The sequence below is a fragment of the Hoplias malabaricus genome, chromosome 9, assembly GCF_029633855.1.
Source record: "Hoplias malabaricus isolate fHopMal1 chromosome 9, fHopMal1.hap1, whole genome shotgun sequence".
In the NCBI taxonomy this organism is placed as follows: Eukaryota; Metazoa; Chordata; class Actinopteri; order Characiformes; family Erythrinidae; genus Hoplias; species Hoplias malabaricus.
The window spans coordinates 31,026,948-31,132,876 of record NC_089808.1 but is presented as its reverse complement, the minus strand read 5'-3'; the positions used below and the strand labels follow the sequence as shown (position 1 = coordinate 31,132,876).

The 105,929-nt window shown below is 38.7% G+C and overlaps 8 protein-coding genes across 11 annotated transcripts in view; 6 read left to right on the top strand and 2 right to left on the bottom strand.

The window, feature by feature from the left end:
• The first annotated feature begins 7,219 nt into the window (after window positions 1-7,219).
• sox19b (SRY-box transcription factor 19b) lies at window positions 7,220-9,575 on the top strand. Its single transcript, XM_066681291.1, has 2 exons — window positions 7,220-8,238; window positions 8,655-9,575. Exons 1-2 carry the CDS (start codon window positions 7,586-7,588, stop codon window positions 8,899-8,901), a joined length of 900 nt encoding a protein of 299 aa, XP_066537388.1. The 5' UTR covers window positions 7,220-7,585; the 3' UTR covers window positions 8,902-9,575.
• A 10,601-nt stretch (window positions 9,576-20,176) lies between these two features.
• On the bottom strand, window positions 20,177-24,193 carry mpdu1b (mannose-P-dolichol utilization defect 1b). The gene is made up of 7 exons (XM_066681293.1): window positions 24,042-24,193; window positions 22,163-22,228; window positions 21,913-22,045; window positions 21,624-21,709; window positions 21,093-21,211; window positions 20,878-20,988; window positions 20,177-20,624 (listed from the first exon to the last, which is right to left on the bottom strand). The coding sequence occupies exons 1-7, from the start codon at window positions 24,166-24,168 to the stop codon at window positions 20,502-20,504; spliced, it is 765 nt and encodes a 254-aa protein (XP_066537390.1). The 5' UTR covers window positions 24,169-24,193; the 3' UTR covers window positions 20,177-20,501.
• A 566-nt stretch (window positions 24,194-24,759) lies between these two features.
• On the bottom strand, window positions 24,760-40,739 carry LOC136707546 (butyrophilin subfamily 3 member A1-like). 3 transcript variants are annotated; one of them, XM_066681681.1, is made up of 9 exons: window positions 40,610-40,739; window positions 28,889-29,032; window positions 28,277-28,360; window positions 27,885-28,142; window positions 27,668-27,796; window positions 27,448-27,499; window positions 27,126-27,152; window positions 27,005-27,031; window positions 24,760-25,545 (listed from the first exon to the last, which is right to left on the bottom strand). In XM_066681681.1, the coding sequence occupies exons 2-9, from the start codon at window positions 29,009-29,011 to the stop codon at window positions 25,037-25,039; spliced, it is 1,209 nt and encodes a 402-aa protein (XP_066537778.1). In that variant the 5' UTR covers window positions 29,012-29,032; window positions 40,610-40,739; the 3' UTR covers window positions 24,760-25,036. The 3 variants fall into 3 exon arrangements, with proteins under 3 accessions (XP_066537778.1, XP_066537779.1, XP_066537780.1); XM_066681682.1 differs by lacking the exon at window positions 40,610-40,739 and adding an exon at window positions 40,475-40,587; XM_066681683.1 differs by lacking the exon at window positions 40,610-40,739 and adding an exon at window positions 29,696-29,707.
• Window positions 40,740-42,623: 1,884 nt separating this feature from the next.
• On the top strand, window positions 42,624-45,384 carry tm4sf21b (transmembrane 4 L six family member 21b). Its single transcript, XM_066682160.1, has 6 exons — window positions 42,624-42,705; window positions 42,806-43,021; window positions 43,699-43,764; window positions 44,014-44,150; window positions 44,893-45,079; window positions 45,280-45,384. The coding sequence occupies exons 2-6, from the start codon at window positions 42,830-42,832 to the stop codon at window positions 45,283-45,285; spliced, it is 588 nt and encodes a 195-aa protein (XP_066538257.1). The 5' UTR covers window positions 42,624-42,705; window positions 42,806-42,829; the 3' UTR covers window positions 45,286-45,384.
• Window positions 45,385-46,242: 858 nt separating this feature from the next.
• On the top strand, window positions 46,243-50,943 carry si:dkey-3k24.8 (lysophosphatidic acid receptor 4). Its single transcript, XM_066681684.1, has 2 exons — window positions 46,243-46,347; window positions 49,455-50,943. Exon 2 carries the CDS (start codon window positions 49,502-49,504, stop codon window positions 50,459-50,461), a length of 960 nt encoding a protein of 319 aa, XP_066537781.1. The 5' UTR covers window positions 46,243-46,347; window positions 49,455-49,501; the 3' UTR covers window positions 50,462-50,943.
• Window positions 50,944-65,989: 15,046 nt separating this feature from the next.
• On the top strand, window positions 65,990-68,890 carry her8a (hairy-related 8a). The gene is made up of 4 exons (XM_066681901.1): window positions 65,990-66,522; window positions 66,719-66,814; window positions 66,943-67,021; window positions 67,639-68,890. The coding sequence occupies exons 1-4, from the start codon at window positions 66,460-66,462 to the stop codon at window positions 68,100-68,102; spliced, it is 702 nt and encodes a 233-aa protein (XP_066537998.1). The 5' UTR covers window positions 65,990-66,459; the 3' UTR covers window positions 68,103-68,890.
• Window positions 68,891-92,248: 23,358 nt separating this feature from the next.
• Window positions 92,249-101,872, top strand: gal3st4 (galactose-3-O-sulfotransferase 4). 2 transcript variants are annotated; one of them, XM_066682113.1, is made up of 5 exons: window positions 92,249-92,491; window positions 94,049-94,159; window positions 97,051-97,360; window positions 97,802-98,743; window positions 101,619-101,872. In XM_066682113.1, the coding sequence occupies exons 1-5, from the start codon at window positions 92,469-92,471 to the stop codon at window positions 101,676-101,678; spliced, it is 1,446 nt and encodes a 481-aa protein (XP_066538210.1). In that variant the 5' UTR covers window positions 92,249-92,468; the 3' UTR covers window positions 101,679-101,872. The 2 variants fall into 2 exon arrangements, with proteins under 2 accessions (XP_066538210.1, XP_066538211.1); XM_066682114.1 differs by lacking the exon at window positions 92,249-92,491 and adding an exon at window positions 92,870-92,915.
• Window positions 101,873-102,954: 1,082 nt separating this feature from the next.
• Window positions 102,955-105,929, top strand: part of trappc14 (trafficking protein particle complex subunit 14) — a 26,538-nt gene continuing 23,563 nt past the window's right edge. Inside the window, exon 1 of the mRNA XM_066680265.1 lies at window positions 102,955-103,681. Coding sequence (XP_066536362.1) covers window positions 103,193-103,681 — 489 coding nt within the window. The 5' untranslated portion in view covers window positions 102,955-103,192. The remainder of the gene's footprint in view (window positions 103,682-105,929) is intronic.

The following is a 105,929-nucleotide window of genomic DNA, read 5'->3' as shown; positions in this document are numbered from 1 at the left end:
ACAAGGGATGGTCATGTAAATATGATTTAGGAGAGGTTTTCTAGTACATAATCCTGCAGAAATGTTATAAGTGGGCAACAGAGGGAACAAATCATCTAGGTATGTTTTCCCTAACCTGCTGTTCCCAATTTTCCTCACTGCATTCTTGTTCATTTTCCTCACCTATTTGATGCACCCTTGTTCATTAGCTTCATAATTACTTCACAGCACTCCTGTTCCTCATCTTAGTCAGTGTATTACTGTTCAGCTTCTTCCTCACTGCACTCATGTTCCCAATCTTCTGTGCTACCTCACTGAACTTCATTTCACAATCTGCCTCACAACCTCAATTCACTCATGTTCCCAATCTTCCTCACTCTCTCACTACCTCACTGCAATCCTGCATCTTCATCAGGAAAGCACATTGCACTCCTGATGCAGATGATATAGCATAGTTTTAGGCTAATTCAATTGATTTGGGTATTTTTATTTAAAAAATGCATAATTACATTCATAAAAAAACAGAACAGCCTTTGACATGATTCACCAGTCTTCTTAAATTTCTCAGTTTGTTGATTATGGTCTCAGTGGTATTCTTTAAACATTTTTGGTCATGTGTTAGTAAAGTGTAACAGGTTAGTAACAGGTGTTAGTAAACTTAGCGGTGACTACACAATGACTACAAAGGTCAGTATTACTAAGCTCATAATTCAAAACTGCTTGCTGCATTTAAGCTGCATTTGTTCAGTCAGCTGTACATCCTTAACATTTTAACATGATTTACACCTTAAATAGCTTTATTCTTTGCATATGTCAAATTAGGGCTGGACAATAATTCAATATCAATATACATCACAATATAAAATGTTTCAATAACAATGATATGATTTTTAAACACATTTTCAATATTTCAATATACATTATTTACAACATCTGTCACTGACTGACATTCATTCCAGGGCACTGTCATCGGTTCAATGCACTCAATTAAAAAATTTAATTTAAAAATGTTAATATTTACAAAGCCAATAGTGTTATGTTTGATGGTGATGTCATGTTTCTTGTTTGTTCCTGGAAGGTTTAAGTGGATTTTCTACTTAAGGTTTAAGTGGATTTTTTAACTACATATCAATGTCAGAATTATATTATATCCAAAATTAAGAAATATACTGTGATGTAAATTTTGGCCATATGATCCAGCCCTAGGTCAAATTAAAAAAATCAAAATTGATTGTAGTCAAAGAGGTTCTTTTTTGTCCAATAATATTTTGTTTGTTTAAAGAGTTAAAAGCATTCACTTTTATAAACTGGCAATGACAAAGAGGATCAGGAAGGGCCTCTACATTTTCATGACACTCATTTAGTAAAAGTACACTTGTTTAAATTGAATATTCAAGTACTCAACATCAGTTGTACTTGAGAAAAATGTAGTTAATTTCAAGTCATCGAAAAAATATTTTCCATTTGTTCACCCTGGCCTTTAAAAGGGCTCTGTAGCTCACCATGTCATTGTCTTGTGATGAACTTTGAAGTTGACTGTGTCATGGAAATTGCTGTGGTATGCTGCCTTTGGATATATCTAAAGGAGTGGTGCACGAGGAATGTTGTCAGATTTTTTTTGTCCTTATCCTGCATCATGTTTTGTCTGAACATTTTCTAATTATGGAAGGCGTAGACTGTAGACAAGATAATCTAATACATCTTTAGTTTCAAGTAGGAAATGAATGTGCGAACAAAATATTTGTCTATACATACAATATTAGTGAACAGTTCTCTGCTGTGAATTACATGGCAAAATGAACGTTTGGTAAATTAAAGGGGTTTTCTATGAACCACTTTTTCTAAATGAAGGCTTATTTACATGAATTCTAATGTAAATGCTGTCGTCAGCTTCACTAAACCTTGTTAGAATGCTGTCCACAGGGGGGCAGGCAAGCAGTTAAAGGTGGCAGTGGGAGAAAGTTAAGCTGGGTTTGTCACACTGCTCACTGGCCTGGCTGTCCAAGAGTGTTACTGGCTTGCAGTTTTCAGAGTTGCCCGTATGTCATTTTAATTCCATGCTAACAACTTTTAATCACTTTGGCCAAATCGCAGATTCCCCCCAACCGCCGTCCCCTGACACGTATGTTCCTCTCACAAAGACAAGGTCTCATTCAGCCATCCATCAGGGAAACACTATGCTAATTCCCGCATCATGTACTCCTGTCTCATTTACCTCTACTTCATTCATTTCACGCTATTCCCCTGTCCTTTCTGCTCTTTCTATAGTCACATTCCTCTTCTTCTACCATTACAGTCCTGCACTGAAACCAAAACAGGCCCTGAAACCCATCCTCCCCCCAGGCTAGGATGTTGTTTTGATTATGCATCTTCAGTGTAGGTGGCCCTTCCAACACTTTCACCATGTCTGGATGGCAACCCCCACCAACTGCCCCCACCGCAGCTCACCCCCCTGCTGGGCGTGCGATTGTGGCCAGGGGGATTATGCGAGTGGGAGGCTCGTAAAGGGCCTGCCAGGGTCCTTCTGTGCAGTGACGGATGGCTGCAAGACTGAAGACCCGATTTACATGAGAAGAGGGAGAACAGAGGGCCCATTCAGCCGGCCTGTCAGGGAGGACTCGGGGACAAACTGCACTCTTTTCCAACTCGCCACCTTCCCCTTCGAGCTCCCGCTTTCTCCTTTATCCTCCCCCTCCTCATCCTTCCTTCTGCATTCTGTCTTCACCAGACGCATCTACACACCTCATCTCTTCATTTTCATCCCACTTCATTTTCATTCTGTCCCACTTCATTTCCATGCCTTCAGAATTGTTTCCATTTCATAACAAATCTCCTTCCAGTTCTAGATCTGCAGCTTACAGGCAGCAATTTGAAGAACTTAGCATCAGAGTGTGGAGTTGACTTTTCAGTACATCATTTAAAATATTGCTCTTAAAAACAACTTTGGCAAGTTGAAATGAAAATGGTTCCTTAGAGCAATGCCACTGGATAATTCATATTAATTCCATAAGGAACCTTTCAGTGAATGTTTTTTAAAGAATGTTCTATTGAGTTTTGTGAGTGTGAAGATTCTTTATAAAGTCAAAGACCCCCCAGAGTATCTAGTTCTTTAGTCCAGTATATTGGAGTATAAATATTTCTTAGAGCCATGCTTCAAAATCAAGATCACTGTGCTTTATATGGTTTAAAAAAATAACAAAATGAAGCTAAATGAATGGATTTATTGAATAGTCTCCAGCTTTACAGTTAACATTTCTTTGTAATTATCCAACACTTTTAAGTCTGTAGTAATATAAAATAGCTGTTTGAGCTTAAACAATGAGGCATTTTTTTAAAGGCACATCTTAATCGATGACTCTTTACAGTTTTTTGTTAATGAAATGTGTGATTTACTAAGCCTACATTAGGATTAGAGGTCTATCCTTTAATCATATATCCAATCCCAGAACCATTAGGGGAACATCCAGTGTTGCCTAAGCTCAAAACTTTTGTTATATTAGCGGACTTGTGAAAATGTTTACTATGTATTTCCCAGCTCTCTTTAATTAACCTACTTTTGTGACTGCAGTTGCTCCACTAAATAGTTACTTGTATTATTGGAATTTGTATATCAGCATCTGAATCATCTTAAAATCCTATAGATAATATACCATTTGTAAATATGAATTACATAAATAACATTGTTTGTGGATGAAATTGATTAAATTCATGAGCATTTGATTAACTGAAACTTTGAAATGATGTAAAAGCTCTGTCAAATGTACAGGCTTTTCCCTGAGACTTCGTCCTATATAAAGGTATTTGAATGTAAATCTTGTTTGGAAAATAAAAAAGAATCATCCATCGAAATTTTCTTTGGGAGCCATATTAGCATCAGTCAGAGAACTTTGTCTGGCAACCTTATTTTTAATAGACTATGTTGTAATGTAACACTTTATCCTCCCCCTCTGTCATTTTCACAGCAAGACTAAGTGCCCCTGAATTCTCCAGCATATTTCCAATTTAAATGTGGCAAGGGTCCACCCGACATCATCTGCATTCGACAAGTGGGGGCTAGCAGCAACTGATTTAAATCTGCTTGGCTACTGGCCATTAACACTTCCACAGAGAGGGCAGATGTGATATTACACACTTAGGACAGTCATCGAGGTGTCAGAGTGATCACACTTAATGACCCTGAAACCATCAACCCAACGACTTTACAATGGAAAAAATGTGCAAGGTAACGACCCAGCCCAAATCTGTGTTAAAACTCTCTCATTTTAACTCTTTTATAAAGACTAACGCACTAACTGCTATAGTTTGTAAAACACCTTTTTCTCTTTAAGTGTGAATTCTTAAAATCCCAATGTTGCAAAAGTCTGTACCCTTATTTTCTTTTAGAGTCCCATATTTAAGAGTACAGTTACATAAATGGGTTATATATATATATATATAAACACAAATATGTGTGTAAAATCACTGGCTAATATGTGGCAACCATGAATCAATCATTAATTAAATTTATTTAAGTTAAGCCAGGGGTTGTTTTAACAAACCTGTGCTACAAATCTTAGTCTAAGGACTGATACACCGATTGTCCCCTTAAAATGATTTAGCAGCTGTGTAAATTTAATAATGAACAATTAATAAAATCCAAGTATAACAAGTTTTATTTTTATTTGAATGAGTCCTTATATCTTATCCAAAGTCTGTCTCCTCATTCACCAAACGGTCTCGTGATTGCTAATTAAGTTACAACAGCTTCTTTCAGACACGTCAAACAATGCTTATGAAGTAGGGCATAGTTCTTTAGTTTCTTTAGCCATTCTTTAAAACACAGCCCAATTTTAAATGTGAAGAAGCCATTATTAATATACACTTAAAGGAGTTCATGTGAGGTTTGCACTCATTTGCTAAGTTTGACAGTTTTGTGTTTTCCTGACATAATGATTCAAACACAAATATTTGAAGTGAATGAGGATAGTGTTATTTGTCATTATGCTGAAAAAAGTGTGGGTGTTTTTCAGCTGTTGAACTCAGCGTCATCCTTGTGCAGGTGATATTATTCAGATAGTTCTGTTAGAAGAGCTTAGAGCCCAAACATCTGAGTGCTTTTCTTTTGCACGGCATGGAATAACAGCGCTGTCCTAACTTGTTTAAGACTTACGTTTTTCAGCTCCTAAAACATGGGCTTTGCTGAGTGTCAGGATGGTCAGCTAGGATATGTGTATGTGACCAAATCTACATATAACAGTATGCAATATAATTATGTGTTTGTATGTGTATGTGTATATATACCTACATACATAAACACATACATGTGTGTGTGTGTGTGTGTGTGTGTGTTGTGGTCGGTGGGGGAGTGGGGGGTAGGTGCTTTATGAATGTAAAGCCCCAACTTTGAGTCGTCTTTGTTGAAAATCAGACTGATTAAGTTGAGCACAAAGGAGAAGGAGAGTTAGAGAGAGAGAGAGTGAGAGAGGGAGAGGAAGCAGAGGGAAGAGAAAGGAAGACAGTGCTGGAAAAGCTCCAAAAAGACGTTGTCGTGGAGACGGAAACGGGAGAGTGGAGCCCCACAATTCAGTTTGATTGACATAAGGGTGTAACGGTCAATCATGGGCAGACTTTTCACAGCTCACGCACCTGCAAACTCCGTCACACACCTGTGTCTACACAGAATCACTTTGGTGCACCCACACCTTTTCTTTTCCCTGAGCACTGGCTGCTGCAGTGAGAATCCCACACCTATAGAAACTCTTGACATGCAAACATAATAAATTATCATCAAAGGCAAGGTTTGGAGAAAAAAAAAGTCATGTAATTATGGCCCTTTGACACATATCTGAAAGCAAAGGTTTGCAGTACATGTGCACAACAACAGAACAAGTGAACCACACTTACATATCTGTTAATATTACTCTTATTAGGCAGACTGCATGTTTAGGAAGCGTTAAAAAAGCTTTATCACTCATTCTAAATATAGGTTAAATCAAGGTATAAATAATACATTGGCAGTTTTTTTCTGCATAATCATCCATTTCTATCTATCTGTACATATACATGCATTGCCTTTCCTTCTGAGATTTATCATCCTGCATATTCCACCTACCTTAAAAAATAAAACATTTTAGGCCAAACACTAAGTTCAGAATTAAAAGTAATGAATATATAATTAATATTTTGTCTATTTATATAATTGTTAGATAATAATTGCCTACTAGATCTATGCCTCATTATACTTTACTTGCACAGTTTTGTACACAAGTTTAAAAGAGTCATTAATTTTCACTGCAGACTTAAGAAACCTTAAGTACTTACATTCATACTTATATAATTCTTTTATTAAGTGTACTTTGTACCTGCATTGGATCCTGTTTGATCAGATATTAATTCTGGGATTTAACTTCAATGTTGATGTTCAGTTATTCTGCAATAAGAATTACATCATCGAGTAAAGCTCTGGCAGTGGTCTCACAGTGCAGGAACAATAAGAGGCGCTGAGGTGTAAAATGAAAGTAGGCTATTGAAACCAGCTGATTCAGGAGCACTCTATGCAAAACAAAGGATATTGAAATTTGAGTATGAGTGCAAATTAACGGCAATAAAGAGCTTTAAAATGGTTTAAACTGATTAATCACTAATCAGTTGTGGATTAATCATGATCATTTATATATATATATACATATATTTATTTAATTAAATTTTAATTTGACATAGGCTGAACGTCTTCTGAAATACAAACAATCCCAATTCTTAATAGAAATACATGAATAAAAAATAAAAATAATATACCATAAAACTAATATGATTATAGTCTTTTTATTGATTTTTTAGAACAGCAGTGTCATAATATAGTTTTCGAAAATATCAGTTAAATTAAATATAACAAATCTGGATTAAAACTGAGACGTGAAACACTGAAAAACTGAAGTGTTTGGAATAGAAACAATCCCATTAAATAAATTATTTCAAAAATGGACTTCAGTGACAAGTGTTTTTATAAATAAGTATAAAATACACGCAGAATAAACTTAGTGTCTCAATAAATTTTGTGTCTCACTAAAACCAAGCTGGTTTAGTTTCGATAAATAAATTTCCCTCTCTCTCTTGCTCCGATGGAAGCAGTAAAGTCCAGCTGAGCTCCAGCAACAAGTGCCCTTCGCCCCGCCCCCCGCTCCACTTCTCCAAATGTAAATTTTCTGAGGGCAGCGCCCGGCTTCTGATTGGTCCGCCGCACCAATACAAATTTGCCTAAACCCGCGAGTGGAGAGAGTGTGTTTTTGTTTCCCTCCCCACTCACTTTATTCACCGCCTCAATCACAGCTCAACAAGTGGCGGTGCACTTGCGCCTTTGGACAAGAAAGAGTTGCGGTCGGAAACTTTTGTGTGATTTTCTTCCAGACGCCGAAACTGACTGAAAGCGTTGAAATGCTGAAAAACTTATGACACGTGTTTATATTTTTGCATTCCTTTTGAGTTTTTCTTCTTTTTTTGGACAGGCGGCTTGTGTTGCTCCGAGCATGTGGCAATAGGCTGCACCTGCGCCAGATTAGTTTGAGGGGAAAAAAGTTTGTTGCTGACTCTTTTCTATTTCGTTTAAAGTATTCACTTCTATCCGTCCACGATGATGTACAGCATGCTGGAGCACGAACTGAAGAGCGCGGCGGTGCAGCAGGGCGCTCACCCCGGAGCACAGACGCTGCAGTCCGGCGTAGGCTGTGGAAACGCGCCGCAACAACAGCAGGCGGCACAGAAAACGCCCTGCCCTGATCCCATGGACAAGGTAAAACGTCCCATGAATGCCTTCATGGTGTGGTCCCGTGGACAGAGGAGGAAGATGGCCCAGGAGAACCCGAAGATGCACAACTCTGAGATCAGCAAGCGTCTGGGTGCCGAGTGGAAGTTGCTGAGCGACGCCGAGAAGCGGCCGTTCATCGACGAGGCCAAGCGGCTGCGCGCCGTACACATGAAGGAGTATCCCGACTACAAATACAAGCCGCGAAGGAAGAGCAAGCCGCTCCTGAAGAAGGACACGGCATTGCCCCCGGGGTCGCAGGGCAGGTTCCCGCTGTCCGCCGCGCAGGGCCAGGCGCTTAGCCCTAGGGTGGACGCCTACGGCTGCTGGACACCCGGAGCCGGGGCAGGAGGTGCGGGCGCCGGAGGAGGTTACACCGGGCTACAGAGCGACGCTCTCGGCTACACCCAGCAGCTCCACCGCTACGACCTGAGCCTCCAGTACCCTGCTCACTCCTACATCAACACCGCCAACTCATACAGGTGCGCACTGCTTAGTCTTATCTCTGCGTTAGCAGCCCATACGTTTTTCCTCTTTAATATTTTAGATTATATTTCAAGTGAATTTATTGAATGTAATTTATTTAATTTATTAATAATAAGTGTCAACAATAAAGTGCTAGATTTAATTGTTTAGATATTTGCTTGGTGCATGTGTGGTGTTTGTGAAAATCTGAGTTTTTTCCCCATTTGGTTACATAAGTATTTTTGTTGTAATTTTCCAGAAGATTTTTACCAAGATTCCCAAACATTTAAGTGTAGATATGCTTTCAGTCAAATTAGCTTTTAAATGTAGGCCTACATTTTATGTCTTTTTCTTTAATGCAAAATCCTACATGTCAAAAATCAAAGCTTCTGTTGAATTAGACTGACTTTATTTTTTTATTTTGTTTTTGCAGTCCGATGTCTTACAGCAGCAGTCCCCAGCAGCCCAGTCCCGTGATGTCCATGGTCAAACCAGAGCCCCTTCCACACTCTCCCACTGGAGCCTCAAACCACCATCGTGGGGCCATTCAGGGTGACCTCAGAGACATGATCAGCATGTACATCCCCGGAGGAGACGTAGGGGACCCTGCGGCCCAGAGGGGTTACCCCAGTGTCCAGCAGCACTACCTGGGCAGTACTGTGCCTCTCACTCACATTTAAGTTGGAGGAAAAATAGACTGGGACTAGCTCAGCAGGACCATAACGTAGGCTTGTCATGCAACAAGTAATCTCTATGGATTCTTGATGGATGTTCTGAGCAGCCGTTGCACATAGGAGCATGTTCTACCTCTTTGAGTGATCACACCCCCTTTTTTTTTTTTTAACTCTAGATTCATTAACATGCCACCAAACCTTGTGACTTTTTGCCCAAATCCTTGCCTATATTGAAACATACTCATTCTTCCCAGAGGAATTTCTCAGGAAAGATGGTATGTCAAGCCAGTCATTCTTATTGTGTTTGTACATGTTAGTCAGAATTGACCGTTCAAAGTTATCAATGTAGGACATTTCCCTCGTGTGTTTGTGCCCGCACACGCATACGTCATCGTTCTCTCAGATCCTTACCATGTGCCTTTGTGCTCCATTCTTTATTAATGGGGTCGAGGTCATTCATGCAGTAATGGGCAATCAAAAACCAAACTAGGGTATGGAAAGGAGGACATATCCACAATGAAAACATGTCCGCCAATCACCACCTTGATAGCCAATGCTATACAAATCACGTGACCCTATGGAGCATGGCTAAAATTTAGTTTTGCCCCTGTTATCTATATTGTTGACATGCACGTTGGAACAATTTTAGTGCCTTATCAATAAAGATTACATTTTCAGTAGTTTTGGGGTGATTTGTATAATACTGGAAATGGGGGGAGGGGGGCTTTGTGATTAGTGTTGCAAGTTTCCTTTTGTTGGAGACCTGGGCACTGCATAAATGGGACCCTCTGTCATGTCAGTGACATTTTAGAGAGCAATCACATAATCAGTTCTGCCTTGTTGTACCAAATTATTATTATTTTTTTTTTTTTTTTCAAATCATGGAGTGTACATTACTTTTCCACAGCACTCTTTGAATAGTGTAGGCTATGCATTGGTTGCACAACTGTAATATCAGAATAACCTTGAAAATTAGTGCAGATGGGAATTCATGCATTTCAACAGGAAACTAAAAAGCAATAGTGACATCTGTACGTTTTTTTTTTCTTTTCAGTGTGAGACTCTAGCACTATGACTTTCCCCCTGTAACTGCTGATTTTTAAGCCAATCAATGCACTGATTTTTACCCTCTGGTCAATACTAAGTATTGCCTTGGCTCAAGAGTTTCAATAGTGAGTCCGTTTGAAGGGACTCAACTACTTAGATATGGGATTTAGAAAAGGAGGGTGTATCTTTCAAAATAAATTGTACGTCCATTGGGCGAATGAGGAGCCTGCTTAATGCTCATATATCTAAAGCTAGATTCAACAGAATCCAAATGCCAAAAGTGGTACGCAGGTGCTGCTAAGTGCAGAAAGAGCTGAATTGTATTGCCTTTTTTTATGGGTTGTTTGATGGTCTAACTCAAATTTTTGGTCAGTCTAGTGTTTTTGTTTTTTTTATTTTTATTTTTTTTTAAGTTCTCAGTACAGTTTTAGTTTAGGTATCTGCTAGTCACTAATGGGTTAAGAAGTTTAATGTTCTGTAATTTATATAAAAGTAAGAAATGAGTGAATGTTTACATTTGCCATTCAAGTGAGTGTCAAACTTGCTTCTTTCTATTTTTTTTTTTTGTTTTTTATAATTTTTTTTCCTTTTAAAAGTGTTTTAATAATGCTGTTTGTAAATAGCCTTTGTACAGTTAAACTTTTTATGGCCCTTTTTAGGGGTCCTTTTTTTTCGTAAACAACAAAAAAAATTCTTAAAATAAACACTAAATAAAAAAAATAATTGTCTTCCTTTTATTTGTTAATGTTTGTTTGTAGATATTATGGTCATCCTTCCACTAGTATTTAATACTCCTGACATTTTTTAGTCTTCAATAATATGAACAAGGCCTTGCAAAATGTTTTAATAGTCTACATTTGGGGAAAACAAAACATTTATTTACAAACATTGTTGGACTGCAAAGTTGTGCTTAAGTTTGAATATCCTTGTTTAAGTGACATTTACACGTTATTAGTGAAAATAAGTCAGTGTTCTTCACGTGGAAAGTTCTCCTTAACATAGTGTAATGGGCTCTAACCTTTGGATGGGGTGTTTTTAAATCCAATATGTTAGGTTCATCAAATGGGCTTTTAGTTATTTACTTTTGTAGAGAAATTGTACTTTTACTTTTAAACCATGTAAATCGGCAAGTGTATATGATTAACTTGAGCAGGCTAATTTGAGCTGGCTTTATTTAGCCGGGCTTGGCTGGATTTGCCTGTCCATTCAGCACCGAGGGGTTAAAAATAAGAGGACCCTCAGCCATGTGCGTAGAAAGCTGGGCATACATCCGTCGCAGGGTGGAGGGAGAGAATAATTGGGGGGGCAATCGATTTAAATTTCTCCCCTTTTTTCTTTTGAGACCCCTCTGTCCTCCCCCTCGACACACCCTTCCCGCTCGTAACAGGCCGTTTCGGAGCCATATTGTCCGGCTCTTTTCAGCTCGCAGGTGTGCGGGGTAAAGCCGCTGAACTCAGAGCGCCCCCCCGAGGGCCGCTTTGTTCAGACCCCCCCGCCGAGCACTCAATTACTGCTTCGGGCCTCCCCCTCTCCAGCTCGAGTTAACCCTTTCTCCACGACCCGCTATTGTGATGGAAATAGTGAAGACCGTTTCGGCTAATCGGAGGAGGAGGGGAGGAGGAACTGAGAGCAGTGCTGCGTCCAAACCTACTTTCCATTCTGTACTATACTAAAGTGGTATATTTGGCACTAATATGCTGCTTTGAAAGCAACCTCTCTAACAAGGGCTCATCTGCAATGTAAACCTTTAAAGGTAAAGAAGTAAACATAATCATGTATGGTCTGAGACTCAGTTACAGAGAATAGGACTCAGTAGCTATGCCACAGACACTATATATATATATATCATTAAAATTATTCAGTGAAAAATATTTAACGTTAGTTATAAGCCATTTTCAGTTTTTGTAATTTTATTTCTCCTATTACTGAATGATATTTAATCCTGACTACTCCCCAAAAATACATAAACCAGTGAGGACCTGTGATGTCAGAGAGAAGGAAATCATCATGTCTTCAAGGGACATAACAAACACGTGCAAATGTCAATAGAGTGTAAAGACAAAAGACACTAACAATGCATCGATATTAAAATAAATATTAGGGCAGACAAATAAAACTACGCAGGGTTTGCAGCAGCAGCAGATGTTATCAGAGTAATTCAATTAGTTCAATAAATATTAACGGTTCTACACATTTGGGCTTTACTTATTTTAAATACAAAATATTTATTATATTTTTGTAAAGAGTACTGGTCATCCTATGGTTTTGATATGGTCAAGACACCACTGCTTTAATGAGAAACCATAATTTTGCCTGTTACTGAACTTGTACTGTCCCTGTTGCTTAAGGCAAGTTTAAACAGAAGTTATACCCTGGAGCAAAGTTGAGGTGATATTTAAAGTGTCTTAAGGACTAAAGTGTCTACTTTTGATTTTTATTTGAAGTAAACTAATCTGGAATTTTAAACAGTTCTAAGTTTTGTCCTGAAAAAAAAAATCTGACTCACAGACAGTTACTGCCTAAACTGGAAACTGCACTAATAACAAATGAATACATAAAAACAGCAGGGTTAAGCTGATTTGTGCTGGTCTGATTCAGGTTCACTGATGTGTCATACTGGTTGAGCAGTAGCAATGTCCAAGATACAAGTGGTCTTTGTGGTTATCAAAAAAAGCAGCTTGCACAATATGAACTGCTTGTGTTAATGACCAAGACAATTGTTTATAGTTTGAGTCACAAAATTATGGCTAGTGCAACAGAGACAAAATAAGAGATGCCTATAGTTGTATCTTCTTTCCATTTAATGCACCATTCCCTGATTCTACTACGTCATGTAATACGTTAGCTAACTCAACATAAATTAATTCAAATGAATTAGATTGGCTATTCGTTTTCAAGTATCAGATTGTTACGTTGTGAAACCGTAATATGTTTGTAGCCAAATGTATTCTATACAATAAGATGTAGAGGACTGGAAAAGTTTGGAGAAGTGTTGGAGTGGTCTGTGCAGTAGGTGAAAAAGTTGGGGGTGGATATGTGTGTGTGCGCGCGCACGCGTGTGTGTTGGTTTGGGAGGGGTGGTGTTTGGTGGTGGGGGTCAGCAGCATTTTCTGCTGCCTCACAAACCATCTCTTAGCAACGAGCAGCGAGGCCCCAACAAGTGGCCACCGTGCTACTTATGGCAATTAGCAGAAACTCTGCTGTGAACAGAGGAGCTAGTTAAGTCCGTTAACACAGAAATGCATCCTGAATGTGCTAGATAGGCCACGACCCATTCACTGAGTTTGTCTGCCCTCAAAGAGTTCTATTTTATCGGCGATTAGGTGTAATACCGTCAATACCGTAAAACAGGAAACCAAACATGAAAGGTTACCATGGGAACGGGTGCGTATTATTTACCTGCATTCCGAGGGAATTCTAAAGCCACTCCTATCCTGCACGCACCCAGCGAGAGAGTGAGAGAGAGAGAGAGAGAGAGAGAGTGAGTGTGAGAGAGAGAGAGAGAGAGAGTGAGAGAGAGTGAGTGTGAGAGAGAGAGAGAGCGACAAAGAAAGAACAGGTTTTGTTCATAAAGTGGTCCCAAAATTCGACCATTCGTAGTTCAGTGAGGTTCTTCACGTTTTAGAGAAAACTTCGAGAACAATCCCAAACAAACTGTTCTAAAAGAACTGTAAAACATATGCAGATGTCAAAGTCTGGGACTTTTTCTTGGCTTGATATTATATTTTTACGGAACACTATAAATTGGTAAACACATTTGGGGGCTACTGTACATTGAACGATCAGTGCTATACGAATTTTGGGAAATTAAAATAAATAAATAAATAAATAAAAAAACAACAAAAAATCAAAACAAAACAGAAAAACCCACAGACTGGTCAAGGTTTACAAATTTATAACCTGCCCTTTCTATTTGTTCCTAATATGTGTACAACATCAAAATAAGTGTATTTAAATGACAGCAAATAATAACTGAATACACTTTAAGTTACACTTAACTTACACGTAAAGTGATAGGTCTGAGGCTGAACCGTCAGATTCTTCTCTGCAGGGAGCAGACACTTTTGTTTCACTGAGTGCATACATACACACACACACACACACACACACACAGTCACACAGAGCTACTCCATCACCCACTTGCACAATGTGTTGACAGACCTGGCCCAAACTTTGTTTGTGCGCAGGTGAGTGAGTGGGCGTAGGATTTTTTTTTTCCTTTGCCTTATTTAATAGACCTGCTACGGTTGGCTGACATGCCACCAGCACTGTGTACACGCATGTTTGACTCACCCTCACACGGCCCAGCTGAACACTGCCTGTCACGCAATAACACAGCAGCTCTGAGGCAGCAGGAGGAGATCAAACTGATAACAGGTGGGTGTTTTGTCTGCCAGCGGCCAAATATGGGTTGTGGGGATATCCGTTCACTTTACTATCGATGTCTACAATGCTGGGCAGAATTCTTAGGCCAGTCAACATGGGGGTAATTATTTTAATGTGCAACTGTTTTAATGTCAGTGTGTGTTTAGGTTTATTTGCATTCTAATTATAGTAAGGTTTTTTTCTGCCCAGTTAAATGTATGTTATTAAATATAATCAACTCAGATGACACCTGCAGAGCGCTATACATCCAAACTGATTTGGTTCTTTAGACAGATGATCAAAAAACGTTTAAGGACTTACACCATCTACAGTGATCACCTATTTTCCACCTGTCTGTGGATTAATATATATATATAATAACTCAAAATAAAAGTGAGAAACCGAATAAAAAGGTCAAGTTTTTGAAAAAGTGAAAAATGGATAAAAGTGTGAGAGACGAGAGAAGAAGCAAAGAAAATATAAGCAGCAAAATACAGAGAAAGTGAGGGACAGAGTGATAGTAAGGAAGCCATGCAGGAAAGGGAATGAGCAAGTAAACGAGAGAGAGTGAGGATAGAGAGAGAGTGAGACAGCAGGTCTTCTCTTGGTGGGAGGGAAGTTTTGGCAGATCTCTCAGCAGTTGCTGTGAAGGGTTACATGTTTTTCTGTTCCTGATCAGTGTGGATAGGGCGCTGAGCGGACATAGGCGAGTTGCCGTGGTTGTGTTTAGAAGTGCTTGATTGGTTGTGTTTGATTCACACAGTTCGTGATCTGATGAGACACGCGGGCTCCAGCTAGTCACTGAAACATATCGACTCAACTTCAAACAACTGGCACAGAGCCACATACACTAGCATCAAGCATTCATTTACCTCTCCGCTGGCAAGTGATGCATTATCACTATGACAAGTGGTGTTTGATGAGACAGGTCCTCATGTAAGAATCCATTTCTGTCAGTTCTTGTGAAGCCAAGGTACTTGGTGCAGAAATATTCAGTGTATCTTCTGTTTAGTTGAATATGTGAATCTTTACTCGAAATCTCAAACTGCCACTTGGCAGCAAGATACTGAATTAGAACATGAACCCTAGTAACAATTTAAAGAAGGTATTTTATGCCTCTTCTTCAAACAGTTAACACAGTTCTGCGAGGTCTTAATGAAACCTGGGACATTCTTTTGTAAAAAAAAAATAAAATACCCAAAGTATCCAACAACCCGGCAACATTTTACTCCTGTCTAAACAGCCATGTTCAGACTGGTTTCAATGCCTCTTCCAAGAGAATGAGCCAGAGTTCAGTTCAGAGTCAGAATCTAGGCATGAGGAGCAGAAGCTCTGTTTTGGGTTTTATTTATTTTTTTAGTCATTTTCACTTGGTTCTTTTTCTTGTCCATTCTCGTGAAGTCATTTTATACCAAGTCATATTTCAGACTTTAAAATCACATTAAAAACTCACTGGGTTGTTTCATTTCACAGTTTGTGGGTCTGTAGGAGCTCCCAAATTAACATGCTAATGCACTCATTTTTTATTTTTTATTTTTGTCAACTGTAAGTTAACTTATGCTATGTTCTATGTGTTGTAGTGTACACTGTAAATAAATATATAAATGAATACATACTGAAACTATTTCCATTATACCAGAAGTATGTAAAATATTCAACTACACATTAAACTTATGTATATTTAATGCATCACATTGTTCAGTGCACTATAAATTGTATCAAACTCACCCACTTTTTACAATATGCAAATGTTGTGATTTTCAGGATCTCAGGTGCAAGCAAATAATAAACTGTAAGCTATTTATACCATTTCCTTCATTTGTGATATGTTGCAAATGTACCTGATTGCAGTGGGTAGAGTGAGAGAGAAAGGGGAGGTGTAGAACTGTGAGCTGAGGAGGGTATGAGGTCAGAGCCCAGCTTTGTGAGCAGCTGCAGAGCCTTGACAGAGCATGTGTACATTAGAGCTAGGCTAATGCACCTAATAGTGTTTGCCGAGTGCAGAGAGAATGACTGACAACTAACACTAATGAGCCACACCCTGGACTAGACTGGTCCTGCCGCAAGCAGAAGGAAGAAAAGGGGCCGAGGGTGTGGGGGGTGGTGGTGGTGGGGTGAGTAATATTCTACACAGCTTCAATAGAAAAACCCTTTGCTGAGTTTTGAAAACTTGTCATTTTATTCTTAGGGATTGAATATTAAGGCTCTCAAACCATGCTCTTATCCTTTTTTAGTTGTTTTTATTTCCACACCATTTTAAACACCCTGAAATATTACTCTCCTTTACATTGCATTAACAAAATCTCAGTAAAACTGAATTTACATTACATTGCATTCAATAATATTATAAATTTGAATTGAACTTTATGTTATTAAGTTTAAAATCTGCGGCGAACCGGTCTGTCATACAAATGTCTGGCTGTTATCAGCAAACTCCCCCGCATAGGTAGGGCAGTGGTGCATTCCATGATTAAAAGATATGAATGTAGAAATGCGCTTGCTGAGGTGGGGGGAGATAAGCATTTGGGCCACACACTGTTGAGATCTGGACAGCTGTGCTTTGAGAAAAGCCGACAGACCTCACCACTGGAAAAATCACCTTCAAGAGTAGACCTCCCAAGAACACACAGGTGATAAAGCACAGTTTTGATTGCGCTATCATACACTTCCCTGTTTAATCCTGATTTTACGGCAAAATAGTGGAGGTGAACCTCTCCCTCCCTAGTCACTTTTATAGTGTCATGGTTTAGCCAGCTTATGTGTAGTAAAACAATGGGCACACATGTCATCAGCACTGGGTGACACTGTTAGAATATAAAAAATGTCTAAATATATCTGGTACATATTATCAGAGTATGTATTAACAGTCATTGACTGTAATAAAGTTTTAAATTGTCTAGCATTTGTTACTTACCTCAGCAATCCAAATGGCCTCTATAAGCAACATAATCATAATAACATTGCGTCGTCAGGAAATGTGTTTCCATGGTCAAACAGCAGCACAAAAGCCTAAGATCACTTTGTGTAATGCCAAGCGTCAGCTGGAGTGGTGTAAAACATGCCACTACTTGACGTTGTAGCAGAGAAAATTGTGCTCTGGTGTGATTAATCGCATTTCATTATCCGTCTGATGGATTAATCTAGGTTTGGTAGAGGGCACTACCTACTACAATGTATAATGCCAAAAATAAAGTTTGGTTCACCAGGAATAATAGTCTGGGGCTATTTTTCAGGTTTTGGGGCAAGGCTCCTAAGTTCCCATTAGAAGTCATTTTAATGAAAGCATACAAAGAAATATAATACAATTATATGTTGTAAAAACAGTTTTGGGATGGCTCGTTCCTGTTCTAGCATGACAGTAACATGACAGCTTTCACAATGAACACTTTTAGGACAACGTGGAATGTTCAATGTAAACAAGGTCTTCGGGTCAGCATCCTTGCATGACCTCAACTCTAAATAAATGCCCATATATTTTTTAATGGACTTTTCAAGAAGTTCAAATACATGCAATAGTCAGGAGTTAATTTATTTTTGCCAAATAACGTACTTTTAAGATCACACTTACAAGACATTCAATATATTGTGAATAAAACAGCTTCCACAAACTGCAAAAGAATATGGTACACATTCATAATTAACTGAATTAACTAGGTGTCAAATAATAAGTTAGGAAAAGTATTGGGCCCAGTCAACTAATGAGCTATTCAGCTGTTTTTTAATGATATCTAAGGAGAACCCAGGGGGGGTTGAACATAATTTTCTGAACGTAAACACAAAAGGAAAAATGCTGGAATATTGGAAAATATTTATAAATTTAAATAGAAACTTTTAATTTAAATTTACTTGAGTAATATTTTACCTAGTGTATTACTGCTTTTAATTAGATACTGGATTTGTATAATTCCATTAGTGTATTTAAAGGTGCTTTAATAAAGATTATAAAAGCATGCTCCCTGAACACTACAGAATTAAACCAAGTTCTCACATAGTGTCCACAAGTATGTGTCCAGAACTGATGGGTTATTGATTTTTTTTTAAATAATCTTTGAATAATTGAAAGGAAATCAAGATATAATGTTAACATCCTTGCATTGTAGTTGAGTTCAGCACTACATTTTATTAAAAAAAATTGTGACACCAGTGTTGATGTATGAGTTCACACAGCATACTGGCTTTTTTTTTTTTTTTTTTAATAAGAGTGCTGTATTTGCTGTTCACGTCAATGCCTTTCAATTATCTGTTAGTTTAACCAAAGTAACACCCGGACAATATATGGTATTACACACTGTTCATTTAAGAACAGCAGTTTGGTCAAGATTGCAACAAAATGTCTGAAAGTGCCAGGGTAACCTAAGAGAGTTTCGTCTGAACGTTGTTTGTGTTTTTAGCAAGCAGTTACTCTGCTGCCATCTACAGGCAAAAGTAAGTCAAACAACCGAACAGGCCGTTTCTTTGGCTAAATTTGCCACAACAGACAAATGTGTTTTATGGCAAATTCCATTTTAATTCAGCAGACACGTTTGTATTTTTGTGGAGACAAAACCTTCAAAAAGATTGCACATTTAGAACTTCCCTCAGTAATAATCTGAAGCTACAACAGGGGCAACAAAACAGCCTTAAAACACTTCAAATAAAATTTAACCCAGACCATTTACATTTCTTCTTTCATGGAAATCACTTTTTCAAAATTGAAGTCTTCTATAGTTTTAATATATTTCCTTAATGGATTGGACTGTGTTAATTATAAATTATAGAATACTTCATGAAACTGATGGAATTCAACATACAGACCTATATAACTTCTGTTTGTAAATACCATTATCATACAGTTAGTAAACTGATTTTAATACACATTCCAAAAAAGTGTCCATCTTTTTTTATTTCTATAAATATAAAAAATCCATAATCTCACTTGAACACCTAAACCTTACTTTTAATACAACATGAAGCCCAAGTTAGAATTAGAAATACAATGCTCTTTTTTGGTGCTAAATGAACCACTCCAGATTAGTTCAAATGTGGTCTCCGCAAATGATGCTCCACTCCAAACAGTCCTAACAACCTCTGACCAACATTGGTCATCATAAATAAAACCTTTACTGGAATGGAGATGAGCGGCAGGGTTCATACAGTAGAGCCACGCAATTTCCGAAATCCACTCCCACTGTCCCACCCCCTACCTAATATTAATATTTTAATTGGTTCTGCCTCACACAGTCATGCTTATTAGGTCAGTGCACAGACTATTTCAGAAGAGTTTAGCGTAGCATTTTGAGAAGTGGCGAGTGGTCAAATGCTTCACCTATATCTTTAAGTGCAGATTGCCTAGGTTTTATTCAAAGTGGTTTTGGACCGATTCTTTTGGTTAATCATTGTGAATATTTGCACATTACAAAAGTACAGCTGAACTTTTCAGATGGTGTTTATAAAAAACATGCTAAAAGATTTTGACATGACAGATAACATGAAAAGAACAGGAAAAAAGCTAATTCCCAAAGTGCAATTTATATTTATGTGGAAAAAAACTTGCTGGCGGCATTCATGGTCAAAGCGGTCACATTTTATCTGACTATCACTTTCATTTAGGCTGCTCTAACTTAGCAGCTCCAAACCAGTACTTCTAGAAAAAACAGCAAAGAAAACGACATTAAATACTAGAGATGGAGAAGTTTTTAAAATATTAATCAACCAGAGCCCCCTCCAGAGTGTGTTCTTGCCTTGTGCCCAGTGATTCAGAGTAGACACACCGCAACTCTGAACTGGATAAGCGGTTACAGACAATGAATGAATGATAAACAAGTTCTTTCCCTGAGTTAAGAACATGACAAAAGAACAGGACAAACTGGACAAAGCTATGCAAATGATGTAAATGGAAAAAATATATTTTTTTAATCAGGGGTCCATCATTTTGAAATAGTTGTTGGTCCTATAGTTCAAGTCACAACAGTGCACTCTAGAGAATGAGCATGATAATGGGTGTCAACCCAAATACAGTACTGGGCACATACATCTCCGCACATTTATTTGCTCAAAGTGTGCGCTTCCCAACACAGTGGAACCTGCTGCTCTAAACAACCAATATCAAGTCATTAACAACTGAATATTTTCCATTATCAGAAGCATATTCAGGAGTTGTTCAGAGCAGTATGTTGACTGGAATGGATTTTAAGGTATTAGGTTTTGTGACTGATTTATTCTGTCTTCTTCTTAAGAGCTGGACTGACATTCCAGTAATACAAGACTTGAGCAGCAATCAGTCCATTACAGCAGGAGGAGATGATGTATGTGAGAATCATTAGAGAGTCACCAGTCTCCTGCAATAAAAAGAACAACAGAGAGCAAGTTATGAACCTAAATGCACTACACACTGTATCACTGTTATTACTGCTTTCTGGGCCTTCTAAAAAGCTGCACTCTCCATATTCTTACATAAAAAAAATAGAAACATACATAGATAAACAACCTTCTTTCACATAAATGTTCTAACTTTACCCTGCAAAAATATCTTCTTAACACACACTGGGGGATATTTTATTTTACAATTTGGAGTGTGTTCTGTAAGTGTACCTGCACTGTGGTGAATATGCGAGCCAATGTTCCAGCAAAGAGCAGAAACACAGAAATGGCTGACAGCTGTCCTGTATGACCATTTCTGTAGTTTGTACTAGCTTGAATGAGCTAAAAAACAAACATTAAAAACGGTTAACAGTTAACCTTTAATAGATCAGTTTTTAACTTACATTTCCAACTGGTTTAGCTGCCTTTAGTTAGCATTTACATACCCGTCCAAAGACTATTGCTGGCATGTTGGAGGCTTGCATGGTCGTAACAACAGATAAGGGTGTGAGAGGAGAAATTAGAATAGACATCACACAAAAGTAGATGGCCAGAAAGACTAAACCTGGAGGACAGTGACAAAAACAAAAAATACAGAATATTACAGCTACTGTAAAACCACTAAAGTCCTTTAATGATAGCGATGTGTATTACCAAGAGACTAAGAGTTTTTAATCTTTTAATCTATATTGGTTAGGCAAACTGACTTCTCTGTCTGTATGTCCTGATATGGATTGGCACTGTATCCTGGGTGAAACCCTAGTGCCGGATGCAGTCCTCCATGTGGACTGGTTAGTCATTCCTGGTTGAGTGCATGTCATGCGCGTTAGTGTGTGTGAATGTGTTTATTAAATAATGAATGGAGTGGCGTTCTGTACGGTGTTGATTGTAAAGAATTTTTGGGTTTCTAGAAAGGCGCCATAAGTGTAACAATAAATACATAATTAACAATGTCTGGCTAAGATCAGTCTTTGTACCTTTGAGGGTGCATCCTCTATAATGCTGGATAAGAAATCCAATAGTCATTGTCTGCAACATCAGGAATAAGGCCTCACCCCAGGCACTGTGGATAAAAAGATGTAACAAATGCCTATTGCTTGAACTGTAACTCAGTCATAGTGAACTCTGTAGAATAATTATTTTCTTTAAAATTTTAATTTTAAATTAAAAGAGGTTTGCTGCTAGGATGACATCATGAATGCAAGTGCATGTTGTTAGCGCAGAGTACACAAAACTGCTTTGCTGATGGTTCATATACATGCCTACCTGAAGGGGAAACCGTTGGCAATGCTGTAGGCCATGGTGCCAGTATTGGCAAACAATTCCAGCATCACTGAGTTAAAACTCAGTCCTTCTGAACTCTTTGCACCGATCAGCTTTAAAATCTGAGGCAGCTTCACTAAGGAGAAAAAAAAACAAAAAACATTAATAGAACCAAAGTGAATGCAGATAAAACCTTACCCGAGAAGCAGTGAAGCACAGGAATTGTAGTCAATAGCGGTAGATTTTCTCTTACCCAATACAGAGCCAAGGATGATTCCAATACCCAGGCCTTTGCTTATAATTGTCTTCAGACAGTCCACTGTGGGAGGTATAAAACTATAGTTAGGGACTCTCTAGATTTGAGGAAGGCCCTATAGAAGATTCTTAAAAGTTTGTGAACCATTCTGCCTAAATCCAGCTCCAAAGAATTTGTACTCCACCAATCCACACTTAGACAATCTGAAAAATGGACAGATACATGGAAATTCAAGGCTTCTGTTACTCTCCTGAGGAGTGGAGAGGAGCCATCAAAATCACTCCAAGAGCAAAGTGTCTAATGAGCTCGGAGGTCACAAATTAACCCTGAGAAACTTTTAAGACAATAAAGGCCTCTCACACTGGCTAATGTTAATATACATTTGTCCCCCATCAGGCGAACCCTGAACAAAAATGGCGTGCATGAGAGGGCTGCAAGGACAAAGACACCATTCTCTAAACCGGACACTTATCCATGTGCAGTTTGCTGAAGTTAATATTGACAAGCCAGAAGGCTACTGGAAAAGTGTTTTGGGGAAGGATCATGTCTGGAGAAAGAAAAGTTAATTCCAGAATAAATTCCTTATTCCATCTGTGAAACATGGTGCTGGTAGGATTAAAGTTTGGGCCTGTTTTCCTGCAACAGGGCCAGGATGATTTAACCAATGACACAACAGTGAATTTCACAAGAATGGGCATCATTATCTCAGTCCAATATCATTCTACCAGAATCACTACCTAAAACGGCCCTCACACACCATCATCATATTAATTTGTGGATATTAATTAATTTACTTTACAATAAAAATTTAAGACAATTATTGCGTAAATTACTAAACAAGCATCACATACAAATGCATGACTGAAATTAACAAAAGACACCTTCAAATGAAAAAAATAAAATAAAACTAACATGACCATGTGTTAGGGTTTATAAACAAAACATATCACAAGCAAAATAAGCAGTCAGTATCATCGATTTGGATTTTAATGTTAATAGCTGCAGTTCCATAGACAGTCTTAAAATGAAAAATTCAGGCACCCATCTTACATCACAAACATAAGGAACCAATCTCATCACTTGCGAGGCAGGCCATTCCTTGCAAGCTTGAACTTTAGTTGAGCGGCAGAGTGAGGTGAAGATAGATGTGGGGACTAATTGCATTTTCATAGACCCACATGACCTGATTAAAGGGGAATGTGCAGAGTTACAGCTGAACCACATGAGGAGATAAGAGATGTTATTCCTGTTGAATAATATCTAAATATTTCGTTTTAGTGGGTTTAATCTATGTCCAGACGTGGGCTTTAACACAAAGCGAAAAAAGAGGGGGTGGTTGTGTAATGAAGAGAACAGGGATTCTTTTAGACATAGTGTATGAAGTGTATGCTGTATTACGAAGTCTAGCCCTGTTTACGGAAACAAGCGAAAATAAACGAACTGGTCCTAAGCTCTCATCCAATGAGAATGTGCCCTGTGTAAATATACGCACCTAAAATATTCATAAAATACAAACAACACCTGCAAACTCCTTCCGTAGTATTCGGTAGCATCGTCACAGACAAGGCACGTCTATGCAATTATATAAAATTAATCTTACAAAAACCAGGAAAAATGATATTCTGTGAGAGGGCTGAGACTGCGGACTCGCTGGTAACTGCTAAATTGAGCTAGCGGTAAACCCAAGCGTGTTTATTTCTTATTTCTTTATTAATACGCCACATTTGTCTCGGCGACTGAGCTTTACAACACTGAGAGGTTTTCATTTTCTGGGATTATTCCCCAAGTTCACTTCAGAGTCACTGACAACTCAACAGCAACATTTCTGAGACTGAATTGAAAACAAAACCTTTCGGTCATAAACAATCAGTCTTACCGTGCAGAAAGTTAAAGTTGAGGAAAAACTCATCGTAACATTTTTCTGGCATCAAATAATTCAACAGAAAGTCTTTTAAAGGATCCATGAAGGAGGTCTGTTTCACTGCTGCCTCGGACGCCGCCATTGTACCGACTGCGCGGGTGTGACGTCACACTGTCGGTTCTCCTCTGAAACACCTCCGTATATATACAGTTTTGTGCTCTTCAATTTCGCTAGAAACGTTCATCTGAAGATTCTGCACAATATTCTCAAATGTAATAAAAGTTTTAGAGTTCTGTTCAAAGAAACATACATTTTAATATAATTTTTTGCGTCATAGAATAATTCTTATATAAAGAGTCATTTATGGTAAATGTTATTTTTATGGGTAAATAATAGATATTTAGTTAGGTTAAAAACTTCACAAAGACAACCTTGAGATACGATCGTATCTTAATACTATTAGAATGATAAAACATCAAAATAGAACCAGAATATAATATATGATACTATGATGAATAGCTCATCATTATTTCTCTTACATAAATTGTAATATTAGGTATTTGTTATTTGTTTTATTATAATGTTTATTCGTGTCATTCTTATTCCACTTTTCATATCAAGACATTCATCAAATATTTGTAAAATGCTGCATTATATTTATTAATGTTTTTCTGGACAATTCAGTATACTCATTGTAGGTAATCTAATGATACTGTACAATGCCGCCTTTGTCTTTAGTCCTTTACAGTGTACTGCCTATAATAATGTAAATACCCATAGCTTTTTGGTTGTCTTGATGTCAATTCAGAAAATCTGAAAGGCTTTACATTAACATTAAATCAACAACCAAAGCTGATGAGTATATTTGTAATGATCAGTCATTAAAAAAAAACTTTTTTCTTATGAGAGTACTATAGATAAATTTCAAATGTCAAATTTACATATATACATGGGTGGAAATGAAACATGATTTGACACTGTCATTTGCAATTTTCAGCAAATCTAGTCATTTATGTGTGGATTTTCAGCACAGTGGAGTCTAGACACATGAACATGGGGAAGAGTGCTTCCTTAAAAATGTGTGTAAATGTGTAGATGTGGAGTCTCCTCTCAGCATCATAAAAGGATGTCTGTCCTTCCTCATAATCCACGTAGACTCCAACCACCTGAAGCTCTAGAGACTTTGGCAGGTTGGTGGGTGGGTTAGTGCAGGCCCACAGATTCTTTGACCCATTCCAAATAATCCAATAGCCATTTTCTGGAGCCATCTGAAAGTTGCCTTTTCTTGGAGCAGATGCAGACGCTACTCCCAACCTCCAGCTTCTATTTACTGGTACCACTACTTGCCAGTAATGCCTTCCACTGGAGAAGCTCTTAAGACCTAGAACACAGGATAGTTCGTCGAACTTCTGAGGATTTTCCTGTTGATCCTGAGGGCGCTGTCTCTCATACACTTCCCGTTTGTCTTCAGACACACACAGCCATGGATGGGCAGTACGAGAATCTAAACGCACATCAGCTGGTGCAACACATTAACAGATTTTGTTGATTCTCAGTGTATTGATGGTACTAATGCATATGTATTGTATGTATATGTAGGGGAGGTGCATTTATATGGATACACCTTAATAAAATGGGAATAGTTGGAAATATTAACTTCCTGTTTGTGGCACATTGGTATGTGAGAGGGGGAAAACTTTTCAAGATGGGTGGTGACCATGGTGGCCATTTTGAAGTCAGCCATTTTGGATTCAACTTTTGTTTTTTCAATGGGAAGAGGGTCATGTGACACACCAAACTTATTGGGAATTTCACAAGAAAAACAATGGTTTGGTTTTAACGTAGCCTTATTCTTTCAGGAGTTATTTACAAGTTTCTGACCACTTATAAAATGTGTTCAAAGTGCTGCCCATTGTGATGGATTGTCAATGCAACCCTCTTCTCCCACTCTTCACACAGTGATAGCAACAGCACAGGAGAAATGCTAGCACAGGTATCCAGTATCCATAATTTCAGGTGCTGCACATCTTGATGGTATGGTGTGGTACATGGGGTACAAAGATAGTGGGGCTATTCATCAATGGAAACCTCAAGGCCACTGGATATGCAAAATTGCTACATGATGATCTTTATGCACTGAAGCTGGCACGTTCCCTGAGTTTTTTCCAGCAAGATCGTGCACCACCACATTATGGGTGTCAGGTCCGAGCATTCCTAGATGAACAGTTTCCTGGAAAGTGGATTGGTCGTCGTGGGCCAGTTGAATGGCCCCCAGGGTCTCCCGATCTGACCCCCTTAGACTTTTATCTTTGGGGTCATCTGAAGGCAGTTGTCTACGCTGTGAAGATACGAGATGTGCAGCACCTGAAACTACGGATACTGCAAGCCTGTGCTAGCATTTCTCCTGCGGTGTTGCTATCAGTGTGTGAAGAGTGGGAGAAGAGGGTTGCATTGACAATCCATCACAATGGGCAGCACTTTGAACACATTTTATAAGTGGTGAGAAACTTGTAAATAACTCATGAAAGAATAAAGTTACGTTAAAACCAAGCACATCATTTTTTTTCTTGTGAAATTCCCAATAAGTGTCACATGACCGTCTTCCCATTGAAAAAACAAAAGTTGGATCGAAAATGTCCGACTTCAAAATGGCCACCATGGTCACCACCATCTTGAACCCCCCCCCCCCCCCCAATATACTAATGTGCCACAAACAAGAAATTAATAACACCAACTATTCCCATTTCATTAAGGTGTATCCATATAAATGGCTCACCCTGTATGTATGTAAAGAGGGAAACATTTTATTCCAAATAATATCTATTGGTCCATTTCTTCATAAAATTTAAATCAAATTTGAAGAGCACATATGTTGCTTGTGTTAAAAACAAAACAAACAAACAAACATACAAAAACATATCCATGAATAACTGGATATGCAAGATTTTGTTCCTATAGTAACAGTATTTGTTTATTACCTGATGCACTCTGAATCCACTGCCAAGCTTTATGGAAGGAATGTTGAGACAAATTTAGAGCCTGTGTTATTATGATTACATTCATGCCACAAATCTGTTCTCATATTATAATTTTTCATACCTGAATTAGGAATGTATTTCTGAGAGCCTAAAAACACAAAACAAACACAAGACGTTAAACAATCAGAAAAGCTAAATGGCTGTAAGTTATAGAACCTCTTTATTGTACTATAGAACAACTATTCTGCAAGGTTTGTTCCCGCACAATTTTAAACATTTTTGGCCAAATAGTTCATATTGCAGGTATTTCTAATAATATGAACATTTAGGCACAAGCTACAAAATTTGAATATTAATAAAATACCAATTATGTGGATATTCATCATTAATTGTAATGTAAACAATCTTCATTAATGTAAGTCCTGAAAAATGTGAGTTCTTACCTGTTTTCCACATTCTCTGCTTGGCTGACAACCATAGTTTTGAAATGTCCTCCTGAGTAATAAATTAGCAGAATATTAATAGATAAAAAAAATATAAAATACAAGTACTCTCAAATTTTAATATATATATATATATATATATATATATATATATATATATATATATATATATATATGCATGTGTAACAAGCTACTGCCCAGCTCTGACATCTTTTCTTACCTCAGACTGCTGTGAGAGCAGAGACCACACCACAAATTCCAGGAAGGGAAGAAGTCCAACTACTTTCAGCTTCTCCATGCTGCGATTACTAAGTATCTTTTGTAAGTCATCATCTGTTAAACCTAGATTCTGTGTAAACCACATAGTTTTTACATTAGTAAAGTACAGTTTTTGTAGGGTTATTTTACCAATTAGTTTGTATTTATTTCTCTGTAACCTCTGAGACCATCTGCAGTTCTTTGGCCCACTTCATGATCATATCTTTGTTTTTTGAGTAGTCAGATACATCTGTACTCTTCACACTGTGTGTAGGCTCATCTGGAACACTTCCTTTTATTTTTCCCCTTGGCAGGTTGAGGCTGGTCAGTTCTTTGGCCCAGGATAGAATGAGACTCTTGCTCTGGTCCACACTAACGGGCTTGGTGGATTTATCCTGAGGATCATTGTGTTTTTCCAACATATGTTTCTTCCTGCCCTGCGGGAATGAAGTATGCAGAACCAGGTTATTTCTTCATGGACAGTCCTTTCATTTTGTAATGTAATACTACATAAATAATGCCTGCATACTATCTTATTTCATTAAATGGAAGATAGTAATATGGCCAATACCTTGCTTATATCTTTAGCCTCCTTGGCCATGTCTGTCAGAAACAGGGTGCATTCTTGCAGGGTTTGAATTTGTCTCAGGCCCGGCTACAGAAGGGAAAAGGTTCATTTTAACAAAGCCTATATGTTTGTCAGTTAGAGGTATTTTCTAAAGAATAAGTTCTGCTTCTTTAACTGTGCATACAGAGATTATTGCATCACCATGGAGTTAGCCCACTGGAGAAACTGCACATGAATCTAAGGACACATTGCCCAGTGCCAAGTATCAGCTAGCGGTATAAAGTCAGCTAGAATATAAAGTCCCCATCTTTTATAATTAATACTTAATCATCTCACTAATACTCTTAAGGTTTAGTGTCATCAAATTCTCACAGTTATGTTCCAGCATCTAGCATAAAGACTTTGCAGAAGAGTAAATGGTGCAAAAGAGAACAAACTAGCTATTTTATTGTGTATTAGATATTTGAATATTGTCAAACATGTAAACCCTACTGAGATGTATACCAGTCATTGTTCACAGTAAAAGAATAAATACACTACCCTAATTTAGGAATCAAAAAAACACAAGCAATAAAGTGAAAGGCTGCAGCAGAAGGAAGTCCAGAGTGTAATTACCTTGTTACTGAGTGTTGGTTTAGTCCATGGTACAGAATGAGTAGCTGAATGTATAACTTCTGGGTTATCTGGGACATTCCAAGACATACTTGAAGATAACTTTTCCCATTTGTTCAGAAACATTGTCTAAGGAGAGTTAAATATCTGTAGGGGAAAATTTTGAAGTTCTCCATGTTTGAAATGTATGAAAACACATTCAGAATGTTTTGATGTAAACTAATTAATCATTGAAATGATGAGATGATGGTGTTATTCATAACTGTTTTAAAGTAATAACTTCCTGCGTTGTAGGTTACAGAATCATAAAACTCTTGAGATTTCTGAGTTGAACATATTATTAAAACCCTCTGAATGTGCTTTCTTACATCTTAGGAAGTGAACGATCTAGGGATCCTAAAAAATCTAAAGAATTCACTCCTAACTTCTGAAATACTCAGATAACAATGTACATTGACACAGAATCTATTAACAAATTCAGAAATGTTCATCAATTACAAGGCTATACCTGGCTGTACAATACAATACATACAACATACAGTCTTTAAAGCCACAGTTATCTTTTATAATTCATACATACTTTTTGACACATGAAGGGATCAGTTTTTTTACAACTGTCAAATAACAGAGAAAGTCTTAGATAATTGTAGTAGTTCAGCTCAACACTAATATAAACATGTGCAATGATAAGAAATTGAGTTATCTAACATTCTTTATATCACTAATTTTATGATTAATCCCAAAGAAAACTTACAATATTGAAAAGAACAAAAACATAAAACACTGTTTCCTTAGAAAATAAAAACATACCTCTACACCTGCTGCTGGCGCTGAAAACAAACAGGACACTGTGGCAGTGGACTTTGACAGAGTATCGTATAATGTTTATGAATGGTATGTGTTATATGGTTGTTAAGGAAATAAGGATGCTAGTCTGTGTCAGTGTTATGAGCTACTTGTTATAATGTTTAAGACATGTTCTAAATTTTCTATATGCAGTCAGGGAATATAATTTATTACAGCAAAAGATCATAGAAATATGAATATATATTTGTAAAATGATTTGAATGAATGGTTTTTATGTAAAGTTACCATTTTGCATTCAGCACCCTCCATAATTATTGGCTAGAAGTGTTTTGGCTTCTAATAAAGTCATTTAAAAAAAAGAAGAAATCTAAGCTTTAATTCAACTGCCTTTATTTGGTTGAAAAATCACACATTAAGAAACAAATCTTTTGAATGAAATCATGTGTGCCACAATTATTGGTGCCCCTGATGTTAGTATTTTGTACAACCTCCTTTTGCCCACAAGACAGCACTTAATCTTCTCCTACATCTCTTCACAAGATGAAAGAATACAGAAAGAGGGATCTTCAACCGTTCCTCTTTGCATAACCTCTCTAAATCATCCAGAGTCCTGGGTCTTCTCCTATGCACTCTCCCCTTCAGCTCACCCCACAGGTTTTCTATTGGTTGAGGTTGGGAGACTGAGATGGCCATGAGAGGAGCTTGATTTTGTACCTTGTGAACCATTTTTGAGTAGATTTGGCCACATGTTTAGGGTCATTATCTTGCTGAAAGACCCAGTGACGACCCATCTTCAGCTATCGGACAGAGGCCACCAGATTCTGATACAAAATGTCCTGATATTTCAAAGAGTTCATGATCCCATGTCCTTACAAGGTTCCCAGGCCCTTTGGAGGAGAAACAGGCCCACAGCATCACTGATCCTCCCCCATACTTAACAGTAGGCATGAGGTGTTTTTCTGCGTACTCATCCTTGGTGTTACGCCAGACCCACTTAGAGTGTTTGTTGCCAAAAAGCTCTATCTTGGTCTCATCAGACCAAAGCACACGGTCTCAGTTAAAATCCCAGGACCGCTTGGCAAACTCCACCCGTTTACGCTTATGAGTGTAACTCAGAAGAGGCTTTCTCCATGTATGTTGGCATGTATATAGCGCCTGATGGTTGTTTGGAAGACCTCGTAACTCCAAGATGCTACCATTTGATTCAGTTCTCTTACAGTGAGCTTTGGGGAACATTTTACTTCTCTTACCATCCTTCTCACTGTGTGTGGTAGCAAGGTACATTTACGTTTTCTTCCAGGCTTGTTTGTCACAGTTGCTCTGACTGTAGATAAGGGCATCTGCAGGTGAGTGGCTATTTTCTTGTAGCCATTGCCTGATTTATGAAGGTCGACACACATCTGTTTTACTTGAATAGTGTGCTCTCTTGTCTTTCCCATGTTTAAGAGTGAGTAAGAGAAATAGGCCTCTGTGTAAAGCCATATGTACACCCCAGGGAAACAGGAAGTGATGAATTACTAATTAAAGGTTCCTAGATACGTTGATCCACTTTATAAACTACAGTAGAAATGACAGAAATAGTGATGTGTCGGTCGCGAACGAACCGGTTCAAAGAGCCGGCTCTTGTAAGTGAACGATGAGAGCCGGTTCCCGTCTACGACCGAGCCATTTTTTTCTAAGGCTTGTCATTAAACCAATCAGAGAACAACAAGCAAAGCTGAGACACTTGGTTTTCCTGAATGCCAATCTGCCTTCCAAAAAATAGTTGAAGAAAATGTTAAATCAGTTAAATGTTTTGCACTTTGCAGAGTACAGTGGAACCTCTACTTACGAACCTGATCCGTTCCGTGACCCGGTTCGTAAGTGGAAAAGTTAGTTTCTCGAGTGAATTTTCCCCATTTAAAATAATGGAAAAGCAATTAATGCGTTCCAGCCCCCACCCCGAAAGTCACCGTTTTTGCACTGATATATGTTTACAACACTCTCAAATGAGTAAAAACATACATGTAGCATTACTAAAAATAAAAAAGAAATACAATTAATTATTAAAATTTATTGGAAACAATAATAAACGACAGGCTGGAGGTGTAACTGGCTATATGACGGGAGGTGGGGGGGTGGAATAACGGAGAGTAGGCGGGTGAATGTGGGGAGACGAAGCGTAGATAAGGCTTAACTTAGCACGAATTTCGATGTCTGCTATTTACACTAATGCTAAATTGCTAAAACTACAATTCGCTAATCTTAAAAGCTCTATCTTGGTCTCATCAGACCAAAGCACACGGTCTCAGTTAAAATCCCAGGACCGCTTGGCAAACTCCACCCGTTTACGCTTATGAGTGTAACTCAGAAGAGGCTTTCTCCATGTATGTTGGCATGTATATAGCGCCTGATGGTTGTTTGGAAGACCTCGTAACTCCAAGATGCTACCATTTGATTCAGTTCTCTTACAGTGAGCTTTGGGGAACATTTTACTTCTCTTACCATCCTTCTCACTGTGTGTGGTAGCAAGGTACATTTACGTTTTCTTCCAGGCTTGTTTGTCACAGTTGCTCTGACTGTAGATAAGGGCATCTGCAGGTGAGTGGCTATTTTCTTGTAGCCATTGCCTGATTTATGAAGGTCGACACACATCTGTTTTACTTGAATAGTGTGCTCTCTTGTCTTTCCCATGTTTAAGAGTGAGTAAGAGAAATAGGCCTCTGTGTAAAGCCATATGTACACCCCAGGGAAACAGGAAGTGATGAATTACTAATTAAAGGTTCCTAGATACGTTGATCCACTTTATAAACTACAGTAGAAATGACAGAAATAGTGATGTGTCGGTCGCGAACGAACCGGTTCAAAGAGCCGGCTCTTGTAAGTGAACGATGAGAGCCGGTTCCATTCTACGACAGAGCCATTTTTTTCTAAGGCTTGTCATTAAACCAATCAGAGAACAACAAGCAAAGCTGAGACACTTGGTTTTCCTGAATGCCAATCTGCCTTCCAAAAAATAGTTGAAGAAAATGTTAAATCAGTTAAATGTTTTGCACTTTGCAGAGTACAGTGGAACCTCTACTTACGAACCTGATCCGTTCCGTGACCCGGTTCGTAAGTGGAAAAGTTCGTTTCTCGAGTGAATTTTCCCCATTTAAAATAATGGAAAAGCAATTAATGCGTTCCAGCCCCCACCCCGAAAGTCACCGTTTTTGCACTGATATATGTTTACAACACTCTCAAATGAGTAAAAACATACATGTAGCATTACTAAAAATAAAAAAGAAATACAATTAATTATTAAAATTTATTGGAAACAATAATAAACGACAGGCTGGAGGTGTAACTGGCTATATGACGGGAGGTGGGGGGGTGGAATAACGGAGAGTAGGCGGGTGAATGTGGGGAGACGAAGCATAGATAAGGCTTAACTTAGCACGAATTTCGATGTCTGCTATTTACACTAATGCTAAATTGCTAAAACTACAATTCGCTAATCTTAAAAGCTCGAGGGTCAAGAAAACGAGAGAAAATGGGTCAATGACTCAAGTCTGGGCGCGCTGAGAGATTCGCCTATTGGGGTCAGTGGCCATTTCCAGCTGCCGGCTTGGTGGAGGCTCGGGTTAGTTTCTAGAGTTGTGGTTCGTTGGTGGAGGCAAACAAAATATTCAAATGCCTGGTTCCTATCTTGGAAAGTCCGTTAGTATAGGTTCCATTGTATTTGTTTATTTTATTAATAAGAAATGGATGATTATTTAATTTAATAAGCTATTTTGTAATACCTACCTTTTGGGTTCCATTGGCTATATTTCAGAGTTTACAAGTGATTTTTATTAAGGTGATTAAACAAAAATCCAGTTATTTATACAATTGAATGTGTGAGTGCAATCAGTGAGTTATTACAAGACAGCCATAAAAACAATTGGCCATTGCAACACATTATTTTTAATATTGAATAATAATAATATATTGTCCATATAGTCATGTACAATGTAGGTAATATTGTTCTGTACCAGTGGAAAACAAAAGGTAAAACAAAGAGCCATTTAGGAGCCGAAAGAGCCGGCTCTTTATGAAGAGCCGAGCCAAAAGAGCCGGCTCCCCAAAAAGAGCCGAAATTCCCATCACTAGACAGAAATGTCATTTTTTCTTTTTTTCCACTTGAGTTGAAGGTTGCTTTTTTCAATTTTTTTTAGATTGAGATTATGCTTCTACAAAAAATAAATGTATTTATTTTAAGGCTTTTAACACATTTTAATTAGGGGTGCTAATAATTATGGTGGGTGCTATATACAGATATTTACCAATGTTGGTATTTATATAAAGTATATGATTTTGAGCAGAATGACTGAATGTAACATTTTAAACAAGGTACAAACAGGAAAGTCAATCAGAAGTGTCCATGTATATCAGCTCTCGTGTTACTTATCTTTCACAATGTTGCTAGGTCAGGCCTAGTTTTGCTCTCTGTATCCACCACCATGGAACATCAAAACAGGGAAATGATTTGCTTTAAGACCCATTCACCAGTTTAAGTGCTTATCTTATTTCATAAGGAAAAAGTCAAACTTAACACAAAATCCTGCGCCCCCTGATTAATCTCAACTCTAGAGGGCGCTGTTTGAACACATTTAAACTACAATACGCTGACACGAACAGTTTGTACCTCATACCGTTCCGTAGCAAAGCAAACTGTTCCCGTTAGTCTCGAGTCACTAGGGGTCAGTAAGGAGAAAATGCTTAGTAATCCGCTCTCAGTGTATAAAACATACCCTCAGATTTGTAAACTGAGCTCTCATCGCCTAGTTTTGTTTATATTATCACATTACGCGGCCACTATTGACCCAGAGAGTGTATGGCTTTGTAAACAGGAATAAACAACTGCTGAATACATGTATCCCAGTGAGATATCGTCATATCACACCCAACCACCCATCACCAATGTTTTTTTCAGTAGCTTTTCACACACACACACACACACACACACACACGGCTTGAATGATTGTTAGCTAGCTGACAAATAAATATTTAAGAAATAATAAATATATCACCCAGTAGGGTCTTTTATACAGATCCGTGATTACTGTTCTGCTAAGTAGAGGGTAGTTTATCACTTAAATAAAGATATACTGTTTTGCTAATTGTACAGTTTTGCTGAATTAATACAGTTGCAAAGTCGAGGGTACAGGTCATTAATTGAGAGCACGGATTACTAACCGCGAGTACAGATTTTAATCTTAATATATTTATCTATACCCCTAATGGCGAACATTACAATTTGAAGTATGTGATTTAAATATGGACAAGCAAATATAACTCTTTGGCCAGAAGGAAAAAGGTTCACTAATTGTACAAAAGGTATCCTGAATATTTAACATTTTTAGGAATTTAAAAATGTATTTTTTAAATCACATTGTGGGGTGTAGGGCGAGGTCTGCCTTGGCAAAATTATTTGAAAAATCTTTTAATTGTGGTTAATTATATTGAAATATTTATGTGATGGTGTTTATACAGTTAACTATTCTTCACTTGCAAACAGTCATAAAGTCAGGTGAAAATGTGCTAAAAAACTCTAAAACAGTCATTCATGCAAAGGAAATAAATGATCAAAACCTGTCATTAAAAAAACTATTTAAAACCATAATCTTTGAGGGAAACAAATGCAAAATGTTTTCCTGACGGTTGTGGCGATTGAACTGGTGATCTTGCAGTTCCAAACCTGCTACTAAATATTAGGCCATGACTACCCTGATTAATTATGTCTATTGCTAGTTCAGCCCAAAATTCACCAATATCATACCTCTGTTTAGGTTTCAGAAGCACATAACTTCAAACATTACCACTTGACCAAAGGAAGAAGCCTTGATCAAAGTGACAGGGCTAATGTGTGAAAACTATCAGTCTTGACTTGTGGCTTGTACAGACCACAAAACACTGAAAGTAAAAGTAAGTGAAATAATATTAAGGGCTTAACGTTGCACCATGTGAGGTCTTGCCAGCAGACTTTGCATTAGTGCTTCAGAGCCAAACAGTAATTCTACAACACCCTTCCCTTTAGCCTCACCCTCTTTCCCACCTAAATCACACCTCCTGTCTTCAATTCTCCTTGTTGAGAACAAAGATTGAATATATCACACTAACACACTCACAGCAAACTCATAATATCTGTAACAGCTAATCATGCTAGACACTCCAGGATACAGACATGGAACATTATGATAATACAAATCATATTTACTTGGTGCTTTGCGCCCAGTGATCCCAGGTAGGCTCCAGACCCACTGTGACCCTGAACTGGATAAGCAGTTACAGACAATTAATTAATTAATTAATATTTACATGGTGCTTTTTATTAACCCAAAGCGCTCCCAGAGATTCACAAAACATCAACACAAAAGATACAAACCAACACAGAATATAGAAGTCTATGAAGAACCAGAGTAGTTCATGTGCTAAGGGGACTCTGTGTGAACCCAGAGTGTAGTCATTCTCTGCTGATGTGAAAGCAGTGCAGTGACGGTGCAGAATCTCCCTCTTTGCAGAAGTCAGCATCTCATTTGAATCCTTAAATGGTGGAGTCGGTCACATTGAGGGCAAAACAAATGAGGGGAGGACCCAAGTTTCCAGAGGGCAGGGCTATCTGTCATCCCTGGGTTGAAAACAAGGCCTTGAGAACAGCAAAACAGAGCGGTGTGTGGTTTCTTTCTCTACTCTGCTCTTAACTCCACTACTCCCTTACACTAAAATAATTTTTTTTTAATGATACATAAATGTGTAAAATCTGTATAGTGTACCTTAATAGTGTACTTTTAATGTAGGTGGCAACAGCTGTTGCAGTCATGACTTGTGTCACTGTCTGTGAGGAGTTTTGTGCGTTCTTCATATTTCTGTGTGGTTTTCTGGTGTTCTTGTTTGCTCCCAAAATCCAAAAACACATGTTGGAAGAAGATTGACTGCTCTTAAGTCCATATTGTTTGAGCGATTATGTGAGTGAAAATCTAAGTTATGGACTGGCACCCTTTCTAGTCTATGCTTTTGCCACATGTTGTGATGCCTAATTAAAAAGCTGATGTGCTGAGGCCACTATAATGTCCCAAACAATGTAAAGGAAGGGTAAAGAAATGGTTTAAAGATAAAATAAGAATTTGAGGCTGATTCTAATCAGTTCTTGTCTGTCTATAAGATCAGTTTAAATTTTTACTTTGTACTTATTTGATTTACGCTGAATGATTTTGGATTGGGTGTCACTTGACTTCATATACCAAGGTGAACAAACAACACTATTAAATAGAGGTGCACATTATTGAATCACTTTTCACAAACGCTTTCCTGAAGTGAGTAATAAAGCTTAGGACAGCTACATCAACCATTACAAGACAATCAAGAGGGCATCAGTGAGTCTTTGATACCAATGACCCTGTCTCAGTTTACCCAGTTGTCTTTCCTTTGATGTCTGGCATAACAACTGCCTACAGAGAACACTCCAGAAGACCTGCTGTTTTAAAGATGCTCTGACCAAAACATTATGACACCAATATATCAAGAATTATAGACGTATGAAGAATTATTTCTATTTCAATCTACATCCCATTAATATATTCAGTTTAGCAATGTTATAGGCAGGCTGTATTTAATCTGTTAAAAAAATATTGGAACTTTATCAAAGCTTGTTTATTATCTCAGAGCTTGGTACAAGCAATAAAATTATACTGCCAGTTCCTGGTTGGTTACATAAGATCAGATGTGGGTTCACAGTTAGTCTTATAACCTTGATGTAGAGTATATAATTAATTTAAGACCTTGCAAAAAATTATCACAGTAACAATGTCATGACAAAACCACACATCTCTATTTTGCTTTACATTTTTTTGTGTTTGCTGTTGTTTACACTGTAACTGAAACCCTACTTGTATATAAATTCTCCATTTACTTTAAATTTGAGTTAGGAACGCTTTTCTCTCTTTTGCAAAGCTATCAGTTTGGAAACAGATTGATTTTCCTTGACAATACCATTATAGGTCAACTATGAATGAGATCTTCTGTTCACCAATGATCAGGGTCCAGTGTTCTATCCAGAGTCATGAGAACAAATCACCTGTTCAGTAGATGAAGCTATTTTCAGCACGTTACTGCTTTTAATGTGCACATAAATTTTTTATGATCAGACAATGTCAGAAACAACAAGTGGCCAGGGAACATTTGTGTCTTTTTGACAGCTGAGAAGGTTTACACATTTAAATCTTATATAGATAAACTCATAGCAGGGATTACAAAGAATAAAACTTCATTTAACACATTAAATTGCATAACTTTCTTGACCATTATGAAGTAAATGGCTTGATACACTAATTTAAGTTTGAGTTTTGTGTTCACTTTACAAAAACTGTGAATTTACTCAATGTTCTTATACTTTCACTGTGAAGTGATTTTTTTTTTTGAAGATGGTTCCATCAAAACCATACCTGTTCTAGCAAACAAAATACAAGTAAATCTTAATTTAAATATCTTAATCATAATTCTTTTCTTCTGATGTGAATAAACACCTAAATTAATTGTACTGACCTTACATTTGAAAAATGTTGATTTAGATGCACACTCTCACATATAGTCATGAGTTTTTGGTAAATACTGAAAGAACAAGATCACATTTACGACTGGCTGGATTGAGTTTCCTCTGTTGGGTTGCTGGGTGAGAAGTTTATCAATTCAGAGTAGCTCCTTCATGTTGAGAGGACTCACTTGAAGTAGGTCCAGTATCTGATAAATATGGCCCCTGGACACATCCCACTGGAGATATGTCATACATGGACGAGGCCTTAAGGTAGACCCAGGACTTGCTGGAGGGATTATATCCCTTGAATGCCTTGGGAATGCACAGGGATTGTCTAGGACAGTGGTTCTCAATCTTTTTAGACCAAGTACAACCTATTATCAAATCAAAGCCTCCAAGTACCACCTACGAATCCTATGTCTTGTTTGAATATTTGGAATTTGCATGCATTACACAACCTTGTTCTAAAATAATTACAAAAAATTATAGAGCAAAAATAAATATTTAGGCTTAAACTGAATGTTTTATACACAAAGTGATTTAAAATGCTGGGAGATCACGTTCCTTCCCTGGAAATAAGAAGTGGACTGCACCAGCCCTTCATTAACAGACATACCGAACTACCACTTATTTGTAGCCAAATTACGCTTTATTATGAAAACTGTGAAACATTATGTAGTTTACACATCAATATTTTTCAGTTTCAGATTTTCAGTTATTTATTCATTTTTTAATTAAGAAGTAAGTTTTACAAGGTCACCTGACCTACCACCATTTGCTGTTTCATGTAGCACAGTTTGAGAACTGCAGGTCCAGGAGGAATTACTTGAAGTTAAAAGCCCTTTTACCACTGCAACCCAGAAATGGACTAAGAAAAGATGATGACGAGGATGACATTGTAAGTGTTGATTATCAGACATGACACTGATTCGTTATTCTAATTCTAATTCTAGTTTTTCCAGGTTCTCTGATTACGTTATATTTAGCAGTTATCTGCAAATCATTAAGACCAGAGGTCCAGAGTCCATCTCTTTTCCAAGGACACATGTCCATTAATATGCACCTGCACACAGTCAGTTGAGAGCACTCTGGTGTCTAAAGTGATAGACTTGCTGCCAGGCTCTTCAAACAGAAACCACGGAGAGTGAAAGTACACCATTCACTATTTTCCATCCTCTATTCACTGTGGCTGTTTTAAAGACACACTGCCAAATATATTTGTGTTTATATGTATATCATGCCTAAGGCAATATTATTTCTGATTAGGGAGAATAGTGAATAAACAAAAACAAGATAACATCACAGATATAATAAATAGATTCAGTTTCAAATGCAAGATACATTTTGACCACTGATACCATCACACTCACACTGCTATTTCTCATAATTCACTATGAATACATTACAGTCAACTTCTGTAAAGTTGATTGTAACATAATATGAGTTTGTCTTCATCTCACAGTGAGAGTTGGCCACGCTAAGGCATTTTGGCCTATACATGACAGGGTTAGTTTTAACATAGTGTTAATAATAAGCCTCCCAAAGTAAACACTAAATGAAATCCTTAACCCCACCCCCACACACCCCCTTAAAGTCTTTTAACTTTTTACAAAATCCTTTAGAAGAGGCACTCTTTCAGTCATTTGCATCAACGATAGTTTGTGGACCTTCTGGAATGTGTTATTCACAAATTCATCAAACAAAATGTAGATTTATAAAAAATAAATATATGTTTCAGTTTTATCATCCCAATATTTGCATCTTTTGTTTTCATCTTGTTTGAATAGCCATCTACATTTAATAAACTCTGGTAAAAATATCTGGTGTTAGGGTAAGAACCAAAGCAAGGGTTAGGCCTATGGACAGCTAAGTTTTATTTAGTGGCTATTTAGTTGAATATTAGTCATAATCATGATAAGCACTGTAGATGCTATATTGATCTTTATTACAAAAATGAATGAATGAATTATACTTTATTAAACACCAACACAATGTTACCTTTTTTAAATTGTAAATTTACTTAAATATTTATTTAACAAAAAAAGGAAAAATAAATATTTTCAGTGTTTTAAATGACAAACTTAAATCTGTTTGTTAACTATTGTGGCAGCACATAATTTAAGAGGTTCCAGGGTTGACAGCCTCCCCCTTGCTAGTTTTAGGGGTATTTTGGGGGATTTATTGTGTTCATTTGTGTCTATGTGTGTGTGTTTGGAGTTATGTAGTGAAATGTGTGGGTGTTGGGAGCTCACAGAAATGAAGAAATCTGTCTGTTTGCTTGTAGTTCCCCTGCATCTCTCCACATACCACATTCAAATGAATGTTTCTTATGCCCTTTAAAGTCTTCAGTGAAGGTTGTTACAGAAGCAGTAATAGCCCAGTCTCACCTTGTCACAATAGTGTCAAAAATGGGATCCATCCAGTGGGTCCTTGATGCAGAGTTTGAAGTGTGAAAAGAAAACCCCACAGATGGCTGTATGTAGATGAAAATGAACATGGGCAGTAATGGCTCAGTCTTGTTACCCCGCCCCCTTCAAAAAAGGTTGGTATCAAAATAAGAGTGAGAAAAATCATGCCACAATTTTTTTAAAGAATTACAAATTGTTGTGACAAAGGGTTTTGTGACCATCGAGCCCTCAGGTGGTATTGTTGGAGAAACCATTATGCTGCTGTGATGAACAGAGCCATGTGGGCTCAAGAGTACTTTGGAAAGCATAGTCACTTAACACAGTCCACTGCTGCATCAAGAAATGCAACTAGATTTTGTATTATATGATGAGGAAGCCATATATTTATGCCACAGAAACGCTGGCAAAGTTATCTGATAAGGACTGAAGCACAGTTCTGTGGTCAGACGAGTCCAGTTTCAAATTTCCCAATGTTTTTGGGGTGGCAACAGTGCCCACATCATGTGTGATCTTCAGATATGTCAAGGTTCCATTGGTGCAGGTCTATATTAGCAGGACAATGCCAGGCCTCCTTCTGCATAAACTCAGCCACAGACACTTCACCCCAAAGTAAACAGAGAATTTAATACTTTCAGCTGGACTCTGTCAGATACGTTCTGATCGATTTGTAGATCAGAGTATACCTACTCTGAACCATTTTGTACAGGCTCTATTACTGGTCCAACATGAACATGTCAAAGTAGCGGATTTGTAATTGGTCCTTTTTCGTCTGAGTCAAATTTCTTTCCTGCAGTAATAGCCACGTTAAGCGGTAAAAGTTACCAGACTCTCCTTAGAGACTCTGGCAATGTGAAAGTACTCTGGCTTCATTAAGGGCATGTACTTGACAGCCAGACAACAGTGACAACAGAGTGTTGAGCATTTTAAGTCATGTATACAGCAAGGATGTTCAAATATTTTATCTTGCATAACAAATTTAGATTAACATACAGATTTCATTTATTCATTCATTGTCTGTAACCGCTTATACAAGTCAGGGTCATGGTGGGTCCAGAGCCTACCTGGAATCATTGCAAAAACACACCCTGGAGGGGGCGCCAGTCCTTCAAAGGGTGACACACACTCACACAGTCACTCACACCTACGAACACTTTTGAGTTGCTAATCCACCTACCAACGTGTGTTTTTGGTTTCCTCCAGGTGCTCCAATTTCCTCATACGGTCCAAAAATACACATTGGTAGTTGGATTGGCTACTCATATGTGTCCATAAGTGTGAGTGTGTTAGTGAATGTGTGAGTGTGTGTCGCCCCGTAAAGCACTGGTGTCCCCTCCAGGGTGTGTTTCTGCCTTGCGCCAAGTGATTCTGGGTAGGCTTCGGACCCACCCTTGCGCCAGGTAGGCTCTGGACCCCCCGCAACCCTAAATTGGATAAGCGGTTACAGATAATGGATGGATGGATGTTACAGATAATCTGCCAAATGCATAAATGTAAATGTAGATAATGAATGAATGAATTTGCATGAATCTGTATCAAATCAAACTGTATCAGTTTGACATTCAGCCAAAACTTATGTTAGATTTTGCCATGTTATCCTCTGTTAACATTTTCCTTAACTGTATTACCTGGGGTTTTATATTGTATTTTATATTACATTGTATTCTTAATAATAATAATAATTTTACATTTTCTGGATGTGAATGTAATAAATAGTGCTGTTTTTGTATTGTTATGTTTGTTCAGAAGCTTAAAATATCTTTTACACTCTCTTCTCTGTCACTTCACCTTTTGCCTTTTTATTGTTTATTCTTCCCTTATCTGAAAGCCCTTCTCAACCACAGCTTTCGATAAACTCATGACATTTGAATTATACTGGCTGTTCTCATTTATGGCAGGTCATAAATGATAAGGATGGGACTCTTCCAATCACATAGCGGGTGCAGTTGTTGTACTCTCCTCACCATCCCACCCACCATCTCTTACCTCATGGATTCACAGCATTTATAGTAGCAGGTTTCATCTGTTTTACACCTTGCTGAATCTGGGAAGCAGGAGAAAACAGGATACACAGTCAGGTTCCCATTCACTTCAAATAATTTGGATTTTGGAGTTCATATGCTTTCAGTAGCCTGAGTCATCTTTGTAAGCCTTGGCTTTTTTGCCCTTTCTCTACAGATTTAATCTGTAATCGGTTCAACAATGTGTACGGGAAAGTGCTCCAAGTTTATTGGCATTACACTCTATCCTCTGGCTGTTTTGTCGATCCTGTGCAATATTCTGCTGTTCTTCCCTGGTTGGTCAACACAGTATGCAAAGAATGACAGTGAAAATAGTCCACGTCTTACAAATGAAGTCAAATATATGGGAGGGGTCATTGGAGGTGGCATTATGGTGAGTTTCAATCTGATATTCTTAACATTAACATATTATATTACTCCCTGCCATGATGTTTCTTTTATCATCTATTGTCAACACATATCTTTATCAATCATATTTTTCATATCCCATTATGAATGTAAGTTCAACCAAGTGTCTATTCATTTTGATTATTTTTCTGACATTTTATATAACACTAAAGCCTCAAACTTCCAGAATATAATCCTAACAATTACTTTGGTTTTATTCCTATTGCCAAATATTCCCTAAAGGTTTCAGCAAGTAGTTAGAACATCTATAGATAATTTATAGGGTATTAGCATCTTATGGAACTCTCTTGTAACTTTCTCACTCATACACTCATTCACTTCGTCACCCTCTCACTCACACAGTCAACCACTCACTTTCTTCTTCTGTCAGTCACTCACTCATATTTAATAAAATATTCCACATGAGGTGATATTCAGTGCTCTGCATTAATGATACTATGTCTCTTTGTCCGAAATGGAAGCCATGTTCCAGTTTTTTTTAGGGTCAATGGAAGCACAGTTCAATTAATCCTCCACATTCCTATATCTAAAGTCTGCATTGATTAATCCTGCATTTAAAACATAATTTTCAGGTCTGGTGTAATTTGCTGTATGTACTCATAGGGTGGCACTGAAATGACCTGCAATTTTTCTGCTCTGCAGGTGCTGATCCCAGCCATTCACATCCACCTGACAGGGAAACAAGGCTGCTGTGCTAACCGCTGTGGAGTGAGTTGTGGGCTACATGATTTTCATTTTATTTAAACCCCCCAAACTCTGAACATAATTTTCTATGATAGTTGAGCATTGATGTAAATGTAAATCTGAGAATGTCATGACAGACAGCATACACTAATCTGAATGTTATTGTATGCTTTGCATTAGTACCATTCAGTACATATATAGTCATTTTATGAATTCCTGTTACCTTAAAATTAGGATTTACTTAACAGGCTTTTTTTGAACTTTGCCCTTTAGATGTTCTTGTCTATAGGTTTTGCTGTGCTTGGTGTGGCAGGAGCAATGTACAGTCTGGGTGTGGCTGCAGCAGGAATGGCTAATGGCCCTGTGTGCAGCGATAGCACAGGTGTCTGGGAAAGACCATTTGCTAACAAGTATGAAAGTCCAAAGTCCAAAGTTTATATTGTACATTTTTAAAAATAAAAGGTGCCAGAAAACTTTATTGCATAGTATGTTTACGTTTAGGGCGGCACGGTGGCGCAGCAGGTAGTCTCGCAGTCACACAGCTCCAGGGACCTGGAGGTTGTGGGTTCTAATCTTGCTCCGGGTGACTGTCTGTGAGGAGTTTGGGGTGTCCACCCTGTGTCCATGTGGGTTGCCTCCGGGTGCTCCTGTTTCCTCCCACGGTCCAAAAACACATGTTGGCAGGTTGATTGGTGACTCAAAAGTGTCCGTAGGTGTGAGTGAATGTGTGTCGCCCTGTGAAGGACTGGCACCCACTCCAGGGAGAGTTCCTGCCTTGCACCCAATGATTCCGGGTAGGCTCAAGACCCACTGTGACCCTGAATTGGAAAAGCGGTTACAGATAACGAATTAACGTTTGTGTTTACATTTAAGGAATTTGGCACTTTTGCATTTAGCAAAGTGTTCTTGTCTGAGCTGGAATCAAGCACCAACCCATCACAAACCAATCCACATGGCACCCAGTTAGTCCACATCTTTTCTTTTTAACGCTGTGGGAAGTTTCAGTGCATGGTTCAACTATGGCCTTACTCCGAAGAACATTTTCTGGCACCTTGATTTCATCCCATTAATTTAGAGAATCAAACAGCCTCACTATAAACAACTCTTGTTCTTGTTATTAAGAATGTAGAAACCTGTTTTCTCTCTGGACAGTAGTGGTAGTTACCTGCAAAACCCTGGCATCTGGAATACCTGCATTGAACCAAAGGATGTGGTTGAGTTTAATGTGGGCCTCTTCAGCACCTTGCTTGTGACTTCATGTTTAGAGCTGATACTATGCGGCTTCCAGGCGCTCAATGGCCTGTTTGGTTGTCTTTGTGGCACCTGCAACAATAAATCGGTGAGAGATTCTGCAACTAAATTGCAATTTGTCAGATAAGTGTTGATTTACCACAATTAGTATTTCATAATCAAAACTTTAATGAAGGTCTCTGAAAACCACAAGCAATTTTTCACATAAGATCATTCTCACAGTGTTCATGCATTCCTAATAAAACGTTCTCTCCATGAATCTTACTCCTAAAATAAATGTATCCACAGGTCTAATGCATTTTCAGAGGAAGGAAGACATCAACTACAGCCCAACCATTTACCTCATTGCCTTGAGGAATATAAGCAGCTCATTAAGAATATACCCTGCCCTGTTTTTATAGTGAGCAGCTCTTAAAATGAGATGTGTGAGACACAGCACTTCCTGTGGTGCCCCTAAACTGAGTATTGTGTCACAAGCAAGTTCCATCTGATGTTTCACATAAACATATCTAATATTTATAAAGACATATTCCAGTAGGCATAATTAGGTATAAAGATTGCATTTACCAACTATGATTGCATTTACCTACTATATCAGATGTTCATTTTTTCTTCCGAAATTAGCTTGTCAGACATTTTCTGGGATGAAATGTTTATGTCTGTTTTTGTTATGAGCTAATGTAGGTGTCCATTAGACTTATGAAGACTGCTCTATTGTAGGGTGTTATCAAAAATGATAAAGTTTTACTACAATTATTCAAAATTATCATTTGTGGTTTGGAATTATTTTGTAAATAAATGTAATTTATTTATTTATTTATTTATTCACAAATGTGCACTTTACAAAGGGAAATGTATATGGTCTCATGTCCTAGGCTTCTGCTAAAATGCAGCATTGCACTTTAAGTGTACTGTGCATGTATCATCCACAGTCTTCACCCTCATTTCTAGTTTGTGGTCTAACAGTCATCGGCAGCTGCCGTAAAGTTCATTTAAGCTGATTTGAATTCAGATGCCTCATTTTGATTTTCCATCACCTGAAAAGAGTAGCAGGGCTATGATTCTCTTCACATAAGAATTATTTGCAAATGCAGCTGTGTTTCTTCATCAAACAGTAAGTAGTGACTTTTATTTTGTAAGCAGAAGAAAAGTAGGCTTTCTGAGAAGTCACACTGGAAGCACGATACTGTAGTAGCATAAGCACTGACCAAGTGAGAAGGATTTCCTGGGTTGTAACAGTCACAGTTTTTGTATCCAACCCCCAAGGGCAATGACAGGGTAACTTGAGCAACATAAAGACTGAGAGTTGCTGTGGACGTAGGACTTGAATATATACATCTCTAAAGTATTTTTCAGGTAAGTTTGTTGATCTGACATTTTGTTGAGGGATGTATATAATCAATCATTTCAAGAAATTACTTCATGTTTTAATCTAGTTGACTGTGTAATTTTAAGAAGATAGAATTTGTGAATTGATGAGGAATGTCTCTCAACATGTTATTTTTTACACATGGTACACGCAGACGATATAATAAAGATGTGGTTTATTTTAGAGACAAAAGGAAAAAAGCTTGTCAGGCTAAAAAACTGGTTAAAAACAAAGATAAAATATACTTTTAACATACAACAAAATATCTAAAAGACAAATTAAATTAAAAGACCTTTGGAGTTCCTTTAAACTTGGAATGTTTTTTTTTAAATGTAAATCTTCAAGTTTATTTAACTCGCAACCAATGTGTGCAGCATGGGTAAGTATCATTGATATGGAGGTGTATAATGGTACTTAAAAAAAAACAAAAAAAACAAGCAGCTTTAAAGTTGAACTCTGTAAATCATGGAAGCAAAGCATGGAAATCAAATTTCAGCAAGACCATACTAGGCCTCGTGCAAAAACAGTATGGCATGGTAGGCACAGAATGCATGACTGGCCTACCTACTGTCCAGATTTGTTGCGGCACATAAAGAAAAGAATACTCAGATAATAGCAAACACATAGTTCTGGGTAGTCTTGTATTAAACAAAAATAGACAAAAATCCACTAGCAAAAGTGCAACAATATTATCATTTTTTTCATTTTGTTGTACAATTTTGTTCAAACCAAATGATTTAGTTAAAAAAGCATTGCTCACAGTTTGGAGTAGAAATGAAGGAAGTGTGAGAGGCTCGAAGGAAATGCTTAAGGAAGTCGGTACGCAAAGCATGCTTTTGTGTTAAAATAAAACAATAAAAGTGTGACTTCGGAACACAAATGGTGGTTGACTGAGGGACAAGTTCAGAAATCCTGCTCTAAAATAAGCATTATTTTCAAAGAAAATAATGAAAGTGACAGACAAAAATAGTTTCAGTTAAAGTTATTAACTAAGGAAGATGAACTTATTATATTTATCTGAGACTGAGTTTGATTTACAGCAGGGATGTTCAAAGTCTAGCCCCCAGGCCAAACGCGGCCCGCCATAAGATTTGAATTGGCCCGCTGCATCACTACATCATTAGTGGCCTGCTGGCACTTGGCAAAGTTTCACAGTGAGAACTGACCTCTTTTGATATCCTGCAGCAATCAATGCTCTAAAATGAAATTCAGTTTTTAAATACAATGTGTTTAGTAAATTTGTCTTTTTCATATTTTGAATACACTGTTATAAATAATTTAGTAATAATATAAATGGAAAGAGAGACTGGCACTTAAGAATTTTGATGTAATCCAGTTTGGCCCCCTTTGAAAAAATGTGAACAGCCCTGATTTACAGTATTGCAGTCTCAGTTAGAGTGAACTAATCAGAAATGTTTGTGCGCCAGTCAGAAGGAAACCCAAACAAACCTTGTCACTGTAATTTAAGCTACATCTCCAAGTATACATGCTAAAATAGTCAAGCAATTTTTAAAAAACATGATACATGATTGTTCATGATTTCCAAAATGTATTTGATAAAATAGGAATGTTAGTTTCATCCTATTTTGATTGTAATAATTCCCCCAATAATATAATAAGCCCAGAAGATAATACAATTTTACCCTTAACTCATTATAAATGTTATAAAATCCAATCTCAAGTATTTAAATCACTTATTACCTTATTGAGAATTTGTAACATTTTCAGGTTGATCATTTGTAATAAGATATTATTTTATTGATTATTTTATGTATCAATGAGACTTTAATTATTAAGGTGAATAACTTCCATTTAATTTCTCTAACAGTACTGTATTAAACACAGTCCAATAATTTTAGTTAGTACATGCCATTTCAAACTTTAATATGCCAAAAGGAATCCTGTGACCAGAATCACTATTGAATTCTCTGGGCTCTGAGGCATATGGGCAGCTGCAAAGTAGAAACATGTATCATGGTCATAAAATTCAATGCTTTAACTATCTTTTGGAAAGTATTGGATGAAGTGTGCACTGGACCAAAGAAGAATAAGATGATCCACACTGTTACCAAAAGCCAGGGTCTGTCATAGGAAAGTGTCAAAGTTAATAAACACTTCGCCATTAAACCTAAAACAATAAATCTTTTCCTGGGACACCGAACCATATTCCAAAAAGACAATGACACACCACATTCTGCATGCATTACAAAGGCATGGCTTTTGAAAGTTTCCTAATATGTTTTTTTTTAAATAATATAACATTTTAAGGCTATAAAATATATTATTGTTAAACATTTTATTACATTCATTGGTCAAAACCCAGTGTTACAATATTAGGCAAGTTATTTAAAGTTAAATGCACATATTTTGTACATTTTTAGGTGTTACTGCATTATTGGAATTTATTAAATTATTCTTGTCATGCACATTCAGAAAAAGAATGTACGGTACAAGTACATTATTGTCAATGAAGGTACAAACAGTTTAACGTACCTTTAAAGGCACAAGGGTGGTTGTACAGTCAAGTTGTGTTCCCTAAAGGTACGTTAAATTCTCTTCTCCAGAAGGACAGATGAATATTTGTAAGTTTTCATTGTATAACTGTGTAAAATTAAAGAACAAAACATAAGTCCTGGAGATGAAATGGGATGTATGAAATCAACACAAATTATAAATCTACCATTAATATAGAATACGGCACAATTATGTTCCCTAAGTTGAGGTACTGAATATGTAGCCTTGGTGACGGCAAAATGTAACACCACAGTGACAGGTTTTTGAGTATAATTAAACTTGGTTTTAATGTCATTCAAGTCATGTTGGTTTTATTCAAAATGACATGCAACATCGACCACCTACAACTTATTCACATATGAGATAATTTTTTTGGAATAAGTTATTTGCGGAAAATGTGGTATGTGGTTGTAACTCATTTCTCTCTATGACACCTACAGTGGCATCATTTTCTGAGGTGGAGGAAATGTTAACTATTTTTAACACAGGCATGTTCATGACTAAAATGATTAATTTGGTTTTTACAGCAGCCATGCAGACATCCTGTGTTAATATAAAATTTTCTTGTGTTCCATTTCAGCCTCCTGAAAGCTAAACAAGGTCTAAACACCATCCAAAAGAGGAATTATGTCAAACTCAACAAACAGCACAGATTGTCATGAACTGGAACAGATAGATATCGGTTTTATTGTGGTGTATGCTCTGGTCTTTGTAGCTGGGCTCACTCTTAATCTTATGGCACTCATAATTTTCTTCTGCCAAACCAGTTCACGCTCACACACCATGGTGTACATGACCAACCTTGCAATAGCAGACCTTCTTCTAGTTTGCACTTTGCCATTCAAGATCTATCAACATTGCGGTTTTGAATTGTCAAAGACAGTCTGTGAAATTTTTGGAGTTATACTGTTAGCAAACATGTATGGAAGCATCTTCCTGCTCACCAGCATTTGCCTTGACCGCTGCCTGGCCGTCTGCTTCCCTTTGTCATCCCGATTGCGTGAAGGTCGCAAAATGGCACCTGTAGTGTGTGTGGGGATTTGGGTGCTAACCCTAGGAGCTAGTCTACCAAACTATCTGTTTGGAAGAAAACAATTAAATAACACACGTCCTTGTTTCAGAAGGCTTCCTCTCTATGCCATACAGACATATGCCCTTACCTCCTCTTTAATCATAGGATTTGGGATCCCACTAGTCATCATGGTCCTCTGTTCCTGGGGGCTTGTTCAAGCTATCAAGAAGAGTACCGCAGCACAGACAGATGGCTTGGTCAATAGCAGTAAGATCCAGAAGATGATAAGTGCTAACCTGGCCATTTTTATTATCTGCTTTCTGCCATATCATGTCATGTTGTGTGTGATCTATACCTACGGGCCCAATCCAGACAATCCATGCTCATTGATATCAGCTTACCAATACAGTCTGATGGTAGCCTGCCTGAATACCACTCTGGACCCTCTGGCTTATTACTTTACCACAGAGACATTCCGTAAAAAGGTTGAATTTGGTGTTGTTTGGAGACTGTGGCCCTTGAACAGTCATAGCTCTGATGAAAACAACCGTTCCAGAGTGCCTCTCAGTACCTAAAAGCTTTAGCATGCATTTTGCCAGGTGGGCTTATAGATGGCCAGGTGGACATAATGATTTGGTTGATCGGTCTATATACACCCGTGCTGTAATCATGGTTCTGTATACAACACCAGAACTTCTAATCTGCAAATTCAATAAATTCCATCATGATGTTACATGATAAAAACATTTGAAACACAATTGCACAAAATAATCTGTGGGGTAATATTTTACAATTGTTTACAGTCAAATAAAACAGGTTAAGGGACATTCACTGAAACGTAATTAAAATGTAAAATGATTAGGCAGATGACGATTACAGTAAATGTAAAGAGATCCTCAGTAATATTACACTTCTAAACTCACACATTCATTAATTATTATATGTTTATGCATTGTATAAATGTACAGTACTGTGCAGAAGTCTTAGGCACCTAAGATAATTATATGTATTTAAACTAATGTCTTCTCACTAAGTGTGGTGCTTGTATAAAGTTATATGTAATCACAGTAAATACAAAATAAATAAATAAATAATTAAAACAAATAAGAAATATGATTTTTTTAATAAAGTAGTATGTGTGAGTGAGTTTGAAGAACAATGTTTTGTTTTCGGATTCTCCTTGATCAGATTCTCCTAGATTGCTTTAATTTGTTAAATCAACAACACACATTATTTAAAATCAGTATTTATTAACCTGTAAAACTGGACGATTATTGGATGGTAACCCCAGATAATACGGACTGCCACAAGGTGAGATTTGGAAAAAGTTAAACCAACACATTCACACACAGAATATCAGACTTATTGGAATAAAGTTATTTTTGGTTTTATTCTAATTTGGGGCATTATTTGTTGTTTGTTTGTTTGTTTGTTCTTTAGCAAATTACTTACTGCTCACAATCTTTGGTGCCTAAAACTTTTATATATGTACATATAAAATAAGATTATATTTCCTCTATTTTGACTTCAACTTCAAAAAAGAAAGTTAAAAAAATCTGCGCATGTAACCTTCCTTAAAACTGCTTTGTCCTTGTCCGTAGAAAGTATAACATGGTGGCAAATATAAGTATTAAAAGTGCTTTTATATACATATACATAACGTATGTATAAGTTATAGTAACATAATTTAGTTAATTTGCAATTAGCTGTACTTAATGAACTTAGTGTAAGTACATACTGCCTTTTTAGATTTAGCATGTCTACACAGAATGTACAGCCAGTATGTTGTTTTGCAATACTGCACAGTTTCCGGTGGTAGCAGAGGATGATTCATAAAGAAAATTCTGTTTGGGCTATCAAACAATGATTAATGACTACATGATCTGCTACTTAATATTTGCATAACACCAGATATGATGATAAAGTTCAATGACAGAGTTGTGAAACAGAAAAAGAAAATGTGAACAATATGTGAAAATTAATGTATTCTTGTTTGTTTCCTTTTTTCCCCAACATTTCAAAAAACTAGTTCATAAAATGAATGGCTCCACATGTGTGCATGGTCCGGTGTGGATCCTGAGGTTGAAAGGGGGATAGCAAAGTATCTGGAGAAGAAAATGGATCACAATCTGTAATTTTAGTACTACAAATTACATCTCTAGGGTAAGCGGAGCTAATCAAATGAATGATGTAGTAGATGATGTTAATTTTATGGCTAATTTATGTGTATTTTACATATGTAAAATTAGCTTGCCATGACCATTTAGTACATTTCTACACTGTTGGGGGCAGCGGTGGCGAGAGGCAAGTGTCAGGTCAAAAAAGCCTTCTTTCCTTAAATGAGTGACTTAGTTATCTGCCTAATTAAAAAACAATAAAACTTCTTTAAAAGATTTCACAGACTTTCCAAACAACCATTAATTCTAAGTCGCCCTGTGTCCAAGCACGACTGACCACCTCAGAAAATCCAGTGTTGTATACCCTTTTTTGACAAGGAGGTGTCAACACCTGGCTTCTCCTTGTCCTTCCCAAATACATCACAGCCCTTGATCATTATTTCCAAATGATGTGATTATTTTAAGGTTGCTAAATATTCATTAAATGTTATGTCATTATGAATGTTTTCATTATTTTACAGCCAAGTTTTTCAAAATAACATACTGAGGCTTCAGGCTAGTCCTCTCTCAACATTGCCCTGTCTGCCAGTAAGGCAAAGTTGATAATAAAAGTTTAAATAGTTTCACTGTCTCAGGCTTCTGCCTTGGATCCAGCAGCTACTTTCAGAATAAGACTCAGAATAAGCACCATTGTTCACATAAAAAGCATATGGATGATGTTTACCAAAATTCTATTGAACTACTTTAGGCTTCTTCTCAAAGAGCATGCAGACCAACTCAGAGAGAACCAGCTTCACATTTTCACCTTTAATTAGAATATTTTGCATTAAACATCACAATCCTTTTTAATTTCCATGTTTTATATTTAAGGCAATGCTTTAGCCATTTAGCTCTGTCACAAGCCTGAGACCAGAAGGTTTTCAGTTCCGTTCCCAGGATCAGCAGGAAAAGCATGGCTACAGTGGCCTTCAGTAAGGCACCTATCCCCCAGGCGCTATTGCTTGAAGCCCACTGCTCAGGTTGTATATGTCTGCTTACTTCCCCTAGTGTTTATAGCTATGATAATTTCTCACTAATATGTGTTTGCGTTTTCACTTGGAGAATACATTTCTCCAAGGGGATTAGTAAAATGAGCTCTTCTTTTACATACTGAAATAAATTATATAATCTTCTACTGTTGCACTCTTGCCTCCTTTTTTCAGCCATGGTGAAATGGCGTTGAGCTCACAACATTTAATTCTTCCATCCTTTCATCAAACTTTGAAGGGTGATCACATCCATTTACATACCCTGCTCCAAACGTTACATAGTGCAGTTTCTGCAGTGCTGAGCCCAGAGTAGCAAGAACAGAAACTCTATGCTCTATGCTCACAGTCATAATGATTTTGAAGCTGTAATTTTAAGGTAAAAATATTATAGTTCCTTTAAAAGCATCAAGATTTCATGTTAAATACACTAGCGTTTCCATGGATGAAATCTGGAAATATCTTGTTACTTATCAGTTTACATATTCATTATGATGAATATGTAAACTGATCAGTCAACTTAAAGTTGTTTATGTGTAATAAACCACTACAATATTTATTCATCTTGGTGGGGGTTTATTTTAATGGGAGAATATTGGATATGTGTAAACATGCAACATGGGAATGTATCTGAGTCTGGAATGTTATATGATGACATATCACAACTGTCTACTTTTAGCATTATTCATTCATTTATTCATTATCTGTAAGTGCTTATCCAGTTCAGGGTCGCGCTGGGTCCAGAGCCTACCTGGAATCATTGGGCGCAAGGCGGGAATACACCCTGGAGGGGGCGCCAGTCCTTCACAGGGCAACACAGACACACACATTCTCTCACACACTCACACCTACGGACACTTTTTGAGTCGCCAATCCACCTACCAACATATGCTTTTGGACTGTGGGAGGAAACCGGAGGAAACCCACACGGAGAATACACCAACTCCTCACAGACAGTCACCCGGAGCGGGAATCGAACCCACGACCTCCATGCCCCTGGAGCTGTGTGACTGCGACACTACCTGCTGCTGCAACTTTTAGCATTATATTAGTTTCAATCATTCAATCAAATCAAAACTATAAGAAATAAAAAATATTATAAAACACTCTAATTTCTGTTTGTACTGGAAAATATGTTCTAAATTATTTATAAAAGTTCACGGTACGTCGACAGATGACATCACGAACGAGAAGTTTGTTGTTGCCGCAATTTTGGCTGTCAATTGTGGCCAAGGCTGTATTAGAACTATTAAATTCTGAGCATTTCCTTTTCGGTCATTTCCTTTTATCTGTGATGAAAAAAAATGAAAGCGTTACCACTAGGGAAGATTATAAATCTTTTAAAATCCTGTCAATTTCTGTTTAATCCATAGGGTTGTAAAGTACAAATATATTAAATAATACAATAAATAATCTGGAATATTTTCTGGTTCATGTTATTATTCTGTACAAATATTGTTTTTTAAATATATATATGTAGTTTAAATGGTGGCTCTGGTTAAGATGTCAAGCTCTAATAATATACACTATAACATGACATCATCGTCATCACTACAGCCTAAATTTGTAATGTATTTATATAATCTAAATATGTATGTATTTAGATTTTGGTTTAATGCAGAGGTATCCAAACTTATCTGCAAAGGAACAGTGTGAGTGTGTCTTTTAACAACCAATTACTTTCTGCAACGAAAACATGCAGCCGCACCTTCCCTTTGTGGATAAGTTTGTACACCCAACTCAGGGGATTTACAGTTTGGGAACTTTTCACACATATACTCTAAACAAAATAGTTGAAAATATCCAAGTACGTGGCTGCAGGCATGCAAGCTCAGCACTCCAACTTTATGGTCTGGAATAAAAATAAATATAGATGAAAATTTATCCAAATAAGAGTCCCTGGTATCCTTGCTGAGTTTGTCTTGGTGTGGAATCCTCTCTATTTGCTCATACTTCTCCAGTTTTAGTGCTGTCACTGCTGACCAAGTAAAAAAATAATGTGTGTTCTTCAGTGTTTTCATTGTGAATATACCCCCGTAATGGCTCACTGGTGATGTTGCTGGGGGAATATCACAAGTCACTGACAAATACCATTTACACTCCTTATGAATGACCAGAATGACATTATGTAACTGAAAAGTAAACAGTGTTTTAAATTGTACATGAATGCTAATATTTATTATATCCAATTCTATAATGTGTGCAAAATTTAATAGATTCATGGGTCATGTAAGAGGAAACGTTTATAATAAAAATAAAAAGATTGTTCTCATTGAATTTGTATATTCACACTGAAAGTTGCAAGTAGCCACATCTGATGTGTACACCAGATAATAGCTGTTGTCACCTACAGATCGTTTTTCACAGTAGTAATGCAGAAAAAGGAACAGTGGGTTTTAAAAGGACATACTAATATCGCTTAAACCTGTCTTAGATTAGACAAATTTCATGTGAGATTTTTGTTACCAATTAAGACAATATTTCCTGCACTTTCATAATAATAATAATATAGACGTATGTTTTTGTTTATTAAATTATAAATGGTGTATATGTACCCATAAATGTACAAGAGTGGTCTTAAGGTTTAGCTCTAAACAATAAAGTCAAAATCCTTTCTCTGCACTTTAAACAAACCTTCATTAAGCTCTTTTAGTGTGGCCCAGCTTTAAAGTATGTTAAATAATCTCTGTAATATGCTTTAAATAATAGATTCTAAGGGTGACACGGTGGTATAACAGATAGTGCCCAGTGTATTGGGTTTGTGGGTTTGAGCCCCAGTCAGGGTGACTGAGGAGTTTGGTGTGTTCTCCTTGTGTCCTCTGGGTACGCCGGTTAACCTCCCACAGTCCAAAAACACATACTGGTAGGTCGATTGGCTACTCAAAAAGTGTCCATAGGTGTGAATATGTGAGTGAATGTGTGAGTGTGTGTCACCCTGCAAAGGACGCACTCTTGCGATTCCAGGTAGGCTCAAGACCGACCACGACCCTGAACTGGAAAAGCAGTTACAGACAATGCATGAATGAATAATACATCCTAATTACATATTTATACATTATAAAATATTTAGTCTACAATAGAAATACAAAATAAAATACCTGGGGATGAAACATGACATATGAAATATGAAATCACTGCACTTTAAAAACTATTTTAATGAAAAAAAAAGGGGAAAAAAAGGTAGGTCATTTTTATGTAGACTGAAAATCTGCAGTGGCTCAACAGGTAGGGTCACATTCACACAGCCCCAAGATAAGAGGTGAATGAATGAATGAATGAATGAATAACTGAAAAACTTCAGAAAAAGGCAATAATGAGAATCTGATAATGCTGTGGTTGTGATATCAAGGCAGTGTATCATAGATTTCCATTTTGTGGTTTTGAATCATAAGCTTACAGTACGGAAATCTTTGAAAGAAACACTTTCATAAAAATCCTTTTATCAAAATGTATGATAGTACTTGGTACCACTTTAGAATAAGACTGCCCTCATAAAGGTTTACAAAAGTTTTAATGGTATAAAAGGTTTAAAGTCTGTTTAGTTATATGTCTTAATTATGTTGTTAATACATTGATTGTAAGTAATAATCATTTATAGCACATAGATAGAAAGGGCAACAGTGACCTGTTGGTTGCCAGATAATAAACTCACAACCATTTAGACTGTCAGACCTCAAATCTTGCCATATACTGACCTTACATTGTCATCTCCATCTGTCGGCATGGCACCTACTGGCTTCATCACATATTTGTTAATAAATGTAACCATTTAATGAATTAACCACCAAAAGAGTGTATTTTTATATATTAATGATAACGTAGTGTATCATTGTAGTGTACGACTAAACTCAAATCCTTAGGTCTTACCTTATTTTTTCCCTTGATATTTTCACAAAGTTATGCAAGAAGCCTGTCACAACAAAAGGAGGAACACAACTAATGTCTCACCACCTCAAGCAGAAGCATCAAAAAGAAAGTCTAAAATGTCACTAGGAGAACTCAGTGGTTAGTGTTAACTCTTCCCAAGCAGACAAACCATACTGACTCTAGCCTATTGTCAGGAACGCGGGGCGGACTGACGGAGCGGACGCATTCGCTAAAACAGATAACCTTTAATTTACAAATACTAACCAAACAAAGAGACATTAACAAAAGACAAGAAACGGGGAGCCAAACAGGCTAAACGGGACACGAGGAGCAAATCAGGGCAAACGGGACAGACAGACTAAAGAACGAGACGACCGGAAATGAAACGATAACGAGAAAACTTACAGAGACAGACTTGATAACACGACTGACATGAGAAAGAACAAGAGAACACGACAGACTTGACATAATACAGGAACAATGACCAACAAACAGGAAGTGCAGGAAGGGGACTTAAATACAAGACACTGACGAGACGCACCTGTGACAGATAACGAGGAGGACTGGTTAACAGATGACACAGACGAGGAGGCAGAGACAAGGACATAAACAAAACATAGCCATGTGCTAAAAGCACATGGCCGGGGACAACAGACATGACAGGACGAAGGCGTGACAGATGCCCCCCCCCAAGAACGCGCAACTCCCGGGCGCGTACTCCTAAACCCCCCAGGAGCTGGCACAGGAGAGGGCACGGAAAACAAGACAGGACAACAAACCAACGGGAGACAGGACTCAGGACAGGACGGGAACAGACACAGGAGCTGGGGACACGACAGGACCGAATATACGAGACGGGACATGGGACATGACAGGAGACTGACAAAGGGGGGCAAAAAGAGACGAGAACGGACTGGACAGGACAGGAGTGGACACATGGGAATTGACGGGAGACTGGACTGGAGACAAGACAGGGGACTGAACGTGGGACGGATACGGAGACTGGACACGTTTGGGGACAGAAGACTGGACATGGACAGGTGACAGAACAGGGGACTGGAATGGAGACGGGACTGATGACAGAACTGGGTGCTGGGAATGGACGGGAGCAGAGACTGGTGACGAGACAGGGGACAAGACACTGGACAGGATAGGAACATTAGACTGGACAGGGGTATGTGACTGGACAGAAGACAGGACAGGTGACATGACACTAGACGGATACGGAGACTGGACATGACTAACAGGGGACTGAACATGAAACCGGACAGAGGGTTGGAACGGGGACTGGACAGGACTAACAGGGGACTGGACATGAGACAGGACAGAGGGTTGAAACATAGACTGGACAGGGCTGACAGGGGACTGGACAGGACTCACAGGAGACTGGACTGGACTTGGTAGGGGAACAGGGACCAAGACATTCAAGGGGACTGACACAAACACAGTGACCGGGACAGGGACAGAGACAAAGGCTGACACGGGCACAGGGACAAGGACAGAGACAGGAACCAAGACAGGGACAGACAGGGGAACCAATATAACAGGGGGGTGCCCAGGACTGGCTAATGTGGGTGGGGCAGTCTGAGAAACCAGCCTGGGCACAGTTCTGGGGATCGGCCCTGAAGTCCTTCGGGCCGACCTACGGACATGGACAGGAGAGGCCGTAGCCACAGTCACGGGGACAGGAGAGGCGGGTGCCGCCATAGTCACGGGGACAGGAGCGGCGGGTGCCGCCATAGTCACCGGGACAGGAGCGGCGGGTGCCGCCATAGTCACCGGGACAGGAGCGGCGGGTGCCGCCATAGTCACCGGGACAGGGGAACCTGCGACGTCGTCCACGGAGGCAGGGGAACCTGCGACGTCGTCCACGGAGGCAGGGGAACCTGCGACGTCGTCCACGGAGGCAGGGGAACCTGCGACGTCGTCCACGGAGGCAGGGGAACCTGCGACGTCGTCCACGGAGGCAGGGGAACCTGCGACGTCGTCCACGGAGGCAGGGGAACCTGCGACGTCGTCCACGGAGGCAGGGGAACCTGCGACGTCGTCCACGGAGGCAGGGGAACCTGCGACGTCGTCCACGGAGGCAGGGGAACCTGCGACGACGTCCACGGAGGCAGGGGAACCTGCGACGACGTCCACGGAGGCAGAGGAGTCTGCGCCGTCGTCCACGGAGACTGGGGAACGTGCGACGACGTCCACGGAGGCAGAGGAGTCTGCGCCGTCGTCCACGGAGACTGGGGAACGTGCGACGACGACCACGGAGGCAGAGGAGTCTGCGCCGTCGTCCACGGAGACTGGAGAACGTGCGACGACGTCCACGGAGGCAGGTGAATCTGCGACGTCGTCCACGGAGACTGGAGAACGTGCGACGACGTCCACGGAGGCAGATGAATCTGCGACGTCGTCCACGGAGACTGGAGAACGTGCGACGACGTCCACGGAGGCAGATGAATCTGCGACGTCGTCCACGAAGACAGGAGAACGTGCGACGACGTCCACGGAGGCAGATGAATCTGTGACGTCGTCCACGAAGACAGGAGAGGCGCGCGCCGCGCTCTCGAGGACAGGCGCGGCTGGAGGCGCCGCGTTTACAAGGACAGGAGTTCGTGCTGCGCGCCGGGCTCGCGCTGGAGCTGTAAAGGGTTTAGGGGGTTTCACAGGCGCACCCATTAGATCCCCTCGAGGTGCGCCCCTGTTAGCCTCAGACCTCAGACCTACGGAGGTGAGGCTAACAGCCCCTACCCTTAACGCCCCCCCAAAAATTTCCCCGGACCTGAGGGGGTAATCCTCCAGCGAGGGGGGGACTCCAGCACGCTTCTTCCGCCGACTCTTTTGACTCCCGCTGGCGCAACTACTCGATTCACGAGTCGACTCCTCCGGTATATGAATCGGAACAGCGCCAGGCAGGAGCTGGAGCCGGCGACTCCATTCCGAGGATGCTTTCAAAGCCTCCCCCACAGGATCTTTGGGGCCTGTGCGGAATGGAGTCCGGCGAACGGCACACCCCTTAAGGTAATAGTTTGTGCTAGCTGCGTCCATGTAGGGGTTGGTCATTCTGTCAGGAACGCGGGGCGGACTGACGGAGCGGACGCATTCGCTAAAACACAGATAACCTTTAATTTACAAATACTAACCAAACAAAGAGACATTAACAAAAGACAAGAAACGGGGAGCCAAACAGGCTAAACGGGACACGAGGAGCAAATCAGGGCAAACGGGACAGACAGACTAAAGAACGAGACGACCGGAAATGAAACGATAACGAGAAAACTTACAGAGACAGACTTGATAACACGACTGACATGAGAAAGAACAAGAGAACACGACAGACTTGACATAATACAGGAACAATGACCAACAAACAGGAAGTGCAGGAAGGGGACTTAAATACAAGACACTGACGAGACGCACCTGTGACAGATAACGAGGAGGACTGGTTAACAGATGACACGGACGAGGAGGCAGAGACAAGGACATAAACAAAACATAGCCATGTGCTAAAAGCACATGGCCGGGGACAACAGACATGACAGGACGAAGGCGTGACACCTATAGCATCTATTTAACATTTATATTATAATATTTTTTAATATTATTTACTGTGAAGTTTAAATAGTATTTTTTCTATAATTGTTTAAAGTTTTTTTTCTTTTTGAGCTGTAGTTTTGTGGTAGATTTATTTGTTATATTATTTTATATGATAACTTCTTTATAACTTACTATTGTTTACAAAATAAGCAAATGTTCCCACATTTTTGTGTGCTTTTACTGAAAATTCAAAACATGATTTATTTTGTTGCAATACTATGTCCTTGTAATAAATAAAATACATTTCACTGTTTGTCATATTGCTAAGTATATCATTATCGCAAAAATACCCTGAAATATAATTATTTTAGGGCAATATTGCCCACCCATAGTAAGGTCTATTGATAAAAAATGTAATTGCAAAAAAAAAAAAAAAAAAAGCTAGCAAAGGCCTTGTATTTTTGGGAGGGAGATAATTATTTAATGTGATGTACAAGAAAAACTAGTTTGAGGAAACCATTCTTTTTCATTTTACTCTAATATCCCTGTGTGGTTTTGATCATTTTTAAATTGTCATTTAATTTAATTTAATTAATTAATTAGTTTCTGGGACTGCTTTAGCATAGAATATTAATGGAAAAAAGCAACAGTATAGCTCGAGGCTCAAAAAGGGAGACTAAACAGCAGCTCTGTATGTACATATGTGTGTGAGTGCACACGTGCCTATGAGAGAGAGGCATAGAGAGGAGGTAGGGTGAGAGTTCTTACTTCATTCATTCCTAGTCTGTAACTGCTTATCCAGTTCAGGGTTGTGGTTGGTTCTGAGCCTACCCAGAATCACTGGGCGCAAGGCAGGACCACACCCTGGGGGTGTGCCAGTCCTTCACAAGCTGACACACATTCTCACATTCACTCACACACTCACACCTAGGGACACTTTGGAATTGCCAATCCACCTACTAATGTGTGTTTTTGGTACGGGGAGATGGGGTGAACACACTCGTCACAGACAGTCACCCGGAGAGGGACTTGAACCCACAACACCAGGACCCCAGCTGTATGACTGCAACATTACCTGCTGTGCCTCCGTGCCGCCCAGGGTGAGAGTGAGTGATATTAAATACACATTTCAGCATAAAAAATGTAATCTAACATCTGGACTCAAAAACAGCAATGCTGTGTTTACACTGGCAGATAAAACCACTAATACGTCACTAGGCTCAGTAAAATGTGTGAAGTTAAGGGAAGAATTTGTGGAAGAATTTGGAAAAATTACTCATTAGAGTTACAAAAAAGGGCATTGATGCATTAATTTTGACAGCACTATTTATGTACTAAGGGCTGACCTCAGAGTGCAGTTTTAACAACAAAAGATATGACATATTACATTGTGTCTAGATTTTGATCACGCTACACACTTTCCTGTTAGTTATGCTGCATTGGCATTTTTTCCTTGCGTTCACTTTACCACATCCGTAGGTCTTCAACGCTACTAGCATCTGCAAAATAACCCACAGAGTACATTTTATCAGTCAAGTAAATTATAGAAAAATGATATTGTGTTTGATAGATGGTGACGTCCGTGTTTAGATAATTAGCTGGCAATGCAAACAATACAATAACCAACAGCAGTTTCTCAGTATCTTAAACTTAATTCCTATTCAGGAAGTCATCTTATCACTGAAAACCCTGCTTATAGAAGCTGCTAAATGTACTAGTGATAATCTAAAATTGTGATGCAAAATGTGCAGCAGCTGCAAATGTGCCTGTATCACCATGCTCAATAGCAAATATCAGCTAGAGGGGTATAAAGTCTGCCAGCATTGGACTGCATTATATGGTGTGATGGGGCTTCATTTAATAGTTAGTAGCTATAATTTGTATATATGTAGCTATAAATATGAATAAATATCAAAGCCTGTAGTAGTATTTATAAATACATTTTTTTTACACTTAACATGGATTTAATGTGACTAAATGGTAACTTTAAAGACTACAATAATGGTTTGTGGAAATGGCCTGGATTACATTTTTTAAACTTGATTCCTTTATAGTCTACTTAGGTAGAAATGGGATAAAATACTTCTACTTAAATATCATTTTATCAAATGTATTCCAATTCTATACATATATTTTTAACATTTTTCTAGCTTTAGTTTTAAGCAGGTCATTCTAACAATCTTTTTCAATTTTCTTAATGTAGGCAGACATTTTATAAACGAGTGTCACCAAGAGCCTTGAAAATCCTCAGTAGCCACCTTCATGAAAAAGGTTAGAAAAGAAAGCTGAGTTTAAAACTTAGGACAGTAAAGCCTTTGGCACCATATGTGTTATCCCTCTGAATGAGGGTTATTATAGTGAAGAAAGAAGTATTAGAGAGAAAGAGAGAGAGCTGTAGAAATACTGAGGTAAGTGTGTTAATCTGACAGGAAAGAGGAGTTGAGTAAACATGGTGGAGAAATTTTCCTGAGTGTTGCAAATATATTCTGTGATATTATCTCCTCCAGCTGCATCCAGGTGATTTTTTTTTTAGTTGGTTTTGGGTGCAGTGCATTCTTGATAATAAAATTGTGTGGTTTCACACAATGGCTATTAATAGAAATATATATTCACCAAATTCATGTATTAAAATAAATATATTATTATACACATTACAATTATTATTATTATTATTTTATTATTAAAAAGTAAAATGCCATGTCACCACAACCAGAACAACCAATATTTAATCATAATGCCCATAGAGCTTCCTCTGCCATCCTCCTACCACAGAATGAAACAAAAAGCCATGTTTTACCTTAATTCTCACCTTAAGTTAATAGCTAACCTAACACTGAACACTCTCTACAAGATTATCTTAATATAAGGCTTTAAAAATTGGTTATCTTTGTGTAATTCAGAACATTCCGGACCATTTAAGCTCGGTGAGCAATTTTTATCCATTTTGGTCTTGAAGGCAGATTGCCTACTTCTAACAAAAATGTCCAATAAATTTTTCACACACTGATGTAGAATTAGCTTATCCTAGAAATTAAAATTCACCATATATTTTTTATTTTATTTTTTATTACCTTTTATTGTGTTTCAAAATCTCCATTAGAAAATGTGTAAATAATTCATTACAATATAAACTTTATATTAAACCCCACCCAGGGTGACTCTCTGTGAGGAATTTGGTGTTCCACAGTCCACAACATGCTTTGGTAGATGAATTGGCAATGCAAAGTGTCCATAGCTGTGAGCGTGTGAATGAATGTGTGAGTATTTGTGAGGCCCAGAGATGGACTAGCGCCCTGTTCAGGGTGTGTGATTGTGACCCTGAATTGGATAAATTGTTACAGACAATCAATGCATGAGTATAGAACAGCTACCACAAAAGCCAGGACACCATATGTTGTGCTGGTCAGCAGCAAGACCATGACCATGCTGGGTGACCTAAATGAGCACTAGACCAGGGGGCTGTTCCACAAGAGGATTTATGACTTTTGACTTTAGGCTTTTATGGCTAAATGGAGAAATCCCATTTTGTGGAATACCACCAACTTCAATAGGCCTGTATGAATTATCTACATTTTTTTCAGCAGAAAGACAATTTATGAAATCTGCAGTCCCTGCACACAAACAGTGCATGCTAAGTGTAAAAAAATAAAAATAAAAACTATTAAGAATTAATTACATGTACACTTTTTCCTACCAGACATAGCCTAGTCGACTACAGAGTTTATAACTCGCATGGTGCAATAGGGTAAGGGTCCAGTTAAGATTTTGCCATGTTATATACAGTGGTATGAAAAAGTTTGGGCACCCCTGATCATTTTCAGCCTTTTCCTTTATAAATCATTGATTGTTCGGATCAGCAATTTCAGTTAAATATGTTATATAGCAGATGGATTTGTGATATTTGAAAAATGAAATGAAGTTTATAGGATTTACAGAAAGTGTGCAATAATTATTTAAACAAAATTAGGCAGGTGCATACATTTGGGCACCCCAACAGAAAAATAATGTTAAGTTTGATGGTTTCCGAGCATGGACAGCACGCTTTAAATCACACCACAGGACTGAGATGGCTATTCCAGAACGTTGTGCTTGTTCCTCTGCATGAATGCCTTAGTAGATTTTGAGCAGTGTTTAGGGTCGTTGTCTTGTTGAAATATCCAGCCCCAGTACAACTTCAATGTTGTCACTGATTCTTGAACATTGTTCTCAATAATCTGCTGATATTGACTGGAATCTATGCCACCCTCAACTTTAACCAGATTTCCAGTACCTGCACTGGCCACACAGCCCCACAGCACAATGGAACCGCCACCAAATTTTACTGTGGGTAGCAAGTGTTTGTCTTGGAATGCTGTGTTCTTTTCCCATCATGCATACCACCCTGTGTTATGTCCAAATAGCTCATTTTTACTTTCATCAGTCCACAACACCTTATTCCAAAATGAAGCTGGCTTGTCCAAATGTGCTTTAGCATACTTCAAATGACTCTGTGTGTGGAGTTTGCACAGAAAAGACTTCTTCTGCATTACTCTCCCATACAGCCCCTCCTTGTGCAAAGTCGGCGGTGAATAGGTGAACGATGCACAGTGACACTATCTGCAGCAAGATGATGTAGGTTTTTGGAGCTCGTCTGTGGGTTGACTATGACTGTTCTCACCATGACTGTTCTCCTTCCCCTCTGCTTATCTGAGACTTTTCTTGGCCTGCTACCTAACTAGAACTGTGCCTGTGGTCTTCCATTTCCTCACTATGTTCCTCACAGTGGAAACTGACAGCTGAAATCTCTGAGATAGCTTTTTGTATCCTTCCCTTCAGCCATGATGTTGAACAATCTTTGTTTCCAGGTCATTTGAGAGTTATGAGGCTCCCACGTTGCCACTCTTCAAAGAAGATGCAAAGAGAAGAAAAACTTGCAACTGGCCACCTTAAGCCTTTCTCATATTTAGATTCACCTGTGTATGTAGGTCAAGGTCACTGATCTTACAAAACAAATTGTTTTCCAATAAAGGTATTCAGATCAATAAAATGACAAAGGTGGCCAAATGTATGCACCTGCCTAATTTTGTTTAAATAATTATTGCACACTTTCTGTAAATCCTATAAAGTTCATTTCACTTTTCAAATATCACTGTGCTCGTCTGCTATATGAAATATTTAACTGAAATTGCTGATCTGAACGACCAAAGATTTATAAAGGAAAAGCATGGTAATTATGGGGGTGCCCAAACTTTTTCATACCACTGTATTGAGCTGAATAATAATATTCAATTGGGGTAAATTAATGAAAGCGTATCTTGGCAAATAATCAAAATGGTCTTTGAATGTGGAAATGTAGCTTAATGAGTACAAGAGATATATTCTAAGATTCTGAGATTAAAGTCAGAATAATTCAGAGGGAAAATTCTGAATAGTTCCTAGATTAAAGTCGGAATATTTTGCTACAGGTATTATGAGGTGGACACACTGAGGAATGCATTGTCTTGCTGAAGTCAGAAAATCCTATAATTTCAGGAATAAATAATCAGCCCTTTGGCACGTGACCAGGTTGTTATTACAACTGAACGTTGTTACTGAACGCTGACTTTAATCTCAGATTTAATCAGATTTAATCTCAGATATTTAAATGTAGTGTGCTAAAACTCAGTCGTATGTTGAGAACACTTCAGTGAGACGCTTTAAATCTCGTTTCGAACCCCGCAGGCGGAGAGAAGAATTGCATCTTTTGCCTCTGTCTCTTTCTGTTCTCTTTCCCCTTGAGGTGGTGGGAAAGTGTGCTACTGAAAGCCCCTTTACATTATCATGGTAATTGCGAAGGGAGGAGGTTTGAAGGGGAGGTTTCGGTGGCTACAACATTAAGAAGAAAAAAAAAACGAGGTCACAAGCATCTAATTTCAGCGCCTGTTAGCCAGAGCCAGCTCAACCACAAGCTCCTGGAAGAAAGAGACGAGACCGAAACTGTACCGCCATCACTGAAAGTTTTCGAGAAAGTTTTACTTTCTTTGGTGGCCTACGCTGTAGTTTTGGCACCAAACCATGACTGCCTCCAACTCCAGCAATGGTCCAGAGAAGAGCTTCAGCGCCAAAGAGGAGCGGAAGGTAAATTTAGCCTCAGACTGATCAACCTGTTGCATTGTTGAATGTTGTGGTTAGCTCATCATTACAATTTGTGGCTTTTGAATTTCTGTTAACAAATGTAACTTCATGCTACCTGTGTTTTTCTTTAAATTAACCACCAGGCTTAAATATATTATTATTATTATTATTATTATTATTATTATTATTATTTTGTTAGCTTCGAAAACCATTGATAGAGAAGAGGCGCAGGGAACGCATCAACTCCAGCCTGGAACAGCTCAAGGGGATTATGGTGGATGCCTACAATTTGGATGTATGTACTGAAAACCCAGACACCGCCAGCTCACGCATGCAATCCTGTTATTCCAAGTTTCATATAAATATTTAAATAAATTAATTAATATCCATGAAATATTCATTCCATTTTATGCTCTTTACAAGCAATCAAAGCTGGAGAAGGCAGATGTTCTTGAGATAACTGTGCAACACATGGAAGGCCTTCAGAGGGGCCATGGAGCAGGTAAGACTTTGGGAATGACCTGTTTGCAATGACAAGAGGTTGTGAGAATTCAGTTTGTATATACAACTGAAAAACTGAGAATACTGTTTTGTTTTTGCAAAAATGTGTGATCTCAGCTTAATGCTATTCTACCTAGCTTTCATACAGTCCTAAAGTGAAGGTCTAAATGTTAAATGCCTTAGAAGAATTATTTACATCTGTGCCATTTATCAGACTGCATTATCCAGAGTGATTTATATTTTTAATCATGTTACAGTGGTAGGCAGATGTAGTGTTAAGAGTTTTGCCAAGGGACTCTTATTGGGGTAAGGTGGTTCCTGACCAAGCTGGGTATCAAACAAAGAAACATGTTTGAGTTTAACTCTTTCTAATGACAGGATGTATTCTTAAATTACTAGTAATGTTCTTAAATACTAAAGTAACTAACTTTGTTCTAACTTAGTATCAAAGTAAATGTGCCAAATGGGTTCTTTGGACTACTTCAGTAGAAGAAACTCTTGATTGCTTTGTTTTTACAGAACCAAACAGCATCTATTCCTTAGAGAACCAAAAACATTCACTCTATTCAAACTTTTAGAGTGCAATTACACCATGTCTTGCCTTTGTTTTTTTTGCAGTTGGGAGCCAAGGGCCCAGCTTGGCCTTTGAATCACGCCAGCGTTATAGCAGTGGCTACATCCAGTGCATGCATGAGGTGCACAATTTGCTCCTGAACTGCCCTGGCATGGACAAAACCCTGGGGGCCCGTCTGTTGAACCACCTGCTGAAGTCTCTGCCCCAGACCAGCAGTGAGAATGATGCCAGTGCTGGCTCTGCAGTGTCCAGCAGCACGGTTCCCACCTCCCCAACACAGTCGCCTCTCTCTCTGCCCCCTTTTCAGCCCCGTTCTCTCAACCTACACCCCCCTCCCTCCCCTCTTAGCTCTCCCTCTCCCTCTCCCAGCAGCCCTCGCTCTTCTCCCAGCATGCTCCTGCCTAGAGAGGGGGGTGGTGTCAGAACCCCCTCCCCCCAACCTCCAACACAAGCAGTCCATCCCCCATTCTTCCCAGGAGGCGACCCCTCTATGTGGAGGCCATGGTGAGAGATTGCAACCCTCCCCCATCCTCTCCCTTGCCCGCCCCCTGCTTCCACTGTTCCCGAATAGTGTCCATTACATCCTCATCTCCAGGGATGTTTGAGTGCTGGGACATTTCATTCAGAGAGCCCAAGGGGTCACCAAATAATAGTAGGTCTTAAAGCCCCCTAGGGCTTTGATGGCATCAGCCGAAGCACTATCTTGTGTACCTGATTTATTACGGTATGTTTGTTTGGAGATTTTACAAAACTAAAGAGGGCCACTCTCAAGATTGAGCAGATTGCTCATGTCGAAATGAGCCCCAAAAAGAATTGTACTTTCTTTCTTACTGTTGTTATCTTTTGGCAAGCCTAGAAGAAATGTACTTTCCCATAGTTTCTTCTAGTTTCGAGAACAGAGGATTAGTGAGGGGGTACCTATTTTAGAATATGCATAATATGCATGTACTGTAGACGTTTTGTGATTAAATTGTGTACCTCCCTCAGTGTAAAAAGGAACAGTATTCACTGATTCACAGTGGCTCCGAGCAGAAGACAATTGAGGACTTATTTTCCAAAAAAGTATTTCATCCTTGTATATTACAAGAAATGTGTGGAGCTGGTACCTCATATTGAAGCAGCTGAAACCGATTTCTGCTTTAGTTGTTTGCGAAGCAGTGTAAGTTGTCACTGCCATGTGGATTTAGTAAACGAATGGAGGTCTTATGAGACTTGTGATGAAATGAGATTATGGCAGTGTGGTGACAAATAACTACACTGGTAATTGTAATTTTAGCCTTTATATTGTTCATTTTTCCAAGCTTTATGTATAAAAGTCGTTGCTTTTTCAATCATAATTGTGTCAAGATTCTTCTTTATTCTGTTTTTGACAGAGTCTTGTTGAATTTACAGACGAACACGGGTTTTATAGCCTCAGTGTGACTAAACACATACCTAAACAAACGGGTGTCTCCACCTACTGGTGAAGTGTATCATTACCGAGATACAAAGTGAAAATGATATTTAAAACTCAGCCATGGTGATTTATTTTGTCAGATTACATGTAAATATATAGATTTAAAATTACTTTCTATGCACGACCTAGTCTAATGATATAAAAGAGCAATATATAAAACTCTTATTGATTACATAAAAAATAGTTGCTTTATATAAAAGCCTTGTGCCCAGTGATTCCAATTATAGGCTCCATACCTGCCGTGACCCTGAACTGGATAAGTGATTACAATGAAGGAATGAATGAATAATTTGTTAATAGATGGGTCAAATATTAATAAACACGTAAAATCGTGCCTCCACATTTAACCCAATGGTAGTGCCATATGGACAGTGAGCACACACACTTGGCATGTCACTGGAGAAAGGGCTGAGGGTTGGGTGCCTAGCTCAGAAAGAGCACCCCAGCTATGAATGTTAAAGGAGGACACAGCACTGTTCCTTCAATCTCCCCACCCTTGAATTATATGTTTTTTTAATTCACTTTTTTTCTTACTCAGTTAATCCATCATAATTTTGTTGTCTCCAAAACTAGCTCATGGAAAACTATTTAAGGAAATGGTAAAAAATGCATTGCATGACACCTGATTCCATATTTTACAAAAAAAAATTCATTTGGTCTAAAACATATGTTTAAAACTGGGTATAGAGAAAGGTAGTTCAATCTAAAATAAACATAAAATAAATGTTAAGTTAATGCAAGACAACATTGCAAAAACAACATTTAATCCAGAGTGAGTTCAGTCTCTTTTGGTGTAAACATGACAATAGTTTACTGTAAATACACCCACAGCTACATAATCACAGAAAGTAGTGTAAAATAATTACATGGCACGCTGGGTTTTTTTTACTGATAAGTCAGCACTTTTTACGGGAATTGGATATTTTCACAAATTTAGCTGTAAATCTTAACTTCTTCACACCTTATTTGACGCAGCAGTGTGCACAGCTAGATGCTTACAACAATATATTAAGATAGACAGAGGTTTAGAGCTGAATTACCACAGGTATACTAAAATACTAATTTCCCAGATGCTACAGAGGCCTAGGGCATGTCTGAGCGCACGAGAAAATATGCCACATAAGCACACATGACACACAATTACCTAACCCAAGGTTTATAAATATAGTGCCTGTCATACATTCACAAGTCATTTTTCTTCATTTTTATTTTCATTTTCTACATTGTAAATTAATATTAAAACATGCAAATGGACTTATGCAGTGAAAAATAAGTGTTAAACAAACAAAAATATGTTCTATAATTTAGTTTCTTAGAATTACCCACCTTTACACTTAGCATTCTCTCAGTCTTCATGAGCTAGTCACTTGGAATGGTTTTCAATGAACAGATTTACCTCTGCTGTGAAGAATGAGTTAACAGCCTGAAAAAAGGCCATTTATCAGCACGACAGATCAGAGGCCACAGAGGCTGTAAGAGTTCAAGTAGCAGACACATCTCAACACCAGCTATTCTGAGAAGATTGCATAAATCAGGCCTTTATTGTCAAATTGCTGCGAAGTAGCTACTACTGAGAAAGGACAAGAAGAGACTCAGGCCAAGAAACATTAATAATAGAAATTAGACCGGTGGAAATATGTACTTTGGTCTGATGAGTTTAGACTTTTGTTTTCACCCGCCATGTCCCTGTGAGATGCAAAAGGTTTTTCTACACATGTGGTATGAAATATGTACTAGGTGTGACCGTGTGGGCGTAGCTTGCTGGTGACATTTGATGATTTATTCAGAATTCAAGACACACAACCAGCATGGCTACAACTGCTACTTTTAATAATCTAAACTTCAATGTAGAAAACAATTCATTCATTCATTGTCTGTAACTGCTGATCCAGTTCAGGGTCACGGTGGGTCTGGAGCCTACCTGGAATCATTTGGCAGGAACACCAGTCCTGCACAGTGTGAAACACATACACACACACTTTTGAGTTGCTCACAGCGAACTAGACACTATTGGACGAACGGTTCAGCATGAGAGATGATTGAAATGTGAGCCTACATATATGATAATAATAATGAGTCGCCTGTCTCATAATAACGACATACTGAGAATTTTTTTATTGTGGGTAGCAGCAATACGCTTCCGTACAAGAGTGTATAATTTTACGGCAAATTCTTCCCGGTTTTCACTGTCACTTTTGGGTTTATTTCTTTATTGATTTATTTGCTGTAGCCACCACCAAATGTTGTTCTGTGATTTACTTTGCTGGTCCAGAAATAAATGGCGTTTAAATTTAGCTTAGTTTATTCACAGTGGTGAAATATCCTATACATTAGCGCAATGCTGCCACCATCAGGTGAAAGAAAAAAAAACTGCCAAGTGCCAGTATTTTTAAAAGTGATGCAATGAGCCCTGGACTTTGGAGACCTTTGACCTACAGCCATCTACAGCACTGGATGTAATAAAGCCATTATTCTTTACTGGAAATCACTGCACAGTGTTAAACATACCCCTGTTCTGACTTTTTGGAACTTGTTGCGGGCATTAAATTCAAAATAATTCTCAGGTTCAATATTTAAAATAATATTTTAACATTAGAATTACATTTAAAAGAGCATTCAGTACTGTAGCCCTTGTATGAATGAAGACAAGTACAGCACACTTAGACAGAATGGTCTTTACTGAACAGTAAAATAACCAACAACCTTAACAAAAGCTCAAAAGAGCTCTAAGACCAGTGCTTACCTCCCGTATACAAACAGTGAATGCTTTATAATAACATGATCATTACAAATTATCATAATCTATGTATAATGCATATATTCAGTCATATTTGGTGGGTTCAGGGCCTATACCCAGAATCATTGGGCACAAGGGACACATCTTGGACAGGATGCCATTAATATTTACATTTGCAAATGTTACCTACGGCAATAAATAGTATGATGAGATTTAAAGTAATTACACCCTAAGACCTATTTTTTCACTTAAGAACTACATTGTTTTGTTAAAATATCCAAACCCTACTTAAACTTTGAACACATTTTGCAAACTGTCAAAGTAATTTTATTGTGATCAGTTCCTACTATGTAGCACCCATTGATTCAACTCTGGTGCAGCCACAGATGACATGTCATCTCCCCAAATACGAGGACATGTCACATTCTGCAAATCAGTCAACTGCCCCCTGATGATGCCAACTGTGCCTTACTCATAAATATGAGAAGCATACAAGCCTAAAGGCTATTTGCATTCCACTTTGAATTGTTTTGTCTACATATGATCTATATATATATACTCACATTTAGATTTAGTTCCTGAATGTGTTTCAAAGTGTTCAGACAAGAAAATAAATATTTATTTAAGGGGAAGTCGTTAAATAAAACGATCTGATAAGATCAGACATTAGAATTTTCATTTTTGTAAGAAGAAGAAAGTCAATGATAAAGTAAAACAATAAGTAAAAATAAAGTAAATATAACTGAAAGATGTTAATTAAAATGGACTCCTAACAACCAGGCAAGACATGCTAGACATCAACAAAAATCTCACTTTTCTTTTTTTTTTTTGAGAGATTATTTTCGGAGAAATTATTAAAATTATTCCAAAATGTTTTTGACTCTTGTCCAGAGTGAATATTAAATAAAAATATAGCATAAAATAAGAAAAAATATAAAGCACTTTTCTAAAAGACAAACTGATACAACATTTAATAATAACATAAAAATGTCTTATAATAATAAATTGCTTGTAATTTCTGAATAAAGAAGATGAGCTTTTATGAGTTTAATCAATGGCTCAAATGTGGATTTTAAGGAGATTGCTACAGTTTTTAACTGGGAAAAATATCCAATCTTGGGTAATGATGCCATGTAGAATAATATTTTACCTATTAATATTCTATATTTTGTAAATATTATTAACAGTTACCTGCGATAGACTGTTGCCCTGTCCAAGGTTTGCTCAGAAGACAAATGAATGAATCACTGAATATTAATAGTTACTTTACTTGTCCCACAGAATGCTGTCTGGAACATTAGAGTAATACAAGAACAGGAGATGGGAGTCCTTAATTTTGTATTACTACATTGTAATACATTACCATAAAAGTGATTTTTTTTCCCCACACTTTGGGTCATTTAAGCCTTAAAAACACAGAAACCTCCCTTGGTATTTGTAAATTTACTCTACGTGGCACTGAAGAGTCAATATGGACATGGGATCTTGTGGAGTCCCCTCAGGTTTCATTATTCAGAGTCAGCAAGCAGAGGGAAGCTCAGCCATGAATGGATCGTTTGTTCTGCTGGAATATTGTATGTGACTGAAACAGATGGAGGACAGGATAACAGCAGGGTAGTGGACTAAATACCACAGAGAAAAAAGTTCCCCCCTTTGCTTAAGACGGCTAAATATGCAGTAAAAATCACACGTCTTTTATTCCAAAGCCAAATCTCAACAGGTGGGGAAATCTAAAAAGGCCAGCCTGTTCAGACATTTGACAGAAGAAAAATCTTCACATGTGTGTGCACTTTAAAGGGTCTACCTTGGCCACTACATTGTGTATCAGCATGGATACATTACACTATCCTTGCTGTAATGCTGTAAACTAATGTAACTCTGTCATTCAAGCTTTTCTCTCTGTTTTTGGGAGGGGCATTTCTGTCTCTGTGATTAAGATAATTAGTTTGTCGAAATAATTGTCAAAATTTCAAGTATACAGGGAGACATGAAGATGTGAATCTAGAAAAAAAATCACTGTAGATATCAGTGTGGCCAGCATTGGAGGCCTACAAAAAACTTTTGTCTTACTCACTATAATTTAGTTAAAGAATGTTAATGCCCAGAAAGCTTGCAGATGGTAAAATAGATAGGCTTCTACCTTAGTGATAGCAAGAGGTAGCATTTTGACAACAGTGCGAATTAGCCACAGTAGTCAAACCAAGTAGTCAAACCCAGTTTTGTAATCTGTAACTTGCTCTGTGACCAAGTTCTAAAATTGCTGCCATGAATATGCACTTCTTCAGTCTGTAACCCTCTTCATCATTGAAAAAAAATGTATATGACTGTTGTCTGCCATTTTCTGAAAGTATCAGCCTTGAAGTTGTGCAGTCCAGTGATATTATTACATTTAAGGTGGGCTTTACTTTGTATCATGACAGATAATAATAATAATAATAATAATAATAAGAAGAAGAAGAAGAAGAAGAAGAAGAAGAAGAAGAATCACTAGGTGTATTTTGTATTAATTTGTTTAATAATAAGTTAATTTAAACAGTTTAACTGGACGTTTTCCAAACCGGTCTACTGAATTTCCTGAAAACTGAATTTCCCAGGAAGGGTTTTGTTTCTGAGGCACTAATTAAAGACATCACGGATGTGTAGTGGAAGGCGGGCGCATGCACACGCGTGCGCGCTCCTGCGCTTAGGGGGGATGGGGCTAGTTCGAACTTAAAGTCGCCGACAGACCTCAGCTACTCTAGAAAGTGTATTTTAAACCCTAAGACTGGACCAGCAGACCGGACCGCGGCTCTCAGACCAGCCAGCGGCTCTGTAATGAAGCGAACTTCACTTTAGGAGCCGTCTTTTACTCCAGAGTCGTTTTATCAGCACTCTCTATCTCTGTCTCACATAACGGACAGATATGAGGGAGTTCACTTCAGCTCCCCAGCGCTGAGGGGCTTCACCCGACCGCAGTAAGGAGGAGGAATTTAGGGTCGTTTTCCCCTCAGGCGTCGCTTAAACATCTGCTTGAACAACACGGTGAGTCTACAGCTTAGATTTTGTTTGCAATTTCAGTCTGGGGAAGTACTCCCACATAGTTATAGGACACGAAGCAACGGTTCTGCCCCAAACACTTGGGCGCATGTCTTTTCTTCATTATTCAATGTGTTTACAGATGCTTATGAGTGTGTTAGCGATAAAAAGCGGACAGTCACAGTAATCTCCTTACTTTTACACGAGCTAACTGTTGGAAAATTGTGACAATATTGTATCGTTATCGTGAAGAGCTTTTGTTGACAGTGGGCTATTCTGGGAGCTAAAAGAAGGCTGGTCCCATGTTTTTTAAAATAGCTTTCCATGTAGAAGTGAACCCCCCCCCCACCCCAACAACTGTACCCTATTTTTGAAGGCATATTTTTAATAATCCACTGATATGGCATTGTTTGTACATTAAATTATCATGATAGGTTTGAATAACTGAGTTGAATTGAGTTACATTATGCCTGAAGTGTAGTGTAGTTTTTATTATTATTATTATTATTATTATTATTATTATTTCCTCTTTTTGGTGCTGCATGTTCGTTACAGATACAACCAACTACCAACTTAATTCGGTCAACAGGTCATTCTCTGCTGTATTCTACCCCCTGGGAATTAAACAGATTAATCCTCTGGGTCTGTTAGTGAGGGTAAGCTTGAGTTGATCCTATTTTGTAGTAACTACCAAGTTAATAGTGTGCAAGCTTAAACATGCAGGCGGTTCAGGCTCTTTATCGCAAAGTGTTTTTGTCTATTCAGACTTTCCACACGTTTTGACAACTACACATAAGTGAGATTGAGAGATCCAACTTCTCAAGTTTCAGTAAAGCAGGTCAGTTCCCTGACTTGTCACCCACACATGGCCAAATAACATCTTTAAGTACAGTTTCCCAAAATCTTGTCCAGGTCTTATTACTTACGAATGCCTGTAACATGCTGTTGTCAAAATACCACAAAGATCAAACAACACAGTCGCGTTCTCCCTGTGTCTATACAGCTCGGTTCAAAAAGTAAGATTCAGCAGTTTGTGGGTTGATAGGTGCTCCAGATCTCCAAAATGAATGTGCACATCAAAAGAAAAGGTGATTTTTTTTTCATAAAGACACAGATTTCCATTATATTCTTGTTGGCCTGTTTTGTCATGATGTAAAATGGGTTGTTGGTATGCTTCTTTTTTAAAAATTCACCAAGTAAACATTCACGGATGTGGTGATAGGATCCAGACCTCCATAGAGTTAAATGCCTCTAAAAGTTCATAGGTCTTTTTGTCTGTTTCATGGTAAAGAGAGGTGGTAAATTCAGGGCACAAATATATTTTTTCAGAAATGTGTTTATCAGTCTATCAGTAGCTGTGCATGATTTGATTACCCATTTTCACCCTTTTCTTTAGTTATCAGGCCCCTTTTTTTACTTCTAATTATAGAACTATAAGGTGTTCCTATATGGGTTGTGAAGCTGAAAAAATAGACAATAAATTCAGAACCATGGAGGAAATTTAATTGTACCTAGAAAAAAACGAATATTAAATTACAAGGGAATGATGGTCATATGTGGTCATCAGGTGGCTGTGATTGTGTGGAAGCACAATGCAGGCAAATGTTGTGCACATTCCTGAAGTAATTACCAAATTCCCATATGGGTTGCATTTTTTGGTTTACGTGTTGCTGAAACAAGATGTAAATACTAGAACAACAAGCTTTTATCTTTGTAAATCCACTCAAATAAACAATTGTAACCTTAACAGAAGGATCCTAATTTTAACATGTTATTTGGTGCTTATAAATATATGTTTTTATAAAGCAAATTTGTTGTCCTTGTGCTCGCTACTGTCCTTTTCTACATAAGTGCCACTTTCCTGCTAAATAATAGACAGCCATGCTAACAGACACTGGTCCCAGCCTGGTGAAATATTAATGTGTAGAATCTGGGCCACTAGGGTTATACAGGTGAGTTGCCTGATCTGAGCTGGTCTGTGGTTGTACTGCTGTTCTAAAAGTAGGCAACTGAAAATAAATTGTGCTGTGTCTCAAATTCAGAGTATTGGCAGCTGCCAGTGGCATCATGCTGATGTTTCATGAAGCACAGTTTCCAATGCCAGTTCCTCGCTGACCTAGCCCTATCTACATCTACATATTCTTGGTTGTTTTGAGAAGGTGCAGAGTAGAGAGGGTGGTATTGATGAATATTGCTATAAGAACTATATCAGCAGAAAATGCTGGTGAATAATGAATATTATAGGGAAAAAATAAAAATGAAACCTAATCAGAACATGTTGCTGCCTTGCACCCAGTGACTCCATCTCGGCTCTGAACACAGTGTGACCCAAGTGGTTACAGAATATGGATGAATTGAATGATGAATATTAATGAAAGTCATTAAAACCTGTAACAAATCTTACCTGAAATTCAATGTTTGTTTTTTTACATGTGTTTTCTCCTTATGGGGTAGTACATTTTACAAGGAGTTAAAATATGCTTTATTAATCTTTGCAGATCTTGAATGAAGTGCTTCGAATGCTAACAGATCATTTAATGGTGCACGACATGACATTTTGGGTGGCACAGTGGCACTGCAGTTAATGCCATTGTCACATTTCCAAGGAACTGTGTATGACGTGTTCTCCCTGTGTTTTGCCTGGGTTTCTTCTGTGTGCTCCGGTTTCCTCCCACAGTCCCAAAGCACAAGTTGGTAGGCGGATTGCCTAATCAAAAGTGTCCTTAGGTGCAAATGAATGTGTGAGTCTTTCACAGGGCGACACACACTCACACATTCACTCCCACCTATGGACACTTTTGTGTTGCCAATCCACCTATCAATCAAGACAGTCATTCGGAGCAGGGCTCGAGCTCATGACTCCAGGCCCCTGGAGCTGTGTGACAGTGACACCACCTGCTGCACCACTATGCTGCCCACCACTGTATATTCACATTCAAATTAGTTTATTGCTGCAATTTTCATTTTTAAAATGTTGGATGGTTCATCTTTAAAACTTTTGTACTGTATAAACCGATGCCCTAAGTCGCAGTACATGCACTCATCTAAACATTTCCAAATATCTGGATATTGTTTGCACTTGCTGGGGGTTTGTGAGGAGTCCATTGTGCGCTGTGGGGGAGTGATGCTCTGTCCAGGGTGTGTTTCTGCCTTGTGCCCAGTGAATGCAGGTAGTGCCTGGGACCCACCACGAGCTCTGAACAAAATGAAGTTCAGAAAATGAATGAATGTACTTACGCATTGAACAATTGCATGTTTCATAGCAAAGAGAACCTAATTGGCCCATTCTTATCACCATCTCTTGTGGATACTCTTGTGGAGTTGTTGTGTTGTGAGGCAGAGCTTTAGCATAAAAGATGATGTACAGTACCAGATACCAGGTGTGTGTGGCATATGTGCAATCAAATCTTCTGGCAGCTGGCCCTGTAACAAGACTGAGAGTGCATTATGGTAAAGGGGTCAGTCAGACTAAGGTAATGTTAGGAGAGATAGTCACATGCTCGTAAACCAAGTACAAACAGACACACACACTGAAATTATTTTATATGTTTTAAGATGTGAAGTTCCATATACTGTATCACTTTAAAACACATATCCACAGTCCTCCAAGTTAAAAGAGGAGCTAAGAGGTTTCACTATTAAGTATCAGATAGATTTGTTATTAAATGGTTTTTCAGGATCTCGATGAGGGTCGTCTTCCTGACACCAGATTTGAACAAGATAAACATCTTAAAATGCTTACAGAGATTTTTAATATTATTTTATAAGATTAGGAGAAGACAGACATCACACAGTTTTCATATTTATAGCCTAAACTTTCTTTTAGAAAAATACTTTGCACAGAATTAAGTTTTATTATTTATTATTTCTTTTATGTGTTATAGAGTGCTTAATAAGCTAATTAAGTAAAACCTAAGATAAATACTCCTCCTACCCATATGCTTCGAGGTCAGGACAAGCCGCTCTGCTCATATGTCCCCAATAGTGAATCAATTAAGATGCTTTAATCCTACATATAGGAAAGTCTGTAGTGAACTCCTTCAGACCCATGTGGCTTTGTTATGTCTGCGAGACTTGAAAACATCAAAAAAGTACATTTTCCCAGCAATCTTGCTAGTTATATTGAATTGAAGTAGAACACCATAGACTGTTTACCAACAGTAGATTGTTTATAGCCTTTACCAACAGTATTCCAAATTACAAATACAAAGTAAAAAAAAATGTACACGTTTTTTCTCTGTAAAAATATAATGGAATTCATTGGCATAGTAACCCCTGGAGATGGGGGACATGTCCTATGGAAAATTGGAAACCGCTGCATTTGTACCCTTCAAATAAATGACACTACGGAGAGAAATAATATGATTTTTTTTGCAAACTTTTATTTTGATATTGCGCCACCAAGGTTAATGCGTTTTGGCACTGAGTCAGACAAGGTGGGTCTTCTTTCAGCCTTCGTTAAGGCGTCTGTTCAAATATAAAGCTTCTCCAACCATCAGCTTCACTGGCCTCTGATTTACCGTCAGAGTCTGGTTTATAAAGTTAGTTTTACCAGCTCTGGGCTTGAGGTCAGTAACTAGTGCACAACAGAACAATGACAGCTAATTACAGTTATGAAAGCAGCTTGTATATAATGCCTTGTTAGGGTAACAAAGGAGGATTTAAGAGTTAGTAAACGTTAAGCTGTGTTCAGGTTGTGAGAAAGCACTCTAAGCATGCAGCAAGATAACATCTTTGGCCGCAGTGCAGTGTAAATTTTTAAGCTGAAGAGCACTGATTTTCTGAACAATAGGGCTGGCCCCAAGTGTTTGGGTGTTCAGATATTTGTTCGCAGTAAAAGTAGTGCTCTCCCCACTCCACCCTTATTCAGGCTCATGAACATAAAATTCTTTGTGCAAACAAAGCCTAAAATGCTGTCATATAAAACAGCCTAACATGCTAAAACAACACCCTTGCAACAGAGCAAGGCAACGCCACAGTTCATTTTGTCAGCTTGGTGCCTGAAATTAGAGAACCTCCGCTCATTCATTCATTCATTCATTTTCATTCATTCATTATCTGTAACCGCTTATCCAGTTCTGGGTCGCCGTGGGTCCAGAGCTTATCTGGAATCATTGGGCGCAAAGCGGGAACACACCCTGGAGGGGGCGCCAGTCCTTCACAGGGCAGCACACACATTCACTTACACACTCACACCTACGGACACTTTTGAGTCGCCAATCCACCTACCAACGTGTGTTTTTGGACTGTGGGAGAAAACCGGAGCACCCGGAGGAAACCCACATGGACACGGAGAGAACCCACCAAACTCCTCACAGTACCTCTGGTCAAACTGGTTAAGTTGTGTATACTGTGTGCCCTTAGTTAGCACACTAGTTAGCAGGTTAGCGAGCATAGGTAGCGAGTGAAGCCACGGCGTGAGCCACAGCGCAGCCTGGAGAGAGGGATATTAAAGCAGGGGCCAGAAGCGGATTTTGTAATGACAACAATCTACAGTGCCCCACTTCCTGAATATTCGAATATTCACTGAATATCCCGGCTGAGGCTCCAAACCCAGACATGGAAACAAGTCACTAAGTTGCAAGTAACAAGTAAGTCTCAAGTCTTGACAGTGAAGTCCTGAATCAAGTCCCAAGTCAATACGAGGAAGTCTCGAGTCAATTCCCAAGTCTTAAACTTGTCCTAGTCAAGTTACCAGATGTAATGTCATTTCAATATTTAACACAATTGGTGCAGGTGATTAGTAGTGTATTAAACTTACATTAATCGTAAACATTTTGTAAAGTTTGTATTTATTATAACAAAAAAAACATATGAAATTAGATCATTTCAAACACTTCAAACAACAAAGTGGTATTTTACTTAACAGAAACAAGTAGTGTAAGTAAATCATTTCAAATCTTTTCAAAGGGTCTTTTTCAAAGGAAATTAACATGGTCCTTCTAACTTAAATTCTCATCTCTCTATTACTTTTTGAAATACATCCAAAAAAGCATACCAAAATCCTGTCTATGAAGAATTACACTTGCAAAAGATCAAACTGGCTAACAGTTTGTCATCCATTTGTGCACGATTGGGCCGCAGTATGATGCCAGCATGGCTAAAGACACGCTCCAATGGAACACTATGGCAGGCACTGCCAATACCCGAGCGGTCACACAAAACAGAGAAGGTAGAGACCTCATGTTCGTTGCCCAGAATAAGAGGGCACCCTGTCCTTTAAATATGTCAAAGTAGTGATTTAGCTGTAAAGCTGGACTGGCCCCAACATTTTTCTACAGTCCTTCTTCCTCTTCCACAACAGCACTGTCTTCTGGCTTATCAACGTGACTATCTTGTCTTTGCAGCATCTTTGAGGATAAGCTCTGGCAATGCACAAAAAATCACAGCCAAAACAATCAAGCTGGTATTACTATCAGATCAATAAAATTGCAAATAAAATGCAATGCTTTAAACAGGATATTTACCTTTCACTCTTTGTGCAAACTGTTCCTTGTGTTCAGCACTGGACAGTACATGGTGCTCCACCCACATCAGAGAAAATGCTTCCGGTTTTGACATTGATGAAGATTCCAAGAAATCTTTTCTTCAAAGAGGCCTGGATACTTTTGACAAGGCCCATAAGGAAAGAAACTTGTGGCTTTAGAATTTCCAAGTGGTGATTCAGGGAGAGGACAGATGGAACAACAGAACTGATGGAAATTGTCTCCCCCTGTGTCAATTCCGTTGCTTGTCTGAATGGATTTAAAATTTCCAAGAGCTCCTTTAACTGATTCCACTCGCTTAATGTGAACAACAAATGCTTGTGTTCAGCCTTTTAGAGAACATGATCAAGCTTTAAATGATCACAATGCATCACAATTCACTTGTCTCAATGTTGAATTCCACCTTGTGTTAACAGCAGCAGGGATCCCTCTTTGCCCAAATTCAGCTTCAAACACATCTTTAATTGATGTGCTTGTGTGCAACAATGAGATGAGTTTTGACAGTTTTGATTAGAGAAGAGGTAAGTACTTTTGTTTCTTTTAAGCCATCCCCTACCACTATCTGAAGTGTGTGGGCAAAACACTGCAAGCATGGTGTTTTGCCATAGAAGCATTTACTGTTTGCTGGTCTTCCATATCATGCCAGATCTCTGGGTCATCAAGATAATCTTCATCATGTACGTCATCTTCCTGTTCTTTGGGAAAGCACCCCGTGAAAGCTTCCTTCATGTTTGCAACATTGTCACTAATGATAAAGTCCAATTTGTGTTTAATTTGGTACTCATTACATATGGCCTCAAATTGTTCACAGATTCTTTCAGCAATGTATGGTCCTTTAAAAACGGTCACAAACTAAGAGACTGGACTTCTGTTGCAAGGTCTCCCCTTCAATGACACCAAGGAACCCCCTCATCTTCCAGTCTGACCAAATGACCACGGTTACCGAAATGCGATCTGTCTTGCTCAGCTGAGTGTTCAGTGTTGAATCTTTCTCAACAGTGAGGATCCCAACCCTTGATGTTGGTGTTAGATGACATACTGGGCTGTATTTGCTGTCAATCACTGACAGAAAGTGCCAGAAACTTTTATTCTCCACAATGGACAGGGGCATGTTGCAACTTATAACCAAGTCACATAGTATTGAATTTGTGATTGCTTTCTGCTGTGGATGATGCATGTTGTAGTGGTGTGATTGCTGGATTTTCATTAATTGAATTTGAAGCTGTTGTTCACTAATGCAGGTTTTGTTCATTTGAAATTCTTCATATCTGAAGAATATTAATCAAAAATCCTATTAGTAAATATTTGTCATGAGGGTGGGTGTAATGGTTGTCAAGGAGCAAGAAACAGGAACGGAGGTAATTGCAGGAAACTTTAATGAAAACAAGGGAACTAGACATAGAGACTAGGGAACTTGGCAAACACTAGGGCTAAACACTAGGGCTAGGACACTAAATAAGAACTAAAAAGAACAAAGAGGCTAACGCTAAACAAGAAGGCTGAAGGCTAAACAAAGCTACACACTAAACAGAAGCAAATTACTAATCAGAGAGGCTGAACACTAAACGGAAGCTAAACACAAAACAAAGCAGGAATCAAAAACAAGGACAGAAGTACAGACTACAAACATACCACAATCTCAATACACAAAAACGTCTACTATGACCCACAAACAGGAACCACAGACATGGACTATAAGACAACCACTCAAACAAGAAACACCTGGGAACTCATAACGAGGGGGGGACCACAAAGCAGACACAACAAGAGGATGGAGCAACGGTGGAGACAAGGAAGAAACAGGAACAAAACAAAACAAAACGTGCTAATACATACTTGACAAACCCAAGAAACAATGAGACACAGACAGCAGGAAAACACTAGACAGGGCTATACATGACAAGGTTAGATGTGTCTAGGTAGCATATTGAGTACTGTAATAAATAAATAATAAAATGCCATTACATTCTGAATGATTTACTTATTAACTGTTAAACAAAGTACTGTGCAGCAAACGAAATAAAGAATTTACTGTAATCTCTAACTGATATGTACTAAATGCAGTATGGGAAAATTAATGTGACTTTCCTTCCTTGTCTGGTCCCCTTGTGTTTATATGTTTTGATTACTTTCTCCACTTACTACTCTTGGCCACATGTTTGCCCTGGCCACAACCGTTTACATTTTTATTTTCTCCCCTGGTTAATGTGTTTATTAACTTAATATGTATCTCTGTTTAATCAACTCAACAGCTCTGTGTTTATTTCCAAATATTTGGATCTGTGTTTGTGGATCAAGTGGTTTTTTGGATTTTGAGACTTTCCTCACCCATTTATATTTTAGTTATATTTCTATAATATAAATATATATATATAAATATAATGTATTATATTTAAGTTATTCAAAGAAAACAAATCTCCTTATATATTTTAAAGTGGATACATTTTGGCTTGATTCAGTATGCATGAATATGTGAATATGTAAACAGAACCCCCTCTCTCTCCCAGGCCATGGTTCTTCCCCCTCGCTTCTTGTTTTGCTGCACCAAAAGCCCACGGTGTCGTTCAAAATGTCTTTTTTTTTCCAAAAATCTCCCCTCTGTCAGCTTCTCCAACTCCTTTATTGTAGTGTTTTGCTAATGATATGGAAATTGCCCCAAAAATGAATGTTCCTTAGGTTTGTGACCATAGAAACCCTGACTGTCTGAATCTGTACATTTGAGGCACTCTGTGAGACACTGCTGTTTCAAAGTACAAATGATCAGCCACTTTATTGACTGCTTATTTTGTGCATGATTAATCTTCACAAATATAAAAACACCACAATTACATGTTAAAAAGGTAAAAACAAATTGATAAATGGAGGTGGTCTTGAACACAACTGTTGTAATTTTTTAGACATTATTTTTGTTGAACGTTTGTAGAAAAATTCCAAGAACTGCTCCATAGAAATAAATAAAGCTTATAGAGCCACTCCTGAATTAAAGTCTGGCCTACATATGAGAATTACGAACATTTGTATCTTTTTCCGTAGGTTTTATCCATAGGTTTGTCCATAAGTTTTATATTAGTGTGATTAAACGCTTTGGCTGATTGTTTGACAGCCCAGTCCTTGGAATGCTTGGCTCACTTTTACTGTATGTATTATATACAAGGAAGAAATGTATGTATTAAAGGTGATGCTACCTGTCCAGTCACCTCTGGTTCCCGTCTATGGCCGGCATCTGGAAAAAGAGAGTTGCCGGTTTAATTCCTGGGCAAGAAAAAAAATTCATCCATAAACTGCTCCCCGGTCACCGAGGCGATTGGCAGCCCTCTGTTCTGTTTGTGTCTACACTGCCCCTAGTGTTTGTGAAGAATTGCTCATTAGTGTGTGTTTGTGTGTTCACTACCACGGACGAGTCATATGCAGAGAAGTAATTTCCCTAAGGGAATCAATAAAGGTGTTTCTTCTCCTACACTGGTCTGCTATTCCATAGGCCTCTATTTTATTTTCTGTGGTTTATCTAGGCAGTTTGGGCAAAGATCAGCTGTGCCATTAGCTGTGCATTTTTATGCTTATCGATTATTAACAGGGTCTTCTTAGTCTTCACCCATGAAGCCCTTTTTTTCCTTATTGTGGTTTTGGGATGAAATCATCACACCAGATTTCGCTAATGGCAGCTTTCAAGCTCTAAAAATTTATACTTGATTTTTTTTTCAACAGTTCAGAAAATGCTTTGCATACTTTTATTTGTCAGTGTTACTCCCGTCACCACATCCTGAAAGACTCATCACAGTTTCATGAGCCTCAGGCTTCTTAATAACATTTCAAACTGTTGCAAACATGTCTCTGGAGTTGACCTTCTTAATGTGTATGTTTAATAATGATGACCTATATAACTTTAGACTCTTGTTTTTGCTATCTCAAGAACATATAGGGAAGGAGAGTGATGTTTATAATATGACATTCATATTAATTTGTTCATTCATTTGTTTATTCATTAGTTAATTGAATTCAAATCATGAAACTACTGGAAATTAATTGCATGTATATTATCCATGTTATGTTCACAGCCAAGGATCAGGATCTCAATTTTATCATGATTCGTTTTCATGCTGGTTTTTGATCTTTTTTACATTTTCCACCTGAAATTACATACTCAAATCTTGAGGCAGCGAATAAACAAGGCAATTTTATGATGTAATGTTACTGAAAAGCCTTCATAATTTTTTAAGATATTGAAATGAATCTTTAATGGTCAAAATATGATCAAAACAATAAAACACTTTAGGCACTTTTCTAAATTTAATTTGGAATCTTCTTTGAAATCTTCTTTTGGAATCTTCAAAGACCCCAACCTCTCCATAAGGAAAATGATTCATTTTACTGCAGGAAAATATGTATTATCTAAGCTTAATGGCAACATTTTCCATTTGAACTTTCTTGACAAACTAATCTCATGCACCTCTCCAAATGGCTTTTTACTAGGGCTGGACGATATGGACAAAAAAAATCATATCTCGATCAAAGGTTTTCATTGGGTGTCTTAACTTTTCCTCATAATTGTACATTGAACAAAATTCAGTTGTAAAGCAAAGCTAAACAAGATGTCAGAAAAACATGAATTTATCAAAATAAAGACTGAAGTACAAGACAAATTACTTTATTAACTTACAGACCTACAGTGTCTGTAATAAAGTGCGTTTAAGAACAGTGTAAAGGCTTCGGCTATGTGCTCCCAGTGTGGACTTCTGGAAAATATCTCGTCTGCAGACACCACTTTTAATCTACCAGTCTTCAATAAAATGGATAGTCATGCTCAAATATGGCTCACAGGTGTGTCTTAACCATATATCTGTCATCAAGGCAAAATGTTTTACTCTCGTGAGCTTGTTGGAAAGGGTCTGTCTGACTTAAATGTACACGTTGGGCAGCGCTTCTCGTGCAAAGGGATTGCGACTGGACAATTGGTATTGTGGGTCAGGAGTTTTAATCAGCGTTTTGGAGCCCTTTTGCTCTACTGTTGAGACGGGGAGCAAACCCTTTTCTATGTAGTAAACTACCACCTTAATAATACCATACCACTATGTACTTTTCACTTCGTAAAGCACAGCATTAGCTAATAAAGCTTGCAATGCTGCTTGAACCGGTTTAGTACACAGGGACGTGAATGCTTCAGAACAGTAGCAGCAGCACCTGTTTAACAGCTTCGTACAGATGTTTGTGCTGCTGTTGTAAGTGGTGAAATAGGCTGGGAGTACTCTGCTCCTCATCTGACCGGTAAAAACCATTTTCATATATTCGAAGCACTGTTCTTCTTTTTATAGATTAACTCCTCTTCACGCTCTGTGTTACTCGCCTCCATTGTGTGTGTGTGTGTGTGTGTGAGAGAGAGACAGAATGTGGGTGGGGGCAGGCTGTGAGCAGACCGAAGCAGACAAGCTGGGCAGAGCACAGACTCATAGTGACAGAACAGAAAGGTTCTGTAAAAGATTTAGACTTAAAATATCGATACTTCATATTCCTGCTCTGTTCTATCTCAGTATATTTTAATATATCGATATACCACCCAGCCCTAATTTTTACCCTCTCCAAACAGGAAAGAAAGTTCTGACCCACCTCGATTTATTCTAATATTTAGTCTTGTTTCTAACCCAGTACTCTACCCCTTTACGGCCAGACGCGTTGTAAGAAGGGAGCTTTCTCCGATTGCTGTTGAGGAGGGCCACCTCCCTCACTCCCTTCTTGTGTTTAAATGGTCTCAGTAGGGAAAGGGCAGGCAGTGAAAGGTATATAAGCTTTGAAAACTTGTTTATTGTTTTGATAGTTGTTTATTGATTGCTGTTGCCATACAAAACTGTCAGTGTGGTCTCTCACAGTGCGTGTCTGTTAGGCGCCGACACATCCTTGGATGAGCATCTCCCCTGATTGGTCTGTAGACATATATTTTAGAGAGTCTGCCCATTCAACTGATAAATAATATGTACACAGCACGTAAACAACTTTTAAGAACTGCAGAGGACTGTATGTGCATTAGCACAATCCAACAATCTCTCTGTGAGGGTGTATCGTGGACAAATGCTTATCGTTAATGACCTAATACTCCAGGGTGTGTCCCTGCCTTGCGCCCAGTAATTCTGGGTAGGTTGCGGAACCACCGCGACCCTGAACTGGATAAGTGGAAAACAGACAATGAATGAATGAATGAATTTGTGTCAGTAAATGTCGTTGAAAATGTTTAGGCTTTATACAGAACACAGCTTTGTCACTGCCCAATTGAAGAATATATATTAGCATGAGTGGGTTTGACCAAAGTATTTCACAGACATTTCATTAAGATGATAAAAATGTGTAAACTGTGGAAAAGGGTTTTGTCTCCTTACACTTGCATTTCTTTAAATTTCTCTTATAGCTGGAGATCACAGTAGCTCTATGAAGTACTTAGTAGGCTTACAGTGTGCAGTTGTGCACTCTTCTAGGCGTGAACCATATGCAGTGAAATTCAAACCTGATGGCTATCTTATTGAAATTCAGCCAATGAAATGTAGACACTGACCTCACATGGCCCTCACATGGTCCACGGTTGGAAGTAAATCTTTTGATCTCTCTTCCTCACTGCTGACAAAAGCCCAGACTTTTGTGTGATATGCTTTGTAAAACTGGGACACTGTAAAGACTAAGGAATTGGTAAAAAGTGCATTAATACATTTTTTTTCCATACCGATTTTTGAAGGAAGTTATTTTAGTAAGCTATTATAACCAGCTGAGATGTGGGAAGGTTTTATATCAATTTTAGAACAATATTTTGTAAGACAAATATTCATAATATGAATAACAGTTAATTATAATTGTCATAAATTTGGCAAATTATCATTTTAAAATAATCAGTTGGCTTTTTACACAAACACTACATAATAATTTCACTTTAAAATTCCAGATTTAAAATCATTGTGATGCTCCACAGAAATGTAATAAGGAAAATAGAGTTTATGTTGTTGCTACTCTGGGCTCAGTACTGCAGACCCTGCACTATGTAACTTTATGGGTAGGAAAGTTAGGAAATCACCCCACATCCCTCACCCTTCCAACAGTTTCAGTACAGTGCTGCAAAAATGAATTACACTTGGGGGAACACCAGGAAAAAATCCAAATCTTACCTAGCGTTCCTTTAAATAACATGATATCAAATAAAGAGCGGAAAGTTAGAGGCAGTGAGTTATTTACCACAATATGTCAAACAATTGTGATACAATATTGTGGAATAAAAGCATTCAAATACAGGCTAATGCTATTTACATCATGAAGTGTGAACACAGATTGGCCAGAACAAAAAAAAATAAAGCATGTGCCAATTTTGTTTTATCTTCTTTTCTACTTGAACCATTTTATGGTCAAGGTGGCAACAGAGTGAGCACAGAATCCCAGACCTCTCTGGCCCCTGCAGCTTTATCTAGCTCCTCCCTGGGGATTTCCAGGTGCTCCCAGTCAGGAGGTATATTCCCTCAGTGGGTCCACCCCTGGGTGTCATTCCAGTCTCTGTGCCTATATACCTCCAGCATTAGGTGTCCAGGGGCATCTATCAGATGCCTGAACCCTCTCAACTGGATCCTCTTAATGCAAAAGAGCAGCAGCTTTGCTCCAATACCCAATATTTACTGTTAAATTGAGAGATTTTCTTTATGGCTCAGCTTCCTCTTCACCACTAAATTCTGGTTAAATAACCACATTATTGCAGCCCCTAGGACCCTGAGATACTTAAACTTCTCCCCTGGTCATATGTATTTATCCCCTACATGAAGAGAGCAGGTTTTTTGGAGACAATTGTGTTTTGGAGATGCTGATCTGCATTCTGCACTGCAAACAAGAGAAGTGCACAGAAGGGGGCCTCCGTATGAAGAAGCCACAAGGATAACAACATCTGCAAATAGCAGAGATGACACTTCCTCATTCCCCTGACAGAAGCTCTCCTATCTCTGACCATGCACTGCCACCCTGGCCATGAATATCAACAAAGACAAGGCACAACTTTGTGAAGTCCGGTGCCCACATTGAAAGAGCCTGACGACTTGCCTCAGCAACCCCTGTACCCCATTCTCCCAGAACACACACCAGGGTATTTCAGAATATCTCCAAATTCAGCTTGGACAGTCTTCCCCACTTCCTCTCCTGAGCTGTCAGTGTGTTTTGCAGAACCTCTTTGAGACTATCAAAAATTAATTCTCCAAAACCTCTCCAACCTCCTACCATGGTCTGGATTTTGTTTCTGCCACAGCTGCAATTTTTTACCCACCCAATGAATGGGGAGTTCCAAAGCCAGTCAAACTCAAAAAGCCTCATGCTTCTGCTCGTCATCATGTTTTTGTGCTGTCATCAAAATAGGCACCAACAAATGTTTAGCCAAGCAAAATACGTATTGAAGCAACCCTCATTTACTGGTACAAACCCCAACTGTATGGCCACCAGCCAGGGACTTGTGAATACCACCACATCCATTTGGTGCTGGTGCTCTTACCCTGTGTAGGTCCTCAGTAGGAGAGAGACCACACCTTTCCAGGTTTGTTTCCCACACAAACCATAATGCAATGTTAACTTGAATATTGCTTGACTACTGCAGGTTTTTGCAAATAGCTAAATAAAACAAACAGAAAACATACATATTCTGTCTTAAATGAAGCATGCATAAGTCTTTACTTTACAAAATACATCTCTCATTATTAAGAAACAATGTATGGTATTAAATCTTTGTTTCCTTCTCCACTGTGGATCTCTGCTTTGCAAGTCAAACAGTGTGTGTTCAATCTTATGCAAATGGTTTGGACTTACTGAAATACTTTACTAAGTATGCTGCTCCACTTTCCATTTCCCTTTCCAATATCCATTGTAACCAGTGTTGTTTTTTGGCATTCCCACACAATATATACACTGATAGAACAAAGGATATTTGTTAACATAGTGTGCAGTTCATAAATGTTTCTGTCATTAGATTATTTGCAAGAATTTAACACTAAATCAGCTGATTTCAACATACTAGCAGTGCTTTTCCAAAGCAGGGACCACTGACTAACTGAAAATAGCTTATTAATATACTACATTGTATCTGGGAAAAAAGTACATCAAAGTTAGCAATGCATTCTTTTGTAGGATATAAATAATGTAGTAGTATATGGATTTGACCCAGCCAGTCTTTTTCTGAGCTGCAAAAATGAGTCATTGTATTTTTAGATATCAGTTTTGGGCTGAATTTTAAAAATGGGTCCCTAGTCCCTAGTGCACTTTTTAGGTCATCAAATAATGCTTTATATTTAAAAGGTGCATTATATCTAATATAAAGTCATTCAGCTCTCTTTCTGACATTTAGTGCAATATTTGGTTGTAGAAGCCACCATTTCTTGACCTAAGGCATGCACCATAGCATGTAATAAGACATAGAGAATGTGTTTTAGAGTAGGTCTGATGAACTGCTGGTCCTCTCAGCCAAGCTAGCTATTCTCTACAGCATCAGCATCAAGCTCGAGTCCCAGCGGCTCCCACCAAGGTTGTAAGAAACCTTGATGTCATGGTTGATGACCAGTTGACCTTCGCAGATCACGTTACTGCTGTAGCTCGATCGTGCCGCTTCTCCCTTTTCAACATAAGGAAGATTAGGCCATACCTAACTCAACATGCAACACAGCTCCTTGTTCAGACGTTAGTAATCTCCCGTCTTGACTATTGCAACGCCCTCCTGACAGGTCTTCCGGCCTGTGCTGTGAGACCACTACAGATGATCCAGAATGCTGCAGCACGCCTGGTTTTCAACCAGCCTAAAAGAGCACATGTCACACCCCTATTAGTTGAGCTGCATTGGCTACCCTTAGCTGCTCACATCAAATTTAAATCACTAATGATGGCCTTCAGAGTATTCACTGGTTCTGCTCCCATCTACCTCAATAGACTCTTAAAACCATATGTTAGCGCCCGCGCTCTCCGTTCCTCAAAGGAGCGCCAACTAACACGACCAACCCCCCATACAGGTCAGTCGAGGCTATTCTCATCTTTGGTACCACGCTGGTGGAACGAGCAAGCACTATTAGAGCAACAGAAACCCTCTCCGCATTCAAGAAATCCTTGAAGACCCAGCTCTTCCGAGAGTATCTCTTGCATTGAAAGTCTTTCTTTAATGCACTTATTACTTCCTGGCATATTGCACTCAATGTAAGGTAATTTGTATAAATTGTGCTGTAGTTTGAATGTTACATCCTCTTCTGTAAGTCGCTTTGGATAAAAGCATCTGCCAAATGCATAAATGTAAAGTAAATGCAAAGATCTGAACAACAGTTTATTTCTGGGAAAGTTTTCTATTAAAGCTGATATACTCAATAAAAGAAAGTATATGTCTCAGACATTCTCAAGCTCTGTTTGTATTAGGCAGAGGTGAAATTGTGATTTACCCTCATCTGCTCTCATAGTTAAGAAACAACGTATGGTATTAAATCATTGTTTCCATCTCCGTTGTGCACCTCTGCTTTGCAAGTCAAACTTAGTTCAGCTAACTGTGTATTCAGACGTACGCAAATGGACCGTCTATTTGTACAACATGCTTTTTTCCTGCTCCACATAGCATAGGTAAACAAAGAGCACATTTTTTGCACATTTGGTGTTGTTTTATCCAACATACTGGAAAATATTAATAAAAGATGAAGTGTATAGGGAAATGTACAGGGACATTTTAGATCTAATTTATCTCAAGGTTAGCAAATTAACATAAAAAATGCACTGGCGTTTTAAGAAAATGCAAAATTCCCCGTAGAGGGAAATCAGCAAACCGTATAATTTAAGCAGGAGTGTCTAGAATTACTCAGACGTCTGTAGCTATAACTGCTGGTGTTTGGCAGCATCAGCAGCAAAGAACCTCTGGCCGAGGCGTGACGTCAGGCAGCGACCTATAGCAGCGGTCTGTCTGTTCTCACGAGCCCCAGCACGCCCACACAAACTGTGTCTGTCTCACTCTGTCCCCGCCCTCATTGCTGAAAGACAGGGAAAGAAACACAGCACTGGCTTTTAAGCGATTTAAGCTATAAACATGAGCTGCGTGTGAAAGGAAGGCGCTCTGGACGCCCTTTTATGTGAGAGGCTCAGTCCGATTTCCGCGGCCGGGGGCTGACTCGAGATGCTCGTCGGCGGCTGCGGGAGCTTGGCTCACTTCGGCCCGCCGTTACCATGCCCTGCAGACGGTCAGCGAGGTAAGATGGTGTGTGGGGGGGTGTTATCAGGGGATGTATCCATGAATTTATCAGTGTTACTGGATGCAGGCGGAGGGAGCGTATAGTCAGTCGCTGTGGAAGAAGCGGGCGGAGATTTGTTTGGCTGCGTTTGTCGGAGCTAGAGGCGGACAGCAAGAAGATTTTATCGTTATGGTGATAAACGATACGCTTCTCTTTCTGAGCTCCGAAAATATCGTGGAAATTGAGAGCTCGGTTAACTCGCTGAACAGGGTTCAGTATAACGTCTGAAACGTTAGAACAATACGACGTTGTTTAAGCTCCTGGTGGCAATTTTAGAGTTCCTCTACTGAAACAGTGTCCGAGTGTGCTGATGAGAGAGAGAGAGAGAGAGAGAGAGACGATGTTTATCTCTGCAAGTCAACGCATAAGTAGCCAGAAGTTGGTTTGTTGTTCGTTAGATTTGATTCGAATGGGTAATTCCACCTTAAACGGTGCAGCAATAACATTCTTGTGCCTGCACTGTTTAAGGTAGAACAGAAAATTCGCATAGGAAACCAGATTCATTTTCGCTGGCAGAACGTGTCTAAACAAAGACCTACCGCCATACTCCGCGCATACCCACTGCTGGGTGTAAAAGGAATTTTATTTAGCCCTCTTTGCCCGCCGGGCTGTTCCTAAATGTGACTGTACCGCTCAGCCATTGCAGAGTGAAAGGATTAGAGGCTAAAGAGACGGTGTTCTGCTTAAAACTCGACCAGATTTCCTTTTCTCATGTTGCTCAGTAAAGCCATTTTGCGAAATGAAGAAAGGCATGTGTGTGTGTCGTCTTTATGGTTTTACTGGTTAGCCGAACTGACTGAGCGTTTCCTGTCTTTGTATGTTCGAATAACACTTGCAGCACGTATTAATAATTTTATTCCAAATTGTGCTGAATTTGTTAAAATGTGCATTTTTAAAATGTAATTTTGTTTTACTTTTCTTATACATGTTAATCAAAACTAATTTTAAACACTGATTATACTTTGTTAAGCAGAAAGACCAGTCCCGACAATGACTATGATATAGGGATGCACCGATATAGGAATTATTGGCTGATGTCTAATTATTCATTCTGATACACAATCATTTTTAAAATTATGAAATGAGGAAAACGTAAATAAAGAAATGAATTACATACTTGCAGAAGGTTAATTGCCCTAAACTTGGTAAAACAAAAGAAGCTCATGAAACTAGAGTTGCCTTATGGTCCATAAGCGGTGGAAAATGGGTGGATGGATGGAGTACAATAAATATCAAGTTAACATCAGTAAAAAAAAGCTTGTATGTCATGTTTTGACATTTCTGTTTTCCATTTTGTTCCATAAATGAAACCATATTCTTTCCTTCTTCATCAACATTATTTTCCTCTTAATCACTAACACATTTTTTAATGCACTAGGTCATTGTCTCGGACATTCTGTCTTCATACTTATTTCATGCTGTAAGATGAACACCCCGTTCTGCAACATGCTCTGCTACATGTATTGTGACTGATTTCTCCAAGTAACCCATTTCTTTTGTTTTTTTTTCTGGCAGGAGGATGCGGTGGCTGGGGTGCTATCGGCTGGGACCCATGTGGAAGGCACTTCTCGTGTTTGTGGTCATTGCCTTTGCTGGGCAGCTCCTGGGGGTGCTCTTCAATAAAAGGTTAGTTTAATTGGACATAGGGCAGCACAGTGGCGCAGTAGGTAGTGTCGCTGTCACATAAGCTCCAGTTTCTTGGGGTTGTGGGTTTGAGCCACACTCCCAGTGACTGTTTGTGAGGAGTTTATGTTCTCCCCGTGTCCGTGTGGGTTTCCTCCGGGTGCTCCAATTTCCTCCCACGGTCCAAAAACACAGGTTGGTAGGTGGATTGGTGACTCAAAAGTGTCCCTAGCTGTGAATGTCTGAGTGTGTGTCACCCTGTAAATGACTGGCGCTCTCTACACACTCAGTTAATTTGTGTAAGATCAACTTTAGCATATTTTGAGTAAATTTATTATTTATTAAGTTATACTGACTGAGTGAACTGAAGTTTTTTCAGTATTTTTTTATGCGTGTCTGTTTTGAAAACTGGGTGAGTACCAATCTTTGAAGCAGAAAAGTGGACACGTACTGATAATTTACACTCTCCAGCACACAGTTATACACATTTAAACTCTCACAAATACACTAATACATTTTCAGTTCCACTCAATAAATTTTCAATTACATTAACACCAGCGTATTTGACATTTTCGTTCCACTTTAAACAATAAAGCAGTTACAGAGGACTGGGTGTAAACTGCGGCACAATTTACGGTGAAACGAAGCTAGAAAATAAAAAAAAAAGCTAAATTGGCTTCTTCTCTCTTTCCATCTTTCTCTGCTGTAAGTGCAGCCTATTGTTGGTTGAAAGCTAATGAAGGTGTTGCTTGTGCAGAGCTGTGGTATAAGTGTTTGGGGTCTTGATAATTGTTGGTATTAATTATTAGAAGTGTGTGATATTAATTTGTAGTAATTCACTGGTTTAAGTAGAAACAAATACTTGTGACTTGTGATTTTAAATAATGCGAACCCAAATAGAGTAACTCCAGTTCACTTAATTAGCTTAACATAGTTAACTACATATAACTTGTTACAGGTGAGTTGTTTGTACTCAGTTCAGGTGTTATTCAAAAGATCAATCTGTAGGATATTTACTGTATTTCATCATAAACTGTCCAGGGTGTGTGATCATAGATTATGAAAAAAGTCAAAACTAAAACACTGCTGCCTCTTACAGCATTGCTAAAGCAGTATATTCTCCTTAAGAAGTGCTCAGTCCGGAGCAGAGCTCCTATGATCCCGCCCTTCGAGGTCCTGTCTGTCATCCCGCCTTCTGTCCAATTATTTCACAGTCCATTGTGTGGCCAGGTCTACAAACAGTGACTCGCAGCCTTTAAAATGACTAAGTGGCATATTCACCTATGTGGAATGGAGAAATAAAGCTTGGTAGTACACAGCAAATATAAGCATTTCACTAGTAGGTAGTGACATGATGTGCACTTGCTTGTGTGTTTTAAAATAGATAAAATGGGAAATAAGTGTTTTAAAACGAGTTTTGTTTATAAAAACTAGTGCTAGTTTTAGCTTTGCGTGTCTAATGTGGAAATGAGTATTCAATACAACTCAATATTGTAGAATTTGTTCAATAATACAATAGGTTTGTGTGTTTTAAATGGATAAAGTGGAATAACAGTTTTTTCAAAAGCTAGATTGCTAGTTTCAGCTCATGAAACATGTAAGGTGGAGCGAAATGTTTGACTGCGAAAATTGTGGATAAGACCTGCCTCCTAAATGACATTTATGGTGGAAAGGAAAACGATAAGTAACACCAGCTTTGTCTAGTCGAAATATTTCAGGTGGATTTGGACAGTAAGGGCTTGTAAATGCAGGAAAATGGTGGCCGCTTGTTCCCTTTTTTTGCGTAGATAGACGTTTTAGTGAAATGATGAACACTTTTCTGTGTAAATATGTTGATTAAGGCACATCCTTCTTAGTTATTACGGCCCAAGTTCTTAAATTCGTCTCTTGCTTGTTCGTTCAGTTTTCCTCAAACTGGCTACCTGTTTGAACTTCACTTCTGGGGATGAGGCAGACAGCTCTCTCCCTATTTTGAAACTGTATTATAGTTCAGATTTTAAACGCTTGGTGTCAGAATTACAGATTACTCCTTTAACTCAAATGATTGAGTTATTAAACTTCGTTATTAAAATGGTTTAAGGCAATTGGTTTCCGCAGTCCATTTGAGTTCACTTAACTCGTGCCCCAACCCTGTTATCTGAAGTAAAATAATATATATATAAATAATATATATAATATATATAAAAATATATATATTTTTGTAACTTGCCCTTGGTTAATTGTTAAAGGCCACAGTTAAAACTGTTATGGTTTTTTGTTGCAACAGTTACAATTATTTGTTTCTTTTTCTTGCTGTTCAGTACTGTTTAAAATATGCAGAGTTAAATGGCTTGGTTTTAGATCACAGTTAGTTCTGTTGATTCGTTTTTATGTTTTATTTCACTTTTCAATTGTACTTCATTTTTTCTGCCTTTTGGGGAAAAAGTGAAAAAATAAAAAGAGAGGAATGAATCTAAAAAACAAAATACTCAGAAGACACTTAGGTATGAGGCTTTATCCTGTAAACATGTGTGTTTGGAGCCTCAGTTTGCTGGAAAATCATCTGCTCAGGTGTGCTAAACCACAGATACACCAGTCGCTGACATTTGCTGTACCCGAAATAAAAAATACCCGTTTTTTATCGTCAAATGCGTGTGTCTGTCTGTACTGTCGGGCTGTGCTGAGCTGAATTGCACAACACCGCAAACCCCTTCACATGACTCACACTCACATATGAGGCTCACACAGCCCAACAAAGCACCCCTCGCCCCATTGTAAAACCGTATACTGTGTTAATATTTGCCGTTCCATTGTGCTGTTTTTTTTTTTTTTTTTTTTTTTTTTTTTAATTTATTTAATGGGCATCTTTTACATTATCAAAGCTTTCATGTTGTGTTCTTCTGTCTTTCTTGTAGTTGGATGCAGCCAGAGCGCCCTCGCTCTCTGTTCTCCCTCTCCTCTGAAAACAGCCAGATACTTCCTCAGGGCTCCTGCCATCCCCACACCCATGTCATGTTCCTGAAGACCCACAAGACGGCCAGCAGCACTGTTCTTAACATGTTGTACCGCTTTGGTGAGGAGCAGGGCCTACGCTTTGCCCTCCCAGTTGGATACCAATTTGGCTATCCTCTTCCCTTCATAGCACAGAGGGTCAAAGGTTACAGGGGCCCCCACGTAGTTGAATTTGACATCATGGGAAATCACATGAGATTTTACAAGCCAGAGGTATGGAATGTTGTTGCTTTTAACTGTTATCAGGTGTTTTGTCTTTTAGATTTGCCTTTTATTTGCATCATTTTCCATGTGTCCACTGCATGTGGTTGAGAATTTTTATTTGCATTCCAGTCTTTGCTCATAAGCTATTGTCTAGATTTGGTTTATTGTCTGTATCCTCCTCACTGCAAGCAATGAATGCAAATCTTGAAACACACCTTCAAAATTAGTTTATTATCTACCTTGCTGAATGCAAAAGTCTTAACCCATCAGTATGGGAATATTTGGAAAATTCTGCATTCATATATATTCACTGATTTATTACTGCAACTTGACTTCTGTCTTCTATCCAGTTGTCTCAAGATCATTCCGTAATATGAGTGTGTCTTTTTTTAAGGTAGAAAAAGAGACATGTCCTGCTTTTTTAACTTTTTTTCTACCTTATATTTTCAGGTGGAGAAAGTCATGCCTGCAGACACCTTCTATTTCTCCATTTTACGAGACCCTGTGTCATTAGCGGAGTCCTCCTATGCTTATTACAAAAATGTTGCCCCTGCTTTTCGACGTGCAAAAGGACTGGGCGATTTTGTAGACAACCCTAACAAATATTATGAACCTCGCATGCGCAACAACCACTACGCCCGCAACCTGCTGTGGTTTGACTTTGGCTTGGATCATAACGCTAACTTCTCCATAGCCCTTGCCAAGCGTGCTGAAGTATCGATACGGAGGAATTTCAGACTCATTCTCATCTCTGAGTACTTTGACCAGTCCATGGTGTTGCTTCGCCATGCCCTCTGCTGGCCTCTTGATGCTGTCGTCTCTTTCAGCCTGAACGCCAGGCAGCAGATGCCTAAAGGAAGGTCAAGCTGGGTGGGCAAGATTGCTGCCCCAGCCCCTCTGGCCCTGACAGAAGAGCAGAGACAGAAATTGCGGGAGTGGAACGCTTTGGATTGGCATCTGTACCAAGCTTTCAACCACACTTTCTGGGAAGAGATTGAGCGCTTTGGCAGAGCAAGGATGGAGACAGAGGTAAACTTGCTGAGAAACAGGCGCGAGGTTCTGGCTCGTGCGTGCCTTCGTGGCGGGGGCCAGCCCATAGAGGCAAGTCGTATACGGGACAAGGCCATTCGACCCTTTCAGAGCGGCTTGGTAAAGATTTTGGGCTACGAGCTTCAGCCTGGACTTGATAATGCCACGAGAGATGCCTGCCTACGGATGATCAGGCCGGAGATCCAGTACAAAGACCTGCTGGATCTTCGGCAGTTTCCTCGTGCCCAGCAGCCTCCAGGGCCCATTGCAGGGGGGGCTCCTATCAGGAGGGAGCCTTCACCCTCCAGAACTGGGGAGCACTTGGGGGAGTCAGTAGAGGGAGAACGGAACAGAATCTTATTGGTGCGTAATCAGTCCATACAGCAAATGTACAATAGGGGAAGGTTAAGATAGTGAGTTATCTAGTCGAAACCCATTTGCCTCAAGGTTAAACATAGGCCTAATTTGTGATAGGCTCATATGAGCCTGTGCATTGCACTACTTAGAGCTAGAGTCAGATGCTGGACTTCTAGTGCTCTGCTCAGCTTGTGAACTCTTCTGAACTCATCCTTTTCCACTGTTAGGAACGTCAAGTGAGGAAAGAGAACTGTTTGCAGGAAAAGAGAATAACCAACCATACAATGCCGACAGCCTCATTGTACAACAATGGAACTAATGCATGTTGGACAATGTGTGTGATACAACTTGTTTACATCACTGTATCTGATTCTGTTGCTTAAAATGAACTGTGTTATAGAACAAAATCATCTTTCATGCTACATTTCATTCCACCCTCCCTTCCACTCCAGCACTCGAGGACACTTGGTCACATTGAACATTTTGACATTGACACTACTTTGACAGTGCTGAAATATAGTGCAATGCTATTAACAGGAAAAAAAAATGACTGCAGCAGAAGCAAAGACTTTTAACTGTCTGGCACAACGCTGTGAAATAAATGGAAACAAGAGAAACATATTTGTTTAGAGGGGATGTGAATTAATTTATGGTCAGTACATCAGAGTAACTCTCAGACAGCTAGTCATATAGAGAAAAGGCTGCAGGAGAAACGCCACCCAGAGGGCTAGAACAAGTGCTGAATTTGCAGTTGTGGGGTTTTTTTTCTTTGGGTCGCTGTTTGCTTTAAAAGTCATCTTCATAGCAATGAACCTCATGATGTACATTTTTAAGCTATTACAGTCATGACACTTTGTGGGTCTATGAAAGTGACGTCGCCAGTTGATGACACTGAAACAAATGTACCATCTTTTACGTGTATTATAGCTATAGAGGGAGAACACTTCCACTCAAAGTGATCTACCTCTTGGCAGCTGTCCTGACTTATTATTTGATGTTTATGTAGCAGGTTTTATATCTGCCTAGAACTGTTATTTATTTGTCATCCTGGATTCACTTATGGTCATGATACCATAGTATATTATTACACATCATGTACATTTTCACAGTAGGTTTCTTTTATTTTTATTTTATATATATATATATAACTAGGGTGATGCAATACCACTCGACATATAGTGTCTGAACCTTGTGCATGATGATGCAGAACAGTGACTGAGAACCAAGACTGAAAACACTAAGAGCTGAATTGTTTATAGATGATGAATGTTTGGAGGCATGAAAAATATGAGAAATTAGTAAGTGTCCCAGAAGACTGTCACATACATTCTGTCAATAAAAAAACCAAGGGAAGTCCATATCCAATCCTAGAACAAATTTAGTAATTTTGCCTTACTGTAACAAATTGGAGCAGGGCTTGACTAGGAAAGCTTGCTGTATTTATTATGTTTTTTGTAAATGAAAAATTTCTCAATATATGTAATGCATTTATATTTTCTCAATATGCAAGTGTCTCTTCCACACTACAATGTTGAGATGTAATTGTTGTGTATGAACTTGACTGGAATGCACTGTGCAGCTCGATATAGCTCAGCATATTAACAGCGTATCGTATGCAACTTCCAATGTGCATCTTCGGATGTTTTAATTTATTACATTTCAGTTGAAGCATAACAATTAAAGCAAAACATTCCATGCTTAACCATTGACATTATAGCAAGTGAAGGTATGTACTGTATGTGACAATAATTTATGCATGTTTAAAAATTACATTCACTTACTACATCTGTTTTATTTCTACAGGTTTCTTTTAATGTGTTTGCTATGCTTTGCCTTGAAGTTATCACTGCTTGCTTTCTCTTCCACCATGTATATTTTGGCAGTTCATGAATATTTTGAGCCTATGGCAATATCTTTAGGGGGATGTAGGAGGCAGACAAAACTTGAGAAACACCAGATTAAAGAGGCATTGTATGTTTAAGCAACTAAATCTGTTTAAAAGCAATACGTGCTTTTTAAGTAGATATAGTATTAACATAAATGTTTGGGCTATAAATACAGTACATTCTAGAGCAATACAGAAAGCTGACAATATTGGGGCACAAAAAAAGAAGCGAGTTTCATAGAATGGATAACTTCATATGAGGCAATATGACAGCATTGTTTAAAAAAAAAAAGTGGCAGTGGAAAAGAATTGTGCATCAGTAAATTCTTCATAGTCATATTTGATAGTGTAATTTCCTAACTGCTGAGACTACTACAGAAAAGACAAATAGGGAGGGGTAGAAGGCAATATACATTTATTTTGTAGTTTTCTTGTTGTCTTGTAATTTACATCTTGGGATGTTTTTCTTATGAGAAATTAGACGTACACTGCAAATCATTCTTTGCTTAGTATTGATTTAAGTGTGTGCCACATTTGCTGATGTTTCTATTGTTTTGTCTACTCTCTATTTTGCTTTTGTGTCACTGTGTCTCAAGGGTAACATCCTACAGTTAAAGATGGTAGAAAAATGTTAATTTGTGGTATTTCAATTAAAAGTACACCAAAGAGTTGAAAACACCTCCTAGGTACAAAATATGGAACTTTTGACTGTGAAAATGGAAACTATTAGTTCCATCCAGATGGCATCATCACTCTTCCCTGGTGGGAGAATATCAGACAAAGCAACCCTAAGGCCCAAGCAGTTACATTAATAAATCAAGTTTTTTCTTCACTAATTGGATATTCGATGACACGAAATATCATCTTAAAGTTAGACATATGTATAAAATAATTTTGAAAATATAGAGTTGTCTTAAAAATAATAATAATAAAAAAAACGACCTAATGGACCCAGCAACCTTTGATTAATTCCAGAATCTTATGTTTGTGTTTCAGATTCAATGTGAGATGAATCAGCAGTGCAACACTTTGGCCAGTGTTTTGGCACTGTTATAAAAGATATACAACACAGTGAATATTATTTCTCTTTTTCTGACTGAGTGATTCAAACCTTGGCACTCCATGTACAATATTTATTCTATTTCTCTCTGTTACTTGAATAATGGAGTTTGTATGAAGCCTTTGTGAATATCTGGGTGTGTGTTGGATCTGGTTTACTTCTATGTAGTGGAATGAAATAATAAAACAACTTTCAGTACAAGTGAGTGTTGTTCATCTTCTTACCTCCTACAAACCTCGTATCTGGAAAAAAATATCTGAATTGATTTTAAGTTAAATCAAGTTTACTTACATGTTTTTATTGTTTGGGAGCTGGGGATTCTAACTAGAGCTGTTTTGCAAGTGGATTTTTTGCTCATTCTTGCTTACCAGATCTCACCCACTCATCAGCCCATTGTTGCCATTGTTTGATTTTCTCTTCATGATACACCACAGATCTGGACAGCAGGCAAGCTGCCAGTCAGGCACACACACTTTTGTCTGTGAAGCCATTAAGTTGCATGTGCAGAATGAGGCCTGGCAAATTCTTGCTGAGATAAACATTGACATAAACATCAAAATGAAGTTTCTCTAAAATCTCATACACTTAACCTTAATCACTATAGTAACACATATGCAAAGTACTAATGCCCCCGCCATACCATTACAAATGTTGGCTTTTCCACCTTTCACTAATGGCAAACTGGATGGTGTCTTTTGTCTTTGGCATAGAGAATGTTTGTTTTTTCTACCTGACCACAGGACATTGTTCTTTAGGGACATCTGAAATGAGCTTGAGTATATAATCCATGGTTCTTTGTACCATTTTAAGGACAAACCGAACACCGCAATATTAAAATTAGATGTTTTACAACATGGTGGAAGATGTAGTGTCGCTTAACTAAGCAATAAAAAGTGGCGTCAATACAATACAGTCTCATTACAATAACCTGATAGCCCCGTCGCACATTTGTTTACTCTTTCTGCTTTCCACTACTCTAGCCTGGTTTTCATGACCTATGGCTGCATCTCAAATGGCTCCGTGCTCTCTACATAGTGCACTGCCTAGGGCCTGATACTAGAATGCTTGTACTCAAGTCTTTGCTATAAATTACAAATTTGGAGTTTTACGGCTTATGGATGTAAGTAAATAAGTTTATTTTAAACATATAATGCAGGGTTTTGGGACAAGAGGCGTTTTTACCACGATTCTTATTGTGAGTATGCGGTCGTTTGAGTTGGCTTCTATTATTTGACTCGATTCCATCTGGGCTCGATTAACGCGGCCAGAGGCTCGTTTGAATGTATTGAGCTAGGTGTCCAACATGGCACCAAAGAGGTCGGGTTTTATGCGGGTTTGTTTTGAGCAGGTGTAATGTACAGAGACCCGGACAAGACAGAAACCTTAGACTGGTTCGGGGTTTGTTCAGGGGGAAGAGTTGGTGAGTTTTCGTTGTTTAATTCCAGCTGTTGAGGCCCACCGGATATCTGTGTTGTTTTGGAGGCAGATAGGTAATATAGGAGCAGCAGTGATGGTCCTGATGATGGAGTCGCAGTGCGAGTATTTTATGTATTTTCCGGCCGTGCCCATCTCGGAGCTGTGTGACCCGGCCCGGTACCGCGCTCTTCCGCGCCGCAGTCAGCTCTACCTGGGCGAAACGGTCCGGTTTCTGCTGGTGCTGCGGGCTCAGAACTCACAGAGCCCCGCAGAGAGCAGCGGCGGCGGTGTTGGCGGCAGTAGTAACCGTTCTTGGCGGGATTTGGCCAGCTCTCTGTCCGCTGTGGCCAGCGTGTGTCCTGGGGACGGCAGACAGCGAGCTCCACCTCCGCTGTACCCGGACTACCAGAGCAGCGGGGACGAGTGCGCCGAGGACACCGAAGACGAGCCTGCGACTGCCGGTTGTGCGGACACCGCGGGCTCAAGAGCCCGAGCCCGTGGCTTCAGAGACTGTAAACCGCTCCTCATCCACAACAGCGCGGCCAGCGGAGCCAGAGACCCCCGCAAAACCCCTGCACCACAGGTTCAGACCCTAACATACATCTATTATACAGTAGCTGCATCACCTACCAAATAAACTCCAGTGCAGGAAGATAAGCAAGATTAAAAAATACATTTACAATTATGCTTACTTCAAAACATAGGAGTCAATACAATTAATTTCATAAAGAAGAGTACAAATATAACACGTATTTAATAACAGAAATACATTTAAATGAATCAGCATTAGCAAGATAACATTTATAAATGGCAAAGATACAGATACATACATACAAACATCAAACTTGTCCTTATTTTCAAGCAGTTTCTAATAGGTAGGAAATAACTTTAATTAAATATGAAAATGATAGAGACTGAAGTGTTTTATACCACTAGGAAGTGGTATTGTTTCCTCGTGAACAGCCTTCCTGTGCAGTCTACTTAAATGCCCCCAGCTTTCATGACTTATAGTGTTATTCCATCAAAATAGAAGCATGGCTGCCCCCCCCCCCCCCCCCCAGATCTCTGTGAGGCATCTGTGTCCTCTCTGTCTCTGCACATGATGCCCTGTGATGGACTGGCGCCCCATCCAGAGTGTTTTCCTGCCATGCATCCAGTGATTCATTGTAGGCTTCAGACCCACTGCAATACTGAACCACACAAAGGGGATACAGAAGAAGGATGAATGAATGAATTAATAAATAAATCAAAGAGACATAGTATAAACAGAAATTTCCTACCCAGATTTACACACACCTTACTCACTGTATACATTTTAAAATATGAATTATAGAAATCATGATTCTAGTGGCTGTTAAGGTTTGATACTCGATAGTAATGAAGCGCATAGAACCAGCAGCCCAAGCAATTCAAACAAATATTTCTACTTAGTGTTCCTTGATGTATTAAAAATATTATCAAGGCGCATAAAAGTCTTGTCGCAATACACAATGCATATCACGCTGTTTTGACACAAATAGCTCCACATTTAAAAACATCAATCAAAATGTCAAATACAATGGTTTTTCTTTATCTTCAATAAACTTCAGTGTTCTTTGCTCAGTGCTGAATGCATATATGATGTTTATGGTATGTGCTTTCCACAGAAACGTACAGTTGTAATCATGTTACCAACATAGGCCAATCTAATGTTAGGAGACCAAGATGCATAACTTTAAAACCAGTGGAAAGTGCATGTAAACATTTACAAAAGGTAGATTACGGGTTTCTGTGTAATGTCATGATTGACTGGCACATGGTAATGATGTTGTGATGGTGAGAAGGTGGCTCTCATGTCAAACAAACCTACAAAGATAAATTGTCAAATCTCTCTTTCTCCTTCCCTGCACAATGTTCAAAGCCTCAGCCATGCTCCCGCTATAGAGGCAGCCAGTAAGAACAGCGCTCATTATCATAGAATATCATCACCCCCAGAAAATTAGCAGAATATGACAGAATTTAACAAACCATACAAGGATTATATTAATGTGATATTTGTTAAACTCTCGCTTAACTTAAAGAACATAGGGAACTGTATTAAACTGATTAAAAATAACGTTTCTTCACTGTCAGAACCAGACATTACTTAATTATATTATTGTAGTACTTGTTTTATCTTGTAAATACTTCTAAATACAGGGGGTCCTCGACTTATGACGTTGATCCGTTCCTACGTCGCGTCGTAAACCGATTTTCGGTGTAAATCGGAACATACATACCAGTGGCGGATGCTGGTCTTTCAAGGAGGGGAAGCTCAATTTCGGCCTACATCATAAAATGTGTCGGTTTATTTATACGTGAATTCTACCCTCCGTTCCTTTTTAAGAAAATGATCTTTGACCCTGTCGTACCAACAAGGCGTTTTTTCCAGGGACTTGACTAGTGTCCTCTCAATGGCCATCAGAGCTAGGCTGCTTAAACCGCCTTGGCCCATGTGAAGTGTGTCCGCCTGTGCTCCCACGGATCTTTACACCAAAGGATCGCTAATTCGCTCATTTCGCTGTCAATCAAAAAAGGATTCAGCCTCAGACAGATCATCCAATCATCATGCAGAAGCTGAGCGTCCGGGCCAGCCCACTGCCCCATAGACCCCCAGAGACACTGAGCGTCCGATGGGCGGGACAAAGCCCAGCATTTATCCAATGACTCATCTTGTTTCGCTGCTTCGCTATTGAACACCGTTTAAAGCACTGAAGCTACGGGAATGATTGAGAGGAAAGCCGTGTCTTTACCAGTGATAAGAAGCTGATTCTGAAAAAAAGTTGAGCGCGTTGTAGTGCATATTTATTCAA

What these genes read in the sequence shown, in the direction of transcription:
- sox19b (XM_066681291.1), top strand. Translation starts at nt 7,586, where the DNA reads ATGATGTACAGCATGCTGGAGCACGAACTGAAGAGCGCGGCGGTGCAG. An exon ending in AACACCGCCAACTCATACAG is followed by an intron (nt 8,239 to 8,654) that starts GTGCGCACTGCT and finishes TTGTTTTTGCAG; the next exon opens with TCCGATGTCTTACAGCAGCA.
- mpdu1b (XM_066681293.1), bottom strand. Translation starts at nt 24,168, where the DNA reads ATGGCGGCGTCCGAGGCAGCAGTGAAACAGACCTCCTTCATGGATCCT. An exon ending in TAGAGGATGCACCCTCAAAG is followed by an intron (nt 21,212 to 21,623) that starts GTACAAAGACTG and finishes ACTGTCCTCCAG; the next exon opens with GTTTAGTCTTTCTGGCCATC. An exon ending in CAGCAATAGTCTTTGGACGG is followed by an intron (nt 20,989 to 21,092) that starts GTATGTAAATGC and finishes TTTGTTTTTTAG; the next exon opens with CTCATTCAAGCTAGTACAAA.
- LOC136707546 (XM_066681681.1), bottom strand. Translation starts at nt 29,011, where the DNA reads ATGTTTCTGAACAAATGGGAAAAGTTATCTTCAAGTATGTCTTGGAAT. An exon ending in AGGCTAAAGATATAAGCAAG is followed by an intron (nt 28,143 to 28,276) that starts GTATTGGCCATA and finishes TCATTCCCGCAG; the next exon opens with GGCAGGAAGAAACATATGTT. An exon ending in AACTGCAGATGGTCTCAGAG is followed by an intron (nt 27,797 to 27,884) that starts GTTACAGAGAAA and finishes TGGTTTACACAG; the next exon opens with AATCTAGGTTTAACAGATGA.
- tm4sf21b (XM_066682160.1), top strand. Translation starts at nt 42,830, where the DNA reads ATGTGTACGGGAAAGTGCTCCAAGTTTATTGGCATTACACTCTATCCT. An exon ending in TCATTGGAGGTGGCATTATG is followed by an intron (nt 43,022 to 43,698) that starts GTGAGTTTCAAT and finishes TCTGCTCTGCAG; the next exon opens with GTGCTGATCCCAGCCATTCA. An exon ending in GCTGTGCTAACCGCTGTGGA is followed by an intron (nt 43,765 to 44,013) that starts GTGAGTTGTGGG and finishes TTTGCCCTTTAG; the next exon opens with ATGTTCTTGTCTATAGGTTT.
- si:dkey-3k24.8 (XM_066681684.1), top strand. Translation starts at nt 49,502, where the DNA reads ATGTCAAACTCAACAAACAGCACAGATTGTCATGAACTGGAACAGATA.
- her8a (XM_066681901.1), top strand. Translation starts at nt 66,460, where the DNA reads ATGACTGCCTCCAACTCCAGCAATGGTCCAGAGAAGAGCTTCAGCGCC. An exon ending in GCGCCAAAGAGGAGCGGAAG is followed by an intron (nt 66,523 to 66,718) that starts GTAAATTTAGCC and finishes TTATTTTGTTAG; the next exon opens with CTTCGAAAACCATTGATAGA. An exon ending in TGGATGCCTACAATTTGGAT is followed by an intron (nt 66,815 to 66,942) that starts GTATGTACTGAA and finishes GCTCTTTACAAG; the next exon opens with CAATCAAAGCTGGAGAAGGC.
- gal3st4 (XM_066682113.1), top strand. Translation starts at nt 92,469, where the DNA reads ATGCCCTGCAGACGGTCAGCGAG. An exon ending in TGAGATTTTACAAGCCAGAG is followed by an intron (nt 97,361 to 97,801) that starts GTATGGAATGTT and finishes TTATATTTTCAG; the next exon opens with GTGGAGAAAGTCATGCCTGC. An exon ending in AACGGAACAGAATCTTATTG is followed by an intron (nt 98,744 to 101,618) that starts GTGCGTAATCAG and finishes TTTGTGTTTCAG; the next exon opens with ATTCAATGTGAGATGAATCA.